Genomic DNA, 141,912 nt, shown 5'->3' with positions numbered 1-141,912 from the left:
CCGGCGCAGCACTGGGGGGTGTGTGTTATGGCGGGGCGGCAAAAAAGTTAGAGCCGGCCCTGCTCCTGCCTAGCGCAATGCGTGGCCATAGCGGGGGGGGGGGGGGGGTGGCAAAGTGCCGGGGACGCTGCAGCAGGAAGTGGGTGGCTGGGCAGGGGGCTGGCCTCACTGGGGCCAGGTGTGACTTCTGCTCACACATGCACCTGGAGGTGAGCCTGGCACTCCCTGCAGTGCACTGTGCAGGTACCACAAGCCCTAGGTCCCTGTGTCTTTGCCTGCGCTGAAGAGCTGTAGTGAGAGGGCCTGGCTGGTGGGTTGGAATCAGCTGCCCAGTCAGGCATGGGGCCACCTCTGCTGCCCTCTGTGTGGCGCAGATGCAAGGGCCTGTGGGGCTCGGGACACCTGCAAAGGGCTGATGCTCTCGGCACTTGCTAGGGAACAGTGTGTCCTGCCCCCCGGGTGCTCCCCCATGCCTCCCTTTCTCCTGCCGGGGGAGTACACCGGGGGGCTCAGGTTCGACTCAGACCGCTCTGCTATTCTGCTCATGAGCTGAGCTGTTCCTTAAGGAGGCAGTTATCTTCCTATCCTGCCCCACACTCCAGACTCAGCTTGGAGGCAGCGCCTGGCCCCCGGAGTTAGTCCTGACTGACCCAGCGCCAGCCCGGGCTGGAGTCACTCTGCGCTGGAGGGGCCAACTCTGCTGGCATGTACCCTGAGGCCTGGGACCCCAATGCTTTCCCCAGGAGCAGGGCACTTGCCATCTCTCCTGGCCGGGGCTGCGGGAAGCTGGCTGGCTGAGAGCCAAGCTGGCCCGAGAAGGGGGATTGTTGGCGTGAGGCCGGGCATTGCTGGAACTTTGATAACACAGGGGGGTGGAGATTTTGTTCAGCGAACGGGACAGGAGGGAAGTCCTAGTCCCTGACCCAAGCCCTCCAGCCGGAGCAGGGAGGATCTGCTCTCTTCCTCAGTGTGGCTTGGAACGGCTCCCTGTGGGTCCTGTTGAGTCAGGGAGCATCTGAATTTTCCAGTGGCATCTGCCTTCATGTTTCCACTGGATCCCACACGTCCCTCAGAACAGCTGGCACGGCTGCCCTGACACGCAGCAGCCAGAGGCCCGAGACATGCACATTGCTCCCCCAGAGACAGAGACCCCTGCAGCTGGAGCTCAGGGGATGGTTCAGTTTGTTCTGGGCTGGCCTGGTTGCCCTGATCTAACCCTGTGTTGCTGGGAGACAGGGCTGACGGGGGCTGGGAGGGAGCCTGAGTTTGGCTCTGAATCCAGGAAGCCTCCCCTGAATGCCCCTGTGACACCCCACCCCCCTCCGGGAGCTCGGCAGTGTCATGTGGCACCTACATGAGCCGGATCCTGTGACACCCCTGGCTTGGGGCCGAGTGCCCCGGGGCTTGCGGCAGTGACACTGGTGACAGAGCCCTGGCCCTTCCAGAGGACTGTCAAGGGGGTCCTGCTTGCTATTTTAAACTGACAGATGTCGCTCCCTGTTCCTCCCGGAGCTAGGGCACAAGACAGGACAGGGAAATTCCAGCTAACAAGATTCACCTGGTCGTGGAGCAGGGCCCAGGGGGCTGCAGCAGGGGCGGGCATAAGCCCCCAGGTCCTCCAGCAATCCTGCCCAGGGCTGCTTGTCAGATGGGAAGCCCCGTCACGTCAGCATGAGATTGGCATGACTCTACGCAAGCACCCTGGGTGGGGTTAGACGGGGCCTGGACCTCCCCCAGCTGTCACATTGCCCAGCTGTTAGTTCCCTTTATATCCTCCTGCATGCATGATGCAAACGAGGAGGGGTTTTCTCCAGCACACAGACGTTGAGAGGCAGGCCACACAATCATTAGACTGTTTTAAAAATCAGGAAAGGTGTTTTCCTTGTGCTATGGTGTGCGAGCTGTCGGGGAGCGCTCACGTCATAGGTGTTGGGGGCTTGGGGCACTCAAGTTGGGGTCCTCATGTCGGGGGCACTGGCACACTGGCATCAGGGGGGGCATGTCCAGGGTGCTCGCTTTGGGGGTCTCAGGGTACACTGGCATCGAGGCACTCGAATAGCGGATGGGCTTGTCGGGGCATCATGGGGCGCTTGCCTCGGGGCACTTACATCCTCTTGTCAAGTTTTTCTTTGCTAGCACAAGTAGCGGAAACGGGCGCTTGTCAGGAGCTGCGAGTCTCCTGCAGGCTGTGGGTTTCGGCACTGGGGCTTTAAGACATCACAGAAACCCACGAGATGTGTGACGTCGTGAGTTGGCCACGGGGTGTTGTCAGGAGCTGGCGTGCCATACCCGTGAGCAGGTCACAGGCTGCACTCGGCGGATTTAAACAGGGGCTGTCCACATGCCCCCCAGAGTGGCACGCCCAAGCTAGCCCCAGTTCTGGCAGGGCCACCCAGGAAGCCCCTGTGGAGGGAGGTTTCTTCAGTGGCGTCTCCGTCAGCTGGGCAATTTGTGCCTGTGTCTGAGGGACTGACGCCTCAGTTAGTGGGACCCAGACGCCCGAGGGGGAAATGGGGCCTTGTTCCTAGCAGCTCCCTTCCCAAGTCCTCTTCAACTTCGGAGGAGCCCCCCCCACAGGGACCCCGGGGCCAAGGGGCTCGCCCAGGCTGAGACAGAGGCCATGAGGGGACATAGAGGGGTGAGGAGCTAGAGCATCCCACAAGGCCCAGGTGGGCAGTGAGCATGAGGGCCTTCCCGCACCCCTGCCAGCCAGCCCAGCCAGCGGGCACTCAGGCAGGGCAGGAGACACCCTCCCCCCATCCTTGTGGACTCTCCTGTCCCTGGCAGTGCAGACACGGGCAGTGGGGGAACCTCCCTGTGGAGCTGGCTGCCCCCTAGGCCGTCCCCCTGCTCCCTGGGATGCCCTAGCGCTGCTGGCACAGGGGGAAGGGCAGAGGCCACCCCACTGCTTTCCCAGATGTTAGTCGCTAGGTTGTATTGGCTCCTGGGCTCAGGATTAATGGTTAATGCCCGTCAGACTGGGCGGGCAGGGACTGAGACGGACACAGCTGGGCTCCAAGCAAGCCCAGGGGTGCCAATTGTGGTTGGACGTATTTCTGGAGGTTTTATCACATGATTTAACATGTCTTTAATTAAAGATTGAGCTTTAATTCCTGGAGACTCCATGACAAGCCTGGAGGGTTGGCAAACCTAAGCAATCCTGTCTGGCTCTGTAAATGGACCAGGCCTTCCACAAGCGTGCAACTGCCCTGTCCCTCAGCTTCCACCTGAATACGGGAGCTTGCTGTAAACGTCTGGAGCTCCTGTGTGTGTATGTTGGTTTGTGTGTGTGTGTGCGTGCGCATGGGGTGCTTTGTGCGCGTGCGCATGAGCGGTTTGTGTGTGGGGGGGTGGTTTGTGTGCGGGGGGCGGTTTGTGTGTGTGTGTAGGGGTGGTGGTTTGTGTGCGGGGGCGGTTTGTGTGTGTGTGTGTGGGGGGTGGTTTGTGTGCATGGGGCGGTTTGTGTGTGTGAGCGTTTGGTGGTTCATGTGCGTGTGTGCGTGTAATTCCTGCCCAGTGATTCAGGCTTTGGGGGATTTTTCAGGGCTGCTTCTAAAATCTCTGGCCTTTGGCTGCCCTCCTGTTGCAGCCGTCAGACCCAGAGACCGTGGCGGAGCGGCGAGGTGGGCTGCAGATCCCATCAGCTCTGCGGCTGGGCACAGATTGCTCCCCTGTGCGTGCAGAAACAGGCTTTGTGTGCGCAGTTTCAGGTGCCAGGTTTGAATAATGCAGCCCCTGGCTTGCACGAGAGCCAGCCAAACTGACAGCGTGGAGACAGATGGACGGGGGGATCCAGCCACACAGTTGTTCTGGTGGTAGATGGTGTCTACTCAAGGCCAGTAGCTTGTATGGAGCAGTCCCAGCTCTTTTGGAGCCCCATTCTCATCGCCACTGCCTGGGTTTGCGCCCCAGCACCGTGAGCCCCTATCCCTGCTGCACACAGGCTGTGCCCCCCTGGGGATGCTGTGTCCAACGCTTGGCCCCATTGCACCCCAGCTCAGCACATTACCCACCTGGGCCGTGGGGTCTCTTCTGGACTGGGATGGCCAATGCACTTGCTATTTACAATGGCTGCTCGGCAAAGAGTGAGCGCCACAGGGAGCCTGCAGGATGGGCCCTGCTGCGGTGCCCAGCTGAGGCAGCCTGTCAGTTACGCTGAGCTGCCTGCTCCTCTCCACTGGGACCAGCAGGCGAAGATCCAGACTCTGCCTGGCTCAGCGGTTAGCGTGTCTGGAAAGCCCAGGGAGACGCTGGAGGGGAAAGCAGTGACATCATGTGTCTCAGACTGGAAGGGAAGGTCTGGGCAGAGGAGGCTCAGCAAGGAACTGCACTGATGGAACAACTGAGGAATTTGCAGCTGGCTGGTTCCTTTTAGGAGTTTACGTAGCGCTCGCTGGAGACAGAGCAACAGCAATGAGTTACTATGGAAACATAAACAGGACTTTTTATTAGCAGCTTCTCTGTCCCAAAATATACATCAGCCCTGGCGTGGAGCGTCCCCTCCCCCTGCCTGTGCTCACACTTCTGCTAAAAGTGCTCAGTTCCCTGAAAGGCTGGGCAGGAGGCGGAGTGGGGACAGGGGAGGGGGGAAATCAGGTTCCAGCAACATGTGTCCAACATGCCGCAATAAAGAGCAATTCCCACTCCTATGGAGTCCCTAGCCCAGCTCCTGACCTCGAGAGTGGCCCTCTGCCAGAGACGCCAGGCCATAGAGTCAATGGCTCAGCCTCGTCTTACTGGTCTGATGGTGTTTATTCCCGCAGCACCCAGAGGCCCTGTCTGAGACCAGGGTCCCTTGTGCTGGGCACTGCCCACAGAGGGAGATGGTCCCTACAGAGAGCCAGGCGGCAGAGACGGGGCACAGCTGGGGAGTGCCGTAGTGTGGTGGTGGGTTCCTCCATCGCTGTGATATATCTACCCCCCTCGAGAGGGAATCGCTAAGGTTAGCTAAGGCTCCTTCCATCAGGCTAGCCACAGCTACCCCAGCTTAGAGCGTCCTACCTACGCTGCCCAGGGCGTGACGTTTTTCACAGGCCTGAGCGACGGAACTGGGTCAACCGACGTGTAGGTGCGGGCAGGCCTGGGTGACTGGCCCACAGGGCACATGTGGCAGAGCAGGGACTTGGACCCAGCCCCGCATCAGAGCCACAGGAACATCGTCATGGGGCTGTGAGGCTTCTTCCCGAGCCAGCAGGAAGGGCTGCTTGTTCCTGTGCAAACTGCTGTCCCGGAGTTACACCCCGCCCGAGCCCCTTCCTGAGAACAGCAGCCCTTGGGGGCGATTCAGGGAGCTTCCTAATGTGCTTGTCCCTCTTTGGGGATGAACTCGCCTGCCTCTGAGCTTCCTGCGTGCCTCTGTTTGCAGATAGGGCTCCCCAAGCCAGGCGGGTTTAGCTTTCCAGCGATCCTGCCTAGGTGGCTGCACGGCACCTTGGTCTGAGCCGCAGCCCTGCGGCCTTCACGACTGATGGCTGCTGGTTTGTTGTACCAACTGTGCTGGGTTGAAAGCTGCAGTCCTGCTGGTGGGGCCCATGTCCTGGTCATTTCCTGCAGCCCTTTGGCCTGGGCTTCCAGCTCCTGGCTGACAGCTCCTTTTCTCTCTTTTGGTTACAGTAACAGGACTCAGACCAGCGCAGCGGGAAACTGGCTGGATTCAGCATGCCAGCTTCAGAGCTGCTCACAGCCCCTGGGCTCTGCCAGGCTCATGTTGTGACCCACAGACAGTGTCCGCAACAGGTCAGTGTCAGGGGGAGTGAGGAGCCAGTTCTGAGGAGGGAAGGGGAGTCTCCTTTCTGAACTCTCCTGGGGGCAGAAGGGTGTCTCTGCACATCACCAGCTGGGGCAGCCAACCGCCTGCCTCCCATCCCAGCATCACTTCATTCTCACAGGCAGACAGAGAGAACACAAAGGTTCTGACACCAGGCCTCAGAGCTGGGGATGTTTTTTTTTTTTTTTCCCAGACGTCCCTGCAAAGGAGCCGCACTCCCTATTTTGGGAGCTCCACATTGGCTATTTCTGAGCTCTCCCTCCCAACAGCCTTCCCATGTAGGGTGACCAGACAGCAAGTGTGAAAAATCGGGACGGGAGTGGGGGGTATTAGGCACCTATATAAGACAAAGCCCCAAAAAATCGGGACTGTCCCTTTAAAATCGGGACATCTGGTCACCCTATTCCCATGCCCGGTGTTTAGAGCTCTATTTCCTGCTTTCAGAGGCTGGAGCCTGGCAGGCATGGGTCAGTCTCTCTTGCCTTCCAGTTCTAGGCGTGCTGGCTGCTATGATCCAGTTGTGCCGGTCAGCAGAGTGTGGGGAAGACAATGCCATTGGGAGGCAGGCGGAGGTTACAGTTACAGAGTGTTTCATGAGTTCCCACTCAGAGGAGAACAGATGGCTGCGGGTTCCCAGGGACTGGTCAGTCCATGGGGCCTGGCGCTCCTCTTTTCTTCTAGCTGATGAATCACATTACAGGAAGCTAACAATCCCTCTCCCACTTTCCTGATGTCAGATTTTCCCGTGAGCAGTTGTGGAGTTGCCAGGGGACATTGTGTGACTTAGGGAGCTGTATGCATGCTGGTCTCCCTGTGAAGATGAACCCTGCGAGGTTGGAGGGATTGTGTGTCAATGTTTGTTCCTAACAAGAACATTCCCTGTCCTTACTGTAGAGCTCTAAGGCAGTGGTCACCAAACTTTTTTGATCGCGCACCCCATCAGTAAAATATTTTTGAGCATGCACCCCCTGCTCCCGGCCGAATTGCCGAAGGGAAAAAAAAGCGGCGCTGCTCCGGCGGCGCTCCTCCTGCCGCGCACCCCGAAGGATCCTCTTACGCACCCCCTGGGGTGCGTGCACCTCACTTTGGAGACCACTGCTCTAGGGAATCCCTGGGCAGAACAGAGCCCCACTTCCCGAGGGCCTGGAAATCAGCACGCTCCCTCTGCAGACTGGTTGGGTCCAAGCTAGGGAGCATGAGTGGCTGTTCTGACTACGGCTCTGTCTAGACTAGGCCGAGTGCCTCGTACTCAGCAGTCTGGTCCCCCGCAAGCCGAGTTAGTGTCCTGTCCAGCCAGATGGGCGGTACTGAATGTCTCTGGTTGTGTTCCAGAGCAAATGGGGCACCGTGCGGTGACATGCCACAGCGAGGAGAGCCCAGGGGCATGTCCCAATTCCGCAGCCAGGAGCACTGGAGTTAATGGGATCATTCCATGTGCACAAGGGATGCAGAATCGCCCCCCCCCCCACACCCAGACAAACATCGCCTAGCTGTGAATGGGCCCGAGGTCAGGCAGGGGTGCCCCAGGAACACGCCTCGACTGCTCTCTACATCTTTGGGTCTAGTCTTCCCAGCAGGGCGTCTCTGCTCTGGCAGGGCCTTTGCCATGTGCATCTGCCAGCGCCTGTCCCTCAGGGCTCAGTGGGTGGAGCAGCCAATTGCTCACAAGCTGTGGTTCTCCGCTGCTTTGCTAGAGCGCAGCCCAGGGGCTCCGGGGAAGCCCAGGAGCGACAGAGCTAGCAGCTTGCGGACCAGGAAGAGGACTGAGGCGGGATACACACAGCACCTAGGTTAATCTAGCGCTCCCTTGGATTGTGAGGGGAGCTGGGGCTGTGCTCACCGGCGGTCGCACACTGAGCCAATGGGAACAGTACTGCGGAGTCAGTGGGTATCATTTCTTGAGATCTTCTAAAGGCCTTTGACTGTGTCCCTCACCTCAGGTCATTAAGGAGAGCCAATGTCCTCAGGGCCAGGGCTAAAGCACTGAGTTGAGCTACGGGTTAATTGAGGGGAAGCAAAGAGCTGGACAAATGGCCGGTTCTTCTGGTGGAAGGAGACATTTTGCTGGTTACTGTTGAAGAGCTGCTGCTTTCCACCCCAGAGGTGGCTACATTTAGTGGCCAGAGAATTCTTATACTGTATGGCCAAGATTTTCACACCTGACCAGGGATTCTGGGTGCCGGCTTCAGCTAGCTGATTTTTCAGAAAGAGCTGAGCACTCACTTTCTCAACCTCCCCACCCCACCCCATCACCAGTCACTGAACATCTTGGCCCACGTTGGTTCCGTCTCTCCCCATGGCGCTCGGAGATGCAGGTGTCGGTGAGCCCCGTAGGCGAGAGGCGCTGGAGAAGCCCAAAGGGTATTAATTAAAGGGCTTTGCCCCCCTGCCCCACACTTCGGGCCCTGTGCCGAGTGCCGCAAGGTCTGGATGAAACTCATCCCTGGCACAACTCCCCTGAAGCCCATGTGCCCACCAGGGACGAATGTGGCCCAGTGTCACCTGGAGGAGAGTCTAGGCCGAGCCCCCAAGCACAGCTGGGCAGCTGCCAATCAGCGCTCCGCCCACTCACACAGGACACGCCTTGGCCCAGCTGTCAGTGAGGTGCGGGTGGGGGAGTCCGGCCTTTACCTTCATTTCCCTCCAGGAGAAACTTGCCTCAGGACCTTGGGTCTCTGACGTCCAGAGAGGCTGCGGATATGGTGCGGCTTGGGTCGCCCTCGAGTGCCGTTAAGCAGCGCATGAGTTTGTTGCGATTTGCTGGAATCCTGTAGTGGGAGCCGCACTCCCTGCTCGTTATGCTCTGAGCTTTCCAGAGCTCCCAGCCCTCGGCCAGGCGCGAGGAGGCTAGTTCCTTCCCCTCGGGGCGGTTGGGTACCCGGGTGTGCTTTCGGTGAACTGCGTGGGAAAGAGCTGGCCATTTCTCAGGGTATCACAGGAACCAATGCTGCCCAGGATACCAGGAGCAGGCTCTGCAGCCCCCGGCCGGGGAGAAGTTATTGGCCGCTGAGGTAAGAGATGTTCCTCTCCTGGGATAGTAGGTGACCCTGGAGCACTGAACCGTCTCTGCTGTGGCAGCCGAGGTGCCAGACTTGGCAGACGTGTGGGGTTTTCCAGCCAGACAATACCTAGGTTTCTAATTGTGTCACTTACGGCCTTTGTTCCCCTCTGTGTGATGGGGCTCACGTCAAAATGGTGCAGAGCGGGAGGTTCGGCTGTGAGGGTACTGGGGGGCTAGGCCCAGTCCCCAGATTCCCTGCAGCCTGTGAGCCCAGTGCTAGTTTAACTGTGGCTCTGCCAGGGCCTGGCTGGGTGTCACGTGATTCACTTCACCTCCTTCACCCTCACCAGGAGGGGTGGGAGGTGAACTGATTAGTGCTAGTGAAGCACCAGGTAAGTGCGGAGTCCTAATCCCAGCTCCCGTCCTCCACTGCTCTCCTGCCCCTTCCTGATGTGGTTCCCCTGCGTGGCGCCTGCCGGGCCAGTCTGAGAGCCAGCTGGGCTAGTGGTCAGGCAGTGGTGACACCGTTCTTTCTGGCCAGTTTATTCTAGAGGGGCCCTGGCTGAGATATATGCAGCTGGCCTCAATCCAGCCCGAGAGTCTCTTCCACTCCCCTTCGGGTTCTGCCATATGGGGATATGGGCAGATGAGGTAAATGGACACAAGCCCTCCCCCTCCCTTGGGACTGACCTAGGGCCCTAGCGGGGTGATACAGTACCTGGACCACTCACTAGTCCACCCATGTTCTACTCCCCCCCCGGGTCACTTCCCAGTGGGCTGTGGCTTCTCCGTCAGGGGCGTGGTCACAGACTCAGGAGGATCTGTTCAGTCCATCAGTGGGCTAATGTCCCATGCTTCGGGGCGGGGGGGGCAGTCTGGTTCATGGCCGCGCCAGCGTAGCCTTAGCCCTGCTCTACGCCGTAGAACAGGGTGTGGATTTCCCCTCCCTGAGTGATGCAGCTACACTGACCTAACCCCTCTGTAGACAGGGCTAGGTTAATGGGAGGGCGTCTCCCATCGACACAGTTATGCCTCTCGGGGAGGTGGAGGACCTGCCCTCGGCATAGGAGCTGTAGCTGCAGTGAGAACGCTGCAGCCCCTCCCCTCTCAGCTCCAGGCATCAGCCTCACTTCCTGGTGCAGACCCCCCAAATCCCCCTGCCCCGGCTACCAGGGTCCTTTTAAATGATCCCGCTGCCTGCAGCCGCTGAGGGGAGCTGAGAGCCATTGAACTGAACTGAACCCTGTATAGGATGGAACCACTTCAAGCTGGGGGTGCGGCAGCTCCCCTAGCTCCAGCACCTATGGGGGTGGGGCCTCCCTAGCCCAGTGCTGCTCTGTGCCTAGCCCTGGTTTAGTGCGGGGTCTTCGAGCTCATCACAATGACCTGCTCCACCTAATCCCCATGTGTGGTGGAGCAGGTCTTCCTGGTCCAGGAAATTACTGTGCTGGTGAGCTCAGCCCTTCTCCCAGGCGCAGAAGTGGGGCAGCGGGGAACTGACCGTCCATGACGCACAGAAATAGCTCCTTACGTAATGCAGGGTCAAGTCCATTTGGCGTTTCTGGGGGAGGCGAGAGGCTTGTGAAATCTCTGTCAGGGATTTGCCCACTGGTCGTCCGCGTCACTGCTGCTGTGGGGCTGGGGAGGTTCCAAGAAGCGGGTAGCATTCACAAGGCTTCCCGGACTCTCCGAGTCAGCAGCTGATTGCAGCACTGTACCGTGTCCTGAGGCAAAAGGGAAGAGGCCCCTGAGCAGAGGGAGAGGAAGCATCAGTGGTTCTTCTGGGAGGCCAAGAAATCCCAGGTGGTTACAGCAGGAAGATGAGGGGCTGGGGGCCAAGGAGGCTCAGGGGCCATGTAGACAGGACCTGGTATTGAAACAAACCTTGGCCTTCCTCTAGCACGAAAAGGCCAGGGGAGCCACCCTCCCTCTGCACTGTGAGGCCCCGGGGCACTCTCGCTTCTCAGGGGCTCTACGGGGGACGTGCCTAGGAGCCCCATCACTGGTCATTGGGGAGTTGGCACTACCCCCAACTGCTAACCTGGTGCTCTCTGCCCAATGCAGCCCAAGAGAGGGGGAGTTGAGTGGCATCCAGGTGCAGCTGATATGGGTAATGGCAGGCCCCCAAGGAGCTCTGCCGGGCTGGCTGAGGGCATGGCAGTGATGACCCTGACTGCAGGCTGCTGCCGGTCACTTGCAGCTTATTCTCTGGGAGCTGCAGCTCAATGTGGGCAAACTGAGGGCTCCTCGCATGTCACGCTGCCTCCGAGGGAGCCCGCTGGCCTGTGGGGAGCACTGCTGAGGCCCCAGGAGCTGAGACACCCTTCCTGGTCACACTTCTCCCTGGGCAGCACAACTCCCCTATTCCACGGCCACTGAGGCATTGGGAGTCTCTCCAGAATTAGCCGAGTGCTGCCAGCTCTGGCCCAGTCTGGCCTCCCACCATCTCCCCTCAGGGGAGCCTTTGGAATAGCCCTTCACATGCAGATCATTGGCCCCTCTCCCCACAGGCTACCCGTAAGCGCCCTGCTCTGGCCTCCCCGGCTACCCCCACCCTCCCCCAGGCAGCAGGGAAGGGGAGGGAGGAGCGCTGCCTAATTTCCTGGCACTGGGCTGAGAATAAACAGTGATATTCCAGCCCTGTTGCCTGGGAGACCCAGCTCCGGGGAGGGGCGTGGGTGTGGTGTTTGGGATCAGATGGTGCTGACGTCGGGGATGTGCCTCAGCAAGGCCTGGCAGAGTGCCACCCACTCTGCGCTGCCTGGACATTCTTCGCATAACTCCCTCGGTTCCTGGCCAGGCTGGGAAGTCACTCTTCCTGGCAGGGCTGGAACAATGGGCTGGAGAGAATGGTACCAAAATAGAGAGGCAGCGAGCCAGCCTTGCGTGTGGCTGGGGGTGCGGCGGGGACCCGGGCACCTTTCATGGCCCCTGCATTTGGCTTGGTTCCAAAAAATAAACAGTTTCTCCCAAAGTGCTGCTGAGTGGGTGGTGGGGGGGTCCCTTGCCCCAGTGCCAACTGTGTGAATTCCCTGGCAGCCCTGCCCTGCCTATGCCACTACACCTCTCTTGCCATAGCCCTCTGGCCCGGGGACCCTGCAAACCTGCAGCCCTCCTGCAGCTCTGACGTGTGTGTAACTGACCTAGTGGGGTATTAAATAGAATTGATTTAATGCTGCACTGGATGGAAAGTGTCAAGGATGGTGGTGGGGCTGAGGGCCTGGCTGGTCCCACAGTGGGGAGGAGTAGGAGCCTCCCCATGTTTTTCTGTCAGGAGGCAGAGCTGTAGGAAGCAGCCTTGTGCACACAGCACAGGGACTGAAGCACATGGTTTGCCAGAAGCTGGGAATGGGCGACAGAGGATGGATCACTTGGTGATTCCCTGTTCTGTTCATTCCCTCTGGGGCACCTGGCATTGGCCACTGTCGGCAGACAGGACACTGGGCTAGATGGACCATTGGTCTGACCCAGTGTGGCCGCTCTTATGCCCTTGAACAACTCCCACAGACAGGCAAACCTGGGCAGCCCCGCGACCGTCTCCCCTGAGCACAGCTCGCTCAGCACAGGCTGCTGCTGTGTTCTTGTGGGGGGGGGGGGGGGGAAATGATCACAGAGGGTTAATTCCTCTGCATGTGATCCATCCTCTGGCCTCTCTTTACTTGAACTGGCAGGTTTATTCCTGGGCCTGGAGCTCATGCCCATGAAGTGATGCCTCAGAATAGGTCTCAGGAGGCAGTTAATGCTTGTCTGGAAAGTGACTTCCCTAGGAGATGGTTTAATTACCTCTAGTGTTGGCAATAGAAGTCGCTTGTCCCTTTAGTGCCAGCAAGATTCGGGTAGCTGCGACCACAGCAGCCTGTTTGCAAACCAGCATCTAAGCTGCTCCGAGGTACTTTACAATACCTCGCAGTACTACTGCAGGCTGGCCTGTCCAATGCCACCGCTCTCAAGAATCGCTCTCGCCTGACATAAGCTATGAATAATTGTTAGATCCTGGCATTAAAAATGGGCTGAAACCGGATACTTGTGACCCCATTATCATTAAAGCAATGGCAGTGGCTGCATGTGGAAGGCTGTGTCTACCGTGTGTGTTTCACTAAGGTCTGGCAGGCAGAGGTGGGGGGCGCGAGACAAAACCAGAGGTGGGGTTTTCATTAAAAAATAGTGCTCTTTATTATAAATTACAGAAATGCTTCCTTTCTGAATATAAATATAAATATGTGCAAAGTTTCTTCTGAGTTTGGTTTATGTTGAGTTTTCAAGCATGTTCAGCTCAGCCCTCAAGGCTGGAGGTGAAGGCAGAATCTTTATAAAAGATGTGATTCAGGCAGGGCTGTAAATGGTGCTCTCTCTAAAAACCAGAAAAACCCAACTGCCCTTCCCCACCTCGACAGGGACAGCGGGTACCAAGGGACCGGTTCCAGGGTGCTCCGTTGTTGCTACATTCCTGTAGGGATCAGTGCCACGGTTGCCACCATGGAGCAGTGCATCTGGGGACCAGGCAAACCCACAGCCCCAGATCCAGCCAGAGACTGTAGAGAATCCCAACTTCTGGAGCCCTCTGTGAAGCGGAGAGTCCAGGGGCTGGGGCAGGCTCTGGGAGAAGCCCGGATGGGGCAGCACTTCGGAATAACGGTCTAACAACAACTTATCCCGTTGGTGCTCGTCCTGCTCACATGAAACTCCTTGGTGCCGATGTGCCATCGGGATGGGCTCCTTTCCCGACTGGGATTCACGATTCATAGCCTGGACCATCATTGTAAGTGTTGCCTGTAATGTGCAGTAACCCAACCCATGGGACGAGGATGGAGTTTAAGGCTTAGTCCCCTGGATAATGGTAGTGAGGGAAAAAGGCAGCATCCTCCAAGTCTGGGGCTTGGTGTGAAAGGAGCTTCCACCCACAAGGAGGCGGTGAGAGGTAAAAAAAAAAAATCACTTTCCCCTTAAAACTGAGGAAGAGTTCTCAGGCACTAGCTGGATTCCAGTGCTTTCCTTCTACGGTCTTCAGACCGGCTTTGTTACCAGACCAGCTTCAGTTTGGTCCTGGTGGCCAGAAAATGGGGGAGAGGATCCGAGCCACAGCTGAGCGACAGCAGTTTGCAAGGTACACATCTTGCACGTGTTGTTTGCAAACTGTTCAGCACGTCTCCTTCCCAGCAGCTGCCCTCATATCTGGTGGGACCGCCCCAGAAACAGACACAGTTCTCACTGGGCTGCAGAAGGGGAGGCAGGCTGTGTACAGGAGCTTCAGTATGTTAATCCTTAGTCAAGTAACGTCAGCCTCTTGCCATTACCGAGAGAGGGCTCCAAACCCCAACACACATACGCAACTGCAGACGTCTCTGTGCTGGGCAGGGCCCATTGGTCACCCCTAAGTTCACGGTCATCCCCCCACTCCCTTTCCAAAGGGGAAGGGGGTCTGTTTTTGTCCTGCAAGTTCATGCTCCAGTAGATCATTGTGCCCCCTACCCTGCTTTTGTGCTTGTGCCATGTGCTGCTCCCTCCTCCGCACTCCTTAGAGGGGGGCATCATACTGGTCCAGGAACTCCTTGATGGGGCCTGGCAGTTGAGTCATCTTCTCGTAGGAGTCCAAGTGTCCATTGACCGTCTTGCGGCAGAGGTGCTGCAGGCTGGACACGTTGGAGGAGAGCGGGCGGCTGAGCACCAGCGGGATTTTCTCGCCCCCAGAGTAGATGTAGTAGGCACGCTTCGGGTGTGGGGTCCCCCCGGGCTGCTCGGGGAGGGGACACGGGGAAGGAGGCATGTAGTGATGCACCAGCTTGAGGACGCAGTCGAAGCGGGGCACGGGCTGGCTGCTGCGGGGGTCGCTCTGCAGAGAGAAGCTGCCGCCCTCGCATTGGATGCGCAGGTTCTTGGTGCCCGACTCAGTCTTGACACTGAGGGTGAAGAAGTGCCGCTGGTCGGAGCTGTCTCTGATGAGGAAGGTGCCAGCCGGCTCGGCGCTCAGCAGCAGGTTGGCCTCGCCGCCTGTTACTGCACTCCAGTAGAAGCCACTCTCCTGCAGCTTGCGCACAGCGTTCACCACCAGCTGGTACTCGCTCTTGGAGCTGAAGGTCTTGAGGCGCAGGCTGGTGTCCAGCGGGCGGCTCATCCCAGCAGCGGGGAACTTGCTGTGTGTGACCATGGCGCAGGGAGCCAGCTTTGCGAGCTCTGCTGTGCTGCTGCCTTGTGCAGCAGCTGCTAAACCATCACCTGGACGGAGGCAAGGACAGAGTCAGAAAAACAGCGCTCCCAGTACCAGCTGCCTGTGCCCCTGGGGTGCTCCCCCCATACCAGTTTCCCCTGCCCCCTCCCCCTGGTACCAGCTCCCCCTGCCCCCTCCCCCAGTGCCAGCGCCCCCTGCCCCCCAGGGTGCTCCCCCCAGTACCAGCTCCCCCTGCCCCCGGTACCAGCTCCCCCAGTACTAGCTGCCCCTGCCCCCCGGTACCAGCTCCCCCCTGCCCGCGGGTGCCCCCGGGCGCTCTCTAGGCTGCACCCCGCAGCGTGCCCGGCCGGGCCGTACCCAGCTGTCATGCCCGGGGCGGGCCGGTTCCCAGCGGCGCTCGGTGCCCGGCGGGCCGGGCCGGGGACAGTTACCTGGGGCAGGGCGGCGGCGCGGATCTCGCCTGCGGGCAGGGCAGGGGCTGCAGCGGGGTCTCAGCGGTGCGCGCCCGGCTCAGCGCCTTCCAAAGCTGCCGGGGCCGCTCGGGGCCGCCTCTTATATCGCCGCGGCCCGGCCCCGCCCCGCGCTTCCTGGAACTCGGCTTCTTCTTGTAACGCCGCGGCCCCGCCCGCCGGGCGGCCCGGGCAGCGCGCCAGGCAGCGCCGGCCCATTCCGGGCAGCGCGGGGCTCCCCCCGCGGCTCCGGCGCGCGCTTTCCTTCTAAGAAGCGGTGAGTCTCCGGCCGGGCCGCCCGCCCGCCCGCCGCGCCGAGCACCTGGGCCGGGCGAGCCGGGCTGTCCGGAGCGCCCAGCGGCTCCCGGGGGCGCTGAGCTCTCTCGAAAACCTGCCCATGAGCCCCCCAGGCTGGAGCTTCCTTCCCCGGGGCAGAGACCTCAGGAGCTGCGGCTGCCTCTGGGGAGCTTCTCTGTTCAAAGGCAGTTCGCTGGTGGGGTGGGGAGTGGCTCTTCCAGCTGCAGGGCACTGCCCAGGACAGGTGATGGAAACGTACAGCATCCTAGGCAGTGCCCTTCCTGCCCTGGCCTCAGTGGGGCTGCTGCTGCCCGGGACAGACGGCAGGAGAGAGTGTCAAGGGCCCGGGGCGCAGAGGAGACGGAGGAGGGAGGGCAGTCAGAACAGTGGGGAGGAAGCAGGAGAGCCCAGCGGATCGGGATGAGGAGAGCGGGCGCAGAAGCCCAAGGCTGGCGGGTGTGAGCTCTTTGCAGTATAGATGGGAGAGGAAGGATTGGCCTGGGATACAGACACAGAGAGGCTGGGTTCTGGTCCCAGCTCTGCCTCCCATGCACTGTGTGGCTTGCCCCTGTGTTCCTTCCTCCAACTGTAACCCGGGCTAAGGCTTCCCAGGGGCTGGAGGCTAATTCACCAATGTTTGCAAAGTGCTTTGAGTACCTTGTGTGGAAAGAGGCACTGGAGGCGGGCAAAGGTAGTTGATGTGGCTGGGGCTCCAAAGTTTAGAGGTGAGCTCCCAAAAGGTGAATTGTTTGTCCACTAGCCTCTAGCGCAGCAAACCAATTGCAGTTTATACCCCCCCCCCAAACTACAGCATATGGGGGGATGTAGTGGAAGAGCCAAAGTACAAACAAAAATGGCCTTGGAGAACCCTCCTGCCTCTTCCCCTGATAGACGGCTCCTTATGTTGCTGCCACTCAAAGGACATTGAGGATTCCCGGTATTCCCCACTAGCATGCAGAATGTGCTGCAGAAGCAGGCATGAGATCAAAAATTCCAGGGAGTTCATCTGGGAGCCTTTCTCTGCGAAGAACTGCCATCCCCTCAGCCCTGCTGGTGGGAGGGGAAGGGAGTTACTAATCTGTTATGGAAAGGTTTGTGGATCAAATGTCTTGATGGCTCTGAAGTTTAGTTCAAGTACAACATTCCAGGCCACCGTTGACCTCATTTGCACTTCCCAGAAGAGCTGCAGGGAAGGAAAAAAACCCTGATTTAACATTTGGGAACAATAAGGGTGAAACTCTCCCCTAACATGATTAAACGCACCCGGGGCTCTGAGAAAGGGGTCAGGTTACTGGATTATTCAACAACTGGATGTGCAGCAGCACTTAAAGTGCCTCAGTCAGTGGGGAGAGGAATGACAGAGCAAAGGTTAGCTTTATATTCCTAACAAAAATAAAGGCTTGATTCTGGGTTCAGCTGCTGTATAGAGCTGGCTTGACTGGCCCCTGGGGATCCTCCTCACTGCAGTCTTGGCATAGGCAGTGGTGTGCCAGCCCTCAGCATAGGGGTGGCAGAGGGTAGGAGGGGACGTGTCTGGAGCACTTTACATGTAGGAAGCCAAGCCACTGTTAGAGCAGCCCGGGATCCCCTCATTCGCTGGGCTGTGCCTCTTCATAGGCCTAGCACAGAATCTGGTCCGAAGGGTTCTCCAGCCCCAATTCGAAGGGACCAGACCAGAGGCAGGGGCCAACGATTCTTTCAAAGAATTCAAATACACTTTGCTGGCAGGTCAAGCTGGCCAGATGCTGTCAGAGGGGGAAGGGCCAGGAGGTCCACCAATGTTCCCCATTTGCTTGAGGATTTACAGTGTAGTTGCTGTGTCAGTCTCAGGGTATTAGAGAGACAAGGTGGGTGAGGTCACATCTTTCATCGGACCACCAATTCCTGCTGGAAGAGAAAGCTGGTCTCTCTCACCAACAGCAGCTGGGCCAATAGAAGACCTGGCTTCCCCCACCTTGGCTCTTGGAGGAGTTGCAGGCAGGCAGATGAGGATAGCTAAGCTGGCTTCTCAGCTGGTTCTAAAACTTTAATTTGGGCAATTGTCAACGTTGACCATACAAACAAAACACACATTGTCAGTGGATTCTGTTTTAAATAGTTTCATTTGCCCTGGAGCTGTTGCCAGTCAGGAATAAACACAAAAGGAGTAGTTCTGGGAAGTGAGGCTGTGGTGAACCAGCTGGTCTGAAATGCAAACGAGTCCTGGAACTCTGCCTTAAGCAGGAGTGGTGAAATCCAAGGGAAGGAGGAGCGAGAAGGCCCTGGGTGGCAGAGAGCCCCTGCTGGCAGTGCCGGGCTCCACTCTACCGTGGGGAGGATGAGGGGAGGGGCTGCTGCGGAAAAGAAGCCCAGTCCCATTGACTGAATGCTAGGTCTGACTCTGCAGCCGGGTGGAACTGAGGACCAATGTACCTTCAATAGCCCCTTTTGCTCTCTCCTGAAACCAGCCTTAGGGCTGGGGTTACCCCATCATCACCGAGAGGTAGGGGAGACCCTCTGAGATAGGAGCATGCCTTCTCTGTGTGCATGGTGGATGGCCAGCACCCTGCCACATGCTGAGCACACCCCAGCCCTGGATGCCACTTCCGGGATTCCTCTTTGGAATTCATGGACTGTTGTCCACCCTCTCTAAATGGGGATGCCAGCCTGATGCCTGAGGAGGCTGCAAGTGGCCCCTCCCATGTTTTAGGCCCCAATTTACCCTACCCCTCAGACAGGCAGCTTCGCTTCTATCAATGTAAATAGCAGCTTCAAGAAACCTAGGAGCTAGGAAATGTCATTTATGCTAAAGAAATGAACCTGCCTCAACAATCCCCTTCCTTTGGGTGAGGTGGCCTGGGGATCAGGGGGAAGGCTGAAGATTCAAAGCACAATTTTTAAAGTCCTACATAAATATATGGGTCAGGGAAAGTCTCCAAGCCCAGCTGCCTCCTGCCTGCCACAGACAATGAGCCCTTCCCCCTTTGAGCCAATACAATTGTTCGTGTTTTGACTAGTTTCTTCAAGACCTTGATCAAAGGCATGGGCAGAGGCCCAAAGCTCCTTGCAGACTGACCTCTGACTGCATCTGACACATGCAGGGAGTGTTTGACAATCAGGGCTGCACCTCCCCCAGAATGCAGGCTAGCAGCACTCCCCACCCTCCATCAGCATTGCTGGGTGTGGCCTGGGACTGGAAACAGGGAATGCTGCTTGTCAGGCCTGAGGGGCACTGGCAGGGCTGTGCATGCGTGAGGGAGAACTAGGGTTGGAATAGCAGGGGATGGAGGTACATTGACAGGTGTGTGTTGAGGTCCAGGACAGGGATTTGGTGCAGGGGATGCAGGTCAGACCTTAGGGAAACTAGGCTTTTCAGGATAGTCCCGATAACACTCATGTGCTGTCAATTCTGCTCTGCCCTGACAGCTTCTGGAGCCCTGAACGCTGGGAATTCCCTCTGAAGTAACCTGATTAGATAATTGTGTGTTTCCCTGCACTATCTGCCAAAGGATGACTTGTGGAGAAGGCTCCCGAGCAGCCCCTGGCTGCCTGCCATGCCACAAACTGCTGAGATTCCCTTGATATCAAGAGAGCTTCATTTATCTGCCTGCAGTTTACAAGCGCAGGGACAGGAAAACAAACAAGAAGCCCCATCTAAGGGAATTCTGTTCCAGAAACCTGGCTGCAGGGAGGACATGTTCATTTATCGAAAATGAGCTTCCTACAGCTCCTTGGAGTTGCCGCCTGTGTGGCTGAGCTGCTGAGTAAGAGGCTGTTGGGCAATAGCATCTCAGATGACAAGATCCTGGACAATTTAAAATATAAGTTGGAAAATAAAACCCACAAGAGCTGATTGTGCTCTTTCCCCAGTGAATTCACTCTCCTTTCCCACCCCCCAGGCAGATTGGGGTCTGGCATTTGCCTTCCACAAGGCACTGTCTCAGACTTTCATCTGTCCTCTGCATCATCAGCCAGAAATTGAACCATGCCTCCCCCTGGCTGCCTCTTCTGCGGACTAAATGGACAAGCAATATTCTATTCCAGTGGTGACCTGGCAAAACCCTTTTGGGAAAAACAAAGCTTTGATGGGATGGAGAATTTCAGGTTTCAGAGCGCATGGAGGAAGTGCATTTATCTTGCCCATCACAGAAGACAACATTTATCAGCTTTAGAGGAGCTGTTGCAAAATGTATTCTACTAAAGGTTTTTAGTCCATGGTCATCACTGTGGTATCTGAGCACCTTAGTGTTCTGATCACTTCAGGGGAACTCTGTGAAATATGAAAGAGCATCATCCCCATGCAGCCATCTTAGACTTGGGTCCCAAACTGCAACCTCAAATATGGTAGTCATAGACCGATATGGGACTGGGGGAAGAGAAGTCTGAGTATGTCTCCCCCATAGACCTTGATAAGAGACTACACTTAAAAGAAAGAGTCTTTGAAGTGTTGGGGCTGAATCACAGAAGGTTTTCACTGAGTTGATAAGTCTGTTTTTTCTAAAATCCCCTCTGAATCCTTACGTGGGTTTGGTTTTGATCCTCAGACTCTGCTTTGGATTTGCTCTTTTCTGAACTTGCGTGGGCGAATCTGCTAGTCCCTCGGGTTCTGAAGGGCTTTGGAGAGTCAGAAGGCTCCAAGAGTAATATAACTCTTTAATATAGCACAGTTCCTAGTAGTCTTGCCGGGGGGAGGGAGGCAGAGATGTACCCTTTTGTCTTATGTGGGAAAGTGGCAGATTATGGCCCCCCAGAAGGACCCCAGTCCAAATTTGGGCAGCAGTAATGTGCAGGACATGTGCACACACAGTAAATCTAGCTATGAGGATGGGACTCCAGCAGCTGACTGTTGATTCTAGTGTCCAGCTGCCAGATACGGCAGAGACAATGGTAGGGTATGAGGAAAGGCAAAACTATGCTTTGATTTAAAAAAAAATAATTAAAAGTTGGTTTTGGTCAAATACTCATGGGCATAAGCCAGATGGGGCCTAAATCTGAAAGCCAACAGCCGCTGGGCAGGGTGTCTTTCCGGCTGTTATTTGTGTTGGTTTTGCCTTGGGGGTGAATCACAGACACTTTGGCAGCAGCAGCCCTAACTCAGGATTTCCTGCTTTTTCTGAATCAGACGGTATCCACGGACACTGTAAAGAGCCCAGCAGTTCCTTACAAAAGTGTCTTACTGTGGAGAGATTTTCATTCTCTGAAAAAACAGCAAGGAGTCTGGTGGCACCTTAAAGACTAACAGATTCTGTTAGTCTTTAAGGTGCCACCAGACTCCTTGTTGTTTTTGTAGATACAGACTAACACGGCTACCCCCTGATACTTTCATTCTCTGGTTTCAGTACAGTGAATGTTCTCAGACATGCTGCCCCAAGCAATATTGCATTCTGCTTGTTTATTTGGAAAATGGCGAGAGGATTGAAAGGGAAGATGCAGAGGCTGGCATGGCCCTGAAGTGGCCAGGCATTCTTTAAAAAAGGGAAGAAGGAGGATCCGGGGAACTACAGGCCAGTCAGCCTCACCTCAGTCCCTGGAAAAATCATGGAGCAGGTGCTCAAGGAATCAATTATGAAACACTTAGAGGAGAGGAAAGTGATCAGGAACAGTCAGCATGGATTCACCAAGGGGAAGTCGTGCCTGACTAACCTAATTGCCTTCTATGAGGAGATAACTGGCTCTGTGGATGAGGGGAAAGCAGTGGATGTGTTATTCCTTGACTTTAGCAAAGCTTTTGATATGGTCTCCCACAGTATTCTTGCTGCCAAGTTAAAGAAGTATGGGCTGGATGAATGGACTGTAAGGTGGATAGAAAGCTGGCTAGATCGTCGGGCTCAACGGGTAGTGATCAATGGCTCCATGTCTAGTTGGCAGCCAGTTTCAAGCGGAGTGCCCCAAGGGTCGGTCCTGGGGCCGGTTTTGTTTAATATCTTTATTAATGATCTGGAGGATGGTGTGGACTGCACTCTCAGCAAGTTTGCCGATGACACTAAACTAGGAGGCGTGGTAGATACACTAGAGGGTAGGGATCGGATACAGAGGGACCTAGACAAATTAGAGGATTGGGCCAAAAGAAACCTGATGAGGTTCAACAAGGACAAGTGCAGAGTCCTGCACTTAGGACGGAAGAATCCCATGCACAGCTACAGACTAGGGACCGAATGGCTAGGTAGCAGTTCTGCAGAAAAGGACCTAGGGGTCACAGTGGACGAGAAGCTGGATATGAGTCAACAGTGTGCTCTTGTTGCCAAGAAGGCTAACGGCATTTTGGGCTGTATAAGTAGGGGCATTGCCAGCAGATCGAGGGACGTGATCGTTCCCCTTTATTCGACATTGGTGAGGCCTCATCTGGAGTACTGTGTCCAGTTTTGGGCCCCACACTACAAGAAGGATGTGGAAAAATTGGAAAGAGTTCAGCGGAGGGCAACAAAAATGATTAGGGGTCTGGAGCGCATGACTTATGAGGAGAGGCTGAGGGAACTGGGATTGTTTAGTCTCCAGAAGAGAAGAATGAGGGGGGATTTGATAGCAGCCTTCAACTACCTGAAGGGGGGTTCCAAAGAGGATGGAACTCGGCTGTTCTCAATGGTGGCAGATGACAGAACAAGGAGTAATGGTCTCAAGTTGCAGTGGGGGAGGTCTAGGTTGGATATTAGGAAACACTATTTCACTAGGAGGGTGGTGAAGCACTGGAATGCATTACCTAGGGAGGTGGTGAAATCTCCTTCCTTGGAGGTTTTTAAGGCCTGGCTTGACAAAGCCCTGGCTGGGATGATTTAGTTGGGAATTGGTCCTGCTTTGAGCAGGGGGTTGGACTAGATGACCTCCTGAGGTCCCTTCCAGCCCTGATATTCTATGATTCTATGACATTCCGTCGTCCACGCCCACAGGCCTCCCCCCACTGGCCAAGTGTCATTGTTTCATAGCTGGCGGGGGGGGATCATGGACGCCAGGCAGCCAGGTCCAGCACGGAGAGCTTGAGCAGGACTCTGGCCCCGCTGGGGGACCCGGCCGAGTGCAGCACAGGACCGGCGCGTACATGGTGCCCAGCAAGGCTGAGCCACGGGCCTGTCGAAGGGGCTGCCTGCCCAGGCCTCGCCTTCCTGTAACCTGTCCCACGTGCCGTGGCCTGGGCCCCTCTCTCAGCCTAGCCTGCCCAGCCCGCCGCGCCCTGACACCCCCGGGTGATGCGGAGGCAGGCGGCCCCTGGGCCCCACAGCAGCAGCAGGCCCGTGCCCCCGTGGGTCCCAGGCTGGGGGGCAGGTTAGGAACGGAACCCAGGCGTCCGGGCCGGGCCCGGCTGCGCAGGAGGGACCGTGTCCATGCCTCGCGCCCCAAATAAAGTTTTCGCTTTTGAAGGCGGTGGCTTGTTCGCCCCGTGGCGGCCGGAAGCGGAAGTAGCGAGGTTTCCATGGCGGCGGCCGGAAGCGGAAGTAGCATAGTCTCTATGGCGGCGGCCGGCGGTCCCGTGTTGTGGCGGCGGCTCTTGGGCCTGCTTCCTCACGGGAGGCTGGGCCTGGCCGCGCTGCTCGGGCGCCTCTCGGACCGGCTGTCCCTCGGCCGGGACCGGCGCTCTCGGAGGTAAGGGTGGCCCGTTCCCTGCCCGCGCTGCGAGCCGCGGGGCTCAGCCGGGCCGGCCTCGCAAAGCGGCGTGCGGCGCCTGCCCGGCGCTGGGCGCGGGAACGTGGGGCCGGCTCCTGGGGCGGGGCGGACGCAGCTGGCAGCCCATGGAAGCGTTGGGTAGGCAATGGGGCGGGGCGGGACAGGCCTCCTGCCTGCCTGCCGCCGGGGCATGTCTGAGGGGCCCAGAGACCGCGGGGATGGCACATTTTAAGCAAGGCTTAAAGGAATGAGTGAAGTCTGTGAACTCCTGGAACTGGCTGTGAAAGCGCATTTGATTTGCCCCCCAAACCGAGCAGCAACTGTCACTCCGCTTTGCCTTGCCCACCCTTCCGTCTCCGTTTATGGAGGGGAAGACCAGCCACACCTGAGTGGCTGTGACCCCAGGTGCCTGGTTGCTACACCCAGAGCGAGGTGCCGGGCCCAGCCCTATGGGACAGGAGCTGCTTCTGGGCAGTGGTCTTGCTCTCCAACACTGCCCTTTCTGTGACTTGATTTCCTTTTCCTCACAACTCTGCTGTGAAATTTACTAAACATTTCTGTGTCAAAATCATAGCATCTGACTAGAAAGAAATGCAGATACTGAGTGTATTTAATGCCTTAGCTGATGCTCTGGAGTGCAGAGTAGTCCAGAAACCTGAGGAGACCGTTCTTTGTTGTGACACTGCAGATCCTCGCTGCCCCTAGTAATAAACAGAAATCTGTAGCGTGAGTGATTATGCAAACTAATGGGTGATCGGAAAAGAATGACTCTCTTTTAAACTCTGAAAGGATCTGATTGTTTTGGGTGACAGATCAGTGTTTATTTTATCTGGCATGTGTGTTCCTGCTCCTGATCTCCATCTCTGGAGCTTCTTGCAGTGTCTTTTGACTCAAAACTCAGTATCGTCTCCAATTCCAAACCTACACATAGCTAACAAAAACCCCTCTAGAGCAGGGCAGAATAATTTAGTGAGCTTTTTGGACTCCCAGGTTTGGCCTAATCCATGGCATCTCCAACTCTTTTTCATTCTGTGGATTCCTTGATAACACTTGCCTTCCATTCGCAACAGCCCATTCCCCCAATTATTAAATTAATTCCTTTGGCAGATCACCAGGAAGCCCAATTTGAGAGCTACTGGCCTAATCTTGTGGAAGGTGACTTTCTCTGGAGAGATCAAGAAAAGGAAATTTAATTTAGGAAAGCTTATGCCTGATTTCAGTTGGAATCTTGTTTGGATTCTTGAGCAAATATTTAGTTTTAAAAGAAGTTACAATACTGTACAGCTTCCAGCCAATCCAAAGACAAATCTGCAAGATTCTGCATTGTCACAGTCGCTTGAGATCTTGCTGTTTTCAGAGGAGCCTCCTGTTACTGAATGACACCCCCCACCCCCCAAAAAAAGGGAATGCAAAGTCTCAGGATATAAATTATTACTGAGAGGAATTGTAACTGCAGCATTCACAGAGCATAGGCCAAGTGCCTCACTGTATATGGCACGGTTTTGAAACAAAGCCCTTTAGCAGTTACCTTTTTTCTGGCACCGTGTACGTCTTATTACCCTGCTTTCTGAGATTTCATCTGGGATAATTCCATGCACAGTCTCCAAATGTGATTCATATGAAGAAAAATCAGCATTCCTTATATCCTCAAATCATATCCGTATCTTGAAGGGAGGCTTCCAGTTTTCTTTAATTTTTTCATTTTCCCTGAAGTTGGGTACAGCATTTTGTGTCTGTATCTTGAACATTTTTGCATCTAAATTAAGTATAAAGAAGTGATTGCTGAATTAGAGCCATGTTGTGGTTCATCCTCTACCCTTTTGCTCTCTTGTGTTGGAGCATAAGATGGCCACATGCTGCCCTTTACTCTGGGCAGAATGCATACTGACATTCCAAGCTCGGCAGCCATACATTCTTGTAGAATACCATATATTGTGCTATTCTCAAGTTCAGATGAACTTTGACTTTAGCAGAAATCTCCTGCTGATAATGCTCTGCAGTTAGCATATCAGGGACAGGAAAAGCTCCTCACTAAAAATGTTGGCACTTGTACAATAGGAGTGTAGTTATTATATGTTTAAACAGTAACACTCACCAGCTGGCCACTTACACAAGATGTGTGGGGCATCCATGAGAGGTACATGACAGAAGGCTACATTTCCTTCATTCATCCACTAAATGGAGGCATCAGATAGAATGAAGCTTGCTGAAGACGCTTGCTTTTTTAACGTGTGGTGTCATGCTTTGTAGTAACTGGTGAGTTGGCTACTTTTCCACCAGTGTATTTCTGTTAGATACCTACACCATCCAGTTGGAGACTGAGTGCCAACACTAGCAATAACTGCTACTAAATACATTGGGACTCTTTTTAGAAGATACTGAATGATGATGCCTTTTTGCAATGTACAAGAATTTCCAAGTCTTTAAATTGTCTTGGATAGTTGTGAGTCTTGCATTATTTGGGAAAGACCATCTGCTGCTCGTATTACAGGAAGTTTGTTACATTCTCATAACTACCTGACCTTGTCTCCACAGATGTTCTGACTATTCTGTTCTCACCAATTCACTTGGGTACAGTAAAACTTACTTAAAGATTTATTATCAAGAGATGGTGAACAATGAGTTCCTTATTAAAAAGCTGCCCCCACCTCTCGGCCAAGAGATGGGGGCAGCTTTTGAATAAGGAACTCGTTGTTCGCCATCTCTTGATACTTAAAACTTACTTAAAGATTTCTTAAGTGGCAACCAAGCCACAATTTCTGTTGCCAATTTCCATGAAGAATCAATTGTTGAAAAAGTGGTTGGATGCATTAAATCTGGCTCGCAAAGCAACTCCAGTATTAGCTGTCCATGTTGTCTCCTGGGCAAAAGGGTGCACATCTCTTTCTTGTATTTAGTCTACTTAATTCCTGGTATTTTTAATATAGTGAGTTATGTTTGGGGAGGGGTATTTTCTTATCCTGTGAATCATTGAAACTTTCATTTCACTTAACAAAATTCTCACAAGTATCTCATGGTGGTGTTTTGTTTTTCTAATAGTACAACTTCCACAGAGTGAGCCAATGCACACATGACTTTTTTCATTTTACAACCTGTGTGCTGCTTTACCCTCCCTTGTCGCCAGGCATCTTCTTTCACTGATACTTTTCTAGTGGGTAGGAGGTGAGCAGCAGCCTGACCTGTGAATGCTGAAGTGACCTTATAGACTCCAGTGAGAGTGTGGCTTGCTTCTCTCCTTGGTGGACTTAAAAACAGAGAAAGCAAGAGTCTGGGAAGAAAAGAACAGGCCATATGTTTAGCGTCACACTGCTGCTTGGTCTTGGCAGTTCAAAGAAGTTGCTCTCAAGCTTCTCTGCCTGTTGGCTGCATCAGTGTGTTAACCACAAAATCAATTTTCAGACTCAGCCATTGACCCTTAAAGCTCTGTAAGAAGGAACCGTATATACCCAAGTGCTGAATTTCAAGGCAAGAGCAACTTACAGATCCCACTGTGTGGTGACTTCTGTGTGGGTGAAAGGACTGAGCTGGATTCTGCAGTTTCAGTTCATTTCCTGTACTGTAGCTGAGGTTTTACAGTGAATCGTTGCTTCTGAATTCCCTCTAGTATGTACAAGTCTGCATGACAAAACCACAATTCTTAAAAATAGAATGTCCAGAAAAACTCCCATCTATAAATAGGGAATGGATTTTATGCAGAAAAGATTCAGTTTTACCTCTGCTAGTTCTGGTTTCTTTTTCAGATTAAATCGGCATTGTTTGTGGACTGACTTGAAAGCTTTTTCCGTCTGTTCTTGGACAGTGTCGGTTTGTTGGAAATGTGGGTTCTAGTGGTTTCTCCTTAATTTAGGGTTCCGATGGCTGTATAGGCAGAACGTTTTTGGGATGATTCGCAGGTAGTTGCTTGAGCTATTTTCAGTGGTTTGGGTAGAGGTATCTGCTTCCATACACTGCTGTTAGTTACAGTTGACTAGCACTGAATTTATATTCACTTTGAAGGGTTTTGTAGCCCCACTTATAAAATCCTGTAGACTCCACCTCAAATAAATTATAAACACCAAATCTGGCTTACAGAGATCAAGTGATGTACTTACACGTTTTATTTTTAATCTTAGAGGCATCAAAGAAGATTACAAAGGGCAACCAATGCCTATCAACACACACAGAGAACCTGGCATAAAGTAAAATCTTTCCCACAGTGGCAAAGAACTTCCAGAAGAGTATTTATTAAGCCATACCTAGTTCTGGGTTTTTTATGGAGGAGCGTAGTTTAATTTTGGTCTTCAGACTTTCTGCAATGAAACAACTTCCTTGAAATCTCAAAAATGCTATTGAAAAATTTCTTTTTGAAACTTGATTCTAGACCGTTGTCATGTATTTTGGGAAATGCAGTTTGCGTGAGGCTTGGCCAGCAGTCTAGTGAGGAAAATATTGATTCTCGATTGTGTGATTCGCTAGTTGCTGTCATGTTGCATGTAAAATTTGCTGCCACCACCTCCTATGGAATAATTGTAGGGATCAATAAGCCTTTCTGATTTAAGAGTAGCTTGTAGTGCTGTCTCCATTGTGGCTCTCCATGCCTTATACTTGTGTGTGAAGCATTTCTGCATACCAGTGTGAACTTGGGCAGTGTAAGCTTCCTGATTCCTCGTATTCCCAGCTGGCTTCAGTGATAAGTCTGTTGCCATCACAGTGGGTCTCTGCTCAGCCTGTATCTGTGTAGGTCACGCTGCAGGACATAGTAAGCAAAGACCTTCTGTGTGCTTGCATGGTGCTGCTCAGCTCCTGTAGGATGCAGATGAATAACTTAAAAAAACAACCCTTAAAAATGCATTTCACATAGGTAGCTGCTTTTGGAAATGGCTAGGGAAGTGCTGTAAAATGTCTTTCCTTTGGGGAAGGTTTCCATTCCTCTTCAAGATCAAATTACTGCAGTTCATGGTTGCTAAGTTAAAGTTCAGTCTGCATGATCTGCTAGGAATTCTTTTACAAGCTGACTCCACTGAGATGAATAGGCAGTGACAAACTGTTGAATTTTTTGGGAAATGCCGCTGCAAACTGTCTGGCTTTTATGCAAGGGCTTTTGCAACCTTGTGAAGATTCAGTGTTTTATCATGAAGTAAATAAGTGAAATCATCTTATCTTCCTGGAACCTGTGGTCATTTTGGCTTTGGATGGTGGTAATATGGAGTTCCTCATAAAATTCTGGTAATACTCAAGAGGATTTTCTTTGTCTGAGATGACAGTGTGTGTCAGGGCAGATCAAAATTACAGGGTTGCATGTTGGCCCTGAGGGACTAACCATTCCTCAAAGATATGAGGAGTTTGAACTGTTCTTTGAAACTTTTTTTTTGTAAAAGTGTTTCCTGCAACTCATTTTCCAGTTACACTTTGTAGCTTCAGTGAGTGAAACCGTGACTTCCTCCTTCCAATTCCTTATGCTCTCTGTGACGCTGTATGTTAACTGAATGGGAAGAAACTGCAGCTTTCAGCTCCTATATTTTATCTGAGGCATACTTCAGCACTTGGCAGCTTTCTCTGGGTTTTTCAGTGAGGGGAGTTCCTGGATTGTGGTGTTTCTGGCTTGCAGCATTATGCATTCAGTGGCTTTGCTAGGACTGGTGTTCGGTGCTTTGGGTGTTATACATTTTGTTCTGGATCAGTCCTAAAGTACTTGGTTTATTAAAAATGTGGATTCAAAAATGTGTCTTAAAGGCCACACACAGTTGTGAAAGTGGTTATAAAGCTCTTGGATTGGATTATAAGAAGTGTGTGTGTGTGCGGGGGGGGGGAGGGGACGACACACACGACACAAATCAGAGTGGCTATAACAGAACGGAAAACAGCGTTTGGCCACAGTGAAGCTGATGTTTGTGTAGTAAAGGCAGTGAGGAGGAGTGATTTGTCCCAGAGTTGGCAGAGAGCCTTTGGAAAGCTGAGTTAGAATGTGGGATCCTAGGAGTTAGCGCCCTCCATTTGTTACTCTAGTGCAGGGGTAGGCAACCTATGGCACACGTGCCGAAGGCGGCACGCGAGCTGATTTTCAGTGGCACTCACACTGCCCGGGTCCTGGCCACCGGTCCGAGGGGCTCTGCATTTTAATTTAATTTTAAAGGAAGCTTCTTAAACATTTTAAAAACCTTATTTACTTTACATACAACAATAGTTTGGTTATATATTATAGACTTGTAGAAAGAGACCTTCTAAAAATGTTAAAATGTATGACTGGCACGCGAAACCTTAAATTAGAGTGAATAAATGAAGACTCGGCACTCCACTTCTGAAAGGTTTCAGAGTAGCAGCCGTGTTAGTCTGTATCCGCAAAAAGAACAGGAGTACTTGTGGCACCTTAGAGACTAACAAATTTATTAGACTAATAAATTTGTTAGTCTCTAAGGTGCCACAAGTACTCCTGTTCTTTTCACTTCTGAAAGGTTGCCGACCCCTAAGTGTCTCTTTCTGCTCTCAGTGCCATTCATTGTCTTTCTTCCTCTCTTTGCATGTCTGCTCTGCTGCCCCTCAGGGAGCCTCTCCCTTTGTGGAATCCAGGGGAGTCACTGATATTCAGGTCTGCCTTCCTCTCTTTTGCTCGTCGTTTCCTTCCACATGTAGCTCTGGTGATCCTGCTGTGACAGACAGAGGTGAAAGGCAGTCTTAACATCCCTGAGATGTGTAATGCTGCAGGCCCACTTGCATAGACTTACAGACTTTAAGGCCAGAAGGGACCATCATGATCATCGAGGCTGACATCCTGCACATCGCAGGCCACAGAACCTCACCCACCCCTCCTGTAATAGACCCCGAACCTCTTGCTGAGTTACTGACGTCCTCAAATCATGATTTAAAGACTTCAAGTTACTGGCAAGTGACCCATGCCCCATGCTACAATGGAAGGTGAAAACCCCTGAGGGTCTCTGCGAGGGGAAATTCCTTCCCGACTCCAAATATGGCGATCAATTAGACCCTGAGCATGTGGGCAAGACCAACCGGCCATACCCCTGAGAAGGAATTCTCTGTAGTAACTCGGAGTCCTCCCCATCTAGTGTTCCATCACCAGCCTTTGGGGATATTTGCTGCTAGCAGTCGCAGATTGCCTATAATAGCATATAGCCAGTCTTATCATACCATCCCCTCCATAAATTTATCAAGCTTGAAACCAGTTAGATTTTTTGCCCCCCACTGCACCCGTTGGAAGGCTGTTCCAGAGCTCACTCCTCTGATGGTTAGAAACCTTCATATAATTTCAAGCCTGAACTTGTTGATGGCCAGTTTCTGTCCATTTGTTCTTGTGTCCATATTGGTGTTTGAATTAAGTAACTCCTCTCCCTCCCTGGTGTGGGGAAAAAGAACTAGGTGGCCTTTATAACAACCAAAGTAACACCGAAGGCCCACATTCAGGCCCTCTGACAGAAGCTGACTGCACAGACGGCCTTTATATAAAGCAGTACAGGCCAGAGCCTGAACAAAGCTAAGCTGTACAAATCCCTGCCAAATATGGTCAAGGGCCATGACCAGAGGAGGGAGGAGAAGGAAGCCATAGGAAAGGCCTTAGCAACATGATAACCGCTTGTTGATGGAAAAACATGATAACTGCTTCTTTGCGAAAGAAACATGATAACTGCTTATTGATGAAACATAGTAACGGCTTATATGAAGAAATTGCTTCTAGTAAGGGCGAACTCCTCCTATAGTTCTAGCTACCTGCCACTAGCCAATCATATATCATCTTTGGGCGTCCTGTGATAAACTCCTATGCCCCCCCCGGAGAACAATATGTATCCTGACGAGAAACAACACCCCAACTGATGCCAAGTACCACCCATGTCAAAACCACCAAGAAACCCCCCCCACCCAATAGGCACCCAATTCTCGTAAATAATGAGGAAGCTACCGGGGAAAAAGGAACAGACCCCTACTCTTATTTTCACATAAATGACGTATTATTTGTAATATGCTTGCACTTTGACGGAATAAAGCAGCTTGCGAGCTGCTGCTGGGTGCGACAGTCTTCGGACCGTTACCCCAATGCATTGGTGTGTATTGCAATAAAATGGCCTCAGGCTTGGGTCTGTGAACTAAAATCAATGCGTGGGTGACTTTTTCCACGACACTGGTATTTATCCTTCTGATGTATTTATAGAGAGTGATCAGCTCTCCTCTCAGCCTTTGTTTGGTTAGGCTAAACAAGCCAAGGTCTTTGAGTCTCCTCTCCTAAGGTATGTTTTCCATTCCTTGGATCACTCTAGTAGCTCTTCTCTGCACCTGTTGCAGTTTGAAATAACCTTTCTTAAACATGTAGGACCAGAACCGCACATAGTATTCCAGATGAGGTCTCACCAGTGCCTTGTATAATGGCACTAACAATTCCCTGTTTCTACTGGAAATACCTCGCCTGATGCACCCTTTGCTCATGTACCTGGACGGTGTTTGTAGGAAACTGCAATTCCATCATGCAGAATTCCTCAATCTGTCTTTCCTTTGCCAGATCATCATGGCTGCTGCTGGCCCCATTGCTCACCCCTGCGGTTCCTCAGGTCACAACCCCATCATTCTGCGTTTGTCCCGAGGCGGCGCACAGGTTCCAGTGGATCAGGAACCTGGTTCCAGAGTTTGGGGTCTCCAGCTCTCACATCCGGGTGCTCTCCTCCCCAACTGAATTCTATGAGCTCATGAAGGTGAGTTGTGTGCTTCCAGCATGCATGTGGGGAGGCGGGGGCAGCTGTTAATGTGGCTGGTATGCAGGTTCCATAATGTATCTCTCCTCAGACATGCAACAGGGCTGGTATGAGAATTTCCTTGCTCAGTTTGATTGTTTGGATCTCGTCACTGTTAAAATTAGCAACCCTACATTTCAGAAATTCTCAAATGTAGGGATGCGGAGTTCTTAAAATGACAGTGTTAGGATTGCCTTATGACTTGTAAGTTATTGGGGAACAGGATTGGCCAGACCAATGAATGAGTCAGTAGGACCTCCAGGAGCTTCCACAGACAGGCCTTCCTTTGTAAAGTCAGTGCTGGAGGAGAGATGCTACTGGCAAATGCCACATTTAACCTCTGTGTGGGACAAGTGAAAGCACCCAGAGGCATAGGCGCTGACTCCGTGGGTGGAGAACCCACAGGAAAAAATGGTGGGTGCTCTTCCTCCCCCCAGCACCTTCTGCCCACCTGCGGCCCCACAGATCAGCACCCACCCCCCGTGCTTGCCGCAAATGAGCTGTTTCGTGGCATCAGGAGGCGCTAGGGGGGAGGAGCGAGGGCACAGTGCGCTCGGGAGAGGGGCAGAACTGGGTGGGAAGATGCGGAGCGGGAAGAGGCAGGGCGGGAGTGGGAAGAAGCAGGGGTGGAGCGGGGCCTGGGGGAGCACTGCCGGGCAGATTAGAAACTCTAATGCCCAGAGGCATGGAGGCTCAGTCTCTGGGCAGGATGGAAACTTGAGCCCTTGAAGGGGCGGAGACAGGACTATCAAGCTCACTGGCTGGTCCTGGCCAAGGAGTGCAGCAGCCTTGAATCCTGGGGAAGACATGAATCTTGCCCTCTTGGCCAGAAACAAAGCATTAGGATAGGAATCAAGGGAGTCAAAATGACCCCGGAAGGAAAAAGTCTCGCTCTGTTGAAGCTCCAGGTGGTGTGGAGTGCCTCCTGCGCCCTGAATGCTTAGTGGTAGTAGCGCCAGGGAGCAAGTTATCCACTTTTCCGGAGGCTGCATTGATTTCCTGCTTATTTCTGGATGGGAATGTGGATGTAAAGGTGTTGAAATTGCTCTATAAAGCCCCTACGTGATTTGCATCCTGGCCGCCCAAGACCTGCCTTTCTCCTTGCATTTCCCCACTGCACTGAGTGAGGGCTTTCCTGAAGAGTCCCTAGATAAGGGGTTCTCAAATGTCATTGCACTGTGACTCCTTTCTGACAACAAAAATTACTACACGACCCCAGAAGTGGGGACAGAACCCTGAGGCCATCCGAGCCCTGCTGCCCCGGGGGGAGGGGGAACCAAAGCTGAAGTCCAAGGGCTTCAGTCTTGGGCAGGGGACCTGTAGCCTGAGTCCTGTCACCCAGGGCTGAAGCCAAAGAAGCCCATGGACTTCAGTCCCAGGGAGTGGGACTCGGGCTTTGGCTTCAGCTCTGGGCCCCAGCAAGTCTAACGCCAGCCCTGGTGACCCCATTAAAATGGGGTTGCTATCCACCTTGGGGTCCTGACCCACATTATGAGAACTGCTGTCCTATATGGATGTCTGTGGGCGGGAGGTGTATAATATCCTTGCTAGAATGTTCCTGTTCATCTGACAGAGCCTGTGATGACCTTCTCAGACTTTCACCTGAGTGAGGTAGTTTGGGGTTGGGGTTTGCAGATGGGGAAGAGCCTATTTTTCACATGTTCTTGTTTTGACACTTAGCAATTGGTGCCTTTATGAATTGGAGAATAAAAATAAATACTTGGGTAACACTGAAGGAGGGAAAGTCAAACCCCTCTAAACTGGTTGAAGTTAAATGTGTCCCATCGTGGACCTCTGCTGCTTGTCTGTGGCTTAATTCTGTAGCTGACAGGGCTACGAAAGGGATTTGGTGTTCTCTGTAGAACCAAGAGTGTTTATGAAATCACAGCTCAGCCTGTGAACGTGCACTTGTTTTCCTCTTCCACTGTCCTCAGGAACAGATAAAGGCAGCCAAGCAGCGAGTGGTGGTGGCTTCGCTGTACCTTGGAACAGGACTCCTAGAACAGGAGCTGGTAAGTGTGGATGGAGGCTTGAAAAAATACCTACTTGGGTAGGTGCCCCATGCATTCACCTTTGCTCTAGCTGGAATGGGGTGTCCATCTGAGCACCTGGATTCAGACTTTCCCTATGCTTCCGTCCTCTCGCTTGGGAGCCTTTCAGCATGGCTTCAGACTGCACATAGGCTAGGCATGCAGAAAGGGCACTTGAAGGACAAGCTCAGGGAGCATGTGGTGTAAACCTATTACTGAGCTAAGGTACTGTCACGCATGCCACGAATCTGGATGGGTAGGATCATAGAATCATAGAATATCAGGGTTGGAAGGGACCTCAGGAGGTCATCTAGTCCAACCCCCTGCTCAAAGCAGGACCAATTCCCAACTAAATCATCCCAGCCAGGGCTTTGTCAAGCCGGGCCTTAAAAACCTCCAAGGAAGGAGATTCCACCACCTCCCTAGGTAACGCATTCCAGTGCTTCACCACCCTCCTAGTGAAATAGTGTTTCCTAATATCCAGCCTAGACCTCCCCCACTTCAACTTGAGACCATTGCTCCTTGTTCTGTCATCTGCCACCAATGAGAACAGCCGAGCTCCAGCCTCTTTGGAACCTCCCTTCAGGTAGTTGAAAGCAGCTATCAAATCCCCCCTCATTTTTCTCTTCTGGAGACTAAACAATCCCAGTTCCCTCAGCCTCTCCTCATAAGTCATGTGCTCTAGACCCCTAATCATTTTTGTTGCCCTCCGCTGGACTCTTTCCAATATTTCCACATCCTTCTTGTAGTGTGGGGCCCAAAATGGGGTTAAAAGTTATTGGCACAGTTTCTGCAGATTTTCTCCTACTGTAGGGTTGCTGGTACCCACACATTAGCACTTGCCTTCAAAAGAGTGGAAGTAGTTTTTTTTTTATTAATTAATGGAGATATCCCATCTCCTAGAACTGGAAGGGACCTTGAAAGGTCATCAAGTCCAGCCCCCTGCCTTCACTAGCAGGACCAAGTACTGATTTTGCGCCAGATCCCCAAGTAGCCCCCTCAAGGATTGAACTCACAACCCTGGGTTTAGCAGGCCAATGCTCAAACCACTGAGCTATCCCTCAGCATTTTAGTGATGCTAATGTGGTAGTCTGTATCGTGTGTCCCCTGTGTACTGCATGCAGGTGCAGTGAGTGTGATCTGTATGCATACAACTTCTTGTCAGCCTGTCGTAGCAAGGGGGAGGTCACTGTTTTGCCTCATGTTGCTTTACCTTCTCTGCTCCCTGTCTTTCCCTGCTGGAAACAAGGCTTTTCTCTACAAAGAGCTTTGAGCAGAAATCTTGAGCCCTGAAATTATTCTGTAGCTTGAAATACAAATTCCACTATAAGTCCAGCAGGTGGGCAGATAGTCTTGGATGTTGATTTGTTTGGCTTCCTCTGTGGATCTGTAACTGATTTAAGGCTTGTACACAGGACTTTAATCTGCTCATAATAGGAGCAGGACAGGTTCTGCAGCTCATGGGAACTGCTCCCTCCCCTTTTGGATGGCAGTGGAAGTCTCTGATCTAGGAGTGAGGTTGGATGACTCTCTGCTGTGCATAACTGGAGTTCAGAGGCTTGAATCATGGCTTTGTGTGCAGACAAAATCTATACCCTTGTTGTTTTCGATGCCCGAGATGTTGTTAGTGCTTGATATATTAAAAAAGAGGCAGGGTCACTGCCCCAAAGAGGTTAGGTCTAAATCAGAAAGATTGATCACTGGAAAGTTTCACTTTCTTTGGGTAATGTGCAGTGTGACTCTTTCCCCTCAGGTGGATTGCATAGAAGAAACACTGGAGAGGTCACTGCAGGCAAGTGGGCCCTCTGACTTCAGAGTTTCCATTCTCCTAGATTTCACAAGGGGATCTCGAGGTAGGTATTATGGGGTGTCCCTCCTGCCCACTTCAAAGGCTCGTTTACAGCAAGCAAACTGGATTGGTCAGATGAGCTTGGAGGTCCTCGCTCTAAAAAAATAGCTTATCAGACCCAAAGGTTTAAAATCTGCCCTCTTCTAAAACCTGCTCTGTTTTGCTATGAACCACAGGTCATCAAAATACAGTCGCTTTGTATTCTCAGGTAACTTTCCAACATGGTAGTATTGCTTCAGAAAATAAATGACAGGAACGTTAAACTAGCTGAGTCAAATCCTGCCCTCAGTTACACCCAAGCAACCCCACCAAAGCCAGTTCCTGTCAGTGGCATTTGCTCCCCCCTCCCCCCCCCCTTTTCTGCTCCTTTACCTTGTAAAGGAGGGTTGGAGTTGGCAGAAGTGGTGGTGCTGTAAATCCTCACTCCAGTTCAGTTACTGTTACGTGTAGCCAGGGGAAGAAGCATGAATGTGATCATCCTGCTAAGTAGTTTATAAAGCCCACCCACCAGTGGCCTTGGAATGCTGGTTACATCATGATAACATTAATATAAAATGCAAATAAATCCTCTCTTAAAACAAGAAACCCTCTCAAAATGTCAAGCAAATAAAGCAACAGATCCTAGGGAAGGCAGCTTCCAGCTTGGGGGAAGGAGGGGGTCTATTTTGCCCTCTTGTTGGGGTCCTGGCTGGCAGATCTGGTGGTGTGGTAGAAAAGTGGCTCCATGTATAACTATTCCCATCTGTCTCGCAGGCAGGAAGAACTCTCGAACCATGTTACTTCCACTGCTGAGAAGGTTTCCAGAGCAAGTCCGTGTATCCCTCTTCCACACTCCAAATCTGCGTGGGCTTCTCAAACGCTTAATCCCTGAGCGTTTCAACGAAACCATCGGGCTGCAGCACATCAAGGTTTACCTCTTTGATGATAACGTGATCCTGAGTGGGTGAGTCCTGGCTCTGTCCATCCTTATAAGTATTTTGTGCCGCATTTGGGTGAGGAGGAATTCCTGTCGTCCAGGCTAGAGTTACAGAGAGAGGTCCAGTCAGGGATGTGGTAAAGAAGCAGCACTGTTAGAGCTGAAAATGCATATTGCTGGTCTTGAGACACATGCTGATAGCATTGTTTTCATTTGGAACCTGCTTGTACCTTAGTGAGCGCTATGGTGTTGCAACTGTCCCAGGATTCAGAGGGAAATCTCTTTGCATCTTGCTTTTGTGGCTCTCTTCCACATTAGCTGCACCAAGTTAGGGAGTGCGTTGTAAGCTGTTTGGGCCAGTCATCCTGTTCTGTGTTTGTACAGTGCCTAGCGCAATGGTGTCCAGGTCAATGAATAGGGCTCCTAGGTGCTAGGATAATACAAAAAATAAATATCACTCTTGTTGGGGAATGTTCTTTAAAAAGTGAAATCGGGCATTTTGTATTGTAATTCTTCAGCTGTATCTAGGCCTGTGCAATGAGATACGTGATGAGGATCATGTGGTTGTTCTCTTTATCCTGGCATTCTTACCTTCCTCTCCTCCCCTCCCCCAGCGCAAACTTGAGTGACTCGTACTTCACCAATCGGCAGGACCGCTATGTGTTCCTACAGGACTCTCCGGAGATCGCCGATTTCTTCACTGAACTAGTGGATGCAATTGGAGATGTGTCGCTGCAGTTACAGCCAGATGATACAGTCCAGATGATGGAGGGGATGGTGCATCCTTACCAAGGTATGATAAAGTCATCTGACCTGTAATATGAGGGTGATCTGGTCCAGGTGAAGGAGGGAATAACAATGGGAAGAGATGGGTGGGGTGGGTCTGACTCCAAATACTTTATGGATCACTGAGGATTTGATGTTGGTCAGCTGGGTGTGGGGAATCCCCTTCAGCCCACCTGTTGCAAAACCAAGATTACTAGGAATTGCCAGACTGGATCTGCCTGGAGGTCTGTCTAGCCCAGTATCTTGTCTCTGACAGCAGCCAGTACTAGCTGCTTCAGAGGAAGATGCAAGGAACCGCAGAAGTCAGTTATAGAATAACCAGCCCGTAGGGTGCATTTCTTCCTAACCCCACTAGTTAGTAATTGATTTAGGCCCTGAAGCAAGAGGGATCGTATCCTTTCCAAGATTCTTAGCTATATTAATATAGTTCCCTATAAATATCCTGAGTGTATGTATGACTCCAGTCTGTTTTCAGTGAATAGTATTTTGCGCTCAAATGTGTTCTTGGCTTTCAGATAAGTGCCCAATTGGAAGGAGGCAGGGACCCTATGGTGGAGGAATGGGCAGACAGGAGGGGAGAATATTTCAGATGACATGTGGTACTCTGGTAACAGGGTGTGTGTGGGTAAAGCTTATGCTGTGGACAGGAATACGTATTGCATAGTGCATTGTTCAGAGCATTGGACCCCTGTGTCTTATGGAAGCAGTACTAAACATAAGTCGATCTCAAGTACAAGGCACACAGGACGGTTGCTATGTTCCATGGGGAAGCCTAGTTCAAGAACTGCCGACTAGCAAAGCTGCTTCCTGGCAGCAGGATGTCTTAAATGTCAGTAACATTCCGATGTGGTGCTTCCAAAGCTAAATGTAATAGAAGTAGGTGGATCCTGTGAGCAATGACAACCCTCCAGCAGGCTGATTTTGTGTGGAATAATCCTGGAGGCAAACATGCCTGATAAAGAACCGACCCCTTCTCAGGTTTTAGCTGGGAGCTTCTTTTTGGCGGGTAGCATGCAAATATTTGTTTGCTGTGTCTAATCAGATAAATAGTCTTTTACAGTAAGACTCCTTAGTGTGTTTATCATTCACAGGCCTAACACCCCACTGACTACTTGCCTAGACACAGCTCTTTTACACTTGGAAACTTGCTTCCAATGGGTATAGATTACTTTAGTACTTGAGCTAGTTGTTTGGAGCAAGTATACACCCTCTGGGCCCTGTCAACCTTCATCAGCTTGCTTTACAGGTTGGTCCCTGCTAGGAGTCTGGGACTAATCTTTAAGCCCAAGAGAGAAGCCTGAGCATTCTTCAGTGGGTAGTTAGTGTTAAAGAGCTATATGAAATGTAGTGTGTAGCTCCCAGAACGGTGGTAGCAAAGGGTGCTTTCAGCTCATCCTGCCCACAGTGACGTAGAAGATGGGCCAAATCTACCAAAGGAGGATCAAAAAGAAAGGTCTCTCTTGGACGAAGGATGCACATCTCCTTACTTTGTAGCTCCCTGTTATCTTCCACAATGGCTTGATAGGTCAACTTAATGCTTATTGCTGCTGTTCCTAAACTGGGCAGCAGGGGTCACTGAAAGTGACCTAAGGGTCACCTTCCCCTTGAGAGAGGAACAGGCCATGTCTGCAGCTGTTTAATGTTTCTTCCCCAGCCCATGGAGATCTGGGAACTGCCCTTCTGCTTATTCTGTGGCACTACGGTGTGGAGAATACCAGACATGGGGAACTGAGTGAAATCAAAGGGAGACTCTTTGAATTGAGCGACATTGAAATACTGTAGTCAGGCCTTCATCCATATGACATGATGTGGTTGGGCCTCTGGGTGTGAGCGCATGTAATGGGTGACAGTGCTATCTAGTGGGGGTGTAGAGGGCGCTCTTGCATTTCCTCATAGGACAGGTAAAATTGCTGAGTCAAATCGCAGGCTCTAAGTAATGGGATTCAGCAGGAGAGGAAGGTGGAACAAACGTGTCTCCTTCACAAACCCACAGTTCAAATTGCGATGAGATTCACAGATCCACCATAGGCTTGTTAAGGCTGCACGTGTGTGTTTCCCCAGTTCTAGTCCCAGCAGAAGAGACTGGAGATCCCTTTGTTATAAAGTACAGTAGAAAGTTGCTGTGATCCTTTGACTGGAGCAAATTTCAGTCCCTAAGGAAAGCCCCAGTCTGATTCAGAAGGGATTGTTCTGCTCTGCAGTGAAGTTGTGGGTGGTGTATCAGATCTGCATCTGGCACTGCACTCTTGGTAAACAGCACTTTACAGGCACTCAGATACCACAGTGAGGGGTGCAGTGTAAGAACCTGATCAGAATAGGGTGGCATCAGTTGAGTACTGTTCTGTGGGGCAGATGGGGCTGGTGTCTGCACTCTGCAGGTGAGAGAGAACCTTTTGTACAAAAGTAAATGAGCGGCTCTTAGTTCCCTCCGGCATTTGCCTAAAATCCCCATCTGGAAATTCCACTGGCAATTGGTTCCTGAGGGTTCCCCCACTAAACCACCTGTGCAAATAGACAGACTGTGTGAATATAGGCTGCCTTTGTCACCTTCCAGTCCTCTTCAGAGGGCAGTTGTGGTGCAGAGCTTTCCTGGACAGCCATTCTGCCCCAGCCCTGCTTGGAGGCTTTTCACTTCCCACTGAGCATGAAGTGCTGCCCATGTTCAAGTCTTCCCTCTATGAAGTGACTATTCTCCCTCTGTCATGTGCTGCCCTAGCTGTGCTAACGTCCACATTTCGGTCTTGGAGAGGCAACAGATTATGCGGTCTCCATGGCAGTAGTTTCTTTGGGTTGCTTCCACTGTGGTCCTGTCTGTGTGTAGTTTCCCTGCTAGGCAATAGCTACTACATAGCTCCATATCACTGATACTCAGACCTCAGTGGTTCAGGAGCCAAACTAGAAAACAGCGTTACCCAAAAGAGTCACAGAAGTGTGAATTCATTGCTTCATTTACCATAGTGCTGTGTAGTCATATTTAAACAGCATGCAGGGAACAGTTAGTTTTTATATTATATATATTATTCTCACAGCAAAATGACTGACCAAGCATTATTATTTTATCAACTACAATTGGTTAATAGCATAATAAAAGCATTCTGATTAGTTAATAACTTAGGTTGGTTAATAATAAAATCACACAGTGATTTAATACCATGTGCTGCAAAGAGCCGCGGGAGACACCTCAAAGAGCCACTGGTGGCTCGCGAGCCTCAGCCTGAGTGTCACAGCTCTATATCTTCTGTTAGTCATTCCTTGTTTTCACTCAGGAGACAAGACGGCATATTGTGAAGTGGCAAATAGGAGAGTAATGGAAGTGATCAATGCTGCCAGGACACGACAAGAACTTCACACGCAGACTTTTCATGGAAGGCGATCAGAAGGAGATCCGTTATTGCCCCAGCGAGACCCTAATGCAGGAGGGGACCAAAAACCAGAACCGGACACCTGGATTTATCCACTAATTCAAATGAAACCCTTTGGGATTCAAATAGATGAGAGAGTCACAGAGACGTTGCTGACAGAGGCAGAGCGAGGTGCCAGAATATACCTCACCACTGGCTACTTCAACCTCACGCAAGCCTACATGGATCTCGTTCTGGGCACCAGAGCAGAGTATCAGATTCTACTGGCCTCACCGGAGGTGAATGGGTTCTTTGGTGCCAAAGGGGTGGCAGGTGCCATTCCTGCTGCCTATGTTTACATTGCACATCAGTTTTACAGCGAGGTGTGCTGCCTTGGCCAGCAAGACAGGGTCCAACTGCAGGAGTACTCCAGGAATGGATGGACTTTCCACGCTAAAGGTGAGACAGCCTGTCCTTAGGAGGCCTTCTGTAGAGAGATTGAAGGTTAGCATAGATACAGAGCATCAGGCCAGTGAGAGGCTGGGTGGGGGCTTCATCCAGTTCTAAGCCATATGTCCCTGTCACAATATACTAGGTCCAAAACATGCATACATCTGGATGGTTCAGGGGACTGAGGATGGAAATTGGTCTCTCATCTCTAGGATTCTGGTTCAGTTCCAGTCCAGTCCCAAGTCACTACTGACTAGAAGCAATTATTATTTAACAGTTCTTAATTATTTGCACTTTGAGTAAAAGTCAAGGATGGACTGAGCTCCCTGCTCCTTTGAGTTGGCCTCTTCAGAGAAGTTTAGGGTAGAGGAATCATGGTGTAGGGAAATCGTGCACTGTATTAAATTACAAAATTACTTTACCTCTCACAGACATGTGGGTGGGGGGGAAGAGAGTGGTTCAGACTACACTTGGTGGGGGAGAAGAGGCATCTGGTTCTACTCATGACAGTGGTAGTAGTTCTGATTCATAGTTTCTCAGTTTCCTGTTGCACTGATCTAACCGGTTTACAGAACAGGAAGTGATGCAATTAGTCCTGTTGTAAGGATGTGAAAGGGATTGGAGTGCAGGAAATTGGCAGGATCTTCAGTGTAAACAGGAGTCACAGTGAGCCAGCAGTGACTCCAATATTCTGGGGATATCTAGGCCCCCATGAGGATGGGTCCCTGACCATCTTTACAAACCTAATGGAGGGCTGGATATACATAGAAGCATCTCCCTCTGCTGTACAAGAGAGTTCAGCACACAGAGACCAGCATGGCAGAATACGTAGAGATGAGTAGGCAAATACATGTGATCTCTTAAAGGGAGTCCCTGAGAGATTGCTTCCACAGTGCCGCTGCAAGGAGTCATGTGCCAACCCGTGTGGCCACAGAACTTTTCTGAGCAGTAGTTGGTAGCTGCGGGCATGTCCAATTCCCACAAGTCCAACACTGCTCAGATTGGGGCATAAATTCCTCACTTTCTTCAGCTCCTCTGTAGTCTCCTGCCAGAGCAGTGAGACCCATACTCTCCTGCTCTCCAAGTAGTTGTACATACGTAGTTGTAAATTGTTTGCAATTCCTGAGTGGTTTTCATAGTTGAGTGTCGGTAGGAAGTCTGTTTAATTGTTGTTGTGTGCTTTGGTACGTAGGACTGCTGTGTGTGGAGTTGAGCTCACCTCTTGGCAAACAGCTTTTCTGTCTCTCTAGGTTATTATATAGCTCTATCCCATAGCATCTGACCTCACAAATATTCATGACTTATCTTTGCAGCATCCCTGTGATGTAGGAAAGTATTATATCCATCTTGCACATGGGGAATATAGGACCAGAGAGATTAAGCCACGGTCACACAGGAAATCTTTGATATCCCTGCTATTCAAGTCCTTGGTTTCACTCAGCTCTGCTGATGGCCTTCAACCCCAATCCACAGCACCCGCTGCTATTCCAGTCCTTCTCAAGTAGAGCTGGCAGTTTTGCCAGGTCATGTGGTGGGGCACCCTCCCCTCGAGACAACTACAGGGTCATTGCATGCAAGATCTAGTCCGGTGTTCATGTTTGTTTCAAGAGTCAGTTTTGCACTCTGCTGAGGGGCCTGCACATCGTCTGCAGCATAAATCCAATTAGAACAGTGGAATGGTGCAGTTAGTCCCTTGAGCCAGTAACACCACGTCCCAAAGGCCAGGGCCTGCAGTTTTTGGAGGATGTCTGCCTGTCTGAAGACACTGGCTGTTAATGATTGTGGGAATGCCACTATCTACCCTGGTTCCTGCAGGGCTGCTCGGAAGAGGGTTCAGAGGTGATGGGAGAGGAAGCTGCTGACTAAAGCCTTCCCTTGACTAAGAAATGTGTGTTTTTCCATATCTGTGCTACCAGTGGTGAGAGCATTAGTGGAGACAGCTGCAGACCTTTTTAGCAGCATGTCCTCTAACCTGTGTATGCAATACCTATGCCACAGCTTACACTGCTTGTAGTACCTGTACAGGAGAATGCTTACAGATGGTCCTAGAGTAGATGCACCCGTTCAGAAGAACCTGAGCCTGCTTGACTGGGAAGCGGTGGGTGTTTTGATTTCCAGGAATTACATGCTCAGGTATCTATGGAATACTCGTGCTGCTGGACAGTGTAAGTCTGCAAGTGAGATTCCCCAGGGCAGGCATAGAGGGGTGAGCTAGGAAGGAATGCATTGCTTTCCCAAGGAACCAAAATGTTCCTGTGGAGCAGTTCTTTACCACATGGGATTTGCCTTCTTAGAAAGAAGCCAAAACCTTTCCATACACCTGGGCTTAGAGGTCGATTTGTTATGTTATCATATGTGCAGGAGCAAAGGAGTCTCCTGAGCTTCAGCAGGATGAGTGCTGGGGAAGATGTAAACCTGAAGAAACGTGGCGTGTCAGCCATTTAGATCTTGTTTTCCCTTCTGGGTGCTAGAGGGGCCGTCTACAGTCCCCATTTCTGGTCTGGTTCACCCTTTGGCTGACGTGTGATTCACCTGACTTGTTCTACTGTGACCCTAGGCAGCAGAATGATGCTCAGGACTGAGAGTGGGCTGAAAGAGGAGAAGCAGGAGGGGACCTCAGAGGCAGAGTTTGAAATAATCAAGCTTAGAGTTTGGGTCTTGGAACAGGGTGTGGGATCAACCCCAATTCTCCCTGCTTCTCAGCAGCAGCTGGGCATCTTACTTCCTTTGTCAGCCTTCAGAGGAAGGCACCCTTTAACCTCTTATAGGACCTGGCACTTCTATGCTACTGTGTTTTGGCCGGGCAAGCCCCGGTTAAACACTTGGTGTCCATACAGACAATGTTGCACAAGCTTTCCCACTGCTGCTGTGATTGAACTTGCCCTGAGTAAGGCTGAGTGCTCTTATAGCTTACACAGTTGCAGCGCCAGTGTGCATGGGAAATGTCAGTTTTGTACCTAAGGAGATTTCCATGGCCCGTGCCTGAGTGCAGACACGCAGCGGTGGCAGTTCCTGACCTGGTGAGATGAGGAGCTGTTGTCTCCTGCTCCAGTGTCAGGTGATCAGGTGCCAGGTGTGTCCCCTTTGGGACCTAGATAAAGGTGCTTTATTGCCAGAGGGTTGGGAAACTCTGCCTTTCCCCTCCTGGAAAAGTGAGTCATTGTGTGAGCAATCTCCTCCTGGCACAGTCACAAAGCCAAGGCCACAACAAGGGCTGCAGGGTTCCCTCCCTTGGCTACATGAGAGAGGGAGGTGACTATAGTCTCCCCTTAATCACGACCCCAGCTTGGCAGGTGGGTTCCTGCCATCAATTTCTTGCCCCAACCCCAGCTCTGGATCCCATATCTGCTGTTACCAGACCGGCCCTATCTGGGAATCTGCTCTAGTAAATCAAAAATGATTGTGGGACGTGCTGGATCTCTGCACAGCTCATGTGTTTCTTTGTGGATTTCAGGGGCTCCCTGTGTGGACAGTGTCCAGAAATTCCTACCAGGCCCAGTGGGTGTGGCAGGCTTGGGGAGCAGCCTCCAATCAGGCTGTGGTATGGGCAGCTGCCATTCTTGAACTGGAAGGTGTAACTGAAAGTGGCACGGGGGAGGCGGCTGGCTTTGTGGTGCTGTGGGGGTGGGGCGTGTGTTACAGGAACAGGCGGTGAATCGGCAGCCTCTTACTCAAGGCATTCTTGGAAGTGCTCTTGGTCTGAATTAGGAAACCTGTGTCTATTCAGGGACTAGGTGGTTTTTAAGCTATAGCTTCTCTGTTGTGTTCTTTGTGTGACTTGTGGGCTGGGAAAATGCATCTGTTAGGACTCACATGTGCCCTGCTTAGCAGAGAGCAAGCAGCTCCCTTACATCAGCTTCTGTCCAGCGAGTGGCCTGTCAGGCTCCCTTCAGCCATAGCTTAATTGCACCTCTGGGCGCTCTTCCACCCTCCATCTTACAAACGCTGTGACGTGCCTGAGAACCAGGCCTGGGCTTGTGAACTGCCTTCCTGGTTGCCTGACACCAGACCCTAATTCCGTTTATATCTGGCAGGGTTTGGGCTTCCCTGGGGCTTTAGGGTATGTTTCTCTTGTGACTAGAGTTGGAAGAATGAAGAGGAGCTCTCCAGTAACTTTGTTTGGGGACTGAGAGTCCCAGGAAATTGGATTGTGCTGTGCTATAAATAGGAGCAGTTTAATTTACTCTCTGGTGATGTTCAAGGGAAAGAGTGGGTGTGATCATTTGTACCTGCCCTATTGGTAACAATCTTGTAGGAATTCACTGGCCAGAGCCAGCCAATGCCATTGTTCAGAGTCTTCATGATGCCATCTCTTGCAGACTCTGCCCTCAGGACTGGGTAATGTGACTTACCAGCTCTCAGTCCAAGAGGTTTTTAGAGGTAACCTGCGGGGGGGAAATTGGGCTTGTGCCCCTGCTATGGTATGGTTTTTTTTCTTGCCTGGTGGAGAAGGTCTGAAAGCCATTATAAGCTGCAGAGAAAAGGCAAGGCCGTCTGCACACATGCACTGATTCCATTCAAAGTTTGTGGAGAACTCAAATGAAAAAGTTACAGAACTTCCCAACCACAAAAACCAGGGAAAAGTCTGAGAGGGAAAAGAGCTCGTGCTAAAGATGAGGCTGTTCTTTGCCAGGGTGTCTGCTGGTTACTTAAAGAAACACAAAGACTTAGAGAAATTGGAGGGATGTTGTTCAAACCCTTTCATAACAGCTGACACCAGTGACCTGGTTACCACAGTGCACGATGTTACCTTTAGATAGTGATGCACTGAGCCAATTTCCCTTGCACTCACAAGCTACTGGCAGTTGAGAGATACGATAAGGGAGCTGCTCGCTCCCACCTGTAGTAAGGAGAAACAGAAGTGTAAAAATAACACAGGGGTGAGGTCCAGAATGGCGCTTAGTCCTGTTGCTGCCAGTGGAGTGGGCCTTTGGCTCCACGCAGGGAGGAACAGCCCCTCAGTGCAGGCTTGGGGGCGGATGGCACAGCGCAGAATATGCAGCATAGTCCTCTGTTTCAAGAGGGCAGATCTGCTAGAAGGTGGGAGGGGCAGCATTAAGGATGATTGTTTTGTAGATGGACAGATTTTTGGGTTGCATGTTGTTGTTCAGATGTGATCTCTCTCTAGGGGAGCATTGAAATAGCCATGTTTCCAGAATATCTGTCTGTGTTGGGGAGGGGGAATGGAAACTGAGTCAGGATTGCTGTGCAGATCTCCAGGGCCCAGGGGATCAAGAGCTCTCTTTCCAGTCACTGAAGAGAATGCTGCAGACACATCTCTCCAAGGTATTTCCTGTGTGGCCTTTCTTTACTGGGTACTAGCCATTTAGGGTTGTGTTTGGAGTCTTCACGGGTAGAGCTGCTGTGTACAGTTTATTAGGCTTTAAAAATGATAGTGGTTACCCTTGGGAGTGTCGCCGATGAGATCCACCTCAGAGTGCCAAAGCCACGTTGTACCCCAGAGCACACAAAGTAACAAGTGTAGAGAGCCAGAGCCAGGTGTGGCAGAGGGCTCTCCAGGGCTGTGCCGGGCTCTGCAAGGCTAAGCTGTCCATAAGGAAGCGTCTCTGTTTCCTGACAGTTTGCTTTGTGTCATGACTATTTGCAATTCCTGTAAATCTAATAAAGCATTTAAAAGAAATGAAAATCACTGAATAAGAGCAAGTGTTGGAGGCTACCATGGTCACTTCCTTTGTCTGCCATATTTCCTTTCCCCCTCTTTTCCTGCAGGCCTCTGGCTGTACTTGGCAGGAAGCAGTCTACCCTGCCTGACTCTGATTGGCTCTCCTAATTTTGGGTACAGGTCGGTTCATCGGGACCTGGAAGCTCAGGTTGCAATAGTGACAGAAAATCGTGACCTGCAGCAGCAGCTCCATCAGGTTGGTGGCAAATATGAGGAGGTTTCATAGGGTGGGGGAGTGTTGGTGAGATGATTGCTTTAAAAATCTTCAACTACTAGAACTTCAAACCTTCACCTAGCACAGGAGAACTTGAGGAACTGTCAGTTAAGTGACTATTGGTGAGCTGTTGGCTACAAGTGCCCACTTCTGGGAACTAGAGGCCATAATGAGAATGGACAGCTGAATTTGGCCCTGGAGATTAACCAAACACAGATGAGCCATTCAGAGTAAAGCTACTTATTCTCATATACGCTGCACATTCATGCCTTGCCTCCATGGCTTGGGCATCTGAGCTTGCGGAAATGGAATTCAGGTTCACTGAGTTGCTGACCTCTCACCTGTAAAGTGCTTTGGATCTTAATTGCTTTTATCAATCTACTTGCAACCAAAAGTGTCTCTAACCCCATGTAAATATTTATATAAACCCCACCCTGGCTGCCTTCAGATGACTTCTTTTTTCACAGGATTTGGGGGCTGGAGAAGGGAAGGGGATCTGCACTCAGCATCTCCTTTACAGTAAGAGAATTTCTGTCCTCCTCTCAGGGACAAATGTGGTCCTGTTTTTAATCCTGACCTTAGGCTCTTTTTCAGTGGTTTAAAGACCAGTGTTCCAGTTTAGTGTATAGTCAGCTGTAAAGGGGTGGGCAGCTTGGGTTGTTTGGTATCTTCTTGTCTCCTCTTTAAATAAATTAAATTAATGGAGATATCCGATCTCCTAGAACTGGAAGGGACCTTGAAAGGTCATCGAGTCCAGCCCCCTGCCTTCACTAGCAGGACCAAGTACTGATTTTGCCCCAGATCCCTAAGTGGCCCCCTCAAGGATTGAACTCACAACCCTGGGTTTAGCAGGCCAATGCTCAAACCACTGAGCTATCCCTCTCCCAGATAGTTTTCTCCAACTGTCCTGCTTTTCAATCTAGTCCTGGAATTGGCATCACCCTGAGTAATTCCCGTGATACCAAAGTGTTCAGCAGTGAAGCAAATTGGATCAGTGCATGAGTTTCATGTGAAGCTTTGCAAAACACATATTGGATAAAACTCAGGCCTGGCATAAGGCTCAGCCTGCATAAAAATCAATGGGAATTGCACCTCTTACCCCAGAGCTAAATTTGGCTCACTGAGTCAGCCTCATATCTAATGCAGCAGGGTTCTGTGTCTTACTGGAAGAGTCACATGAATGTTTCACTTTATTTGGCCTGTATTTGTTTTTATCTGTAATGAGAAAAATCTGTGAAAAATATTTTTGTAACAAAGGGATTGTGTAAAGCTGAGAAGGATGACTGCAATGACCCAACAAAGCATTTTAGCTAAATGCATATGGCTGAATCTCCCCAGTATACTAGAAGTGATCTGGAATTTGACCACCTGTTTCATTGCCGTTTGTGATCTTTGTGTGGAGACTGTTCTGTGCTGAGATGAAATCTAACAGACCCTCTAAGGAATCCGTCTCTCACTTCGTCCTTCCATTGTACGCTGGTTGGGATAAGTGTGAGAGACATTGTGCTGTTTTGTGAACCCTATGCAAAGCTCTCAATGAAGACTTCATTTCCAAATCTATCAACAGTTGAGGGGTTTGGATCTCCCTGTATTGTGAACCCTAGCATTAAAAAAACATGAGAACCTAAACTGTATTTAAAATATCTTTGCCTTCTCTTCTTTGAGCCGGCAAGGTTCATGTTTTCATGCTTTTCTTCACAACCAAGAGGGTAGAAACTTATTTTTTTAAATGAAAGCTAAGATTTTTCCAATTCCAAGGTGCAGCTTTAAGAGCAACAAATATTGTGAGCTGGTAGTACTGTTCATTTGTGAAACTCCTGTCCAGTGTGTATTGGACAGTTCAGTGTGAATCATTTCTCTGTCATCTGCCTTGACTTGATGTGGGGGGGCCCAGTTGGCATTATGGGAGATAAATCACCTGTCTCACATATGGTAACTAAGATCTTGTTGTCCTATCTGTAAGTAGGGCTAACAGAAAAAGCACAGCTTCTGGGGCTACATAGTATTACATTACAGATTTGGATGGGGTGTCTGAGTCCCTTCTCTTCCCTACAAGAGACTGTGCCAGTCTTGACCTGCCTCTTTTACTCTCAGTGCAGCATGGGATCACTCCCTGTTCTGACACCCCTGCAATGGGGGGAAAGCAGCAGGCTTCATTTTGTTTTTATTTGGAACCTTTGTCACTTTTAGTTGGTTTCCTTTGCTGCTGCTTTTGTCAAATAACAAATTAGACAAACAGTCTCCTGTTAGCTCAGGGGCTGGTGATACAAATGCCTGACTAATGTACACTCCTCAAACGACTGACCTTCGGGGGTACCAGTATGGTGGGGGCTGCTGTGGAACTCCGTATGACTACCCAGGCCTTTCATTACTGCAGTCCTATACATTGTATTGTTTGAGATGTTTCCAGTGCAGATTCCTTTAGTCTGAAGGAAATTGGTGATACATTTTAATAACCACTCTACACCTGTATTGTAATTCACAGCATGGACTAGAACCCACATTAAGCACTTTGCAACATTGTTGCAAAACATATGCACCAATCACTTTTCAAACTAACTCGTCTCCGGCCATGTTTTTCAAACCAAACCAAGGCAGGGGTTAGCCCATGTTGAAGTCCAACTTCCACTTCAAAAAGGAATGCTGGAGAAGATGCTGAGCAGTCCCAGATGGCTTTCTGGCTGCTGCAGTGAGTGAACCAAAGTAAATAATATTTTGTTACAAGTTTTGAGTCTCAGTACAAATAACTGAACTGAACCTAGACTATCGGCATTAAATGATTGACACCCTGCCTCTAACCGAGGGTTTATAGTGGGATTTGCAACACTCTTCATTTCTAAAAGCAGGCTCGTTACTGCCGGAATCTTTTACATTCAGCCCTTTGTGTTTATTTCCCATAATTTGTGGTTCCTTTCCTGATGTGTCAAAATTCAGAGTGCTTACGGGCTCTCTCACAGGGAAAGATTTCTGTAATCTGTGGAGTAGAAATTGAGGTATTTTGCTACAACTGACAAACGTCCTGCTTCGTGTTTGCATGTAGAGTAAAACCAGAAACCTTGCTAGTTTTGCAGAAAGAGCCATTTCTGCCTTTGATCAAACCACTACTTTTCATGTGCTATGTGAAATGTCTATTGTAACAGAGATGGTTCACTTCCTCTTCCAGTTGTATTGTTTATACTTTAAAGGCACTTAAGCATTTCTGGTAATTTAATTGAAATCATGACTGCATATTCATTTGAAAACACAACACTAGAGCTGTGTCTAGGATGAGTTCTGCAAACCAGTCTCTTGAGATTAAAGTCAGGTTTCCTTTTCAGGCAATTACAGCTAGGGGTTTGACTTACGTTATTCCTATAACTGTAGTTTAGTTACGTAATTAGGGATAGCTGTAGGGACTGATCCTGCAAAGCCACCCACCTTGGGCCCTTTGAGTTCCAATGTTCAGGTTCTGAGTACATTTCTCCAGAATATGATGTGAATGTGGCTCTTCAGAATGCAGCTGTCAAGCCTCAGAATGTTGCTGCAGCAGTCACACCTCAGGGGCAGTTGCCATGTGACATTCCCCATGCTCACAGCTCAATGGCTGGGCTACTTGTCTACAATTCACATCACATGGAGGGGCAGGCTGGGTTCTTAGCCCCTGATGTGTGTTCAGCCCTGTGAGAGAAGGGGGATATGCCTCTCTGGCCAGGCAAAAGCTGTGACTGTAGGTGCACCAAATCTGGCTAGGGGGCCAGATGATGTGAGGGCGCAATGGTGAAACTGGCTCTTGGGATTTTGTCTTGTAGGAGCAGGAGCAGCTTTACCTCAAGGCAGGCGTCGTGTCGTCGTCTACATTTGAACAGCCGACCCGCTCTGTAAAGCTGTGGGTGAAGCTGGTAACGCCTCTGATTAAGAACTTCTTCTGAAAGGAGAAAGGATCCTCCTCTGGGTGAGTCTGAAGTTGTTTTGCTCCAGGAAGAACTAAAGCTGCAGGAAATGATACTGAGATAATTCCACTTATTAATGCAGCGGGAAGAATCAGCCCAATGCTTCCCTTGCATGGGGAAGGTTTTCAGTGCAGTGTGAAGCTCTTTCCTGAGGGCCTAGATTCGATTTCCATTGAGTGGGTTATATCTCCAATGCATGTCGTAGTCTAGCAGGAACAGGATCCTTTTCAGGAAGGGGGAGGCAGGAGTCCAAGTTATCCCCATGCATTGATAAGACTTTCTCTTCTGCAATGGGGACTCAGCCTAGGGTCAGGCCTAGATTTTACCCTGGCCAGCCAATGGGAGACATTGTGGGGAAATCTAAGCTGCTCTCCTGCCTGAGTTGGGATTAAAGAGGGGGGGAAAAGTCAGCATTACCTCTGGCTTTTGCTTTGTAAGGATGAGGTCTCCTCTAAAATACCTTTATCACATGAATGTTGGCTGACACAAGGCCATTTGCTGTCTTTCTTCCTATGGTGGTGGACTCACTGATCCAGGACTTTTCACCCAGTTAATCCCCTAGACTTGGTGAAAATGCTGACTCAGACTTCAACTTTTGCCAATTTTCATTCCCAAGAGCCTTAGTGCTGGAGCATGTGTATGTGTTTTCTGGTCCTTTACCTTCACTCAACCCTCTGGTTCTGGGAGCCCAGATTGCTTGCTCTGGGTAAGTGCCAGCCACCTGCCACATCAGGGTAACTGGTTCTAAACTTCCTCTGTATCCAGGGATTGAAGAACCAGCACTACTGAGGCCTCATAAATGGCCAGGTCAGCCCTGGACCACAAGCAGCCTGGCAGTTGCCTATTGCCCTAAGCATTCCTTCACAGCTCTCCCCTCTCGGCTAAAGTCACAGTGTTGAAATAGAAGATGCTGAAGCACTGGGGTTTTATCATTTTGTCTTCAGGCAGTTGAGTGCTGCTAGCAGATGTTAAATAGCAAACTACTCCGTACAAAAGGGAGAGGGGGGTTGGGTTCTTCGGGGTGGTCAGCCCTAACTATCAGTGCTGAGCCTCCTGGCCAGGCAGCAATGGCAGTGGCATGAAGGCAAACCAAAATCCTTTATGCCCCAAACAGCTACACCAAGGGAGCTTGCTCCTGCTTCTGCCACAATGGTTCCCCTCGGGGGTGAGAGGGGAGTTTGCTTTCATGGTCCCTGCACGCAGTACCAGCCGTGAGGGGCCTCCTAGCCACTGGTGACAAGCCTTGCCACTCCTAGTGCTTTGGAGAGCACCTTTTTTCTGTCTCATTTCTCATGAGTCTTGTAACAACTCTGGCTGTATTTCAAAGGCTGGCCGTAGTGTGTGGCCTTGTCTGACACAACTGCACTTCTGGGAGCACAGGGACAGATAGACATCACATCCTAGAAACAGAAGGACATGTGCTTCCTGACTGACTTCCCACCCAGCTAGAAAAATGGGTAGTAAACAGGGAGCATGGCCAGAGTGTATTCTTTATGCAGCCCTGTGGGACAGGTGCTGGAAGGCATAATAGCAGATGCTTAAAGGTTGATCGGGGTGACCTGTGTGCACGTTTCCACTGTTGGGAAGTAGAGGATAGCACAGAGGCTGTGCAGAGCGGTAGCTAAGGCACTGGACAGTGTCGGTATCTGGGCTCTCTTCCTGGCTCTGTTTCTCCTTCCCTTTTTGTCTGGTCTGTTTACGTTGGAAGCTCTTTGGGGAAGGGACTGGAACTCCAGCACATGGCCCAGTGGGTCCCTGCTCACATAGGAGCACCGAACAGGCACTGAGCGCTGAGGAATCCAGACGGCCACATACAAACTTTGGGTGTCTTCACTACTAAACGTTAAAGCGCTTTAACGTGGCTGTATAGTCATGGCACCAGTGCTGTGAGCACTGTAAAAACGCCACCCCCACGAGGGGAGTAGCTCCCAGCGCTGGTGCACTGTCTACACTGCCACTTTACAGCACGGAGGGGGGAGTTTTTTCACCCCCCTGAGCAAGAAAGTTTTAGCGCTGTAACGTGGCGGTGTAGACAAGGCCTTTACTTTGGCTTCCTCCTCCTCTTGGGTGCTGGGCCTGTAGTGCTTTACTGTAACCAGCCTTGTGGCGTTCCCCACGGCTGGCACCTCTCTGATGTGGATTGTGACACCAATCCACCGCTGGCCAATTGTTTTATCCACCTGAGCACGAACACTTTCATTTCATGTTTCTCTTTTATTGTCACTATTAAAATACTTTGGGGCAGACAAAAAGCTGGGTGGAGTTTCTGACTAATGGGATTAGTGTTGAGCTGGGTGGTACTTTGGCATGTGGAACAAGTGCTTTGCATAGGCAGTAAAAGTTTAAACTTGTAAGAGCAAAGCAACAGCAGCAAGAATCCACTTAGCTGGCTTCTCTTTTGTTTTCAGATTGAAGGTCCAGACGTAGGTGGGGCCTCGCATGCGAGTCTTGTAGACTGGGCACTCGTAGACGTTCTTGGTGTCCATACGGTCCACAGGGATGGCTCTGATGAAGATGACTGGCATGGAGGGCGTTAACTCCTTCAGCCGAGCGTCTGTGATGACACCACTAGGAATGTCCCACCGAGCACCTGCAGTGTTATGGCGTAGTCAGTATACCAGCTGCCATGGGGCTCTCTCAGTCAGAAGGTTCTATTTGCTGTATCTGCTGGGGGGAGAGTTCTCCTAGAAGCATGGTTAAGGGTCGGCTGGAGGACCAAAGGGCTGTACTGAAGTAGCCTGGGCTTAGTCACCCCTAACAATATTACTAGGGATAAGCTCTCTAACTACAGTGGTCAATTCTGTCCTTACTCTCCCCCCCCAGCGACCATGTCAGGGGGGACTGCACAGTTTGGGGAAGAATGGTAACTATGGAAACTCTCCCATAGCATCTGCTGGGCATGGACCTAAGCTTGACAGTACAGTGATCCAGCCAGGGCCTCATCCCTCTGTGTTTATTAGCTGTAAGGGACCTCAAACTAAAGCGGAGAGAATATTCCCTTCTCACTTAGACTTCCTGAGTCCAGTCATCACTTCCTTATTTATAGATGAGACCCAAATAACATCAGCTGTCTCTGCTCTGTCTTAATTTCCAAAATAAATCAATACTAATGGTCACTGTTTGTCTGGTAAATGAGGGCTGCCCTCTGCTGGCATGTTCCTGACAACGCTGCACAATAAGGGCAGCTGCTACCCAAACTGATTAACCTGGCTGCTCTATTAATGGATTCTGTTTATTGCAAAATAAATGAGAGCTGGCTCTAGTTCACACTCCACTCCTGCAGTGCTGACAAACATGACATCAGTTATTCCTCGACTACTGCTTGGGAAAGACTAATTGCTACTTATTACAGTACTCGGTGCATAAGCATTAACTAGGTAACTATCTGTAGGCTACCTTAAAGTTTAGCAGGGACACAATGGGTATTAAGCTGCAGGAAATATCAGCACTGAGATAGCCCATTGTCAGGTAAAGTGGAAGCTCTGAGTAGCGCTCACAGGTGGGGTGGAATCATTGTTGCAGCAGAAAAGTACAGGGACAGAGCAGGGCTTGGAGATTAGAAAGATGCACAGTGTAAACCCTGCTAGAAACTGCTGCCTCAAACCAAGCCAATTCAGGAGCGAGGCGGAAGGGCCTGGATCACTTACTGTAGGGTAGGGCAGGACAGCAAAGGCTGAGATGGTAGGATGGTTGTGGAGAAGATTAGTACATGGTAGCAGGGTGCTGGAGATTAACATTCAATGTTCAAAAATGGTTCTGAGGAGCAAAAACTGTACAAATTCAGATTGCATAGCATTTGCCTTCAAGAAGGGAAGGAGGGATAGCTCAGTGGTTTGAGCATTGGCCTGCTAAACCCAGGGTTGTGAGTTCAATCCTTGAGGGGGCCATTTGGGGATTTAGATGGGGATTGGTCCTGCTTTGAGCAGGGGTGGGACTAGATGCCCTCCCGAGGTCCCTTCCAGCCCTGCTAGTCTATGATTCTAAGTGTGTGCTGGGCTAATTGTTCAGGCGTGGGTCTGCCAAAAAGAGGTGGTCCTGTACCTTCCATGAACAGCCCATGAACATAGGAGCCTTCTCGGGGTGGAGCCGTCATATCCTCCCGGTTTTTCTTGGTCACTTCCACTGAAAGACACATCTTGTCAAGTGGCCATTCATTCTTTCTGGCCATAGACTGCATGATAGCTGTGAGAAAAGACTGGGGATTAAAGAAGCCTGCCAGCCACACGGTTGTGGGTAGTGCAAAGTCAGTCGTCCAGGCCTCTAGTTCCTGAAAAATAAAGCAGCAGCAGTTTAAAGCCAAGTACACAGGCTGTGGTGCATCTGTTGAATTGGTGGAGTGATACCAACATTGGACTTGTTACTGCATTTACTCCTGTCATCCATTTTGGGAGAACTGTCTTTACAGCCCCTCTTTGATTTAAGGCCCCCATCTTCAGTGGATTGCGATTTCAGGAGGGACAAGTTGTGAAAGTAATGGCATGTGGCAGACAGAGGAACACCTGGAGTAAGTTTCCAAAGAACAACCCTATCTCAGCAGAGCCCCTCTTGGGTCTGCGATGCTGCAGGTGGACAGGGTAGTCACCAGAGAGAAGGGCACCAAGCTGAGACTCTTTGGAAAAACTAAGGCTTTGTCTTCAGTGGGGCTTTGCATCAATTGCAGCCATTGCACCACTGCAAACCTCATGTGCAGGTGAAGAAGGTTGTGCTTTGTACCAGAAAAGCTTTGTTGGTGCAAAGTGCAGCTGTCATGAGCTACCTTTTGGGGTTTGTACTGATGCAGCTCCATTAAGTGGCTGGACATTAAATGCTGGAATCAGGGCAAATTTATAATGAAGATTACAGATTTGGAATTAGGGTCCTTGCCCTTTACTGTTTGGTTCTCCTACGGCACCTCCCCCGCTGGTTTGTAATGCCAACTGTGTACGTGAGAGAAGAGCTACACGCCACCTTCCCTGCTGCTTCGAAAGCCCTGAATTCCAGGCACGAATTCAGGCAAGAGGGGCTTGCCATCTCTTTAGACCCTCCAATGAAGCTGTAGCCCTGGCTCCTACGTGCACTTGGCCCGTATCACTTCAGTACTGTGCTTTCAAGCCATGGTGGTCTCAGCACCCCAGGTTCTTGCAAAGCAAGCTAGATTTTCTGGGCTTTTGAGAAGTGTTTGAGCTCTGATGCTCCTTTTAGTACATAATTTAGATCCTTGCAAGCAATGCAAAGCACCTTCACATGCCCAGCCCTGGCCAGACAGCAATATTTGTTCCATGAGCACCAGTTTGAAGAGAGATCTTTGGCCCACGAAGAGCCATGAAGAGAGGCTGGAGGTGTAGCAGACTCACCCGGACCCGGAGCAGTAGGTCAGCATACCAGGCTCCCAAGCCAAGTAAGGAGGGGTAGGCCCGGTTTGTCCAGAATTCGGGCACATTGTCATAGAAGAGAGCATTAGACAAATCCTCCATGTCTGTTGTGATTGTCAGCTCCCCCTTTGAAAGGAAAAGAACCGTGGTTTCGTTAAGTGAGAACTGGCCCATTGTGATGGAACCACCTTTGAGAGCAAAACTCTAGCCAAGATGGCACACTGCATGTCAGTCACAAGGGGCTCAGCAACTGTTTCTGGAGTTGTGAACATTAGAGCTTGGTTTACTGACAGGGAGCAGTGCCTATTTTTGAAAAATAGGGCATTTTCCATCATTCCCGGGTCTGTCTTTAGTCTCCTCCAACAGAGAGGGGCCCCATCCCTTGCACGTGGGGCTCTACAGCAAGTCCAAGGGAGTTCAAATTCCTGTTAGAGATTTCTCCCCCGAGAAGTATTGGCAGGGACACAGAGCAGCTATTTTCAAAACAAGCCAGCATTTTAGGCAACTGGGACATAGCCTTTGAGTCCTTAGGTCAGCACTGAAAAGCCACATGTAAGACAGGCTAGCTCAGCAGAAGCAACTGCCCCATCATCCCATGGCCTCTGCAATCCAGCTCAGTCTCCCTCAATGTAGGTGTTTGTCCCTTTGTGCATGTGCACCCCCTCACTCAGCTTTTAGGCTGCCGCACACCTGCAGGAGTCACAATGAAGGAAAGAGTAGTGTTGGCTGCCTTAGAATGACCCTGTAGTTAGAATGTACGTTGTAGTGGGTGGCAGAAGAAGAGAAACTCATAGTAATCCAGCAGCTCACATTACCTTGGCACCAAACCTGAACGGAACATTTAGTTCCACTGACTTTGTTTGTAAAGGCTGGTATATTGAAAAAACCCAAACACGCACACAACCCAACAACATTACCTAAGTTACTACCATGGTGTAAAACAGTATCCATGTCACACACCTTCAGCCCCAAATTTAACTCTTTCAAAGAGCGTCTCATTTCATTTGTCAAGATGTTCATTCTTTCACATTCCTGAAAGGCCACCACGACATACGGGGTCTTCTCCGCTGCTTTAGCCATGATTTCCAGCATATTAAATGGCTCGGGTAGCTTGTCAATGATTTCATCTAGGACTTGCTTGACCTGTAATACGTAACACCATCAAACATCTTTAGCAAGGGAACAAATTCCATGTACAGAGCTTTGACAGGGCATGTAAAATGTCGTTCTTCCACTGATTTAACATTTTCAGTCTCCTGAAAGAATTTATCACTAACCTTTAATAGCCTAGAATTAAATTAGCCAATGAACTTGGTCTGTAGAGTCCACCAGAGCCTTAGAATCAAGAGAGAGCAAACTGGGCAAGGCTGGCGCTCAAAACCATCAAGGGCTGAAGTGGCTCCTGTTCCATTAAGTAATGAAGCTGGTGCTGCTCCCATGACTCTGTGGCTGAGTGGCATGGTACAGCAAGAACCCAGCACAATACACCTTTCAGCTCACCCAGGGGAATGGCTGCAATACCCACTGCCTGATTAGGATACAGCCCACTCTGTGACCATATGCTTTGCATGGTTGTACACGCCACATACCTGTTTATTGGCAGCCAAAGGGATATGAGCAGAGGTCAACAAAGAAGTGGAATGCAGCCTGGTTCTGGGGAAGATTAGGTTTAGCAGCTGCCTGCGTTTCATTTTTATGGTTACAAATTTCACCTGCTCATAATCAGCCCATAAGTACTCTCTGCCACCTACCTCAAAGTACAGTAACTGAGCAAACTCCCCGCATCACTAGTCATATTTATTATTTTACAGGTGCAGTGCTAGAATCATAGACTTGTAGGACTGGAATGGACCATGAGAGGTCTTCCAGTCCCATCTCCTGCACTCCAGGCAGGACTAAGTATTATCTAGACCATCCGGTGTTTGTCTAACCTGCTCTTAAAAATCTCCAGTGATGGAGTCCACAACCTCGCTAGGCAATTTATTCCAGTGCTTAACCACCCTGACAGTCAGGAAGTTTTTCCTAATGTCCAGCCTAAACCTCCCTTGCTACAATTTAAGCCCATTGCTTCTTGTCCTATCCTGAGAGGTTAAGAACAACAATTTTTCTCACTCCTCCTTGTAACAACCTTTTATGTACTTGAAAACTGTTATCATGTTCCCCCTCCCATCCCGTTGTCTCTTCTCCAGACTAAACAAACCCAGTTTTTTTCAGTTTTCCCTCAGCGGTCATGTTTTCTAAACCTTTAATCATTTTTGTTACTCTTCCCTGAACTTTCTCCAATTTGTCCACAGCTTTCCTGAAATGTGGCGCCCAGAACTGGACACAATACTCCAGTTGAGGCCTAATCAGCACGGAGTAGAGCGGAAGAATTACTTCTCGTGTCTTGCTTACAACACTCCTGCTAGTACATCCCAGAAGGATGTTTGCTTTTTTTGCAACAGTGTTACATTGTTGACTCATATTTGGCTTGTGATCCACTATGACCCCAGGTCCCTTTCCACAGTACTCCTTCCTAAGCAGTCATTTCCCATTTTGTATGTGTGCAACTGATTGTTCCTTCCCAAGTGGACTACTTTGCATTTGTCTTTCTTGAATTTCATCCTATTTACTTCAGACCATTTCTCCAGTTTGTCCAGATCATTTTGAATTTCAATCCTGTCCTCCAAAGCACTTGCAACCCCTCTCAGCTTGGTGTCGTCCGCAAACTTTATAAGTGTACTCTCTGTGCCATTATCTAAATCACTGATGAAGATAGTGAACAAAACCAGACCCAGAACTGATCCCTGCAGGACCGCACTTGATATGCCCTTCCCGCTAGTACAACTCCGGATCCAAAGCGCAGGGTGGATTATGTGCTTTGGAAACTCTGGTCCCACTGTCTCTTTACCCCCAGCGGTGGGGGTGAGCAGCTCCCAGGTGCTTTAGGGCTCTTGCAAAGCTGAGTGCAGGACCTGAGGCGATGGGAAGTGGCTGCCAGCCAGTGCAGCTGGAAGAGAAGGAGGAGGAGATGTAGCTTTGAAAAAAGGAAGCCAAAGAGATTAACCATTTCCTCTCTCTCCTGCCCTACTGAATAATGCAGGAGGCTGCAACTCTCTGCAGCCCTAGGCAAGCGAGCCCCTGTTCAGTTACTGTGCTAGTCCATGGTAGCGGTGGGAGGGAGAGCGTGGTCAGGAGCACTGAGGCACAAATGTGCTTAAGAGACCGTTGGAGGTTCTGTCACTGGTGGGAGATGAGGCTGTTACAGTACGGAGCCTCCCCTTAGTTGGTGTGTTTGTTTCTTCGAGAACAAACCCGCAGCAGATGAATTCCTGGTTAGCACCGAAGGACAGAAACGTTTCCTACCTTTTCCTCTCGGGACACACCCGTCCCGCCTCCAGCATCAGACTCCTTAGGCTGCATCTCCAGAACTGTACGGAAAAGCTTTTCAGACGTGACAGTAAGGAAGCCAATTTCGGCATTGGGGTGGAGCCCGTAAAGGTACGGGCTCTCTGGGGGGAGGTTCTCATCAATGTATTCATGATAACCCTAAAAGACAGGGCAGATAGCAAACACTGAGTGACTAGACCCCTATTCCTAGACAAGGCTTTTAAGACCTTTGGGCTCATCTAGCCCCACTCCATCATGGACTAGGAGTCTTTGGTGTTCCCGCCTGGAGAATATCTAAACCATCTCTCAGGCTCCCACTGAGGGTGCCGTAGACCTACTGCTCTCCCTCACTAAGAAGTTTTTACTCATGTCCTTCCTCAGCTTTGTCCTGGTTTATTACTGAACTGCTTTTTCTTGTCCTGCCACTCTCCCCCTGGGAATCTCTCCAGGTTTCCATGGACTCTCCCCACTGTCTCCTTATGTCATCTTTACGGGGTTCTTTCCAGGTTTTGCAAGGCGGTGCTCTTATCACACATACATCCCCAAGAGAGCCACAGCCTTTTGACAGCTGCAGTGAACTGTGGAGCTCTCCCCCCCTAGAAGAGAAGAGCCTTTCCTCACCTTGTAATCCGAGTTGGGTGGAACTAAAAACCCTGGAGCCAAGGTCATTTCTCCCTCCAGCATCTCCACCCGGATGTATTCTCTCAGGTAAGTTCTACACAACCTGCGATCCCAGTCATCTGTGATGTGTCCCCCATACATAATTTCACCAAAGAGATAGCGAAGATCATCCCATGGAACCTAGACGAGATGCCGACTCAGTGCAAAGTGATTTCTATAGAATGCATGTTCTGAAAAGTCCCAGACAGCAGCGGGAAGCTTCACATGTCAATTTAGCTTTGCTGTGCCCTCACCATGCAAGGAGTGAGCCCTTGGAGTCAGTCACACATGAGCAGCTCAGCATCAACATCGGGGGGGAAGAGCAGCATGGAGCCCGTCACTTTCTTGACCATGTTCACTGGGGATTTCACCCCTTCCCCAGCACAAAGACAGCCCCCCAGAGTGGCGGATGAGCCTTGCCTCTAGCTCATGTCTCTTTTCATCCCAACTGAATTTAATTAAGCTTTTGCCACTTCCATAAGGCCTGGAGCAAGGAGCGTGCTTAGGGTTCCCATCCGTCCGTATTTCCCTGGACATGTCTGGCTTTTTTGTCTTTAAATAGCCGTCCAGGAGGAATTGGTAATAAGGGTAAAAGGTCTGGGATTGTTCCCCCTCCCCTCCCTTCCCCTCCCCTTTCCCCCATGCAGAGTGCGGCGCGGCTGATTGGGTGGCTGGGCCTGATTGAGCTGCTCCCATTGGCCTCCAGCGGCCAGAGCCCCTCCCCCCCTCCCGCTGCCTCAGCACTCTGCGGGGGTGGGGCGGTGCGCTCTGCAGCCTGGCAGCTGTTTTGTCTCCACGTGGAGCCAGCGGCTCGAGCGGCATGGTGGTAAGGGGAGAGGATTGGATGAGTCGGGAGTTCTGGGGGTCCTATCAGGGGGCAGGGGTGTGGAGAGGGATCGGAGCAGTCGGGACAGGGGGCGGGTTGGATGGGTCGGGAGTTCTGGGGGGGGTCTGTCAGGGGGCGGGGAGTGGTTGGATGGGGTGTGGGAGTCCCGGGGGTCTGTCTGGGGGCGGGGGTGTGGATAAGGGTTGGGGCAGTCAGGGGACAAGGAGCCCCCGGCAGAGCCTTCTTCAGTCCAAAGGTTGTTGGAGCCCTGTGCTTCCACAATGCTCCCCCCACCCAGGAATCATAGAATATCAGGGTTGGAAGGGACCTCGGGGTCATCTAATCCAACCCCCTGCTCAAAGCAGGACCAACCCCAACTAAATCATCCCAGCCAGGGCTTTGTCAAGCCTGACCTTAAAAACCTCCAAGGAAGGAGACTGGGAGGGGGGCACGAAGGGGAGGTCTAAGCAGCACCCTGCGTTTCCCCTGTAGTGCTGCTTTTTGTAACCTGGGGACAATCACTCTGACTTGCCAATGTTGAACAAGCACGTTCTAACCTTGACATTAGCCTCCAGGTAATTATACAGCACGTTGATGGATATAGTCAGATCTCCATTGTTGAAAGGATAAGACCGATTCCAGCCCTGCGCACCAAACTTACGCCTTTCAGCTACCACCGCATGAAAGTAGCAGAGAGCAAACAAGATGCACTTGAATTCAATTTCTTTGGTGCACATTTCTAAAGTATCCTAAAGCAGAAGAAAGAGGAAAAGAACATGCTTGTGTGCAGAAGAGGAAATGTCCCCAATGGGTGTCTGAATATAAAAAACAACTTCTCACAACTAGCCAGCAAAGACGGAGCTGAACCTTCTTTACCACAAAGTGCACGTAGGTGTCTCAGCTTACACACGCTCTCAAAAGCTCACGTGTAGTCTCAGCAACATTCACTGCTGCTTGCCCAGAATTTACTCATAGTACATTGAAATGTGTGAGAGGGAAACTCCTGGCCTCGTCCACACACCTTAATGTGATGTGTTTATAATCTGATGAGAAATGACCTCTTAATTCTAACTGTCTGCTCGTTTTAAACTCTTGCACTCTATCAATGAGTTAAAAATAACCAAAATATCAATAATAGTAATTACTACTACAGCTACTGGTCACATGGCTCTGTAAAAGGTTAGTTGTGGTGCTGCAGAAGCAGGCAGTAGAGGCGTATTTTGATCAGGCTTCTTCCTAGAACTGCATTATCTGTATTGTCTCTGATACTTATGCACACCAGGGTGACCTACAATTCTTAATTTCAGAAGCTCATCTTTTGCACCAGGCCCAACAATGCTCAGATGTAGGAAAAAAGCATAAGTATAAACCCTGCCATGTTTTCTTCTAAGCAAGTCCAAGTTACCTAGTCATTCCTCTGCTCTCCTAGCCAGTACCTAGCTTACACTGTATCATGTAGTGTGAAACCAATTCAGACAGGTTTGGAGAACACCAGTAAGCGAAACACCTGTACAATCCCAAAACACTCAACAAGAATGCTGCGCTCTATTAATAAATTGGAGACCTCATCTGTGGTGAAGGGCCCTTCCCTGCACTTAGTACCTGTGTCTTTGAGGGCCAAGGGCAGTAGGGCCCTTAAAAAGCTTCACCTGGTGGAAAGATTCTACCAGTTCTGGAACTGGCTGTGGAACATTCTAAAGGTACACACCATAGCATGCTGCAATTTTCCATTATTTACAGGCAGAGAAGAAATGACTCTTGCAATGACAGACTATAGTATATTAGCCTACAGATAGAAACTTGCAGCCAGGCAAAACACACAGCTGCAGTAGAGTGCTTCTATAATCAGACAGGCTTGGCATGACCTCACCTCTTGACCTCACCTCTTAACATCCCCATCACTAGCAGCTTTACATTTAATTATTTTTTAATATTGCTGAACAGGTCTGTAAGGATTACAAATTTGCTCTGTCCCTAGTAAAATCTTATGTTATGGGAACACTGATAGGAACACCCGGAGATCTTTAGTGGACATCACAAGGGTACCTTTTCCACTACAATGCAGAAAGCACGCAAAAACCTTTGAAAAAGCCCTGTAATTAATGCCAATGTGGTGAAGATGCCTTTATGAAGGGCATCAGTATGAACTAGTGCACTGAAAAGAACAGAGCTAAGAGGAGTCAGACTAGATGACTTAGGGGTAAACTATGAATCTAGACTCTAAGAAATCCATTTCCTAGGCAGGCTGCACTCTCTCTCCTGGGGAGAAAAGCCCGGAAAGAGAGAGGCCTTACAACTTCTAATAAAGAGCTGTGACTGCAGAAAAAAGTATAAAACAACAACAAAACAAACCCAAACAGCTTAAAAAAAAAACAACCAAAAAATCAATCCTGTCATCAATACCTGAGTAAAGAGATCCAGTGCTTTGTGCAAGTTAGCATGCATGCCAGTCGGTGGCTCATTGGTAATTTTAATGGCATTTTCCAGGAGTCCTTGAGGAATAATATGCGCGTCTGGAGTGGGAGCAGGTTCCGCACTCATAAACACCCTGTAATCCTCGTGGCTGCCAATGCTGTATCTCTCAACCTTCTTATCCAGCGTGCTCAGCCACTTTGCAACCAGGTGGATATTCTGCAACACACACAATTTGACCTTACTTCTTGCTCCCAAATTTGAATCCCGTACAGCCGAAGTCCCTCACAGTGCTAGGTGGGAAGTGCTGTGCTGGAGGAGGTGATGCTATTTCACACCTCTTAGGCCTAGCAGCCCTGAGTTGTTCCCTGTTGTTTCACTGGGATGTGATACACTGACAAGGCCCCATGCTTCCTCTGATGACGTAGTCACCTGTTTAGATTTGACGCAGGTCAGTGGAAGCTGCCCACCAAATACTGTAGTCAGTCTCCTAGGGTTTGTACCCATCATCATTTTTTAACATTTGGATGAATAGCCTGGAAGGCCAGAAGAGACCATGAGCAGCACCCAGTCTGTCCTCCCGCATAACATAGGCCACAACTTCTGGTGGACGTAGAGCAGTGGCTCTCAACCTTTCCAGACGACTGTCCCCATTTCCGGAGTCTGATTTGTCTTGCATAGCCCAAGTCTCACCTTACTTAAAAACTACTTGCTTACAAAAATACAAGTGTCACAGCACACTATTACTGAAAAATTGCTTATTTTCTCCTTTTTACCATATAATTCTAAAATAAATCAACTGGAATATAAATATTGTACTTACATTTCAGTGTACAGTACACAGAACAGTATACACGAGTCACTGTATGAAATTTTAGTTTGTACTGACTTTGCTAGTGCTTTTTGTGTAGCCTGTTGTAAAACTGGACAAATCTCTAGATGAGGAGATGTACCCCCGGAAGACCTCTGCGTACCCCCAGGGGTACGTATACCCCTGGTTGAGAACCACTGATGTAGAGCACCTCTTTAGAAAGAAATCAAGCCTTGGTTTAAAGCTTCCCAAGTGATGGCGTATTCGCCAGTGTTCTTCACTGAAACATTAGAAGTCCTTTACTAAATGATATACAGTACATGCTTCTCCCAGCACTGTGCTGCTATATCAGCTGGATGTCTAGCCATTCTCCTGGGCCCTGAATGCACTGCCTACCACCACAGTAGTCTTAGCTTCTGCTGGCCCATGGGAGTTAAAGATCAGATGCAGCAAATCATGCTGGGTGGCAGTTGATGAGGTAGAAAGGTGATGTACTCCAGAATCTAACCAACCAGGAAGTTGGGTAACATGATAGCTGAAGGCATTCAATACAGACAAGCCTGAGGTAATGCATTTAGGAAAGGACAGTTCACCTTGAGAGGAGAGGCAGGACTTTTGAACAACATGTGTGTTATGTAGAACTCTTTGCACTGACACTGAGAATTTCTGAATGTATAATGGGCTGCTCTAAATACTATTAGATCACTATAGAAACCACAAAGGTACAGCAGAGAACCAACAATGCAATGGTGCTTCTAATACCTGAAGAATGACCCAGTGTCCTTGAATCGCAGCCACATCCAGAGCATTTTCTGCCACAACTTCCTGTCCTTGCCCTAGAGACACGTTGTGGATTTTTCCATTGTCGATGGTAAAGCCTAGCTTTCTTCCTGGGGGGAATCCACAGGAATACATTAAAATTAAAAAAATAAAAATAAATAAAAATCCGAAAATTGCATGCAATGTCTGCTCTTTATTGATAACGTCTTCCATGACTACCATGCTACAGACCCTACTGCTAGTGAAGGGGAATATTGATTTACCCAGTGCCTCTACGTCTTTCAGTGGGTCAACCCCTGGAGAGAGGATAAAGAATATTGCAGTGGATGGGCTGCTCTCTTCATATGATTTAGAAAATTCAACACTTCTGCCTTCTACAAACTTACTTCCCATCTTCTCTTCCACAAAGTTTCTGTGAAAAAGAAGTTGATGCACAATTAGTCCCAGACTTTTTATCCAATTTATTACAAATAACTTGCAGGGCTAGGCCATGTGTTTCTACAGTTAGCCTCGAAGGCAGATCAGGGCATAGGTTTTAAGTACTGTATGAAAACTGAAAATGTTCCTACAACGGCTCAGTAGGTATTAAGGGCAGGGAGTGGAGCTGCAAACCAAAATAATGAACAAAAATTTAATCCGAGCAAGGAAATCCCAGAGAAGAGCGGATAACAGAAAAACTGGATTACACAGCATGCCTGGAGCACTTCTAAGGAAAGTATCTGGGCCAGATCTACACCATTGTCACCTTGAACCTTTAGCTTGTGTAACCCACACACCTCCTGGGTGTGGTGTTCTGTCCCACCTAGTGGCACCAAGACCACTTAGTGAGAGAGATTAATGAGTTGGTTCTATTTAGCTCATGCTGTAGAGGCTCATGTACTAAGCTCCAGAGGCTCCGGGTTTGATGCCACCCGCTGACGACCGGGGTCTGTCAGTGTTACACTTGCAGAGGGCAAGAGCGTTCCCATCCCCACCATAGAAAGGGTAGCTCCACACCTCCAAGGACTTCATACATCCCTTCAGTGTCCCCCCTCAGCATTGCCATCTGCCAGGGCAGCCTGGGACAAACAAGAGTGTTCGGCCGAGTTCTAGTTGAACAACAACCTCAACAAGTGTCTGCTCTAGATACACAGCGGGGCTGGGGCGGGAAGCCCTAGCAATTGCAGTGGGCATAGAGGAGGTCTCTGCGGTTAGAGCTGGCTGCAGAAAGGATGAAGCTGAGGTGTTGGGGTACATGGCACGTGTTCAGGACCACCACAGGGTGCTGGTGTGGCCTGGGTGCCTGAAGCTGGATGTCTCTGGGCACATGTCCCACAGGACATGCTGGCTCTTCACAAGGGGACTAACAACCATAACCCCCCTTTTTCAAACGCCCTTTTGGAAGCCTATTACCATGCGACAGGCCGCATGCCGTCAGCTCTGTGCCTCATCCCCATGCCGCAGGCAGGTGCAGTTACTACACAGCTGCACGCTCCATCATGTCCCATTTCTACTGCACCACCGTGAAATGCCTCCCCAGAATCACTCCGCGTAGGCATGCCAAGACCCTTCTGGGCACTGGCGGCACGGGTCCCTCCAGGATCACGAGAGAATACCTGACTGCGTAGGTCATTCTGTCTGGCCTCATGCACCTCATCATACACAGCTTCTGAAGAGCTGATTTATTCTTCCACTCCTTCGGGAACACTTCCTTCTCTGGCGCCTCCGACTCAACAAATTTTTTCCATCGCTTTGCCGAACCTTCAATGTCGCTGTCTAAATTCTTGAACTCATCCATATCTGAGAGGACCTTCAAATACATGAGAAAAGGACCAGCTGCTTATGTGTTCTAGTGCCTCCTCCTGCTCTGTGACCCAGTGGGATTGACTTGCTGGAGACATTGTGGCTTTTCACAGGTGTGGCTGACAGCAGACTCAAGTGCTGAGTGTTTCGTACAAACTGTTGCCAGTTACATGCTCTAGCCCAACACCTGGTAGCCTTTTATTTTTATTTAAAGTTAATTTAATTGATGTAGTGTAAAATCACTGGCTACAGCTTTCTGTGGCATCATGCCTAGGCTGTGAGCTTTCAGTATAAAAATACTCAGATACTCTGTTGAACACTGACATAATCAAGATATTTGCTGCCATCTGAGAAAAAGAGGGTAAGATGTGATTAGCATTGGATTCCTGTTGTGGGGGTTTGGGGGTTCTTGTGGAGCAGGTGGAGATTTTGTGATGCACCCAAAATATGCTAACAATTTAGGCTGTGCAATTATGCAAGAAATGAGAGGCACATGAAGGGTCTGCTGTGATAATGGTGATCCATGTTCACCTTCCCTCCAGCCAGAAACCATCTTTGGAGACAGGCTAATAGTGGTATGTACAGGAGAAACTTAAGAGGTAGACATGTCTGAAGCATAGAAGAGAGGTGTCTAAGCTACAGACATGGCACAGCTGGTGGTGCTGGCCAGGGGCGGCTCTATGTATTTTGCCACCCCAAGCATGGCAGTCAGGCGGCTTTCGGCGGCATGCCTGCGGGAGGTCCGCCGGTCCCGTGGCTTCAGCGTACCCGCCGCCGAATTGCCGCCGAAGCCAGGGGACCGTCGGACCTCCCGTAGGCATGCCACCGAAGGCTCCCTGACTGCTGCCCCCACAGCGACCGGCAGGCCGCCGCCCATGGATTGCCACCCCAGGCACGCGCTTGGTGCGCTGGTGCCTGGAGCCGCCCCTGGTGCTGGCCCAGCCAGGGAGGCAGTGTAGGCACAAGAAAGGGAAGGATAATATTTGTGTTGAAAGTATCATTTTTAAACTCTCAACATCAGGATCGGTATTTTTTAACACCGTCATGTTCTCCCTCTAGATCTTATTCCATTTGCTGACTCTGACTTGCCTTATTCTCTAGGAGTGAAACTGAGGCTCTCTCCAGCACATGCCCACTGAAGCCAATGGGAGGTCCCAGTCTGGAGCAGAGGCATACAGTGCAACGGAGAGCTGCCACATGGCTGTGTGTATCTACCGGGCAACATCCGTAACTCAGGTGGCCAGTCAAACAAACATGAACAATGTTGATTTTAACGCCGATACTTTCACAAACAAAAGGGACGTTAGCCGCTGCCCGGAAACACCTCAAAGCCTGGCTTCTTAGCTTTAAAACAATACCAACTCGAAGATGCCTTCCCAAGTGATGCTGGGTTACACAGTGCTGCATAATTGACTGCTTCTCATGCCACCTTCTGCTATGATGGCTACTTTGGTGATTAGCTGATTATTTGATTAGGGGTTTTCTAATCAACATTATTTTTAGATAAATATTCCAATAACGCGACTGTTCCACAGCAGCATTTTTAAGAGCTACAACTCCCAAGGGTGTTAGTTTAACCAATAATCTCCAGCATTATTAAACTTATCCTGTCTCCTGTTTCAACCTGCATATTAGTGGCCTCACAATAGTGTGGCCTGGTTTACTGACTTCCACGGTGCAGTCTATTCTGTGTAGTGTTTACAACACAAGAATTTGTACAAAATGTTACATTCTTCAGACACACCTTAATTCCTCCCCAACCTTGAGATTGTAAGAAATCCACAGGGGACGTCAGTCCAGCCTTGAACGGAAAGCGCAAAAGAAAGTCCAGTTCAACCGGGTTCACTTCTTTCTTCATTAGCAAGACCTGATGAGAAAGCAGAGATTACAATGCAACGTTAGGCCTCTTGCCCAAGGTTACATAATCCATTTCTGAACAGCGTGAGTTGTTAGCAGAACTGCTGTGTGTCACAAGCCCTGTGCTCACACGTGCTGGGAAAATAGACATTGCAGAAGTGGTACAGATGCATGGGCTCTCGGAGGAAATGGGCTGGACCCCTCAGGCTCTGGCAGTGGAACTCTCTGCGGGCAGGGCCACGTTTACTGCGTTTGTACAGAGCCTCGCACAATGGGGCAGGGACCTGGCTGGCCTCTCGGCGCGATGCCACGGTAAATGTTAAACGCATAACAGCAGCAGCACTGGAGAAGGATGTTGGCCCACCAAGACAAGCCCACTGGGACCACTGATGGGGCCACGATGAAGGGAGGAACCCCTGTGGCTTTGTCTGTACTAGCATTCCATTTGGATCATTACTGCCTGCTGGATCGGTCACCTTCCTGCTTCTCCCCCCTACTCTACCCAGTGCAGCCATAAGGGTCACCCCTTTCCTGTTGCTCTGACCATGACAGCCCCTTCCCGCCTGCCCCAGTCTCCTCCTCTTCGCTTCACCCTCACACACACTTGGAGCAGCCCGCCAAGCACCACTCCCCACCTCCAACTCACTTCTCCCAGGAACAATTGCTACCCTGCGTTCTCCCAGAGCATCTCAACTCTGCCCTCCCCACGTGTGCGGGCCCAATCCTTCCAACACGGCTCAGCGCTCACTTACCTGACTAGCTCTCTGGAAAGCACTATTGAGCACTGGGGTGAAACCCTGGCCCAATGAAGTCAGTAGGCATTTTGCCATTCTCTTCAGTGGGACAAGAGCGCCACACAAGGGCTTGATGCAGGAATCACTGAGTGAGATTCTGTGCTACGCAAGTGGCTCGATCATGAAGGTCCCTTCTGCTCTCACCAAGTGTTGGTAGAACTGGGCCCCGGGGTTCAATGCAGTTGAGCACATTCTCAGGCATCCTAGTGGATACAGGTGTTGGGGCCTGAACCAAAGTCCCCTGAAATCTGGGGGAATCTTCCATTGACGTCAGTGGATTTTGGCTCAAACTTTAGGATGTAAATTCTCCGGGTGAGAGCATGACTGACTGAGCCCTGACTGTAAAGCAGGGTGTGTTTACACACCATCCAGAAGATTAAAGCTACGATTTTGGCATGGAGCTCACAGTGTTCATGGCAATTGGAATTTTAATAAAGTCTGCGACCCTTGCAATGATGGCTCCTGTGGGCCTGGCTCTCTGCTCTGGAAATGGAGAGCTGGGCCATGTGGTCAGAGTGCCACTGGAGTCTGGTATCTCCACCCTTCCATAGCTGGAGATGGAGGGGCGGATGGGCCAAATTTGATTGGAGTGGTGACCTAGCGCATGGGGTTGCAACGCCCAGAGTGAGGAGCTGGACCCAGCCCTGCGGGTCAGGAACTGCCAGGGCAGGTGGGCTCGCACTCCAAAACCCCTCCCCACAGGCTATGACACTTCCTTGACTAGGAGTTTTTTCCCTGCAGCTCTGACGTAAAAGTTTGCATGACAAAATCATAATAATAATAATTAAGGCTAATATGGGGGACACATGCTTTGCCCCAGAAATACGAGACCACCATGTATTACATATCTGAAAAGTTGTATTAGCTACTAATTTTAACTGGAGTCCAGTATTACCTGAAAGGCAACTTGGGCCATGAAAATGAGTTTGTCTCTCTCAAAGAGTCCCCGTGCAGTGTACACAAAGACCGAGTAGGTGATCTCATCTGTTAGGTTTATCACCCGGTGCTTCACGTCTTCAGCTGGAGGAGTTCGCTGGATGGCCTTCTCAAAGACTACATTGAATGCCTAGCCAGAAACGGTTAGAGATGGAGGACTCAATTGTTGTTTTCAATAAAACACTCAGAATTGTAGCAACAATGACCCTTGTGAATTCTTTGAAAATCTGTTCAGTTACATAGAACTGTCTGCCCCATATTTGTTACTTACCTTTAATGAGAACTGGTAGATGGGGTCAATTTTGTTGAGGTCATTCAGTATAAAGTACAACAAGGATGCCCTTTCTGCAGCTGGCCTGTAGTTTTCTCTAGCTTCATTAATTTTAATTTCTGTAATTTTAGCTTCTCTCACCTTAAAAACAAACATAATGTTACTACAGCAGCTTTGCATGTCCTGGAAAACAACATGTCTCCCAGTCCTCTCCCCTGCTTTGACGGAGTTGGACACCAAATTCATTTTCTAAAAGCAACTCGACTGGTTCCACAGTGTAACCTGCAGGAGCCTTGGGGCAGCTTTCTTACTTTTTCCTCAATTTCGATGGCTGTTTGCTTTGTTGTCTCTAGATTCTCCACCAATGCGGTGTCTCCCAGGAAGTTTCCTGATGCAGCAGAGAGGCGGGCAAGCAAAGAGTCCTCCAGCTCTTTCAATAAAATCTTAAATTCATTTTGACTTTTTGTGAGATTTGCCTACAGCATCAATGCACAAAAGAGGAAAATTAGTTAGCAAGGGATTTACAACTAAAACTTTCATAGCATCAGTTTGGAGTGATTTAAACTAGGTACCCTTGACAGGCACAATGGAATAATGCACCAATTAGCAGGTGCTATTGTTGGTTTTATGTTCTTTTGCATATCAGTTTAGTTTATAATGTAGTTATGGGCTGTATAAGTCACTGAAGAAATGACTGAATGTATTCTATGTTTACAATGTTGCTGTAGTCATGTTGGTCCTAAGATAGGAAAAGATTATCTCACCTACCATTTCTCTCGGAATGTACGCTACACTTTTGTTTAAAATATATTAGCTGGGCCTGCTAACCGCACCATGACATGAGAATACCACTAAAACGCTTTCATAACTGGGTGCAATGCAGAGGAGAGGCAGGCCCTTCATATTTAAATCACAACATTCTGACACATCCTAACCTTCATAGAGAACCAGACAGGGCAATGACACTCCTGTCCCGTTATGGTGGGGTTGCAACTCCAGAATGCTATAGTCAGTTTAATGCATCGAAATAAAAATGATTGTACCCCACCATCTAGTGTGGATTGCTGAGGTTGAATGGACCTGATGCTGCTTCCTTTTTTCCAAAGGGGTAGAGTTATTAGATATAATTTTAGTAGATCATGTGTTGTCTATTGATCACTGTTACATGTGTTGTACATGTGACCCACATCAATATTTATAATTTAAGGAGCAAATCTATCAGAACATTATCACTCTTACTGGCACTGGAGATTTCCTGGAGAAAGTACCCAGTATAGATGACAGTGAGTCCTAATTAGGGCTCAGTCAGTTTTCTGTAAACAGTGTAGGTCTGGCTGGAATAGCAGGTGTGTTTCGCTATCTGTAACTAATGCTACAGCAGGCTCTACCTTCTCTCCAGTAATAGCATCGATACCTTCAGTTGCTCTAGATCTGGCCTCTCTTTTGCAACCACTGCTGCCAACAGCTGATCCTCCAGTCCATCTCTGGTTACCAGGAAGTTAATTAAAGTGCACTGAGCCTGCATCTCTGGCTTGTAATGGGGGTTAAAGTATTTGGTGTGCAGAATCAGACGGAAGTCTGGATGGTACTCCACTTCTTTATCGCCTATCCTAATGTATCTGTTTAATTGAACAAAACAGTGACTTTTGGTAAGTGCTAAACCATTTGGCATTAAACAAACCAACACAGACACTACCCCTCCTACCAATGCCCTAACTGCTAGTTATGAGAGATTCGTTACTTTGAGCCCCACTTTACTGGAGCACATACAAAGACACAGCTCTGCAGCAGAGCATGGACTGGGATTGTCCCGGCAGCTGGAGGCCGTTAGGTGCCCAACTCCCGTTGGACTGCAGCTAGGTTTGAGCAACTAACTCCCTGAGACGCCTTTGCAAATGCCAGCCTGACGGTCTCCATTCAGACAAAGCACGGCAAAGAGAGGGCCAGGGTACAATAAACCCATCAAGCAGTGACTCAGTCAGGCTCTGACGGGTCAATGGGGAAATTCCTGCGGATGTCAGTGGGTTTTGGACCAGGTGCTAAGGCAGCCCCCTTAGTCAATAATGATTAACATCCCCAGCCCTGTCACACAGCAGGAGGGAGTTTTCAGAGAGCTTTGAATGGAGAGATGGAAAGGCCTGGAGAAGGGACTAGAGATGGGCACGAAGCAGGAGTGGGAGAAGGGACCAAGGGGTGAGGGCACTCGGAGTAGCTCTCAAGGAAAGCCCCACTGCTGGGTGTGTACCTGCATCTGCCATTTAGTGTAAAACAAAAGAAATCTTCTTGTTTATTTCACTTTATTGTGCAGCCCAAGCACCTGTGAAGGCTTCTGCTCTCAAATCGTTAACCAACCGTGACTCAGTGGCCCAGAAAATTAGACTTTGTGGTAAAACACAGTAAGAGGGACAGTGAAAATCCCCCCAAGGAAAGGGTTGTTAAAAAGGGAGGGAAAACTGGTCAGAGAGTCACAGCTCTGCCCAGAAAGGTCTGGTCCCAAATCTGCCAGCACATTTCAGTGGGTTGAAAATTGAACTGCTCAGAGCAGAGGATTTTCAAAGAGGCTGGCTAGCCATCTGTCTTGGATGGTTTAGACACAGCAAATGCTACATCTCGGCAGGGGATCACACTCAATGACCCATACGGTCCTTTCCAACCCTTTGATTCTATCCGAGAAGCTCCGATTCCTTTGTCAAGAGGAGTGAGAATACACTTACTTTCCCTTTTTGATGGTGTTCCTGCCTAGCAAAGGGTCCAGCACAGGCTCCACCGACTCGCCGATGTTCTCAATGATCAGGGGGTGTCCCTCTGATATAGCTTGCTCAATGATATCCAGATAGCTGCAGCATATTGGAGAAGAGCCTTAGCCATGCAAACATTGCCCCAGGAAGCACTAGGCGAAGGGGGAGGAGCACCAGCACCCTCCAGACCCTCACACACCACGGTGGCTTGCCAAGGTAATCCTGGTTCTCTGCAGAGCTTTACAGAGCTACGTGTGCTGAAGAAGCCCGAGGCCTTGTTCAAATAGAGGATCCAAAGGGGCCCATCACCTGCAGACTCAGGATCCAATGAATAATTCAGACTACGTTGACCAGGGAGGCCCAGCACTGTCAGATGCACAGGGTCTGACAAAGGACCGAACATCACAGATCTGAGCAGCCCCTTATCTCTGGCCCATGTGACCCAAGGCGGCCGTCTGCATCAGGACATAGCCAGCCAGGCTCACAGCCGGCAGTCTGAGTGCACTGGAGACCTGGTTTCCTTACACTTCTTTCTCTTGCTACCTGGAGTGCTCCAAGTGTGCTGAGGACCTGACCTCTTGACACACAGGCTAATGGGCCAAACACCCCCCTCCCTCCTGCAGGATGGGAGAAGATCTGTGGTGAGGCTCAGATCCTGGAGCAGAGAGAAGACTGGGTTCCACATCTGCTCAGGAAGTGAGGGACCCTTGGTTCTGGAATGGTGGAACAGCAGAGCGTACGCCCCCACGTGCTCTCCGTGAGGCTCTGCAGAGGACATGGCATGAAGGATAGTAATTGATACATAAAACAAGCACTGAAGAGTCTCCAGAGCAAACCCAGTCAGGTGTCTCCTTGCACAAATAACGTCAAAGGAGAGGGTTCTGCTGGACCGGACGCTGCCTGCTTGGTCTCATCACTAAGGCATGTCTTTCTGGCAGAGGAACTCTGCAGAGTATTGTGAGGGCAAATTATCAGACAGCTGTGTAAAGAACCAGCGTGCCCAAACAAACCTTCTCTGTCCCAGTCTGATTGATTTCAGCTCTTCTCCATATTTGTTTTTAATCCATTTGACCCCTTGTAATTGGGCATCCACAATGAGAGGCCAGCGCTCCGTGTTGCACAGAATCGTGGCGTTTTCGGTAGACATGCGGTCACTGGGCAGCCCTTGGTTATTCCAAGTAGCGATATCCGCATCGTCAGTCAGAAGGCTCAAAGGATCCAACCCTGGTGTAACAGGAATTGGCACCTGCAACACAACAGGTATCTCTGAAGCACCTGCCGATCTAGGGTTGTGGGTGAGGCTCTCTCTAGCTCATCTCAAACTACTGAGCACTAAATTATTTAACAACGTACAGGCCAAAGATGTGATTAAAAACTTAAAGCACCAAGACCATTCTGAGGGCTTGTCTCCACTACCCGCCTGGATCGGTGGGTAGAAATCGGTCTCTCGGGGATCGAATTATCGCGTGTCGTCGGGACACAACAATCAATCCCCGAATCGATGCACGTACTCCACCAGCGCAGGTAGGAGTAAGCGCCGTCGACGGGGGAGCCGCGGCGGTCGATTTGCCGCCATCCTCACAGTGGGGTAAGTCGGCTCGGATACGTCGAATTCAGCTACGCTATTCGTGTAGCTGAATTTGCGTATCTTAAATCGACCCCCCCCCCCCCAGTGTAGACCTAGCCTGAGATAAGGCAGCTGTGCCCCCTGTCGGCTAGAGTCCATTTGAAAATGCACTGAAATGCATTCCCACCTACCCGAGTCCATCAGAGGGTGCCATGGGCCAGGCTAAATCACAACCCCTTGCGGGATCTTCACAAATACAATGTAAGGGGGTGAACAAACTGTGTATACCAGCCCTATGCTCAGCCTATATTGCTTTTCCTAGTGGCATGAAACAAACACCGTTGGCTTTATGCCTGTGCTATACTGATTTACCTTCAATTCATTTAAGTATGGTATCCAGTACTTGTCCATCAGCTCAGTCCTATATTTCTTAGTAAAATAGCCAACATAGGAAACAAAGGCTGAAATCAGCAGGACATCTCCACACAAAGTCTTCTCCTGCTCTCTGAAGTTTTCCACAGACTCAGCCCAGCGAACATTTTCCGATGCTAATCCTCCAACAAGCCTGCAGTGACATTTCAAAGGAGAGAAGTATATGATTATTACTGAATTTTGACCCCGTGGGCCTGCACAGACTCAGGTAGTTCCGTGGTCCTGCCCTGGCCTGGAGAATTTACAGTGTCTCCTAGAAGTAACTGCAGAGGCTGGAAGTATCAATAAGCTCTGCATATTTGTCCATTTAAAACTCTTCCTTGTGAGCTCTCCAAAAAGCTTTCTGGGGCTGCAGCTCCAAGATGCTGGAAAAAGATGGTACAGCTGCTGTCTCCAGAGGGCTCAGTGGCTTATGGAGCTTCCCAGTGACTGATATTCGGAGATAGATAAATACAAATATTCACTACTAGTTGTGCACTGCCACTGTCTGGACAAGTCTGAGTAATGAAGGCATAAGCAGGGGAGATTGCTTCCAAGGGTCGCAGAATGGATAGTAACTGGACAGCGATACAAAGCTCTTGATGGGAAGAATATTATTGACTGAAAATGTTGAATATTAAACTGACAAACTTCAATTCTATTAAACCAATTACTAAAGATACATATTCACGTCAAGTGACCATTCCTAAATGAGGCAACTGAAATAATGCCCATATCAGGGATTTTTCAGCGCATTCATCTTTGTCTTTCATACCATTCGAGAGAGTTTCTTGCCCCAGGAAGTGATGTTAGAGAATCTCAGGTCTGATCATTAAACAGCCGACACTGAAGACTGGTGGTTGAACAGTCCTGGCCAGTGCCAGGGACATGCGTTATGAGCTGGGTGTTAGCAGTGGCACTGTACCTGTTTGCTAAGGTGATGACTCTGTTAGTAGCATCAGCCTCTTGTTGGCATTTGATTTTTTCAGCTGTGGCCTTTTCAAATTCTGCTGTTAGAGTTGCCAAGTTGGCATTTAGGTCCTTTAAAAACAAGATGTTTGCAATTAGCTATTCAATATGGAACCTGTGAATGCCACACGATCCAGAGGAGGGAGAAAGCTCTGCAGGCACAGGTATCTGTTACAAAGCAAGTCTGCACTTCACAGACTTCTAGGAATCTGTCTCACTTACCTTTGGCTTCATTCTCTGATCCACAGTTTAACCATTTATTACCAATGATGGACAGCAACCAATTTAAACAGAGATATTGACTCAGGTAGCAAGTTTGTGGTTGGATTATTTTGCCAGTGAGAGTAACATGCACTTACTGCAATCTTGTTTTTAATGTGACTGAGTTTATCTTGTGCCTCGGCCAATTCTGCATTAGCCTCCTCTAGCGCCTGCCTCTTGGGTGCGACATCACAGTACACTTCATAGAAGCGAACGATATTTAAACACCAGGAGCACAGACCTGCTGCAGCTGTTGACTTTGAGAGTATGAACTCAGGGTCAAAGGTTGGATCTGACTGATAGGGCCTGAAGAGAGAAATACAAATCAAGATAGCATTAAAGGAGATGGTGTTGGCTAATCTGGGTTATGACACGGATTCTCCTTTGGGGCCTTGGACAAGTTACTTGCAGCCACATTTTCAGAAGTAGACACTGATTTCGGGTGCCCAGCTTAACCCACCAAGAGCCTGGTTTTCATTAGTGCCGAAATCTTTGGCTCTGGTCCCAGAACTGCCTCATGACAGAGATTCCAGTGATGGAGCGTGGCTCTGTGGAGACAACTGCATGGCCCGGGGTGCTGAAAAACACTCCGGGACCCCCAACTTTCATTCAGTCCCTGCCTCAGCCCTCATTTCACTCACTTAAATGCTTTCAGACAGGGTTCAGGAATGTGCTCTTTATCATACTTCTTTAAGGTATCCAGGAAAGAATCTACTTTCCCCATCATGATTTTAGCTGCCTTCCAGCTTTTGTCCTTTGGTATCTTGCCCCCTGGAGCTGTCAGTATCATCACAGCTGCTGTGACATTAACCACTGCTTCGGGAGGCGAACCGAAAGACTTCAGCTCTGTCAGGTTGTTCTAAGGAGAACAGAAAAGACTGATCAGTTTTGCACAGGGTGGAGGGTACTGAAAAGTGAAGTAACATGTCTAGCTTTGCAACAAAGCTTGGAATCCAGTTAGTCTGGTTCCCACCGGCAGGGGCATGCACAGGAATTTAAATTTGACCCCTTTTGGAAAGGGGTGCACAGAAACTCCCTGGCCCCGGGAGAAGCTTGCTGCCTCCCCCTCCTCTCCCGGCCCTGGGAGGAGCTTACTGCCCCCGGCCCCCTGCTCTGAGGCTGCGGCTCTCTCCCCACCGCAGCCCCGGGGCAGGGAGAATACTGTGTCCCTCGCTGATTATTGGGGGGGGCTCATGCCTCCGCTTGCCCCCCTTGCGCACGCCCCTGCCTAGCAGCCAGAAGATAAAAACTAACCAGGGAAATCATTTCCTCCCCACTCAGGAAAATATTTACCTTATTGAGAGTGTCTAGAGCTTCTTGTGCCGCTAATAAAGCAGGTTCCGCTTTAGCCAAGTCAGTCTCACAGGCTCTTTGTTTTTCTGTTACATTCTGATGGAAGCAATGCACACAGTGAATGCAGGGCTGCACGAGGGGGTTGCTGGGCTCTGGCTTGTTCCCTTTGCACAGCTGAGGCTCGCTTGCCCCTGGTTGGGATGGGCTCAGGCTCGATGGGCTGGAATGGTCCCCGGGGAGTAACCGGGACAGGACCCGGGGAGGGGGGGAAACTTGAGCTGCCATGGCCCTGCAGTCCCCGTCCTGCTTCAGTCTGCGGGTCTGTCATGCCATCCCTAGCACAAGCACAAACGCCCGGCAGGGACAGGGATGGCTCTGTTCGAGATAGTCAGAAGCAGGGCACTTGGCGAGGGGACGGGCCAAGTTATCGACAGAACAAGGGATTCGCACTCGGGGCGGAGGGAGCATGTTGAACTGAATGGCAGCTTATTCAAAGATGCCAGTTTGTCCCTTTCTCTCCCAGGCATCGCCCCTGTGTGTGGAACAACCTCCCCCACCAACTGTAAAGCCACTGCCCCTCCTCCTTTGCCTCCCCAATCACAGCTCATGGCTAAAGGCTGCCACAGAACCCTGCTAGCTGGTGATGGCCAGGCAGGGGCCATGTGGGGATGCCTGCTACCCAGTTGCTCATCTCCAAGAAAAATAACCCCAACACATACACTCTATATCTACATGGGCACAGGGTGAATCCAGAACAACAGAGCTCCTGTTCCTGTGAACCTGTCCCCTCCCCCCCGGCCCCGCTTTACTGTCATCCTCTTCTTAGATAGGGAGACCTTTGGGACAGGGACTGGCTGTACAAAAGGGGCTCGTTCTCCCCTGGTTGGGCCCCTAGGAGCCTTCCCAAAGTACAGTAATAACCAACACTTCTCGGCAGACGCCTAGGGAAGAGCGTGAGCTGAAAGTGCCGGGTGTGTAAAGGAACCCTCGCAGCCCCTGCCATTGCCGGGCTGCGTGCACGCAGTTCACTGGGCTGGGGACCAAGCCGAGGCTTCAGGGGCCTAGCCACTAAATATCCATTTGGAAGAAAAGTTGTTCTGTCTCCAGATTTCTTTCCCCTGTTGCAATACAGCAGCTGGCAGCAGGGATGCGCTGAGCTCCTTCAAAACACACCCTTGGGCAGAGGAGCTTTCTCTGTTAGTCAGTAGCTGATGTCCCTAGTCACGGAGCCTCTTGTGGTGGTGCCATGGCAGGAGAGAAGCTTTAGCTAAATGCACTGATGTCCTGGGAGATGTGAACATACCGTGTTAATGACCTGAACCTTCAGCTCCTCCTCATCAGCAATCACCTTCTCCTTGCTCACTTTCTCAGTTTCAACACCTACTACCTGGATCAGTTTATCTGCATCCTCATTCTTATGCTTCAGCTCCAGCTCTTGGACAGCAAGTTTGGCTTTTAGGTCCTCAACCTATACAGAGTACAGCAGGAATAGGAACAGTCTGCTCCCAGACACAGGAAAACAGCTAGGTAATTTGCAGAGGAAGGCAATGCCTGGTATCTACGGTTGTTTTTGAACTGTTTAGAGAAAAGAGGGTTTCAAGTTGTAAAGGAGACAGAAAGAGGCAAGGGGAACACCAGGACCACTGCTCAGTTATACCAAACAGATCATTCACCATTCCACACCCTCCCCATCCTGCTGCGTCTGTTGTCTCTCATCACACGTTAAGGCTGTGAACCATCTGGGGCAGGGACAGTCATTGTGATGTGTGTGCAGCCCCTGGCAGAATGGGGCTCTCAAGGCCACCCCAATAATGATGTCACTGCTCACCCAATGTTTCCAATATAGAGAACAAAAGCAGTGGGACTTACAGTAGCACGCGGAATGGGGATGGATCCCAGACATGGGCTCCCTGCCCATTTGCTGTAACTGACCCTGGTCTCTGCCAAGATGAAGAGAACTAGAACATTTCATATCTCATTAGCAGCCCCAAGCACTGACCACCAAAACCTCGGGATCAGAATGGATGGGTGAAGGTGTCCCTGGACACACGTACCTGGGAAGCAGTACTCTGAAGTTTCATTAAGCCGTTCTCCAACCTGTCGATTTTTGCAATGAGCTCTCTTCTCTTTTTAAAGAGCAGATTCTGGTAAAGTTTTATCTGTTCCAGAAAGGTTTTCGGGGTTGTATAGTTATAGCGCCTCTCGGTGGCTAGGTAGACTTTGGACATCTCATTTACAGTTTTGTGGACATAGGCCATGAACTGACTGATGGAGAGCTTGACGTCTGGCTGCAATAGGACCATACATGCCATCAGTTACCCCGTTACTAAATACAGGCTCATTATAGACATTCAATGCAAACCCCTGCCTTCATGTAACGTGAAAGTTACTTATTTAAATACCAACACCCAGGGTAGGCAAAATAACACCAACTTGCCCACGGCATTGCTGTACATCAAATAGCAGAATAATCATTGAAAATATGAGGTAAGTTATCACAATTATTATTATTCAGGTCCTTAACTTTTGCATTCCTCAACTTCTGTATGTTCTGCAGATAACCTTTGGTGCATTAGCAGAGGGCCCAGTTTTTTCAACTATTGGATTTCCCTGGGTATTCTGTGTGTGTGTTTGACAGGAAACAAAGGAGAAAAGAGAGAAGAAGGTTTATCCACCATCTGTGCTTGGCAAGAAGGCTGCAGCTGTTCCTTTCCTTCATACTATGAACTCTGTGTACAAACTCACAGCCTGAGGTTTCTACAGCATCTGAACACCTTTGAATTCAGCTAAAACGAAGCAGAAAAGCAGCAGTGGAGCTTTCCAAGGGTTCGCATGTTCACAGTTGGGTCAAATACCCCTTGGCGTGAGGAGGGCAAAGCAGCCAGTGCACTGAGATTGGCTGATGGCTCATGTGACGAAGTGGGACTGTTCCTAATGTTTCCTCTGAATACTGTGTGGGTGCCTCAGTTTCTGTCACCTGGCAACTAATGGCTAGGCCCTTCCCCCCTGCAAGGACCTCCTGGCCCGGGAAAGGAACTCAGCAGAGGAGGAGGGGCTGGAGGGGGGTTCAGTTTGGAGCTGGCTGGGGACTAGGAGTGAGGGCAGACGGGAGTGTCTGGCTCGCTGGCCAGAATGGACCCGGCTGAGGGGTCCTTTTCTTTGTACCTACAAGCTCTGTTTCAGACCATGTTCCTGTCATCTAGTAAACCTCTGTTTTACTGGCTGGCTAAGAGTCACGTCTGACTGCGAAGTGGGGGTGCGTGCAGGACCTCTGGCTTCCCCAGGACCCCGCCTGGGCGGACTCGCTGTGGGAAGCGCACGGAAGGGCATGTGCTGAATGCTCCAAGGTCAGACCCAGGAAGGTGAAGCCGTGTGAGCTTCTTGCCCTGAAGACAGTCTGCTCCGAGGGAGAGGAGGCTCCCCAAAGTCCTGACTGGCTTTGTGGGGAGAAGTTCCAGAGCATCTCCCGGGGACTCCGTGACAGCTCAATTGTTGCCCATCAGACTGGTTCATGACACGCGCTGCTAGGGACCACAGCACTTCAGGCCAAGCAGGCAACTGCTCACCTCAATTCCCTCCGTTTCCTCCAAGAATCTGCCACTGACGGACACCAGAGCATCTTCAGGCCATTCATGGAACCAGTCTATGGCCGCGCAGTTGACCACAGCAGGGAATTTCCTTGCACGTACCCGCAGCGTAGAACCCACAGGAGAGAAGCACAGGATGACCTGGGACCATAGCACATTACAGCACATGTGACAAGCTGGCATCAAAACAGAAAGATGAACACAGGGGCCAGACGTCCTGCTGTACCCAGCACCTGTTCAGCACAGCTTAGGGGTCTCCTTGCCCGACCTTGCAGCTGGCTCTGCACTGGCCCGGTGTAATGCAGCTGAAAGGCTGGTCTAACCAATGCCAGCTGCCTGTATCCTCCATGGAGCTGGGGATCACTACAGTGGTGCTCTAGCCAGGGTCCCTTCACACTCTCCACTAGGGCTGCTGTCTCCACACCAGCTGTGGACTCCTTAAAGCCAGCACACACCTCAGCTGGAGACCCCCGGCCAGGGTACAGCCCATCTGTGCTGCTGGCATGGGAGAGAACCCGGTACACATTCTCCACTTGCGTTTATCACATCACATGGGCTAAGCATAACCCAGTGCAGAGTCACTTCCCTGTGGGCCAGGCTCGCTGCCACACTGCTCGGGAGGCCCCGGGGGATGGAATCTGCCTCTAGCTACATTACGGTTTGCTACTGCTGCCCATCACCATAGTATCTGAGCTCTCTCTCATCTGGTGTGTGGGAGTCAGTGTGATCAGCCCCGAGACCACCCCTGCAGCCCCCGGCACAGGGAATGTTGGGTGGGGAGGGGAGGAGGTGTGGATGGAGCATACTGATCTCCAGCTGTCCTCCACTGACTCACAGCTCCCCAGGCTAGGCAGAGAACCAGGGAGACTCAGCCCCTCTTTGCTGCACTGAGCGAGAACTGTGTGCAGCAGGTGACCTGGTCCCACACGTATAACAGCCACTCGCAACAGAGAGATGCAGATTTGGACATGACAATCAAAATCTGCGCCTGGGAATGGCACATGACAGCATCAGGGCAGGAACATGGAAACGGCAGGTTAATAGGCGTGGATGAAAGCATTAACTCCCACGTCACTCTTTACCACTGTGAAGAGTAGGAAACTCCAGCACCCAACCAACAAGTTATCCCCAAACTGCCTCTCACTCTACATGCCCAAAACCACGCCCCCAAGGTCTGTGGATTTGGGGCCATATCTTCAGAAGAGTTCAGCACTCAACTGCGGGACCAGATCTTTAAAACACCAGCTCCCACTTAGGTGCTTGATATTGCTGGATACTGAACTCTTTGAAAGTCCATCTCTAGATGGCCAGCTCCCCGATGGGAGCGAGCGCAGTTTATTTACACACACCCAGGTCTGAGATGGGTAAATATTTAGAATGCAAAACTTGCACACTCACGAGCGTGGAGGTATACATTTAGGGGCTGGGCTGAGGTTACTTTGAAAATGGGTTTCACTAAAAGTTATCACAATATAATACAAACAGGCAGATAGCAATGCCTGGGCACTGGTTCCAAAAAGCTCTGGGGTTAAGACAAAGTCAGAACTGCTGGGAGCCCATGTACATTCTAAACAGACTCACTCCTACCTTTAACTGCCGCCTGACTTTGTCTATAAAGAATTTCCAGCAGTTTTCCCTTGTATCTTGCATTCCAATAGATTTCACTTGTGGCCTCATGGCACCGATAATATTTTCCACTTCGTCGTCCTGAAAGAGTCCTGGGATCTCTCCAGAGGCTAAGAGATCATTGATCAAGACCAGGAATTGCTCCTCAGCAACCTGTGAATCTGTCATTAGGAATACGGTGGGTGTATTCTTCACAGCTGCTTTGATATACTGAGAGGCCAGATCCAGCTAGTGCAAAAGACAGAAACCATTACGCCTCTGTCACCCAGAAACTTGTCCTATTAATCACGTTATAATGATTAGTTCTCCTACAGTAAGCACCTCAGTCTAGGGTAGGGTGGGAACATCTCTTCCTAGCATAAAAAGACGACAGGACTGACTGACCCAGGAGGGAATAAGGAGTCTCTTGTTCAGGGCAAAGCTAGGTTCTCACGCTTAAGAAGCCACAGCTTCAGCTGGGGGCAATGGTGAGACGCAGCAGCTACAAACCTAGAGCTGGGACAAGCACCCTTCTTGTGATCAGGACAGTCAAACTCAATAAGTCCAGAACTGCTCTGTCCAAAGACTGTGTGGGGGCAGGCAGAGTAATTCTGGCTTTTCTTACACAGGAGGAGGGTGGATGGACATCTCCTCGGCATAGCTGCTTTGAGAACTCATGGGAAAGCATGTTAATCTCCTACACTGTCACACGTGTCCAGGGAACACAGAGCCGCGAGGAATCCCATGGTCACTAGATGCCACACTGGCTCTGCACAAACACATCTGAAACGCACATGGGTTAAACATGCCTGTTTCTTGTACTTCTATTGCCAAAAGTAACTTGGAAGCGTGAAATGGGTCTGACCCTACAAACTGCTCTGTGCACATGCACAGGGTCTGGGGCCCTAGTCTGCAGTGTGCGCCCACACAGGAACGAGCCACAAAAGGGTGTATGTTGGCGATAACGTACCTAAGGGAGGCCCCAGTGTGAGACAGGCTGAAAGCCAAGTGCCTCAGCCCCCAGAAAAGCGCACCACCAGCCCAAGCGGGAGTGCTGGCCTGGCTCATTGCTCTGGCAGTGCCGCTCTTTGTTCAACGTGAGAGTTTGGTGCTGGAGGCTGAAGCAATGATACACTAGCAGAAGCAGATCCAGTGGGCAGAGAAGCAAGAACAGTAGGGAGACGGGTACGGTGACATTTCCCCTATGGTTGCTAATACATCCCTTGTTTGTTAATCTTTTTTCTACCTGGTTCTTTCCTTTATTAGTAAGGTACAACCTCCCCTCTCTGTTTGGGCCCAATTCTCCCTTTCCTGACCCCCAAAGCCCACTTGCCCTCCCAGCAAAGCTGGTAACTTAGCAGTCACTATTGCAGACACTAGAGTAGGAATACTGACTGTTTGCCTGCAGAGATCTGAGCAGCCCCACTGTGCTGTACTGAGGTGGATGCTTTCTGGTTCTCCAGCTTACAGCACATGCCTCTAGTTAACTGGCATCTACAGAAAGCAACCAGTTCAAGCCTTTCATCTGAAACACGTTGCTGCATGAGTTAAATCCAGAAATCAGCTGAGTGGAATGAGACCACCATTGTGACCCCAGTACGCTACAATATTCCCCGTCTCATCTGCCCAGTGATCAGCTTCTCCTGCAGCCTCTCTGTCCCTTTTTCCAGGTGACTCCCTCCCCTGTGCAAGTCCGACCCCTGTGAGCTCATTGCATGGCCCTTGCCCTGTGTGTGTTTAAATCCCTCTGCTGTGCTGCGTACAATGACCTGAGCGGATGTGTATAGAAATTGCCTAGTGCTGTTCCCCTTCCCCAGTCTCTTTCTGTTCTTCTGTGTGTGGGTCTCTCCAATGTAAGCGCCTCAGACCAGGGATTCCTTCCACAGGGTTTGGGGAGTGCCTTGCCCAGAGTGGATGCCAGCAGAAATACCCGATAAATAAGATAATGGAACATGAAGCCTTTACAAGCCTATTTTTGGCCATAAGATCAATGTGAGGCGCTTGCCTAGCAGGCTTTTAGCACCATTTATCATGTCCTCTTTTCGTGAGCAGATTGGATTTCCCCAGCAAAGGGTGAAGAAAAGCCAGTGCTAACCTTGAGGTCAGGAATTCCATATCCTTTCTTCAGTGTGATCTGAAATACATCCAGAGCACTAATATAGGCTGCTAGTCGGGAAAGACTTTGCTTTCCGCTCCCTCCTACTCCCACCAATAAGGCATTCCCTCGGGGAGACTCTAATATCCGATTAATTCTGCAAATGTGAGACACAGCATCTTCAAACAGCACCTGAACAGAGCAGACAGGAGAGGCCTTTGCTAGTCTGAACCAACATAAGAGCTTGCAATGAACTCCACTACATCAAAATGAAAAGCATATGAAGCAGAGAGAGCACAGGTGTAAAGAAGTCAGATTTCACCCCAAAATGCTAGGAGAAATCTCTTGCCCTAGCATTTCACTCTTACTGCCAGTTCACACTGATACTCACCAGATTCATCACGGCATTGACCTCATTGTATGTCTCCAGGGCTTCCACTAGCAGCTTGTTCAGATACCCGGAGTCTGATACAGGGAAGTACTTGGGCTCGCCAATGCCCTGGGCAAAGTGACAGTAAATGTTGGGCTTCGCAAACAGCAGATTCTCACCAAGTTCCTAGCGAGAAACACAGATAACAAAGATATTCCACAGCAACTGGCCACCCTCACTTTCCACTAGGGCGCCCCCAGACTGTCTGTATCTCTGACCCAAATGCTGCAGTCCGTTCACAAGCACAAGGGCTGGGTGTGGGGAAATGTAAGACCTGACCCCTCCAGCCAGGGGATAGTTTTACTCCACAGCATAAAGTTTCAGTCCATCTAAGAAATACCCTGTTTCTAGGGTAGGGCCTCGACCTTGCAGCTGACTACCCAGACACTGGGGTGCACCTATGCACAGAGCCCCATTGAAGTCAATGAGGCTCTATGTGGGCACAGGGGTGTCCTTGCACACACTCAATTGCAGGATCAGGCCCTCCACCCCAAGGCTGAATGATCACGTATGCTCTCACAGCCCATTATTACTTCTGCCACTAGCCCTCCACTCTCCCTTTCCTCGGTCCCACTTATCGTCCTGGATGTGCAGCCAGAAGTTCAAACAGGATCACAGTGAGACCCCTCCCTCCCTTCTCCATCACTGCGGAGGAGTCCTCCATCTTGATGGCTATCCAGGCTGTCACCTCCAGTTCCTTGCCAGGCTGCCACCCGCCATCTGGGCTGAGGCCATGTCCTATCATCTCGTCTTTGTCTCCCACACCCTCCAGTCCTGAACTGGACACCAACCGTGGTCAAGAAAAACAATGGCCAGGTAGTCTTAAGCAGCACCTACCAAACCTGCTGTTCTGGAAACAGGGCCGGCTCCAGGCACCAGCTTACCAAGCAGGTGCTTGGGGCGGCCACTTCGGAGGGGGGTGGCACGTCCACCAGTTCGGCGGCAATTCGGCAGAGGGGCCCTCACTCCCGCTCGGAGCGAAGGACCTCCCGCCGAACTGCCGCCGCAGATCGCGATCGCGGTATTTTTGTTTTGTTTTGTTTTTTGTTTGGCTGCTTGGGGCGGCCAAAACCCTGGAGCCGGCCCTGTCTGGAAATGAAAAGAACATCCAATCCAGGCACAGGCCAGCAAGTGCTGGAAGCCCCTTTGCAAAGGTCGATTTCATAATTCATGTGACGAGAGATAGGCTTGGAAAATACACATTGAAATAATCTCTGGAAGAGTAGGGTTCTAACTGTCATGAGAACCCATCCATAGCGAGCGGTTACTAACTGGCAGCTATGCTTGCCACGAACTCTACAGCTAGCACCTTATGACATTTCTGAGACGCACTCTAATTCCCATCCTGATAGTTAGATTATGGGTCAACTCCAGAGGCAATATGTATGAGGCATAAATTACATATTGGTAAGTGGGTCTAAATTGGTACTAATTTACACTCCAAGCAGCTGGAAGGTGCAAGTTAAATGATTTAAACATCACCGCTGAACCCAGTTCTGTCACCATCACAGACTCAGCACCTCAAACATAAAAGCTCTTAGTATTTCAAAACATGGCTTACGTCAAAGTATTTTTTACAGGTAGCTGCTAGAACTCTTCCAAAGCTTTCTTTATCTTTCTCGTCAATGAGTTTATCTCCATACACTCTCTCAGCTTCATGTAGCCAGAGCCGGACTAGGTCAATCGGAGTTTTAAGGCATTCAGCAGTGGAGAACAACAGTCCCTGCCAAACATACAAATCGGTCAGTCCTAGTTTCTTGATTGCTGCTCAAAATGGAAGAGCCAGCGCTGGAGAAAGCTAACAGCGAGAGACAGCAGGGGCATGGTACATGTGAAAGTGGTAGAGAGAGAGAAGACAGACATAAATTAAAATGAAATGACTGAAATAAAATACACTCTACCTGAAATATGTTAGAGAGGTCCCGGAGGTTGAAGACGTAGTGAAATTTGATGGCCGTAGGCAGAAATGTTGATGTAATTTTCTGATGTAAGGCTGTTTATGGGAAAACACCCTGTATGTGAGAGCAGCCAGATACCCAAAGAGTACACATTTTAAAGTACTCTTCAAACATGGCTCGAGTTTTCAAATAAACCAAAATTGAAATTTTTGCTTCATCATTCTTCAGTGAAATTACTGTGTAATTTCAATGCAAAGATGAGAAAAGTGGATTTTTTTTCACACTCACTCAAAACCCTAAACAACAGAATCAATTTTGCTGAAACTTTAAAACAGAACCATCTTTTCATTGAGACCATGCTTGGACCATTTCACCCCAAAATAATTTATTCATCAGGTTGTGAGACACAAAATAGGAAGGTGGAGAGGAAGCTGAAACTTGACCTGAATTAAAGCCACAGCAAAACCACACAGAACCTAACCACCACAAGCATGGAACAACAATGCAACAAGAGGTTTCTTGAAACCAGTATACGTGTTACAGAACCTAGACAGAATTAGAATGAAACCAGATCATTTTCATAAGAGTTTTGTATCATTCATGGTACTGACAGGGGAGCTTTAAAAATGTGTGTAATACAAAGAAATACTACTGATTGACTCACAGGTTTCCTACACTGTATAGTAAGTTTATTTAAAATGGGAGCGGAGTCTATAGTTTCACAGACCATTTACTTTACCAACTGTGTTTTACAGCTACTCATCCTGATGCCAGTAAAAATAGTGTATCATGTACAGCAGCAGCATCAACCAGATGGCCAAGATTTCCCAAATGTGGGTCTCTACAGATAAGCACTAAATCCATATTTAAGCCCCTAATAAGAGGCCTCATTTCCAAGGTGCTGAGAAACCGAATATCCTGCTGATGCACATGAAGCTGCAGGTGCTGCCAGTGGCATAGACAGGGATCTGTGTGTGTAACAGTAGACATCCAGTGTAAAAAATATATGCACACAGCAAGAGAAACAGGCCACTAGAGCCCCAGGTTAAAAGCTGGACTTTGTAATGAGCCGGGGACATGGGGCTGGGTTTCTGGGGAAAGGATTCAGCTCCCCAGACCATGAAGCAGCAGCCTGCGGTGGTCGCATAAGTACTGTGCACAAGGAGGGATTCTGTTCCATTGTTTCTGGTCTATCCAGGTTCTTATCCCGTCCTCCTCGCCAAAGCATTCGAGCTCCTCCTAGGGGCACGTTAAGCAACGGGGCTGACACTTGTCATGTGTAGTTAGTGGCCGTGGGATACATGGAGTTGTAGATTCCTAGTCCCCCCCATCCCATCCATGGGAGCAAAGCAGCACTCCCCACTGCACAGGGCTCTGCAGTGCCCAGGACTGCACTCCTCCCCATAACCTGCCTCCCACTAGCATGGTGCAAGCCCATTGGCTCAGGTACATCCCAAGCTGTCTGACTCCCCTCTCCAATCCCCAGAGCAGCTCTCTGCTGCCCCCCCCCCCAAGGCATTGGTGTCAAGGAGCACACGCAGTAGAGAGCTACAGTACAGGTGGGTGGAACAATCCTGCTGCAGTCCCAACATGCATTCTCTCGCTAAACAGTTCAGGTGGGATTTTCACAAATGCTCAGCGTTGGCCTAACTCTGCTTCCTTTGAGTCAGTGATAAACCTTCCATTGGCGTTCTGGGAACAGAGGTGGGGCGATGCCCAGTTCACCCTTCCACCCGCACGGGGGCACAATCAATACCCTGTACAGTTCCAAAGTGCTGCACAGGACTTTTCAGGGAGGTGGTTATTTGCCCTCTTTCCGACACAGTGTGCACTTTACAAACACTGGTACAACAGGTACGATAGATACTGGTGAAAAGAAGATAGAGATCTGCCCTATATAATGCTGCCTTTCTAAACATTAACGTGCTATTGCTGCTTACCCAGCACTCCCGCAATTAGTGGTGACAGGATCTTCTGAATGAGGACCGGAATGTTACGGATTGCCATGTGCTGTGCAAGGATGGTGCTGTAAATGGTCACAAGTGCTTCTTGGCCAGGAAAACTCACAGCAAACACACAAAAGTGTCGCTAAAACAAAGCAATTTAAAACCAAACCTGTCAGGAGAGGGCGTGACTTCCATGAGAACCCCCATGTTTCCACCTGCCAGGACACACATTGCCTGGAAACGAACCCACCACAGCAAGTGAGATGGTGGATGTCAGACACAGACACCGCAAACTAGACACTCCAGCATTCTACTAGTGTCAAAGGACCCATAAAAGGGGAGAGGAGGTAAAATCTAAAGAGAGCCAAACTGCTGGCGAAGGGGTGGCTACCGCTGAGACTGAAGCTAACAAAAGCCCAACCCAATCGTTTCTCCATTGCATACCTGAAGTCTGGAGTCAATCGTAAAGGATCCAGATGTTGGATTCATGCAGGCTACATACTGACAGTTGTGAATGTCCTTTAATGTCAGCTTGTTTCTGTCATACCTAAACAGCAGGTGAAGGAGAAGGATGTGTACATGTCTTTATTCTCTGAAGACTAAAGGAGCTGTCCCTCCCGTAGTATGAACCTGGCCCCAAACAACTTTCACACACACTGATCCCTCCCAGACGCCTTTACAGAGAAGATCCAGGGGAGAGATCATCTGCCCAGTTTCCTCTCTTGGCAGAGCAGAACATCGACTGCACAGGAAAAGACATTTTTTGCTGTCCAGAAAATAGTTACAACTCAGGGCAGGTCTACACTTAAAACACTGCAGCGGCAGAGCTGCACTGCTGTAGCACTTCAGTGAAGACACTAATAGGCCAATGGAAGAGTTTCTTCTGTCCGCATAGTTAATCCACTCTGCGAGAGGCGGGAGCTGTGTCGATGGGAGAAGCTCTCCCACCAACGTAGTGCTGTCTACACCAGGGGTTAGGTCGATAAAATGGCATCACTCCAGGGTTGGCTGTTTCACATCCCTGAGCAATGTAGTTATACTGATATACGTTTATAGTGTAGACCTGGCCTAAGAGTAAAAGTAGGAAAGGCCAGTGAGATGGACCCACTGCTCCAAAGTCACTGGGCAGCACTTCTAGGGGGGGCTCACACTGGGCTCGCTATTGGCAATTCTGGACTGTCCTGGTCTCTAGAGATCTCATGATCCAGAACTGCTCTGTTATGGATCATTCTCTTTGTGTACTTCAAATGTGCTGACCTAAGACTCAGAAGCCCCAGTTCCAATTCCTTGCTCTGCCACAGACTGCCTGTGTGACCTTAGCCAACTCCCTCAGTCTCTCTGTGCCTCCGTTCCCATCTGTACAACGGGGATAATAGCAGTGCCCTGCCATACCTTGTGAGGATAAATACACCAAAGATTATCAGGCACTCAGATACTCTGGTGATGGGGCCAGATACACTCCTTAGACAGACACACAGACCCCATCACCACAGTAGCATAATCTGAGCAAGAGTAATTCAACACATGGATGAAACAACTGAAGAGTTTAGCTACACAATTACCAGTGCCCATGGTCTATATGCTGCCTGATCAGTGTATGAGGAGCTACTGTGCCATATTTGTCCACTTCAGGCATATTCATATCATCTATGAAGTAAATAAGCTTCTTTGTGCCCGGAGGACCAAAATTTCTCCCGGATTTCTTCTCCAAGGGCTTCTCGAGAATAGCTGCAGAACGACAGCAACACCAATCCAATAACTTGTGCAGTCATCGCTTCCCGGTAAGATGAGCCTGTTTTCAGGCTGTTTCCGGCTAAGCACCTTACCCTGCAGCATGGCAGAGGTCGTGTAGAAGTTAAAGGGGACAGCCTGCAACAGGTAGTCCTCAGTGTTCAGAGACTGCAGTTTGTCCACCATCATGACCGACTTCCCTGTACCTGCATTCCCCACTAACATCACAGGCCATTTCTTTGCCACTAGCAAATCCATAAAATAGCGAATTCGGATGGTTTCTGTCGTATGGACCACGGAAGCCTGTTGAAAAGTCATCAATGAAATAAATTATTTTAATCAAGTTTAGTCAAACTGGGTTTGATGATAGATTGTATCTGAAAGTGAGATGTGGAAATGCTTGTGCGTGAACATCTCAGGAGCCGGATTCTTCGAAAGGTTCTGCAGTTACAATTGGGGCTTGCGGTTACAGAACTGGACAGGCTCCAAATACGGTTTCCGAAAAACCCAGCCCTTGTCTTCCCAGCTTTGCAGTCAGTCAATGCACTGACAGGCTTTCCCCCTTTACTGGGGTTTTCAACATGTACAAAGCCAGAGTACAGCTTGTGAACCAGGAGCACCTTCTAACACTGCACATTGTATCCAGGTGATAAACGAGCCTGTTGATTACAGCGACTGTTTCCTCAGAATCAGCCATTGGCATTGGAGCATTGAAGGCTTCATCTTGCAGTAAGCAGCCCAGGAGACGGCAGTAGAACAGCTCACATGAGTATGGGCTGTCAGATCAGGCCCTAGATTACTGAGGCCTATGTAAACCCAGAACAAGCAGCAAATGCTCCCAGAAATAGGACGTTAATGGCCAACTTTGCTCCGGTCTCACAGCAAACCATTGCAGAGGAGCACTTTCCCAGAGCTGCTTCCTTCCCAGCAGGAGCAGATTTCCAAGACAAAACTGCTGACTGCAGGGCACCATGAATACTGTGCAACGCATGCTCATAGAACGTTACCTTACCCACAAATACTGACTCTCCAGGAAACCCAGACGTCAGCACTTAATAGTTGCAAGGCTTGTGCCAATGATTTTCTTAACCATGCCAAATACAGCCTGGGCTCTGCTGTATTTCCTCCTCAGTGTTACTGTTAAAATGTGTCGTCTTTTGGCCCTCGTTATGCTCCCATAGCATGCCAACCGGACAGGCATTATACTCAGCTCTTTGTTCCGGTGCTCATATCATGCTGGGCAGGGTTGCTGTGCTTGTGATATATTTGGGCTGTGCCCCGTAGACTCTTCGCTGACCCTAAGTGCAAGCTGCAGCGTGCAACTCAGACACAGCAAAGGCTGGTTTGTGTGTACAGGGTAGGTTACTTAGCTGGTGCCTGGAGTCAGAGTTGGGAAGCTCCACTCCCACTATTTGCATTTGTTAATTAACTCTTTCTTTAAGCCAAGTGCAGCATGCTTTGCCCCTATTTGCCATCTGACTTCTTTTCATTTCCTGAGGGTTAATAGTCTGGAGCCAATATGCACTTGGGAGATGCTCAAGTCTCCCTCCTGTTTGGGCATCCATAATTCCCATATGTTCCCTCCCAGTTTTTCTGCCCCATGTCTGGAAACAGGTGTTTAAAGACAGGATTGAGAGCACAAAACACACCACAGTGAGGGACACCTGAGATGTGTATGAAATAAACAATAGCCATAGGACTTGCCCAGTGTAATCAGAGTATGGGCCTTTTTAGGTCAGCAGCCTGCCTTTCTGTGGCAGTGGACTGGACCAGATACTTTAAAGAAACCAGCCGGCTCCCACAATTCATCTAGCCAACACTCGCCATAGGGAAACACCATTTCCCAGGCACTGTACATTACCATCTTGCATCCTAAATATCAGACTGACTGACCTACGTCACTGGCTGAACTTGCATAGCCAGAGGTTTAGTAATGGAAATAAAATAACCCATGTGTATGCCATGCTGTTCTTGTACCTTATTGTGATATTGTCTGCAAGAGCTTGCATAATTTATCAAGACGCCCTTTACTCCAGTGTGGAGGGGGGCAATAAATTAGTAAGTAAAGTAAAAAGAAAGAATCAAGGAAGATCATTTTTGGGAATTACCTGTAAGGGAATGTCTGGGTCCAGCTCAAATGTTGGCACTTTATCATTCCAAAGCATGAATTTCTTACTTTCTGGATCTATGTAATAGTCAAAAATAGTCCCTTGAGACGGAAACTTGATGGTTTTAAATTCATTCACCCACCATTTACTGAACTCTACACGATAGTCCACCAGCTGAGGAGGAGAAAAACAAGCTCATTATACAGTTTCTATTGCCTTTGTGGGACATGTTCAGTTAGTCATTCTGGCCCAAGGCTTTGCAGCACAGGCTGTTTGGAGCCGAGATGGATTCTGCATGCTTAGGTGGCATTGAAACACCTTTAAAGTAAAGCACAGAAGTCTAGCATGCCTGCCCTTGCAGGAGCCAGACACAAACATCTTTACTCAGCCAAAGCCAGGGTAAAGTAATCTCCCTACAGCCAATTCCATAGAGGAAGATGAAAAACACTGTCTCCCTCTCAGCTCCAGCCCTGGCCTTCAAGATCCTGCCTCAGCTCCCTGCTCTCCAGAGTGTGTCCTCGTGCTGCATAGTGAGAGGGGGAATTAAATAATTCTCCCCAGCTGGCAGAATCCAGCTCCCCGGCCAATTCTTGCTCTCAGGCCAGGCAACTCTTTTACATGATTAGTTTTCAGAGTCTGACCACACTTAACTTCTCCCCCTCGTGCCTTCATAACAGGGTCATGCACTATAGAACGTACAGAACAGTTCATTAAAAGATTGTTATACAGAGGATAGGGATCAACTGTTTGCCTTGTCCACCCAGAATTGAACAAGGACTCAGCCAGGGAGATTCAGGTTAGATATCAGGAAACACTTTCTAACTCTAAGGGTAGTTAAGGTCTGGAACAGGCTCCCAAGGGAGGCTGTGGAATCGCCCTCACTGGAGGTTTTTAAGAACAGGCTGGACAGGGATGGTCTAGATTGACTTGGTCCTGCCTCAGTGAGAGGGGCTGGACTAGATGACCTCCTGAGGTCCCTTCCAGCTGGACATTTCTATAGTTCCCTTTGTGTATTTGCCAAAGAGCATGTCACAGTTCCCAAAGACTCCCTTGGATTTGGGCTTAGACATTAAAACCTGCACATTTATATTTACTGACACTTTTTATGTTCAGCCCTAGATCTCAAAGTGCTTTACAGACAAGTGTAAATATGATTATTCCCATTGCATTCACAGGGTCATCAAGCATAGGCATTGATTGTTACTTGCCCAAGGTCACGCAGCAAGCAAAGGGCAGATTCTGGGATAGAATCCAGGTCTTCTGACACCTAGCTCTGTGCTCAGCCCTCTGGCCCAGAGCCAGCCTGGTATTGGGGTTTCTGTTGTGTGGAAGGGTCCTCCGGCCCCTTTCAGCTCCAGCCCAGCCCAAGCTGCCACCCCTGCTACACACAGCAGTCTTTGGATGAAGATGGTTACACAGGGGAAGCCTGAGAGAGCAGATGTGAGCTGTGTGACTGTGCTCAGAGGATCTCCCTCCCTAGGGAATTCTCAGGAAGAATCCTTTTCAGGAGAGACCTAAGCACTTTCTATTACATTGTTTTCTGATCAAATTCTCAATTTTTGCATTAACAAAATGTGGGGAAAACACCAAGAATGTTGCTACTTGAGCTCCTTCTATAAAGTCTGTGAGTCTGATCTAGCGGCAGCTAAGCCACTGGCTGTGTTACCCTTTTGAGCATCTATGGCCCTGAATCCACAAACACATAGACATACGCTTAACTTTAACCACTGACTTCAGTGAGAACATGCCTAGGCTTAAAATTAAGTATGTGCATGTGATGGGTTCGGTCACAGAGACCACCTTGGGACTGTCCCCTGATGTGCTGAAATTACCGCTGAGCCCGTTTTCCCTGACGGCTTGGGACTCCAGAACCCTGCCTTGTTGAGCCAGACACGCCAGTCTGCTGCAACACAGACCCAGATCTGAACCACGCCCCCAAAGCTGCGGGCTTTAACTGAAAACCACTCAGCTGGTATTTCTGTCTCCAGCACCCAGACACCCAGCTCCAAATGGGATCCAACCCCCAAATAAATCCGTTTTACTCTGTATAAAGCTTATACAGGGTAAACTAATAAATTGTCCGCTCTCTATAACACTGATAGAGAGATATGCACAGCTGTTTACAGCCGGCATGCAAGCCGTTACTGTCGAATGCTGTGTGTGAGAGAGGCGAGGGTGGGTCTGCTGCTGTCTGAACTTACAAGACAGCATGCTGACATGCTCTCAGCCCCCCAAAAACCCACTCTCTCTCCCCGCACATACACACAACACACTCCCTGTCACACTTCACACACACACACCCCCATTTGAAAAGCACGTTGCAGTCACTTGCATGCTGGGATAGCTGCCCATAATGCACCGCTCCCAATGCCGCTGCAAGTGCCGCAAATGTGGCCACGCCAGTGCGCTGTCAGCTGTCAGTGTGGACAGATTGCAGCGCTTTCCCTACTGCGCTCTACGAAGGCGGGTTTAACTCACAGCGCTCTATATCTGCAAGTGTAGCCATGCCCTCAGTCTCTGTAAGGCCGTCAGTTAGCAGCAGCATCTTGCAGAACGGGAACATACTGAGTGTCATGAAGTGGTTTCATATGAGATGCATTTCATGTGATTTTATGGGATCCTCTCTCAGTAGCGATCATCACGCCTTTGACCATTGTGACCGTATACGGCTCAGGATAAAAGGGCATAGAGTTTGTTGTGAAGCTGGAAGTTTCTGACAAGCACTACGTCCCTCACATTGAAACATATGGTCCTAGCCTGTCTGCGGTGGTTGGAATATTTTACATGATGAGCTTCACTTCATTGTCATGCTGATGCAGAGATTCATCATCTGCCCTTATCTCAACTTGTGGGAATTTTGTTCTTAGCGGTTTGCCGAACAGGACAGTTGCTGTTGCTGTGCCAGGAGAACAGTGGGGCGTGGTTTGATAACTACGGAGGAAACGAAGTAACTCCTGTGCATGTCTAATCTGTCTGCTGCTGCAATTCACAGCGCTTTCTTGAGTGTTCGCATAAACCTCTCCACTTCTCCATTGGCTTGTGGCCAGTTTGGAGTAAGTTTACGATATCTGAAATTGGGTGAATTGCAAGCCTTGAAAAGGAGGACCATGTTCAGCTTTAATAAAGATGGGTATTCCACAGGCTGAGAAAATCTTGGCAGAAGTAGTACTGACCCTCTCAACTTGTGGGTAACGAGAACAGTCACCTATAACAACCAGCAAATGTTTTCTATTAGGGAAATCACAAAAATCCCTGGTAACTTTAATCCAAGGGGATGTGGGCAGAGGAGATACAGGAGGAGTGTGATTTTGAAGAACTGTTGCCTGGCATAGTCTGCAGGACGTATGTTTCAGTAAGGCTATCAATCCCAAAGAACTTGACTTTTTCTCTGACCAGAGATTTTGTTTCTACCAGTCCACGATGACTTTTGTGAGCCAAACTAATCATGTGATCCCACCACAAACATGGAAGAGGAAGTCTTCTATGAGTAGGAGATCACCACCTGTGATGGTAAACTCACCTGTAACATGGGCAAACAATTATAGAACAGCTTGTATTGCAGGAATCAAATGTTGGAGGCTACACAGAAGTTCTTTCCATTGACCACTTTAAACAGTTTTGATGACCATTTGGAGACTTTTGTCAGATTCTCTGGAGGTTTTTAAACAAGAGAGCTTAGGGACTTGTGTGTGAGAGGACGACGTTTACATGCACTGCTGCTTTCTCTGGAGTGTTACAATTGCTAGCTGTGTGCTAGCTGGGCCACTACTATAGGGGAAACCCATGGTATGGGGCCTTCCACTCATTCAATGATGTCAAGCTCTTCTAAGTGTGCTAGTTCTTCTTCCACCAGCTTTCTGACATGGAAAGGAATGTGTCTGTGTGGTAGTGCTATGGACTGAACCATGTCGTCAAAGTGCAATTTTATTTGCTCTCTCTTCAACTTTCCTATTCTTATGAACATATTCTCAAGACTGGACAAGTTGATTTAGCCTGTTAGGCTGTACCCTTTGGATGGCACAATTAATCAGTGTATCTGTGCTATTAGGACACCAAGTACATTGCACTGGTAACAGACCAGTCCTTAAATACAAAATGAGCTGAGACTACGCAACACATTGTCAGTGGGGCTAGATTTCCATAGGCGTATACTTTTTCTGCCGTCGGTTCTATAAGCGGTTTCTGTGGCATGCCATCATACGTATGTTGATCCATCACATTCACTGATGCGCCAGTGTCACTTAAAATTTCAGTCTCATATCCTCGTATGATGATGTGGCATCGTGGCTCAACTTTGTGTTCAGAAGACTTGGTTCTCTCCGGGAATACTGTGGAAACATAAGCACTGTCATTTTCTGAGGTGTCAGCTTGGAGTGCATTCATTCAGTCTTTGTTGTAAATTTGTCTCGACTTGTGGGAGAATAGTAGAGCTACAGACTTTTGCAGAGTAGTTTTGTTTTCCATATTTATGACAGAAGACCCCTTTTGCTGAGCAATCACCTTGGTGTGGGTATGAGCCTCCACATTTGTAGCATTTTACACTTGTCATCTTCGTGGCTGGACCCTGCGTTTTCTGGGGTTGGTTACCATCTTGAGCATGCCACACGCAATTCCTGACTGAGCTCTTAGAGTGGAGTACACGTGCTGTCTCTGGGCGTGGTGCCAGCTGTCACTGCTCTAGTTGTTGAGCATGTGTTTCTGACAACTTGTTTGCTCAAGCAGTGTCCAGTATTCTGACAAGTCATTTGTGGGGATGTCTTGGAGAGTTTGTCTTCTCAGCTTATCCAACAAACATCCTTGTATCATTTGGCCTCGTATCTCGTGACTCACCTTTGTGAACTCACATGAACTAGCAAAGTGACATAGGTGGGCATGATACTCATACATGCTTTCCCCTTCTCACTGATGTGCTTGACAGAAGGTATATTGATCATAGTTAATGTTTTTATGCGGTTTAAAGTACCTCGTAAGGGCTGTTTTTGCTTTCTTATTCCTTGCTATCCCCAATGTCAGGCAATGTTTTAAAAATATGGCACATCTCACTTCCAGAAAAGTGTAGGATCATAGCTTTTTTTGTGGTAGAGTTCAGCTTCCTTCATCACAACAAACAGCTTTTCTAACCTTTCAAGCCAAAGTTTCCATCTGTGTCTCAGACTGGAATGAGATTCATGGACAGGTAACTCAGGACAGTTCCGGAACTTTTTTCTTTTTTTTAAGTGGAGACTGCAGTCTAGCAAAGCGTATGTGTAGCTGTGAGAGATGAGGTAGACCCTGGATAGATTTCTTGTCACAGAACCTTGGTTAGCAGTGTTCTGTGAACACTGTTCTGTGTGTTCTGTTTTTTTAAATATCAGACAAACATGTTCAGGCTTTCTGATGCAGTCTGGCGGATACGCCACACTTCAGACGGCACGCGGGGTCTGACGGAGCTAGGCACATTCGCTGCAGTGATGATTACAGCATGCGAGGAGAGGTCTCTGCCAGTACAGTAGGGAGACTATTGTTCTTATGGGCAGCTCATCCCTTCTTTTCTTATGTTGTGGGGTTTTGTTTGTTTTCTGGTTCTTGTTGATCCTTGTGGCCAGTGCTGTGTCCTCGCTGATTAGGAGCTTCTGGGATGAACTGCTCAGACACTGTTTAAAGTGAGAGTCCCCAGGCTACTGGATCCATCCTGCAGCACCCACTCTTTGTAGCTAAGGGAACTCCCTCTCCCACCAGTCAGAACCAAAGCCTGGAATGGACTCATGTGACCTAGCTGCTGTACTTGCTACTCTAAAAGACTGGCACAGATCTCAGAATGGATTCCCCATAAACACTACGGCAGCCAACGCTGCTCCTGTGTTCAGAACATAGGAACTGCCAGACTGGATCAGAGCCATGGTCTATCTAGGCCAGTGTCCTGTCAGTCTTTAATAGTGCCTAGAACCAGATGCTTTAGCAGAAGGTGAAAGAACCCCCATTTCATTGCAACTATGAACTAATTTCCCTTTTGCTCTTTTTGTTTTCTGTGACTCAGAAATCAAAAATCATTTAAAAATACAAACCGCCTTTTTTTTCCCCCCCAGTCACAAACCCCAGAAATCTCGTTTGATTTCCTCAACATTTTCCAGACAAATTCTACGGTAGGCTTAGACTAAGCATGAGATATTTCAGAACCAAATAAAATAAAAAAAAGACAGGCGATTGAGTAGCATTAACTCTGGGGTCAACACTTCAGCCTGTTCAAGCAAAGAGATCTAAAAAGAAATTTTTTTGTTACCGTCCAAGTTTAACTGGCCTTATATTACAAGCTGTCACTAACCTGGTCTTGAAACATTGCTCCTCCAAATGCCCAGAAACACGCAAAAACAAAGTACAGTTCATATAGCTCTTTTGAGGAGTCTGGAGGCGTGTTAGTTGGAGTCAGGAGACATTCCAGCAGATACAGTATGGTTTGTATGACAGTAATTTCAGGGACTGGGGTAATCTTCTTGAACCCAAACCTCAGTTTATCTAGACATGTAGGCAGGTATTTATCAAACAGAATCATTAAGTTGGCTTTTTCAGACTGTACATTTCGCTTCTCAATCCAGCTGCTTACCACACTACAAAATAATGGACATATTTCACATTTCAACATATGGCAGTAAGTAAATATAACAGTAATAAGCCTTTTCCTGCTGTGCTATGGGAAAACGTGCTGCACTTTGAAATGTATGGCATTCACACTTCAAAGAGGGGAATGTGAAACAGAACTCACGGGTTCCAGCCCAGATCTGCAGGGTTGATGTAGAGAATTCCAGCCCTGGACACTGTTGCTGGCGTTGCCGTCCTCAGGTGGCTGATCTCAAAGAGGAGTCTCATGGTGGGATTTAGTGGGATTCGCTCATTGCTCGCTAAGGTGAGCACCTAAGATGAAGACAACCAAGACAGAAAAAACCACGTCGTTCCGCAGGAGCAGAAATACACATGAGCTGGTTAATTTAAAATCATCCTCAAGTGAAGTTCTCTGATTTTTAACTCCAACAGCATCTCAGTACTGACCTTATTATCATCCATGACAGTATTCAGAGATTCAATCCACATGGGATCTATATCTCCATCGAGAATGATCCATTTGGGACCAAGGTGAGTGATGTTAGCCAGGTCTCGCATCGTTGTAGAAAACAGACCTGCCCAACACAAACAGTGTCTTTGCTTGTTTTTTCTTTCTAGTACTTGGTTTCTTCATTTAAGCTAAATTGTTCAGGAGGAGGTGGTCAAGAAGCAGCCACAATATTTCCTCAATAAACCTGCCAGCCTTGCTAAAAAATTTCCCTTCTAATTCTAGGGAGAAGCCAAAGAAAAGATCTTCCCATTTCTACAGTCATTTTTAAAAGGTTTATGTGTTATGAATGAACTGCTTGCTGAGGTTTTTGAAATGCCAACATTTTCATTCAGTATAATTTACAGTAAATGCAGCTACTTAAACACTATTAGAGTGCATTGATTGGGAGACGGTCGATTTCTTACCATCTTTCCATTCTCTAGTAGCTGGATGAATAACTCCAAATAGCTCATCACAGGTTACAGCTTTAGGGTCAAGGTCCACAGCAACGGGCCTTTTTTTCAAGGTTTGGTAAGTCTTATTCAGGGATTTCAGTACCTGCAAGGAAAGATGGACATGCTCATACAGGACTGCGGTTCTCTAAAGAAGGCATCTACATCCTTTGACATGGTCTCTCGGGACCAAGCAATGAAAGCCACAGAAGAGAGTGGTAGTCTTCCCCCTTATCTGATAGGCTATGGCCCTATGTCACAAATGGAGGCCCTGGAACCACTGAAGATGTCTAGGCCCCTCCGAATGGCCGAAAGCCAGTGAACAGCAGCAGCTGGAACTACTGCTGAACAAGATGATGGACATTTCCTTCAGAGCAGGCAATCTCCCACCCTAGAGCACACTGCGCTCTCTTCACTCTGAAATGAACTGGCTCTCAGAAGTGAAAGTGCCAGCTCCACTCTTTTAATGAAGAACTGAAACGCAGGCCTTCCTGAATGATCAGCAATCTCCCCTTGCCGACACTCCTCCACTCTTCGCCTCCCCTGCTAACAAGCCGGGCACCTACTGTCCTCTCAAAAGGCCTCATTCCAAACCCATTGAAATCAGTGGAAAGACTCTGATTGACGTAGTGGGTTTGGATCCCTAGGTGCCAGGGGAGGAACATGAATTTCCTGCCCATGCGTAATGCACTGGCCACGTGGTTGTGATCACGGCTCCCACTACTTCTACCAGCAGCACAGACCTGGTGCCCACAGGGAAGGAGGACGCTGTGTAGAAGTGGCACTTCCTTTACCATTACACTTTGCTTTTTGAAATGTCATAATTAGGCTTGCTCATAGTTCCAAGGTTTTGCCTGCTCCCGGTCAGCATTAGACATCTGAGGTGGGAGGAGTGAGGAAACTAGGAAATGTATTTTAATCAGAGAAGGGCTCACTAGCTCGTAGAGTTTGGAAAAAGCTGCCGCAAGAAATCTTTGCCCATTTAGTCTGCCCCCCTCTCCCCGCTGCCCTGTACCTGGGACTTGCCACTGCCTGCGTTGCCAATGACAAACACCGAGTGTCTCACTTGGAGTAGCTCCTCAAGCTGCACCACCTTCAGCACAAAGCTCTCTTCTGCCTGCAGCTTGAGCTCAAGGATGGACTGCTTAATAATCTATGACGTTCAGAAAAGAGAGGAGAGCTTGTCCTGAGCCACTGCACAGAACAGAGTCACTATACAGATCACAGCCACTACGTCCTTGGGAAGAACCAGCCTTTGAGGGTGGGGAGGTGCAAGTTAAAGGGGGGATATCACAGGGTGACATTGGCCCTTTGAGAGAGAGCAAGGCCTGTGACTCACCAGCTCACTGCAGTTGGGTTTAAAAGAAGGCACCTGGGCCATATAAATGTGGGAGAGCCTGGACACAGGACAGGCGCATCAGTGCGGAAAGAGGCCGGCGAGAGAGAGAGACTCTGCAGGCCCTCCCTGGGAAGATGGAGGAACTGTCTAGGAGGCCAGCACAGGGCTAGTTTGCTGACTATCCTGTCTAGAGAGCAAGTGCCATAAGGCTGAAAATGGCAGAGGGCTAGGAAGCTGGTGGAGGGGCTAGCCCGCTGGCCGGACTGGAGAGGGCTGAAGGCTGAGAGATGCCTTGAGAGCTGAAGCTGGAGGCCCAGAGAGGGCGGAAGGCTGGGAGTGAGGCATGGGGAGAGACACTGGGGCTGGACTGGAGAGCTAGGTGTGGTGAGACACACCGGGGCGGGACATGGTGGGTTGCATATACTGTTTGGACTGTGCTGGGGAATTCTGGATTATGGTTGAGGGACTTTTGTTAGGATTTATGTGTATGGGACATGTGTAATAAATTAACCCTGTAAGGACTATATATAATTGGAAAGCCTTTAAGGGCTATTTCTGGGGACTCTGAAGGGGAAACTGAGGCAGACAGGTTTGTTGTGCCGCAACCTGCTGCAGGAGGACATGCCAGGTGGGTGTTGCCCTATGATAGGAAAAAATAGGAGACCCAAGAGCCACCTCCCACAACTAATCTGAATACCAGAGGTCAGCAAGGCCCGTGCCTGTGCATTCACCTTTTCAAAGTTCAGATCCCGTTTTCTAGGTACGTCCAGTGCTGGGAAAAGGTCTCCAATTAGTCCCATGAACACCGGCAAGTCATCCGTCACAATCTTGGGGATGTTGAAGTCTCGTAAAGCTCTCATTAGGACTTGATCCTCCGGACGGCCAGGGTCGCCTCTCTTCAAGGAGCCTGCTACCACCAGCACAGACTTAATCGCTCTCAAGCCCCAGTCATAATGATCCTGGCAAACAGTGAGCAAAGCCTTACATTGCATTTGGGTGAAATAAAATGGTTTTAAATAAAAGAACCAGAAAAACCACAACACCGTCCCAAAAAACCTAAACTCCAAAAAGTCTCCACAGCACCCAGAAGAAATGCCATTAAGTGTGTGTATTTGCAGGGGAAACGCCGTTCAACAAAAGAATGAACGAAACCCTAGCAACCTTTGGCTGAGTAGTGTGTTTTGCTTCCCTGGAAGCAGATTTCCATTAGCTTTTAAGTCAATTGACATGAACAATGTGAGGATGGAATCATCTGTACAGGCTTTATTCTACTAGTAAGCACTGTGCTGCATCTCTTCATTTTCCTGCTGCCTGTCCATGCCGCAGGCAGGCTGAGTCTGTCAGAAGTCACATCAGTGTCTGAGTGGAATTTTCCAGCAATGTAGCTTAAAATGCTTGGAAAAATATAGGCCAAGTTGCTACTAATAACTTGTGATTTTTTAAAATATATGTATGTCAGATTTTAAAATAGATAAACTCTTCCTGCTCAAAGAACCATGGACTAATATTAAATTACCTGCTTAGAAAGTAGCTCTTTGCATAGTGTATAGAGAGTAATAAACTTTCTAGCAAGAAGTCTGGCATCAAGAAAACCTTCTGCAACAAGCATGATTTCACAGATAAGCTCAAAATCTGGGACAACCATAGCACAGGGTCTAAAGGAAACAAGGTGAACAAAGTTCCATGTCAAATTTTGCGAAAATTAGCCTTTGCCCACGTACATTCTCCGCGTCCCCGTCTCTGACATACATATGCACAGAGCTGAGCTATAAGATGATGGAATTTTGTGTGTTTGGATTTTCAGTATAGAGTCTTCATTATATTATATACATTATGCGTTTGCACACACACAGTCTCTCTTACTCTAATAAAAGTAAAAGAGCCCTTGGTACAGCACGGTGGCAAATCAGAGTGTATACTCAGCATACTGTCAATTAACAACCAGGTTCTGATGAGAGTCATCCACACACAAATACCTGAATAAAGCCTTTAGATTTTCAGGCAATTCAGTCCGGCCTGCATAGCCGGGGTTCATTGTAATGAATAGTCCAACTGTTGGTATAAGAGCGATTATCTCTCCAAGGAAATTAAATGTTTTCTTTTTGGCACGAATTGCATCTTGCACACATTTTACCTACACAAGTAAGAGGAAGATTCAGTATCAACAATGTAGTGAATTACAGTGTGTATCTTAAGCAACCAAGCAGCACTGCCCTGTGCACTCTAAAAACCCTTTAAGACAAGTACTAATGGAAGGGCTTATTGGGTGCAGTCCCCCTTACTCTGAGCTAGACCGTGACTTCCTGTACTCACATTCGCTAGGAATTACTCCCAAGTAGTCCCATTGACTTCAATAGGTCTATTTGGTGAGTAACTGCTCCTTATTCTGAGGGTGGGACTCAGCATCTGGCCCTGCCTGTGTGGTCCCATTGATTTTGTGTAGCAAGGTGCTACTCAGCCTGAGTCGGGGATGGAATCGATCTCTCAGGGAGCACACTGACTTTCATGATAAAGAGATTGCACTACAGTACTTGTATTAGGTGAATTGAAAAATACTATTTCTTTTGTTTTTTACAGTGCAAATATTTGTAATCAAAAATAAAGTGAGCACTGTACACTTTGTATTCAGTGTTGTAAATGAAATCAATATATTTGAAAATGTAGAAAACATCCAAAAATATTTAAATAAATGGTATTCTATTATTGTTTAACAGCACTTAATTTTTTTAATCGCGCGCTTAATTTTTTTAATTGCTTGACAGCCCTAATATATATATATGCATTAAGCACAAATATTAGAGCAATTACATTGCCTAAATTGGCCTATATCTTTATTATAATTCCATTCACTTATGCGAAGTATCCCATAACACCTTGCATTTGTTGAATGGCTTAAGTAGACAGGGAATTGTCACAATCAGGACAGATGAGTATTTACCACAACATCACAGTAATTTACATAAAGAATAGCTGGATACTGGAGAAAACTTCCTACCTGCACAGCAATCACTGATAAAACTTCCACTGAAATGCGATTGAATTCATCAAAGCATCCCCAGGCTCCAGTCTGTGCTAACCCTTTGTAGATATTTCCACAGGACTAGAGAGCAAAGTGATTGGAGAAGGCTGACTGCACCATGGGTATTCATTACAAAAAGAACAGTTCTAAGGAATTAATCTGGCATTTACACTACACACTGTTTCTCTAGGATAGCCTCACACAACATAGGGTCATTCAAAAATAGAGAGGAAAAATCCCCCTCCTGTAGGGAAATTTTGCCTTCTTTGCGAAAACTCCTTTGCAGCTACCCAGGATTTTCCTCTAGTTTCAGCATGTGCTGTCCAGATAGCTGTAAATGCAGGAACTCCACAAATGCTCCAGTCCCGGCTTCCTGCCAGAAAATGCCTGAGACACACAGACTGAGTGTTCTCCCACTGAAGTCAAAGCCAGAACTCCCATGGACCCACAGTCACTACAGGTGTGTGAATGACACTCCACAGCATAGAGAGGTACCCCTGACGCCTGGGCTTTTCCCTAGCAGCTGGAGTGGGAAAGGAAGCTCACCCCAGCTGCCAGACTGTGTGAAATGACAGGATTAGCAGTGGGAAAGGGCTCTGCTGCTCATGGCACTGTGTTCCCATGTCTGACTTTGGTTGCAAAGCCACAAACTATTGCAGTAACTAGCACAGCTCATGCTGGGGACACTCGGAGGCACGGTGGAGGGGCCAATTAGAAATGAATAGGAGAATGCAATCTCCTAGCAATTGCTTCCCTCAGCGCACATTGTGCATTGCTTGGGAAGATAAGACACTGAATTTGTCATGAGGGGGAGGAAAAGTATTGGAATTCAGCTTGCTGTGCACTCTGTTTGCTGTACCCCTCCCCGAGAGATGGTCTCCGAGGGGCTCACTCCTGCCATGGTTCCAACACCGTCAATAGCCTCATGATGAACTCAGATGGAACAAGGCTCTTAGACCTGCTAATCTGTCCCCTGGCCAGTCTGGGCTTTGTCCCTGCGATATATTGGCTAGCCGTCTGTGCTGTCTAGTTTCAGGTAGCTGTAGGGAGAGGGCTCCCCCTGGGTTGACTGTCAAAGGTTTATACACTCACTGGCAGGAAGCCTTTCCTGATATTTAGTCTAAGTTTTCCAGCCCCCATTCCCCAGCAGACCAGAGTTCATGCTGACCCTGTCACCACCACTTTGCCAATCAGTGTGTCCTGGGCAAGACTGCTTCAGCCACAAGCCTTTGGGGCAGGATCCTTAGCTGCACCCAAGTTCCACACAAAGCAGGGGAGAAGGTTGGGGGTGGAGGTTCTGAGTGGGTGCTTCAAAGCATCTTTGCTTTCCCTATGTCCTGGAGTTTTGTGGGGCTGGTTTGCCCTCCGGTGTAATTTAGCCTCAGGAGCCTTTTCACAGCCAGCAAGAGGCAGAATGCAGCAGCACTCTGAACACCCCCACCCCCACCCCCACCCCCTTCGTGGACTGCTCCCTGACATGGCCTGGGGAGGGGGCTCTGGGATTCTATCCACTGAACTCATTCATTACTTTCACTCATTTGAGTTTTACCTTGTAATCCATTTGCTCAGAGCAGTTGAAGACATAGACCATGATCCCTACAGCTCGGCCCAAGTCCTTAGTGGTCTCCGTTTTCCCTGTACCAGCAGGGCCTGCAGGTGCACCCCCCATTATCAGGTGAAGGGACTGGGTCAGAGTGATGTAGCATCTGAAATGCAAGGCAAGTGCATCATGTCTAAATGGCCAGCAACAGTCCCCTACCCGCCACTGCCCAGCCTACCAAACTGCTGTTTCCCACAACTGCTGTCTAGTTTTAAGGCAAATCTCGACTGCACGGATGTTAAATACGGATGTTAAGTATGAGGAGCTGAACCTTGCGTACCGGTCTGTAAGTGGAGTAATGACCAGTCGAGGGGTGTTACCCAGATATTCATAGGAATACTGAAGTTGAGCATCACATATATTAGCATAGCAATGCCTTTTTTCTTCATCCCACCGATGTCTGAGCTGGGACTGCCAGGTGAACGCTTGAGAATTCTCCACCTGCAGAGCCAATGGAAAATGTATTTACTTTTTCTGTGAATGCTTTCAGTGAAAATGCACCCTAGTGATTCATTCCCCAAGCTGTCCTCATTATATTAGAGTTATTTATTTATTATGGTGCTCAGAATGTGAACAAGGCACCAAACAGTACAAACCCCTCACCCTGGTCCCTGCCCTTAACACATTAAGGTTTAAAGAACATGTATACATTACCCAGTCTCCTGCGAATCCCTGTTTGGTTGTTACCTCACTGGATCACATGTACTCTTAAATTTGCAAGCAAGACTATTTTGTTCATGCTTTATTGCTCCACTCCATTTGGAGTATTTTTAAAATATTTGAAAATAATAAAAGTTATTACAGGAAAACATTTGTTCAAAAGCACCAATGAACAAAGCAATGAAAACGTAGCCTGTAACTTATACCTTAGCAAGGATCATTTTTGCCACGACATCTCTGGCATGTACATCTATGGTACAGATTGTCATGATCTTCATTCTGTCTCCTGAGGTTAAGTTCCCAATGAGTAGTGTAATTAGCGTGTTTAACTGATTAATCTAAGAAAGAAAAGAATGGATTGACACAGGAAAGTGATGTAATATTTTGCCTAGTTTTCCTGCCAAATAAAAGCTATTCTAAGGAAACTGCACAGAGTTTGCTGCAGTACAGGTGCAATCATAAATATCTGGCTACACACCTGCTTTTTGTTGTAATCTTTAATTGCATTTTCATAACCTTCCTCCAGTCTTGAGAATGCAATGCCGACCTCTGTTGTCCACCAGATCTGAGTGCAGGTTAACGCAATCTACCATAAACCGCATAGAAAAAGGGTCACAGACTAGTTGGTGGCAGAATATTTCATGTTCAATGACAATGCTGTTACCTGTGCCCCTCAGCCCCAGCTCTTGCCTGTGGTCTTTGGTCTTTCCCATGCTCTGGGCATCGGCATGGCCAGCGCTCAGACAAGCACTTCAGGGAAGGGTCCCTGTGCCACACCTCTGCCCAAGAAGCCTAGCAGTGGGTCTTCTCCAGACCCCCACTGCCTCTCCTCAGAGGCCAAGATTCATTTACTTTTTCCAGGACAGCTCTGCCTGCTCCCACTGCAGACAGAAGAGGACCCAATTGTCTCAAATAAAACAAAGTTTACTAGAAAAATCAAAATCAAAGATAAAATGGTCCAAAGCTAGACCTAAGCCCAGCCCAGGCACACTCAAACCTTTTAAGAAATCAGAAAATCCTCAGCTCTCTTGGCTTCTCTGTGAGCCTGCTAGGCTTCCCTTAGCTCATTCACACCAGGAAAATTCTGCACAAATGTCTTTCCATTGCTCACAGTGGTGCCACTCTACCTCCCTTGCTAGTAGGGCGCGGAGCCCCAGACAGACAAACTACTGACACGTCCCATGCCTTGCCCTCTAAACCTGTTCAGAACTGTTCTCCCCAGCTCCTGGGGTATTGGCTGCATTTCCTTGCTTCTGTGTTAAACACTAGGGCTGAAATTCTGGCCCCAGCAAGGCCAGTGGGAATTTCAACAGAGCCAAGATTTCACCCTAAATCATTTGCTAGTCTCAGTCTAAGCCAAAATTTCAAAAGGGACCACAACACTTTAATTGTTCAACATTACTCAATAATTCCAGTTTCCCTGTAACTTGAATTGATCTCAAACATGGTCCCTGGACAGAAACCAGCCCACCTCCCCTGTCACAACTCAATATCCAGCTAAGAAAAGCGATACTCCAGAGTTCAGGGTTAAACACAGTATCTATGGCACATACGGTGACATTCCTGTTGCGCTTGACTATTTATTTGATGTGTGTTGCACATGTTGAATACATCAAATAAACCCCATGTTCTAATCACATGACTAGTTCCATACCTGTGCTGGGTAATCAAATAACCATTGCTCTCGTGGCTTTTCTTCGTAAGTCACTACAGCCTCCGGAATTTCATGGCGTAATGTGGAGCACATTCTCTCGAGCACTCGATTTAACCAAACCTCAACCTAGGTACAAAGCCCCATTCTAATAAGTGTCCTTGCTAGTATAGTTCAGCATTACTTGCCTATTTTGTTTGTCTGTTTTTAAATTGACGGCAGCTGACGTAGACTTGTAAATCTTACTGTGGGCTATGGTGTTTAACTGCAGTTGTTCTCTTAACAGGATGTACCTTACAAAGATCCTGGCATCTATCAGTCACATGACTTTCTGTACCAGAAATCAGGGCTGCTTTTAAACTCTTGGGGGTCAGATTCTGGTTGGCACCTAGAATAACGGGCCCCCAAACAAGTGCTGGGCTATATGTACACAGTTCCGTCCAAGACCTGTCCCTGCACAGATAGGAATAGGCTGTCTGTGGCACTGTGCTCACAGGCCACTGATGGGGAAGGGACAAAGCTGTGGCCCACCCCCCGGCCTGCATACAGCATTCCTCTGAAGTGCTTCCCTGCAGAGAGGCCTCTGTCTGTGATGCTTTGGAGGAAACAAAACAGGGGCAGACAACTTAGGCTCTTCTACCCTGTCTCTTGCTGCAGGTTTCTGGAGTGCATGTAGGTGTCAATTAGCTCCCCCACTGCCTTTCCCCAGGTGTTTTTAGAATTCCCTCCCTAGGCTGCCATCTCAAAGACAATGGAACCTGTGTGTGTGTGTGTGTGTGTGTGTGTGTGTGTGTGTGTGTGTGTGTGTGTGTGTGTGTGTGTGTGTAAACCAAGAAGCTGGATGGTCTTTTCAGGGGGCTTTTCCCTTGACTTTGAGATATTCCGCATGAAAGAGGCTATGTGGATTGCCTCAAATGGGATGTTTCCAAGTCTAACTGATGAAGCATGGTCTCACTCAGATGAACAAAAGACAGAGGAAATAGACTCCCAGTTGATTAACTAGTTAAGGTCCCAGCTGACAGCAGCAAGGAGAATTCAGGCTTAGACACATAAACCACTTTATTCTTGTATTAGTGCAATTCAACCTGCATGTTTAAAATGTAATTTTAAATAACTCCACTAACCTGCCCGGAACAGTCACATTCCTTATCAAAATCCACATACTCATCCTCCTTACTGTACATTCCCAAGCCAATCTTCAAAGGCTTGTTGTCTGGATCCATTTTGAACTTCAGCTTGGCCATGCTATCAAACAGTTTAGACAAGTGGCGGCATACCTTAGAGTAAAGCAGCACAAGGATAAATCAGGAATTGCTGTCAGTGCACAGAAATATTTTACAGTTTTGATTAACTTTTCATACTTTTCTTTATAATCTTGCATCTCTGACACACTGTTATAACCAGGCTTGGCAGAATTTGATTTTTTAAATAAATTTTGATGGATAATATGGATATTGATTTTAAAGCATTTTTTTCTATTTTTGTCAATTTAAATTTTCACAGGTGCAGGAAACTATTGGGGGCTTCAGACAATAATTATTTAAAGACAGTAGACACAGATTCAAAAAGTTAAAGCTTTACAACCATTAAGACACAAACTGTCAACATCATGCGTCAAAATATACAAAGTCAATATCCTTAAATCAATCTCTAATAAATTCTCACGCAGAATTTTTCTTACTTTGCCTCTCCGTAAATTTCAATTTTATTGATGGAAATATTTTTTAGTTGGGTGTGTGCGTGCAGTGAAATTGATGTTTACCAACATTTACCAATAAAAAAATCTACTCCTTCCAAGCCTAGTTATAAATTTGGTTCAGCGTTTTTAATCCTTTCAGATTAAAGACATTATAATTACATTCTAAAGATTTCATGTAAGAAACAAAGGACTATCCATTAAATTTAAATCCTACCTCAACAGGGTCATTTCCATTTGATAAAATATCCAGCAGGTCTGCAGATGAAACAAAGTAGAACCTGGGAAAAGCCAACCTTTTTGTCTCTAGATATTCAGCCAAAGCCTTTTCACAAAGTGCCAAGCTAACGCAGAGAAAGGGAAAGGTGCAGTAATTTTATTCTTTGCAAAGTAAAGGTTGTGATGTGATCATGCTTTGTTGACTGCAGTGGAACAAAAGCCTTCATTTAGCCTTAGAATAGGCAGTGGCAATTTCCCCATCTGACTTCACCAATATGCCTCAAACCTTCTCTACAGAGCCTAGGGGTCAGAGGGCAGCAATAGAATCAGCACTTTGAAAATATAGCTAGTATAATTCAGCCTTAATGACCATTTCATCATTAGCCTCTTTACTGAGATCCCAACAATCTGGCCATTTGTGATGGTTGCTTTTTCAATTGGACACATGTCCAACACAGGAACTGGACTGAGTCTAGTCTCTGATTTCACAAACTACTGAATGGCCATTAGACTAAAACTGAGAGTCACTACTGATCTGGGGTAAATTTGGCCTAGTGATCTAGGGGAGTGAGGCTATTAGTCCCCATTACCAATCCAGAAAAGCATTCACTCCCAGCAGCTAGAATTTATCTGGATGTTTTTAAAATTGACCAAATGTTTCTCCCAAAATATGGCATCATCCTAACCTTTTCTGTAAGGCCTCTAACTTCTCATAAAGGCCTGGTTTATTTGTTGCTTCAACTACATTAGGGGTTTTTACTGCTTCAGCCATTAATTCCTGCAAGAAGAAAAGATGATCTGTGACACATTACATTTAAATTCGTCCTTCAGGCTAGAATTGTTGTGGGGGAGGGATGACACAGACTTGCTCACTTTAAAATCTCTATCGATAGAATCAAAACGTTTAGAATCTTCTGGCAACTGATTCCGGATGTCTTCAGAACCAATGAAGATGCTCTCCAGATGGCTCCAAGTTCTCTGCACTTCAAACCAGATACTAATAACAGAGTCAGCAGTAGATAATTTCTGTTGCCAGCCTGACACCTCCTGAAGAAAGTGAGCTAGATACTTGGAAGTCATCAGGTTCTGAAGTTGCACTTGGTTATCCTCCAAGGTCTCTACGAGTAATTCATCAGATTTGAGCAGCATGGTACCAGTTCTAGCATGGGGTTCATGTTCAAACTGCATGGTTGACCACGTACTATCCAGGGCTTTCAATACCTTTGAATAAAAAGATATCCAGAAATGCTCTGAACACAAAAGCTTTCAAAATGTACAGAAAATAAACAACATTTCAGGAAAGAAAAGTCCTAGAACTTAAAATGTGTGCCTCAGCACAGAAGCACTTCATGGAAGGGTGAGAATCTATGCATTAACCTTCAGCCTTTTCATAAGAGTGAAAAACTGAAAGTTATAGCCTCTAACTGTGCTACATCAGAGTGAAAGGCTATTTTTAGGAACGATGTGGTAGAAATTGAACGGAAGGCACAGACGGTACCTTCTCCATTCCTGACTCTTTCACAGCCTTGTCTACAATACTGCGAACTTCATCCTCAAAATTGTGTAGATTCAGCTGCAGCAAGTCAGCGAGGGTTGTCTTGTCTGACATTATAAAGTTCACCTGGTGCAGAATGGACATAGTCAGCAATACTCTTCACGGGTGACACATCTAATATTTTCTCCCACACTAGCTGTCTCACACAATACTTAAAGGCTGTCTTTGTCTCTAAGATTTCAAACAAATACTTATGGACAGTCACCTGGTAAATATTATTTCTGCAGTTCATTAGCTTGTTAAGATTAATTTCTCTCTCTCTCTCTCACACACACACACACACACCCAGGGCCAGCTCCAGGCACCAGCGCAGAAAGCAGGTGCTTGGGGCGGCCAATGGAAAGGGGTCCGGGTCTTCGGTGGCAATTCGGCGGCGGGTCCCTCAGTGTTTAATGCCTATTTTGCTTCTGTTTTCACTAAAAATGTTAATGGTGATGAGATATGTATCTCAATTAATATTAATAAGGGAGAAGGAACACAAGCCAAAATATGGAAAGAACAGCTTAAAGAATATTTAGATAAGTTAGATGTATTCAAATTGGCAGGGCCTGATGAAATTCACCTTAGTGTACTTCAGGAACTAAATTTTGGAACTGTTAGTGATTAGTCTTGAGAACTCCTGGAGGATGGATGAGGTCCCAGAGGACTGGAGAAGGGCAAACAAAGCACCTATCTTTACAAAGGGGATCAAAGAGGACCTGAGGAACTATAGACCAGCCAGTCTAACTTAAATACCTAGAAAGATACTGGAATAAATTATTAAACAATCAGTTTGTAAGCACTTGGTGGATAATAGGGCTATAAGTAATAGCCAACATGGATTTGCCAAGGACAAATCATGCCAAACCAACCAAATTTCTTTCTTTGACAGGGTTACTGGCCTAATGGATAGGGGGAAAGATGTAGATGTGATATATCTTGATTTTTAGTAAGGCTTTTGACACAGTCAAAATTCTCTACAGTGATTCACAGTTCAGTAGATACAATCATCATGCTTTGTTTAATTTTTGTTTATTCTGTGTTTTGATGAGTGTCCAGGTTTGATATGTTTGGATACTTGCTAGAAGTGGCCATCCAGCAATAGTAAATCATGTGACAGATCATTTCAGTATGAAAGGAATGATATTAAAGGTCTGAAGTAATTTAGATGCTTTCAAAAATGTTACCTAGGAGCCGAAGTTGCATTTTCAAAAGAGAAGGAGGCACTTCATGACTAAAGTTACTTTCGAAAGTGTGACTTAGGCACCTATGTCATTTAGGTTCTTTTGAAACTGTTCCCCCTTCCCAGGATTGGGGAATGATGGCATTTACTTGTCAATACATTTTTGAAACCTGCTCAGCTTACCTTGGTCGCTTGCATGAGCTCATGCCAATGACGTTCTCTAATAGCAGGATTCTGAAGGTCACTCACAGCTCGGAGGGAGGTTATCATGTTTTTCACTGTGTTATCCAATCCTGTGAATGCATCCCAGGGCCTCATTTCTTTATCCAGACTTCTCACATCTTTAGCAAACTTTTTAGAATCAATATCCATCTGCTCCACATTAATCTCTTTCCATTTGGTGGTCTTCCAGTCATCGATGCTTGCATTAACCTGAATTGGGAAAGCAGTTCCACATGCCATACTGTTAACAAACATGCAGATCAATATTTTCTATCACTTATTCATCCTAAGTGTATTATTGTTCCACTTTCACAATTCTTACTCCTGTTTCCAAAAGACTTTAATGTTGCTTTCACTCCAACACAGCACTGCAGAGCACACATTCGTGTTCCCCTATGTTTCTCCTTGTTGCAAGGGCTGAGCTGGTACAGTCTGTGGTGACATGACTGGCAGATGGCCTACTACCTCTCCAGTAGACTGCTGAGAAACCTGGTTAACAGGGCTTCCTCATTTTCATCTTCCAACAACACAATTGTCTGGGGAACTACAGGAGCGTCCCGCTTTGGTTTGTAGTTTGGTTTTGTGTATGTAACCCATGGCTGCTCAGTGTGGAACTCTGTCTCCCTGACCCCCCCCCATGATGGCTAGGCCAGCTAGAGATTGATGAGCCTGCTACAGAGCTGGCTAAGTGACATCTGTCTTTCAGCTCACGTATTAAGCTCAAGAGGTCCCAGGTTTAATCCCCGCTGCCAGCAGGGTTACATATATTTTGAATTTGCTGCTTGTACTATCTTGCTGGAGACTCCTGCCAGGTTGGTGCCACTCCGGATTACAGCAGTATTCCCACAATAAAACCTCTGCTGGCTGAGAGTAATTTGTGCGCAAACAAGAGCCTCTGGCAAATTTTCCCTTTTTGGTCATTCTGCCCGGCCATGAAACTGCCAACATCTAGCCCCACACGAGGCCTTGGAAAGGGGATGTTGCCACCTATAGCCATTGTGATTTTTAACCACACTAGCACACAGAGTGTTTGCTTTTCACACACAGTCATTTAAAAAATAGCAACTTCAGTATTCTGAGTGCCAGCCCCAGCCTGTTAAGACATCTCTTGCTTTCTGTTTGCAGGTCACAAGTCCATGGGGTTCAGTTTAAAAAGCCAGCAACGAGTTTCTTTCCCTTATTCTGAGCTTCCTGCAAACACATTCTCTTGTCTGAAACAGTGAGCAATCTCCCCGGAGCAGGTGAGATCACCAGACAGGTGCCGTTAGTATTAATATGTATTGTTTCTCTGAGGGTAGTGCATAGCATCCCCGACTGGGGTCACAGCCCCAGCATGCTAGGCACTGCAAACACAAAGATAAAGACAGTCTCTTAAGGGGAACAGTGAAGTGATCCTAATTAGCCTGGCAAGTAGCAATGTCTCAGCACTTCAGATACATTCCAAAGTCAAACACTTACCAAGACAATCATATCCCAGAGCTCTTTGAGTAAACGTACTTCTTTATGGCATGCTTTGAGTTGTTTATAATCTGGGACTGACACCTCAAACAACCCAGCTGATTTGGACAGGGCTTCCATTTCACTCTCCATGGCAGTGATACTCTTTTGTTGCTAGAACCAGGAAAAGAAAAGGACTGAGCCGGCAGCGAGGTGCTGGTGCGGCCTCACCGTGCGTTAAGAGAAATGGAACATCTCCACCTTTATAGAATAACTCACTGGCCACAACATACATAAAGGGCCAAGTGCTCTCTCTGTGCATGGCCCAAGCCTGTAGGGTGGGGAGTCTAAGCGAGAGGAACCCTCATCCTGCACATGTAGTCCAGACTCACAGAAATGTAGGACTGGAAGGGACCTTGAGAAGTCATCAAGTCCAGCCCCTGGTGGAGTAGCCAGTGTTCAGGAAACATCTCCCTTATGCAGGAATGCACTAGGGGTGGATCTCCACAGCCAAGCCCCTCCCCCTTCCCTAGGCCTCGGTCACAAACTCTAATCAGAGCAGAGGAGCGGCGCAGACTCCTGGAACCGTGCTGGCCATCTGTGCAAGAGAACTGTGTCCGTTCTGCGGCAGCCACAGCCCATGCGAGGCAGGTGGAGAGAGGATCTGCCCCAAACGCCCTCCCATCTCAGCCAATTACCGTGTTTAAGGACCGATATGGATCTGGGTCAGTAAAAGAAAAGGGAGCATCTTCTCGAAATTTCTCCCTGAACTCGTGTTGTTTAATCTGCAAGGAAGCAGAGACAGAGAGCGTCACACGCAGGCGGGGGTAGGCACATTCAGCAGTTAGAGGCCCGGGGGGGGAGGAGGGCTAGCTGGCCGAGGCAAGACCCACTTCAGACTGAGCCAATTCGGCATGTTTGGAGCTGGGTTCCAGCTGCTGTCCTGGACAATGAAGTGCATCCACTGTTTACTAGCAGACTCACAACGCTTGAACGACCAGGCAGCTGGTGTGACCAAGAGCACTGGTTTCCCATATATGCTGGTTTCCAAGCGTGTGCGTTTTCTTTTGGCTACAGGCATCCAAGCCATGCTGTCATCTCCAGGACAGATGAGTCCAACATGCTCTTCATGGGGCAATACTTTAAAACCGCTGGGAAACCACTTAGTGCAGGACATGGCTGCTTGCTTGTTGGGCAGAGTTGCAGACAAAGAGCCAGTAACACTGCTGCTCTGGGATCTGCCCTGGCATCTGTCAGCTCCCTGCTGGAGTGGAAGGGATTAGCCTATAAAGCCCTGCATGGCTGGGGACCGTATTGCCTTCAAAGCCCCTCTCCTTCCCTATGCACTCCACAGTTGTGATCAGGGTGGGGATACTGCGCTACAGCCCTCTTGCATTCAGCAGGGTCAGGGCTAGTAGCCTGGGGCGCTCCACGAGAGGCCTTGACCGGGGAACACTTCCCCACCCATTCTGACAGGGCCTGGATTCACTCCTGGCACATGGGGAGGGATGTTACTCGGTTGGCTGATGTGGGGTGACCAGGACTAGTCTGGTGGTTCAGATATGGGCAGTTCATTGCCTGATTGCTTAGTGGTTATTTCCATTACTGTCTTGTGTTGAGGTTGTAGCTTTTAAGCTTTGTGAAGTGCGTAGAGTCTCAGGGACAGGTACCTGAGTCGAAAATGTCTGCCCAGCGTTAATGTAGGTTCACACGAATCCTAGCCTAGATGAGAAGCTGAGGCCAATCCACTCAGCCCATTACAGCGAAACATCCAGCATCCCACAGTAACAGTACCTCAAACTGCTGACACTTCCTCCGAAGGATTGCGACCTCAGTGGCCTGCAGAGGAGCCACATTCTGTTTCACCTGGAAAGATAACTTCTTGGTGTTGTTCCATTGCTCCGGCAGATCCTACAGCAAGCAAAAGTAGAATCAACACCAAAACCCATTTCACCTGAGAGAGGTAACAGACGCTTATGCTTTTTCTGGCAAAGATGAACCCAAATACATCCTGAAGTTCCTTACGAAGGAGAATATGTGGGCAGCGAACAGGCAGGGCAACATTTGCAGATAACAACATTATTTAGGTTAGTCAAGACTAAAGAACACAAACCTGGGAGGAACGTCAAAGGGACTGGGCAAAGCTAGGTGAATGGGCAGCACAAGGGCAAAGCAAACTCACTGTTGACAAACATGTGGAACGGAATTATTCAAACTTTGCATACACAGTGGCGGTGTGCAAAGGCAAGCTCACCTTGGTGGCGAGACAGATTGGAGTTTATCCCAGGGGACTGTCAGACTCCTTGGTGCCTGAGGATTTTACATTTAATAATTGGTTGGTGAAATCTAAGTCTAGAACTCACCACCAATTGGGGGATTTGTGCCCTGGTTCTCAACAATCTGCCCTGAGGTTGGTATTCACACTCCTGAGTCACTGCAGGCACCTTGACAGTGGGTTCTAAATTAACTCAAATCATTCAGGACAATGATTTGGGTGTGACTGCGGGCAGCTCCGTGAGCATCTCTTCTCAGTGAGGAGCAATGTTGAAAACAAAAAACCATGTCAAAAGTCTGATAGAATGGAAGAGAAGAGAGGACAGACTCCTCAAACGCCCTTGTCTAACCCAATGGGATCCCTCCCTGAATACTGTAATGCCCTCTGAAGCATGTGGTACCAGCCACTGTCAGAGAAGTCTAGACAGACCCTTGGAAGATCCAGCAAGGCCATTCCTATGGTCCTTCTGGTAACAAGTAAAGAGTGACCATCTCAGAGAAAATGTTTCCTGCTCTCTTTTATAACAGATACTTATTTTTGCAGCACAGTAACAGATGGCATTAGTAATGCAGTGATTGATTTCAGTCATTTTCTATAAAGAGTTAGAACCTCTTTGCACCTGAGTGTGCAATAAAAATGATTAAAGGTGAGTTTGGATCTCAGCCTACTACAAAGAAGCAAATTCATCAGATTTCATTATTAAAAATACCCCAAAGCTAAGCTAACAGCATTAAATAACCTACATGCAGCTGCATATGAATTTCTTCCGGCATCTCTTCTCCGTAAGTCTTTAGCAGTTCGATTGTTTGCTTTAAGGGCTCAAACATGTGGTCTGTAGCTGTCTGTCTATCTTTGACTCTCATCAAGTGTCCCATCACCTCCACCAGCCCATTATAATCTCCTTCTTTCAAAGGTTTAGTCAAGCCCGCATTTGCGTCTTTCATGAAAGCTGCTAGCTCCTGGAGACTAAAAGAAAAGAAGCCAGTGGGAGCCTCTCTGAACAGCCAGTTAAAAGGATCAAGACAAATCCAAAGCCTGGTTGCTTCTGACAGTCACCGTGGCTCCCTGAGATATCAGCCCAAATGTATCCACAGCCCTGGCTTATGGGGCTCTGGCCAGGGGAGCAGCATCCAGCGGGGCTACACCCTTTCCAGGGGCCCCAGGAGTGGGGCTACCCGGGGCAATTCTCCAAGGAGAACAAAAACTGGCGTCTCAGATCCTCAGTGTGTGTAAATGGAGCCATTCCACTGGCCTTCAGGTCTGAGCACAACCCGCTAGCACCTCGTTAAACATGACCTACTCTGGTCTACGCTGGGTGCAAAGCGATATCATTTCATATCATGTTACTTTGAATTTCTTGGCCACTATGTTTAAAACACACCCCATTTTCCTAGTCCAGGACTGACCTTAGTCTTGGTCTCCATGTATGACAGTCATTGGCACAGCTACAAAATCCTTGCCTCCAAGGTTAATCTTAACCCCTAGTTCCCATCCCGTGTGTGTCAGGCAAGATTTGCTTTGGAGAACCACTCTCTTGTTTTACCTGGTAGTGACGTGGTCAATGAGATGCTGCTTAAACATGAGGCTCCAGCGCTTGATAATATTTAAAAGTGCTTGCTTGAATGGACGGCAGTCGCTCTGCAGCCAGCCATTGAACACCTTGGTGTTCTCAAACTTGGACACTTCCTCGTAGAGCTTCTCATAGGAGTCAATCTGAAATGCATGTAGAAATGACACGCATGGAGCAAGCTCAGAACTGCCAGTGGGGCTCTTGTCTGGGGGCTTCACAAAATCATTTTTTGTAATTCAAGATTTTTAACAGTAAAACTTTGAGCACAACTATTTCTAAACGATTCAAGCCCCAGATTTTCCTGTGTTCGGGGGCACCTAGACACACAGTAATGCTGCATTAACAGCTCTCAGGGAGGCTGGAGCAAAATGCTGTCAGGGCAGCTGCTCCCAAAGCCAGACCCCTCCCACCCGAACTCCCAGGCAGCACAGGGCTGCTGAGCTAGCGAGTCCCTCAGCGCTGTGCTTTGAAACGTGCTTGAGGGACAGGTTTAAATGTAAAAAACCCAACGTTTTATCCATCCTGGGCCAGATCTTCCAGCTGGTGAAAATCGGCACTGCTCCATTAGCGTCAATGGGCCAGATCCCCAGCTGGTCTAAGTCAGCGTCGCTCCACTGACGTCAGTGAAGATTGCCTATGTTATTTTAATGGAACGACATGGATTTGCACCAGCTGCTCGCTCTCCCCCTCTATTTCAGGGGCCTGATTCTCCACAGTCGTGCACCTTGCCTCACCGTTTATGCAAGTGGATACAGATTCTCTGTTCTGACTTGGTGACCCTGTTACACCCACTGTGGACAGGCATAAATGAGACTGGGGCAGGGCAGTGGGGGGGGGGGGGGAAATCAGGCCCTAGATGTCTATCAGTGCATTAGGGTTGGTGGATGCATGGTTGTTCTCCATACAATGGCAAGATGGAAAAGAAACTTGTGCCCTGGGCCCCTGTGAGATGGGTATAGAGCAGAGGTCCCCAAACTATTCAGGGGGGTGCGGTGGGGCCCAGGCCAGCCCCCACTGGGGATAGGGAGGGAGCGCCACCCAAGCCCCGCTCTGCTCCCAGCTCTGCTCCGGCCCTTAGCTATGCCCCCAGCTCCCAGCCCCACGCCAGACCCTTCCCCTGACCATGGCTCCGCACCTAGTCCCACGCCCTGCTCCCGGCCCCAGACCCACCCCCAGTCTCAGCCCCATTACTCCTGTCTGCATCCCCCCTTCCCCCGCAGGAGCTGCAGCCCCATTCCCAGCTCCACGGGGGGCGTGGCCCTGAAAAGTTTGGGGACCACTGGTATAGAGAGATTCCCTCAATGGTGTGTGTGGGAGGGGTCCCTCTGCTCCCCTGAAGAAGGATGGAAAGAGCTTGGGTGCCATGGGAAGGATGGTCTATGAGGGGGCTGGCTGGCCCTGCACCAGCATCACTGCTGTTCTCCTCATAGTACCAGGCTAGTATCATAGACCTGCCATGCACCTAGCCACAGCTCCTTTGCTTTGGGAGTTCTCTCACCTGTTGCTGGAACTGCTCTAGGGTGGGTGGGATGCGTGGTAAGTAGTCCTCTGCATGAGACTCCAGCTCCTCTGGGGTGAACACATGACCAAACGTGAGGAAGCGCTGCATAAACTCGTGGTGATCATCCATCCACAAATAGGAATATTTCTCAAAGGAGTCTTCATATTCCTCAGCTTGTTTCATGGCACTGACAACTAGAGAAACCACCTCCTCTCTTATTTCAGTTAGATCTGACATATCTTCCAGGTCACTCTGAAAGACACACACTTCTCATCAGGGTCAGGAAGTAAACGAATGCAATATACGACATTAAATGTCACATTAGGGTCACACAGTAATGCTCAACGCAATACATGTAAAAGTGAAGGTTTCTCAGTAACATTATCTCACCTGCATTGCACATACATACTGTTAATATGCAGTTACAGTGTACATACACCAAAAATGATACACATGTGCAGTATGGGAAATCTAGTGTTACTATGACAACCTTCACTTAAGCGTTTCTTGACATATTAGTGTTTTAATCAGGGCCGGCTCCAGGCACCAGCCTACCAAGCATGTGCTTGGGGCAGCACCTGGAGGGGGGCGGCGCTCGGGGAGAGCGGGGCCCCAGCCGGCTTGCCGCTCTCCCCCGGCGCTCCGGCCGGCCGGGGAGAGCGGGGCCGCGGCCGGGCTCGGTGCCCTCCCCTGCCACGCTCCCCGCCGGGGGGCGGGGGGTGGCGGGAGGCTTTTTTGCCTTGGGCGGCAAAAAAGCCAGAGCCGGCCCTGGTTTTAATCCATAAGCATGTTAGGTTTCTGCATTTAATTTCCATCATTTTGGTTTATTCAGAGAGAGAAAGAAAGAGAGAGAGAGAGAGACTGTTTCTCTCTACCAAGGTCAGCATGGAGTCAACATCTACATGCTACGGTCCTCACCACCCCGCTGCTCCTCTTGTTCAACTGACCATTCTGGATCCCAGTGTGATGGGTTGGGTCACAGAAACTCCCTCAGAACTGTGTGCTGGGATACAATGGAGAACAAACTTCCCACCAGAGAAGGCTTCCCTCCGCTCCCGTCCTGCTGAGCTAGACACACCAGTCGGCTCCAGCACAGACCAAGAGGTTGGGCCACACCCCCTTCAGTTCACAGAAACCAAGATTCACTTAGCCCAGGGGCTTCTCAGTTAACACGGACTTTCCCAGCACCCAGTAGTCAGTCTTTCTGGGAGCCTAAACCCCAAATAAATCTGTTTTACTCTGTATAAAGCTTATACAGGGTAAACTCATAAATTGTCCACCTTCTATAACACTGATAGAGAGATATGCACAGTTGTTTGCTCCCCCAGGTATTAATTACTTTCTCTGGGTTAATTAATAAACAAAAGTGATTTTATTAAGTATAAAAAGTAGAATTTAAGTGGTTCCAAGTAATAACAGACAGAACAAAGTAAGTTACCAAGCAAAATAAAACAAAACACGCAAGAAACTGAATACAGGTAAATCTCCCCCTCAGAGATGTTCCAATAAGCTTCTTTCACAAACTAGACTCCTTCCTAGTCTGGGCCCAATCCTTTCCCCTGGTACAATCCTTGTTAGTTCCAGCTCAGGTGGTAACTATGGGATTTCTCATGACTGGCCGCCTCTTTGTCCTGCTCCACCCCCTTTTATAGCTTTGGCACAAGGCGGGAATCCTGTGTCTCTCTGGGTCCCCACCCCTCCTAAATGGAAAAGCACCAGGTTTAAGATGGATTCCAGTATCATGTGACATGATCACATGTCACTGTAAGACCTCATTCTTCATTACCCACAGGCTGGCCCACAGGTCCACAAGAAGGCTTGCAGGTAGATAAACCATCTACAACCAATTGTCCTAGTCAATGGGAGCTATCAAGATTCTAAACCACCATTAATGGCCCACACTTTGCATCGTTACAATAGGACCTCAGCGTTCACTTCATATTTCTAGTTCTAGATACAAGAATAATACATACATACAAATAGGATGAACACACTCAGTAGATTATAAGCTTTGTAATGATACCTTACAAGAGACCTTTTGCATAAAGCATATTCCAGTTACATCATATTCACGTTCCAAGCATATTTTCATAAAGCATATGGAGTGCAACATCACACCCAGGTTGCACCTGGAATTGCACATGGCTTCACAGTCAGAAGTGCATCTTTTTCATCTGCGCTGCGTGTGATACTTGTGACGGTCTCTCTGATATTCACATCATCACAGTTATCCAAGCCTTTACCACGGACACACTGTGCTCTATATAGGGCTAGCCTTGAAAACCACTCTGAAGCTACAAACAGTGCAAAATGCAGGGGCCTATTTACTTAGCAGAGCTGGCCGTAAGGAGCATGCTACATCCTTGTTCCAAATACTGCATTAGCTCCCTATTCACTTTGGGCTGCAATTACAGATATGGATATTGATACTGAAAGCCCCCTATATTTTGAGTTTTGAAACCCTAGAAACAAGCTTTCTCCCTATGCACCATTACAAAGATTCATTTTCTTGTAATCTAAAAGCTTATGTGCATGTTCCCCGAGAGGCAGTGACAAGTGCATTGAAAAAATCACCAAACAAGCCAGTCAGTCATTCAGCTCTCAGGAAATGCTGGTGCGTGGCAAGGAGCTCCGTGCGTGGCAGACAAACATGGCTAAGGGAAAGAGTCCAGGTCACAGAAGGACTAACCTTGTAGCTGAGTTTCCCCTTAGCCAGCCGGGGTATAAGTTTAGCCGTGTTATAGATATCATTCATTAGATTTTCCACCACTTCCAGAAAACCATTATCTGCTCCCACTTCCAGCGATGGACGGTATCTTAATTCATCATTATGTAGTTCCATGTGCACTTCAAACAAAGGAGCTACATTGGCCTGAGATACATTAGTGCAAAGCGCATTACTGTCTGCCTTCCAAACACCTGCCCTCAGCCCCATCTGGAATGTGCTATTTAGCCCACTACATTAACTGCCTCATTGCTAACCCTCTGTCTGACCCCCTTTCCCTGGCTTCTGCCCCAGCACTCCACTGACTCTGCCAGTCGCCTCTTCTCCACGCTCAGGCATGGCCTCTCTGCTCCCCCCTTAGCACCTCTCTCTTCCCCAGAGGTCTGGGACTCTGTGCTCCCCTACATTGTTGACTGCTCCTTATCATTATCCTCTCTACAAGGGGGGCTACTGCAGTTGAACTTGAGGCAGAAATTAATGGCATGGAGCATTTTAATTATCAGGGCCAGATTTCTTTTCTATACCATTCTATACAGGTTCTTGGACTACGCTCGTTACCACAGTATCTGAGCAATTCAGTGGCAGCCTGGATGTGTGGGTGAAGAGGAGAGACGTGTCAAAGAGGACACTGATGTTATGGCCTATGACAGGGAGGGGAACATGGTGAGAGCCCAATGGGGAAAGAGGGAAGGGTAGAAAGTGTGTAGAAGAAAACACAGGAGCTCATTTGGCCATGTTAAGCAGCGGGGTTACACAATGATGCATCTGGGACTAGACAGAAGGGGCAACGCAGAGGAGGAGAGGCTGATTAATGATTGCAGAGCAGAGGAGAAACTCAGAATAGAAGAGATAGCACAGGGCTGCAGATGGAACTGGGGACTCCTCCACTGTCTCAGCTGGGGGCACTTCTCCTCCCTCTCTCTCTGAAGGCATCGCTTCTAGGGCTCTGTCCTTGACCTTCTGCTCTTTGTCAGTGGGCGCACTTGTGTGGTCACAAGTAACGATTCACCACCCTCATCCTGTCTTCTCTCTTCAGTCTCATCTCCCTCTGCCAGAGCAACACCATTTGCTCCTGGACACCCCGCACACACACACACACACACACACTCCACACCAGGGCTAATCTGAACTCCCCACCTCTGCTCCCAAGCTCTCCTCTCTTGCTCCCTTCTTTATTATAGTTAGCAATTTCAAAGACCCACAGTCCTCTGCTCAGCAGCTGCTGAAGCACTATGGGACAGTGGTCTCAACTGTCCCAGGATTCACTTGCACATCCACAGAGGGACTGGTGTGCATGTGCTCAAATGGCTGCAATGGCAAATGAGAGGTGAGAGGGTGAGGGCAGGTCACACACGGAACCATGTTGTTTGTAACGGATTACAATAACCAGGCCACTAACTAGGACAAAAGCATGGCTGCAGCTGTCCTGTGGACAGACCTTTATAGGATGTACTGAGACAATAAATTCAGTGCATGCAATGTAACTTCAAGAGATGTTCTAAGAAATCAGAAAAACTGTGGTTTCCTTAAATAATTCATAAATAATAGTGGCACAAGCATTATATATGTGCAAACACTGACATTTCATAAAAGGGACGAGGAAGCTGGATAACATACATCAGCTGCCATGTTGGTGAGCAGAAACTGTAAAGATTTGCGAATAAACCGGAAGAATCCATCCAAAACCATGTCATCCACATATTCCACATAGTCTTGCCATGTTTTGGATGTCTTATCAGCCTTAAATAAGTCTGCATTCTCCTGCAAAAAGAAACAAGCTATATTAACTTTTTGTTTGATAAATGGTCAGGCAAATGTCCTACCTTCTTTCAATGAAAAACGGGAGTTAACATTGATTAAGTCAAAAGTCTAGTTTTCTGGTACCAAATGTCTATGTTGTTGCTTCTCTACAATTCCATTTGAATGTAAGGGAAAGAAACAACTTTTATGTAACGTCCTCTGAAAAGAAACTGTCCCCAGGGCATGCCAAAAAGCATCAAAAATTCCCCCCAGACAGCAGTCGTATAGACTTTTATTTTTAATCTCAGTTGTACAGTAGGAACATGAGAAAAAAAAAAACAATACATGAATCCAGCCAAAGGTCTTTAACAAAGCACTACAGACTCATGCATGAAGTCCTTACTGAGCTATAATGCCCATTGACTTCTGTGGGAGTTTTGCCAGAGTAAAGACTTCAAGGTTGTGCCCCAGATAGTTTGAGTCCACCATTTACACCCATACATGGAAAACATTAGTACTGTATGTGGAAGTGGTTAGAAGTTTAAAAGTGCTACAGCACATAAGTGCTAGATATAATTAACTATTGTTAGAAAGAAATTAATGGAGGTATCCCATCTCCTAGAACTGGAAGGGACCTTGAAAGGTCATCGAGTCCAGCCCCCTGCCTTCACTAGCAGGACCAAGTACTGATTTTGCCCCAGATCCCCAAGTGGCCCCCTCAAGGATTGAACTCTCAACCCTGGGTTTAGCAGGCCAATGCTCAAACCACTGAGCTAGCCCTCCCCCTAACTGTTGTTAAAACAGTTCCAACTCGATTGAGTTTATCTTTCCTAGTTTCTTACCATAAGCATAGTCTGAATCTTTTGTCCAGCATCTTTAATTGCTGCATAGCGTTTGTTTATGGTATTAGCTTTTCCATCCAAGTCTAAGAGAGACATTTCCTTATTGTCTTTCCTTTCAAATAGAGGACTGGCTGACCATTCCTGTATGAAAAAAAAAGACCTAAAAGATGCACTTTTACTACCCTTGGGAAATACTATGCCTGCAGAGGAGAGAGATTTAATATATACCAAGAATATTATTTTCAAAAATGCCTGGAAAAATCTTTCACCCACCTGCATAAGCTGGCTGATATTCTCCACATTTAACTTAGTTTTCTGGATTCTTGCCTCTAAATCATGCAAGACATTTCTCATCTCCTGAATATATTCCATAACACCTGAGAGAAAAATGCATTTCTAGCTAGTAGACAGATAAGGTCTCCAGTCATCAAAGTAACTGCTTGCCTGATGGCTCTGATCATCAGATTGTTGAGGAGAGATACAAAAGAAATTTACCTGTAATTTGTATTCTCGGATGGTAAATCTGACAGTGGATTCATGCTCTGCTTTATGCATGTGGCACGGGAGGCTTCCCCAACTGAAGGCTTTGGCTGCCACACAACAGAATGTCAGCACCCCCCAGCCTCTGCTCAGTGGGTCTAACACCCCTACTGCCTCCCATCATTAGCCCTTTCTTAGAGATAATCCCAGTATATTCTTGATCCATGCAGGAGGTAGAAAGGCTTTTCATAATGAGTGGGAACTGGCAGGGCTTCCATATACTCCAATTGCCTCGGAGGAATAAGCTAGGACTCCGAGTAGTTTAGTGTCAGTCATGAGGAAGGAGGCAGGAGTTGCTAGTCTACTTAGCAATGGCATGTGAGCTCTATGTGCCAGTGGCAGGTGCTCAAAGACTGCAATCACCCACACAGGGTACAGACCTTGGGAGTGGAGACCTCTTAAAGGACTCACTTTGGAGGAATTAGGGTAAATGCTTCAAAAATGACATCTGCAAATCAGCACAGAGAAACACGGCTGGCCCAGCAAATGAGCAGCTGCGTCAGCCTTCACTCCCTGGGCTGGGAGCAGTGTGTGCTCGGCCTGGGGGGCAGACAGAACCACTCTGCACCACTGTCAGTGACTGGCGCTTGAAGACCCCCCCATGCCAGCAACATCAAAGCCCTTCTAGGACCCGAGAACATGTCAGCCCAACCCGGGTCCTTTGGGCCAAGGAAATAAATGAGAACACATGGCTCTAATGTCATGAAGCAGGGGATTCTCCCCAGAACACACACAGAAACATTTTGTCAACTGGAAACAGGTAATGATGAAGTGACTGACTTTGTACCTTCATTGCTCCAAAACAAGGTGGTTTCGGCTTTCTGCAGCTTGACATCATTCTCTTCTAACTCTTGCTTCACCAGTGGAAGCTCTACTGACAGGATGGTTGTCTTGATCTGGAAAACAAAAGCATCACTGGCTTAGGATCCAAAAGTAGTTCTGTGGGACAAAGGGTGAGCGGCTGCCGTAACTGCGGAAAAGCAGCCTTTTCTGAACACACTCATTTTTGAACCATCTTAGCTGGTTTCAGAGAGAGAAATGGAGGCCTCACATTCCACACAGACAGGCTGGAAGGGTGGAACAGCATAGGTGACATGGGAGAGGTCCCAACAAGTAACATGCTCTTAAATATGACAGTGATGTGCAACAATCTGCAACCCTAAGATAGCACTACAGGAGAGAGCTGCCTAAGCCATGAAGTAGGGCTAGTTACACATGACAGTTTGACCGGTTTAATTCAAACCACCTGGAATTTTTATAACCCATTTTATAATAGTCGGAGCACAATTTTAAAGTGTTACCCAGTTTTGTACAAACTTGAATCTAACTCTTCTAAACAAGGCAAAGAGACAGAAACACGCTGATCCTGTTATCCTTCCACATTGCCTCCCCCTTTTTCAAACTTGCCTTATTGTACCAACCGACAATGAGATCCAGATTGCCCACAAACTTCCGGAAAGTTTCATTTTGAGAAAAGAGTTTGCCAGCACTATCTGGAATATCTTTTTGCTTCTGAAAATTCAAATACTTGACTTCACGTAGAACAGCAACTAGCTACGAAATACAATAATTAGAAATAATTACCTATTCATAAAAGGAAAAGCTTCAGCATCATCCCATATTGAAAATCTCTCAAGAAAATCAGATATGAGTCCAAATGGTTTATCACTGCTATTCACTGAGGTGCCAGTCCAAACCAGTACACAAATGCAGCAAGGTTACTGGAAGGGGTTTGTCTCAGCAGTAGTAGTCAAAATAAAACAGACACTAACAGAACAGGGCTCATACAGTATCAGCTACAAACATTTCATTTCTGCCCAGACTGATTTCAACAAGACAGCTTTGTGTACAAGCATGTTGCCACCCACCTCCTTGCTGAAGTTCACGCTGATGAGAGTAGCGTCTGGATCTCTCCGTATCAGCGGCTGTTCGAGGTTAAATTGGCAGTCTGCATCTACTCTACTTATCCACTCTTCATAGGTCTTCTCTCGGTAATTCTGCAGCAAACGTATCATCTCCTTATACTTCTCAGACACCAGTTTAGCTTCAGCACTGACCATAACACTGTAACCAAAGGAAAAGTTGCAATTGACGAAACAGATACACTGATAGAGCTGGGGATTTAATCACAATGCCAAACAGAACCTTGGTGGTCTAAGTGGATATGTGCTTTGTCCTCTGTAAATGATCATTGCTGCTCCGTTGTACATTCACTGGATAACAGCATATCCTAAAGTGCAAAACACCAACAAAACGTACTTACGGGTGATCAATGGCTTGCAACTCCTTCATTGGAGTCTCTAGTCTTTCTTGGAGCTCCAGAGCCCACTTCAGCTGCCCAGCAACAGGAGGCATATTTTTGCTGATAGGTGGCACGCCTCCTGATTTTGTGGCTGCTATCTGGGCATCATACATTATCTTTGCATTGTCCAATTCAACATTAAACATTTCCAAAAGGGTGGAGTAGTGAGGGGACACTTCTGCCTTTATCAGAGGTCGGTCCAATAGCGATCCAAACATGTGTATTTGCTAAAGAACAAAGAAATTGGTAAACTGTTTATACATCAACGTATCTGCTGACATAGGCTATTGAGAATGCTGCTGATTCTTCCAAGAGGCATTAGTTAAATTAGGCTAAAACCACTCTAGATGTATATAATGCCTTTCATCTACTTTATAAATACTGGATCACCTAAAGATTCACCTCTTCCACAGGGCCCTTCCACAAACCACTTCAGTTAAATGGCCTCATCTCTCCATCTGGTCCATGTGCAGGAGACTGGATAGATACTAGAGCAGGAAATCGGAATTTCCATGCCATAGGAAATTTCCAAATTTTGACAAAAAAAAAATTTAGACATTTTTCCACATAAAAACTTCAAAACGTTCTTATTCACAACCATCAAAACATTTGATGGTTTCATTTCATTTAGACTTTTCTATGATATTAAAATGTTAAATGTAATATGTATATAATTAATATTGTAGTTTATAGTCAACATTTTAAAATCATAGAAAAGTCTAAATGAAAATGTCAAAAAACACTTCAGCATTGTTGAAATGAAATGAAAAAGTTTAAACAATTAATTCATATAGGCTTTTTCCTATTGAAAATGTCATCAAAATTGACAAGTTCCTGCAAAAAATTTTTTTTGACAAAACTGCATTTTCTGATGGAAAACGGCTCCACTGAAAATGTTTTGACCAGCTCTAATATTTACATTCCAAGTTAACATCTTCCTCTGTGACCCTCCCCGCGCCCCCCCCCCTGCCCCCAGCTTCCTCTGTCTGACCTGCACTCACCCCTACAGACTCTGCCTCCTCTAAGGAAAATCAGCCCCCTTTGAAGTATCTCAAGTTGGGCCCCCAAGATCTCTAAAGTCTTGACCTTCAATCGTTATTTTAATGTGTATATAAATACAGAAACTTCTTCACTGACAAGAGTGTTCATAGATTTGGTATCAGACCCCAAAGCAAATTCACCCTAATTACGGCATGTGCTAACACTCTTGCTAGAAAAGAGGCTCACCAACCATACATGCACATTTATACCTTGACAGCAGATTCAATACTATTACAGTCATTAAATCCCTGAGAAAAAATGGTTGCCAATCTTCTATCCAAATCCTGAATTTTGGTCTGGAACTCTGCAAAATCTTCATCAAATTCCTGTCAATAAAAAGAACAAAGGATTTAAATAATAGGATTAAGCCATGCTTAGGTATTTTATATAGAGAACCATTCAATTTAAATGAACTGATTTTATGGATGAGTGCTAAGACCAGAGTTTTTTCCCCTAAAGTAAGTACATTTGTTGCTATGGTGACTGTTCTAATATGCAGGTCCTCTGCCTTGTTCAAAGCAAGTAATTTATTCATCTAACAAATGAACACATTTTTCATACTAACATTTACTCACCTTTTCTGCAGGATCTAAGGGATCATATCTGCAATCAGCAAAAACCTTAATGAGTTCAGAGACTTCCTCATAAATCTGAAATACCATGCTCCCAAGGATGTTTCCTCTCACTCCTCCCAACTCAATTTTCTCCAGCTTCAGAAATTCAATAGCTGTTACGTACAACTCCTAATGAACAGAAACAATCACCACACTCAATACATCTTCATATCGAAATGCTGTTACCTACATGCCAGGGTTCTAGTGAAAGAGAATAGGGACCTGGTGATCAAGAAGAAAAATGCAGGTGCTAACTAACTAACTAATAATAATCCAAGTTCTATGTTGCACTTAATGTCTTTCATCAGAGGACTTCAAAGGATTATCTCCTCACCTTTGCAGAAGGGAAAACAGAAAGCCCTGATTCAGCCAGGTACTTAAGCACACATCTAGCTTAATGGGACTAGTTACGTACTTACATTTCGGCACACGCTTAAGTGCCTTAGTGACTCAGGGCCTGAGTGATGAATGAGAGGTTTCTTATCTTGTACAGTAACTGGAGTTCTCCCCATCTGTATTCCACTGTGGGGGGCGTATGTGCGCCACGCGCCCGAGACCAGAAGACATTGGTCTGCACCTGCACCCTTCCTCTCCTCATGCTCCAAACCAAGGAGTGGCACAGCCCAGCCACATCTCCTGTGCCTTCTCTCCCATGAATTGTAAGGGTCCGAAGCAGAGGGAAGGAGGATGGGTAGTGGAATACAGATAGGGACCACGCATCTCGAAGAACTCTGGTTATTGCACAGATACATAACCTCTCTTTCTTCTTCAAGTACCGGTCCCTATGTGTGTGACACAGTGGGTGACTGACAAGCAGCACTCATTGAGGAGGACGGCACGAGGGTGCTGATGACAAAAGGACCAAACCAAAGGATGCATCAGCTGCAGAAGCTTTCATGAGCCTGTAATGCCTTGTGCCCTATTCTGCTGCAGCTCCTCCACCCACACAAAGGCCTGCTTCTCTGGTGACCACTGTGCAAGAAGCACCTCAAGTTCACCCAGAAGACCTCTCCTCTTTCCCTGTCACATTCCTCCTGGAGACCCACTGCTGCCATGGTGACAACTGGTGTAAGGATTTGGCATCTGGGACCAGTTTACACACTGTAGGTGTATTTGGTTGTACCCTTTCTCCTGCCCTCTGCCTGACGGCCAATTCATCTGTCTTTAGACTGGGAGCACCTCAGGGCAGGGCTTGTAGCTTCTGGGTGGTTTGGCAGGCTCCTGCCATTTTGTGAGCACTATCGGAAACATGGAGCACACAGAAAGGCTTCCCAATCAGAACAAGCACCAGTTGAACTACCAGACACAAAATATTTCATAGGCACCTCGATAGTCTTCAGTCTGTGCAAAAATGAATTCATTCTGGTAAACACAAGAGATGAAGGGAACTCCCATAGCCTGGCCTCCTTGTCCTGAAACCAGAGAAAGATTTGTCAGCGTAATACGAGCCCAGCATCGCTATGGGATAGGGTTAGCGAGATGGGGATGTGGAGCTTTCGGCTGAGTGCTTTCTCCATGCCCCTGTGCCCAGCTGATCCCAAAGGCAGTCAGCAGAAACATACCTTAAAGAACGTGGGCATCAGCTCCGAGCAGCACCTGTGGTAGGTTTGGTAAAGTCTCTCTATAATTGAAGGGCCTAGTTTGATCCCTCCCAAGATCTCTTCTATTTCTCCTTGCAGGCCTTTCATCACTTCCTCGGGGCTCAGGAAGGTTCGGGTCTAAACAAAGTAAAATGCAGTAACAGGACTTTAAGAGCAGTTCCAACTAGAAGGTCACATGCTTTGTTTCTTCTGTAGGCAAGGAGTTCCCCCAATCGGATCACTTATGCAAACCAGCAATCGCAACACACCACTGTCAAGCCCAATTCATCCCTGCGCCAGGGCAAGAGCTGGCACAGGGAGTGAGTGGCGCACCCTGGGCCTCCCCTACTCGGGGGCAGCCTCTAGCACAAACTTTGGCAGCCCTAACTCACCCCCTGAGCTGGCAGCATCAGGGAATTGCCAGGGAGGCTGTAGGATTGTCCTGGCTACAGCACCTCCTCTCCCCTCTCTGCTGCCTCTGTTCTTCACCTGGCCCATGCCAGAATGAACCAGGGGCTTCTGCCATGGTGGCACAAAGGCCTCTGTGTGGATGCGATTCATCAGGGGGCTGTACAACCCGCTAAGCCCCTTTGCCCTATTGGGCAACAGTGAGTTTGGCTCCTGGCCCTTTAAGAAAGAAGAGAAACTGCCTCTATAAATGGTCACCCAGCAACAGGACACTGACTGTCTGACTGTCTTCTCCCTCCTTCCAGCTGGCCCAGACCCTCACCTCACCTTCCCTGCTAGCGTTTTTCCAGCAGGGGCAATTTCTAGCATTCCTGAGTGCCTCAGCCTGAAGCACAGGTCACTTCTGGGCTTGACTCTATCCCAAAAAGTCTGAGGGAAGAGTGCCACTGTGGGTGCTGCTATGGAACAGAGGAGGGGGATTTAAATCAGAACAGCAGCAGCCCAGAGCAATTGTCCCTCCACCGCCCCAGGCACTCTGGAAAAGGGAATGCAGCAACCCACTTGCACATGGACTTTACCCTGGAAGGCAGACCCACACTGCAATGCTATTGCACCCTTCCCTAGGACAGTACCATTTCAATTAAGAGGTTGCAGATCTCCTGTAAGATGACAATGATCCGGGACGGCGTGTTATAGTGTTCCGAGTTAGCCCATATTAAGCAGACAGTGTACATGACACTGTCAATGTAGGGAGACAGCTGTGAAGAAAGGACATTACTTTGAATCCATTTAAAAGCAACAATGGGCCCATCAGTAAAGCAAGTTAGTTTCACTTGGAACTTCCTGACCTTTCAATAACGAAATCTGAAAATCATAAAACTTAACGGAATTTCAGAATGTCGAACATGGCAATATTCTGACGACAAGACTAAACTGACACACAGAAAACCCATGAATGGAAACGTCTGGAAACTGCTTCATACATCCTTGCATGGAATTTGCAGCTTGGGTGGTTTAGAACTGGGTACTAGTTCTCTGCAAACAACATACCTGAGGGTATTCTGTTTGTTCCATTTCCTCCAACAAAACCTTAAGCGGTTGCAAGTATAGATTAATATCATTGGCTTCCTTCACTCCTGCATCAAATGAAAACTGCAGGGTAGGTGAAGTCAGAAGATACAATTAAATATAATCTAAAATGAAACCATCCCTTTATGTGAATAAAGGGGGGAGGGATAGCTCAGTGGTTTGAGCATTGGCCTGCTAAACCCAGGGTTAAGAGCTCAGTCCTTGAGGAGGCCACTTAGGGATCTGGGGCAAAATCAGTACTTGGTCCTGCTAGTGAAGGCAAGGAGCTGGACTCAATGACCTTTCAGGGTCCCTTCCAGCTCTATGAGATATAATATATGGAGATATACCTTTTTTTAAATTTTTATCTGGGGTTTATACCTGCACTGACTTCCTTGAAAACATTCTTCAGAGCGGGCCAGTAGCAACTCTTCGCCTTCTTCAAAATCTCTGCTATTTTATTCACTTTCGGTGCAAGCAGCTAGACATCAAAAAGTATCAACACGTCAGCATTCCAAGAGCGCACAACAGCGTATTTGAGAGAAACGTTATCAGCCCAGAAATGGCCAGGAGACACGGTACCTGCTCATGAATGCATTGTAGATTGACCAGCCTGGAGCTCCAGAATTCAAATTCCACCTTTGGCAGTGGGTTCGATCCGTCCAGCAGGGGCTGGGCAGAATCTTTACTCAGTACGTCTCTTATCTGATGAGACCAGTCTATGATTATCGTCTCAATGGCATGTAATAAGGAGCTGTCCATTGCCGCAGGGAGTCTGAAAGGCAGCATCAGTCACTCGGTGAGACTGCATCAAAAACCAGCTCCAGGAGTTCATGCTGTGTACGTGGGGGCCCCACTCTTTCCTAATCTTGCCCTCATTTACTTCCACTAGGTGCCAGAGCAACTGCAGCCTTATTTTCAGCTTTAATCCTAAACACCTTCCCTAATGAAAACCCAGAGTGTCCCACACGCTTCCACAGAGCCTATGGGTTAGGGGTGGTCACATCACCAGAGCCCTGTTAGACCCATTCCTTTGACTCCCGATTTCCCTTCCCAATGGTACTTCACAGTTTGATGCATGTGAGACACAGCTGGTACCAGGTGAGAGCACAGCCTCTGCAACAGAGCAGGTCCCTGGTCCCTAGGGATTCAGGAAAAATACAACTAAGAGTGAATTTCCTGGAGCACTCACCTGTCTAGGGAATCGGTGGAACTGTCCAGGTTCTCCAGGTGCTCTGGGAGAGGGAGCAGCGTCTTCCCTTTGATCTTTCCTCCCATCACAAACATTTCATTTTTCAGTCTGTGGCCTTGTTTTACAACATCATCAGACACCACTTTAGGCCACCCACTCATGTTCTCCTGGTTCATGAAAAAGGAATAAACAACCTAGAAGAAAACACTTCCTTAGTTCTGTTAGTTCTCTGTGTGTATTTTATGGGGGACAGAGGCCGAAGACAAAACCGTGCTGAGAAATCATCCTCTTGTTTGCAGAGGTGACATCACTACCAAGTGATATAGCAAAGCCACAGCTGAGAAGAATGGCTTGTGCCCTGCTTGGTGCTGCACTTTCCAACTCTGGCAAATGTATCAAGAGCCTTGCAATGTGTGGCATTTTCCTTAAAGCCCTAGCTCCTGGAGTCAGGTGATTCCATGAGACTCTCAGTTTTCAGTTAAAACATTATTTCTAGTCCTCGTGGTTGCAGAGAAAAGTTTGAAAAGGTGACAGGAGTAAGACCCTGATAGCTCAGAGAGAAAAGAAAATGCTCCTGCCATATTTTGTAATGTCTCGTGAATTTGGGGGGCCTGACATGATTTTTGAACACTTGGGGTTGACAATACTGTAAATGTGAATATTTAGTAGTTTGAAAAAAATCCAGACAATTCCCAGTTATCTCAGTGAGGGGGGAAATTACACACTCCACAATATTTTAAAGAAATAGATTTTTTCAACATAAATAACACCAGAACTACTAAGCTGAGATATGTGTCTCCCCTCACAGAGCCACTGACATTGGGAGAATTGGGGGGGGAAATTACAAGCCAGAAGTTATTAAAAATGTGTTTCATGAATGTGCAATAAGGTTTGAGGTTTTTTATTCCTCGTGCAGCCAGGGACCCAGGTAGCCCTCCCCCCGATGCACCACTCGGCTATTGCCTTGTGCAGCCAGGGACCCAGGCAGTTCACATTAAGGCAGGAAAAAAAACACAGTATCTTACAAGATGTAAAGAGGAGGAAACCCAGTCAAAAGAAGCAGTCGTCCAGGGCTTGGCCCTTGTGAAGGAAACAGCATTCAGCTCAGGGCATGTGTCATGTGCAGGGCCTGGCTCTGGAGAGGGAGCAGCAGGAGGCAGCAAGGGAGCTGCTGAGGGGGAGTTCGGTGTTGCTGGGGAAGGTTTGGAAGCAGCCTAGCAGGGAAATGGGGTTTCAGAGTACCCAGTGCTGGAGGCCCATGGGGAGCAGAGATGGCAAACAGACAAGGGAGTCAGGGGCAAGCACCTCAGCAACTTCAGAGCCACAGTCTTCCTGAAGGTCCCTTGGACTCCGGCTCATTCACTCAGCATGGAATGTGATGCTGGCGTGGAAATGATACACTCTAGGAGCCAGCCTTGGGCCAAGCGGGTTTGCTCTGCCCCCATGGCCTCAGCACTGGGTACTCTGAAACCAGCCCTTTGCCTACTCCCAAGTGCGGAGCGGAGGGGGGCAGGAGCGTTTGCCTCCAGGACACCCACCTCCTCCACCACTGCCATTAGCTGATCCACCGGGGAGGGGCTGATATCACCCACCAGGAGCCCGATCTGGAAGTTTTCCTTGGTGATGTTTTCCCTCTTCCTCTTCACAAAGTAAACCGCTTTGCTCTTGAGCGCGGGAGGGAACTCCAGGCAGGGCGTTAGCTGCCCAGCGGGGTTCAGGGTTAGCACCAGCGCCAGCACGTCCTGCTTCTCAAAGAACTCCATGAGCAGGGCGTTGACCTCCTCGCTGCCTATGAACTTGGCCCATTTGTCTGGCTTGAACCGGAGGGCGAGCGTGGAGTAGTTCTCCAGGAACTCCACCCTCTTGTCCGACACTGTGGCCATCCTGCCCGTCGGTGCTCAGACGGGTCCTACTTAAAGGGGTAACGCCGAGCACACGGGGGTCAAGGCTGGTTTTCTCCTAGTCGCTCCCGCACTCAGGGCTAGCTGTGCTTCCTGCAATGGGAGAGGGAAAGGACAAGGTAATTAGTGACTAATTAGCCCCACCTGCACAGGCGCCCATGCTCTCGCTCTCCTTGCTGCCAGTCTTTAGCTGCAAAGGCTGAGCCATGGGGCTGAAGTTTTAGACTGAAATGCTCCCTGCGTTTGGCTGCCCCGTGGGCTGGTGTGCGGAAGTGCTGGCACCCACACCGAGAGCCCCAAAGGGAGAGGCCGCCTTCGAGGGTGAGCGGAGTGCTCGGTGCCCGGCCTTTAGAGCCTCCTCTTCTGTTGTTTTCACCTCCCTCCTTTTGGGTCTTGCCCCCATAAAGATTGGGGTGAGATTTATATCGATGGGTTGCGCAGCCTCTGCCCCCTCACGGCTCCAGCTGTTGGGAGGGGACAGGAGGCAGGAAAACTGCCCTCACCCCCACCCCAGGGAGAGGTGCTGCCTGCCGGACAGAGGCAACAACAGGTCCCTCATGTTCTCAGGGAAAGGAAGGGGGCAATTCTTAACATAGCCTCCACCATCCCATTTTCCCCTCAGACCCCATGTCCCTAGCTCCAGCCCCTTCTCGCAGCCCCATATTCCCCCCCCCCATGACCCACTCTCACAGTCCCACCTTGGCCCCTCCCTCAGCCGCCAATCGCCTTCAGGCCCGGGACTGTCTGGCAGCCTGTATGGCCCCTGGGCCCAGGCCTATATCCTGCCCATCAGCTTCACAACATCCAGGTCCATATTTCTCCCCCGAGCTCTGTCCAGCCCCACAGCTCTCCCAGCTCCATAGCCGCTCTCCCATCCTGTGAGCTCACAGCGCATGCCCAGAGTTAGACAAAGACAGAAACCCTCTCGTGACACTGGGGTGTGTCCCAGAGCGACAGAGACAAAGCCGGCTGCCCCCAAGGCCAGGGGGCCTCACCCCCGTGTGTCCTAGGCTGGCTCTTTGCAGACTGACTGGGCTGGCAGGTGGGACTGATCGCATGCAGGACCAGAAACACCCCCCCTTAAACTGCAGCTTGCAACTCCCCCCCCCCCCCCCCCAAGCCCAGCCCCAGCTCCACAGCCACTATAGCTCTGCCAGGACTCTATTCCCCCCCCAGCTCCTTCATCGAACCCCCGTCCCACTTCCCCGGGCCCTGTGGCCGCAGGAACCCCAGCGCCTCCCAAATCACCGAGTGGACGCTCTGAGCCGTCTCGGCACCAAGCTCCCCTCAGAGCGGAGGCCCCCAGCTGGCTGCTGCAACTGCCCCGGAACCCCCCGGGTCAGGGACATCCGCCACCAACCGCCCCTGCTGCCGGAACCTTCCGCCCGCCCCTGCCCTGACACTGCGGGGCGGGCCGGGGCCAGGGAGCCCGGCAGCCGCACGAGCTGTCCCCACGCTCTGCCCCCATCTAGCTTGGTGCACGGCCCTGTGCCCCCCACCACGGGAGGGCCTGCTCCAGGGCTAGAGTAGCTCTGGACCCCCAGGGAGGCGCAGGGATCCCAGCCTGGCTCCCATCAGGCATCGTGCTTTGCCATGGCCCAGCACAGCAGCCCCTTTCGCCCCTACCGGGTGCTGAGATCATCACCTCTCCTTGCCCCTCTCGACAACAGGGAGTCCCCAAGTAAGTCTCCACCTCCAACATTTATTGGCACAGGACAGACCCAGGTGAGACGAATCCCGAACCCTTGTCAGCCGTGGTGTGGAACATGCCCACTGCTAGAGCTGGCAAAGAAACCGTCCGGGGCAGCCAGATTTTCCAAAGAGCTCTGTACCTGACATGTGCCCAACCTGCCAAGCTCTCTTGGGAACCCTGGCCCATGTTCACACTTCACCTTGGTCTCTTTCCAGTTTTCCAGGAGATTTGGGGCCACGTCTGTTTCTTCAGGATGCTTCGGCGCAAGGCTTGGAGTGCATTAAAGACGCGCTCTGTTCTGCCAGAGTTCTGCTCTGCAGTGGGGCAATTCTGCAAGACAGCACATGGTTCACAAATCTTCTGCACAGACACAGACTGGAGGTTTTCCTGCAGGATTTAGGGGACTGGCTTTTTTCCACACCCTACCCGGGAATTATGCAACCCTGCAGTCAGGGACCGATCCCCAATTCTGCAGGAGGTCTGAGATTGCAGAGAAAGTCCATGTCCAGTAGATGCTGGACCACACTAGACGTGCCCCTGCCCTGAACATGCCAACCCCCTTCAAACTCTGTTTGACCTCCAGAACGGTCAGGGCCTTTGTCCTGAGGGGTAAAGATGAGACACCAGCTGTAACTCACCCTACTGTTGCCTGATATTGCAGCAAGCCTTGCATCACCCCAGTCCAGTCACTCCTCAGAAGACCCTGCTCTTCCCAGGCACACAGAGGCTGTCACGGGGAGCGTGGTAGCCTGGACGGGGGTCCAATCGCCTGCGTTTGCCTGTTTTGCTTTCACATTAGAAAGAAACAGAAGCAGAAATAGGGGAAAGTTCTGGAAGCACCAGAGACTCGATCCCAGGGGACTCAGCGAAGCAGCTACCTGCATGGACACGTCAACGTTTGTAAACCTCCGCGTTGTTTTCTCCAATTGCAGCTCTCTCATGTGGACATATATTGACATCGTGTCCGCAATGTGACTTACGCCCTGGGCCACGCCAGCCGACTAGGCCATAAATACTCCTCAAGTTCAAAGTGTTCACCAGCCACATTGCCCACTGAAGTTGCCTTTTTGCACGATAGGGAAATGACCCAGCTCCCAGCCTGTGAACTCAGCACTGAGGGTCAGAGTTGGTAGAGGTGGGAAAGCGGGGTCAGATCACAGTCTCCCCTGCATAGTGACCCTGCTAAGAGAGCGTGATGGGACATGGTATTGCACGCGCACTCCCGGCGCTTGGAGCGATCTCCCAGCGCTTTGTTACAGCCTCTCCGCTGTACCTCCTGAACTCCTTGTGAGCAAACCCCCCAAAGCTGTGCTGGACCAACCCTCCCTCCACCTCTATCCCGTGGGCAACACTTCTTCCCTCTGGGGAAGAGATGGGGGTTTAGAAACTCATGCCATTGCAGCACTAGGGGCGCAGCTCGATTGGGGCAGTGCCAGATGCTCCTGGTTACATGGATTTACACATGGCAGGTGAATCCGAGCAGATTCCAACCCCTTCCCCCCCCCCCCCCCCCGCCCGAAGGTGAAGATGAAGGAAGCAGACTGCTCCCTTGGCTTGGATAATGGGGTTAGTGACACTGAGTCGCGCTAATGCTCTGCATCTGCCCAGCGCCTCCCGTCTAACCAGGCTTCGCAAGCACCGATTAATTCCCCCCGCCGTGAAGGAGCGGTGCTGCCAGAGTGCCCCTGCGGAGTGCATTGCCAGGAGCCTGGCTGCCTGGCACTCCGTGTCCCTCCCCCTCCTCCCTGCTATTGAGGGGCTGTGCCAATTCAATGGGAGAGCCCCTCCTGCACCCGCTGAGCTAGCAGCACCCTGCACCCCCTCACTGCCCCATGAGGGGCTCGGCCCAGACACGTGCCGTGTGAAATGCCCCTGCCAGGGGCTCAGCAAATGCACTCAGCAGAATCCAGAGAAAAGCTCCATAGATTGTAACAGTTGTAGGCTCCCTGTGGAGGGGAAGGGCAGTCCAGTGATTCGGCTTCTAGCCTGGGCCCTGGGACACCTGGTTCCAATTTCCTGCTCTCCTGTGCCTTGGACAAGTCACTCGGGCTGCCAGTGCCTCAGTTCCCCCCGTAGCATCGAGATCACAGCCCTGCCCCGCAGCACCGGGGAGCAGCCCCAGCACCTGCTCTTGTCTTCGGCTACTGGCTGTGGCTACCTCCTAACGGCATGGAGCTGCTCAAGCAGCCCTGCCTTTGGCTGGGACAGTCTGGGGGGCTGGTGCAGCCAGTGACCTTGCCGGAGGTCCCCTGCTCCCCTGGCAGCTGTTTAAAGTAGCAATTGGCGTTGGCAGGAAGGCGGAGATTCTTGGGTACATTCCCTTGATGGAGAATCTGCCTCATCCAGCCATGTCCTGTCCCTTCTCTGCCTCTCACTGCAGTGTTACTCTGCCACATTTTAGGGGGACAGGGGAACGTGTGTCCTTGGCCAGTTTCTGCAGTGGCTCCTCCTGCGAAGGCTTCCCTTTCCAAAAATGCAGCTAGTGCGGCCTAGAATTACTGCCCCCCTCGCTTTGCCATGTCCCGTGAGCTGGCCCCTCCCCTAGGCCTGTGCTGCCCATCAGACTCACCAGTGATGCCCCAGCCAGCATGAACCTAGTAACCTTCCTCTTTTTTGCACCCCAGGTTTTCAGCACAAAGTCTGCGACGGTGTCCATGCCTCGCCTGCAGACACATGCAGCATTCGCCTCGGCAGGAGCCAGAGGCAGCGCCCGGATTAGCTACACCTCACTCTGGCCCTGGGCCAGCATGGCACGGCTCAGCCTTAGCACATCTAACCATTCCTCCTGGGGACTGCTCACTGGACATCAGTGCTGGAGGTCTGCCTGGGGCCCCCATTACCTAACCCTAACCCCCTAACCCTAACCCTAACCCATTAGCCACCTGTTCGCTGTTGGGCAGGGAGGTGGATTTGCATTTTGGAAAGGTGGCAGCTGATCCCCGTTTCCAGGGCAGCTCTTTGCTCAGCTCTGGAGGATGGGGAACTTCCTGGCTATACAATGAAGGTGAAGCTCTGACACCTCTACCCCCCAGGCACAGCATCTCCCACACTCCCCCTGTATTGCCTGCTGCCCCTACAGCTCACTCCCTGCTGGCCCGGTCACTGGCCTCTACCTCCCCTTCGCCCTGTTCTCCTGCATGTGGCTATTTACTCTCTGGGATCTGGAATTACCTTGACCCAGCGGCGGATT

The 141,912-nt window shown here is 49.0% G+C and overlaps 3 protein-coding genes across 3 annotated transcripts; 1 reads left to right on the top strand and 2 right to left on the bottom strand.

Moving 5' to 3' along the window:
* Nucleotides 1-14,283: 14,283 nt before the first annotated feature.
* Nucleotides 14,284-14,927, bottom strand: SOCS3 (suppressor of cytokine signaling 3). Its single transcript, XM_065416134.1, has one exon. The coding sequence runs from the start codon at nt 14,911-14,913 to the stop codon at nt 14,284-14,286; it is 630 nt and encodes a 209-aa protein (XP_065272206.1). The 5' UTR covers nt 14,914-14,927.
* Nucleotides 14,928-23,064: 8,137 nt separating this feature from the next.
* Nucleotides 23,065-53,641, top strand: PGS1 (phosphatidylglycerophosphate synthase 1). The gene is made up of 10 exons (XM_065415769.1): nt 23,065-23,234; nt 31,738-31,927; nt 33,901-33,978; nt 35,750-35,849; nt 36,599-36,788; nt 37,376-37,554; nt 40,814-41,347; nt 47,069-47,217; nt 51,024-51,166; nt 53,573-53,641. The coding sequence occupies exons 1-9, from the start codon at nt 23,065-23,067 to the stop codon at nt 51,141-51,143; spliced, it is 1,710 nt and encodes a 569-aa protein (XP_065271841.1). The 3' UTR covers nt 51,144-51,166; nt 53,573-53,641.
* Nucleotides 53,507-137,011, bottom strand: DNAH17 (dynein axonemal heavy chain 17). The gene is made up of 80 exons (XM_065415337.1): nt 136,667-137,011; nt 135,129-135,322; nt 134,519-134,711; nt 134,318-134,417; nt 133,919-134,004; nt 133,501-133,626; nt 132,443-132,598; nt 132,206-132,292; nt 130,842-131,009; nt 130,476-130,592; nt 129,187-129,452; nt 128,792-128,987; nt 128,331-128,477; nt 127,711-127,819; nt 126,657-126,760; nt 126,384-126,524; nt 125,419-125,562; nt 123,766-123,948; nt 121,074-121,328; nt 119,549-119,718; nt 118,749-118,971; nt 117,525-117,641; nt 116,429-116,515; nt 115,752-115,904; nt 114,255-114,503; nt 112,853-112,975; nt 112,228-112,575; nt 112,041-112,132; nt 111,353-111,479; nt 110,564-110,716; nt 109,443-109,568; nt 108,267-108,374; nt 107,995-108,126; nt 107,409-107,569; nt 107,078-107,234; nt 105,505-105,609; nt 104,486-104,643; nt 104,026-104,164; nt 103,241-103,468; nt 102,186-102,323; nt 101,144-101,276; nt 100,676-100,803; nt 100,392-100,540; nt 99,954-100,236; nt 93,653-93,826; nt 91,640-91,847; nt 91,376-91,541; nt 90,258-90,360; nt 89,808-89,955; nt 87,871-87,962; nt 87,531-87,692; nt 85,931-86,095; nt 85,540-85,731; nt 83,427-83,693; nt 81,819-81,980; nt 80,307-80,540; nt 79,556-79,720; nt 78,253-78,348; nt 77,601-77,818; nt 77,058-77,265; nt 76,655-76,770; nt 75,691-75,883; nt 74,762-74,997; nt 73,728-73,850; nt 72,428-72,632; nt 71,325-71,489; nt 71,014-71,154; nt 70,702-70,872; nt 68,900-69,022; nt 66,969-67,162; nt 65,637-65,785; nt 65,356-65,483; nt 63,774-64,001; nt 61,928-62,119; nt 60,506-60,685; nt 59,861-60,043; nt 57,476-57,658; nt 56,498-56,641; nt 55,206-55,431; nt 53,507-53,754 (listed from the first exon to the last, which is right to left on the bottom strand). Exons 1-80 carry the CDS (start codon nt 137,009-137,011, stop codon nt 53,507-53,509), a joined length of 13,392 nt encoding a protein of 4,463 aa, XP_065271409.1.
* Nucleotides 137,012-141,912: the final 4,901 nt, after the last annotated feature.

The sequence above is a fragment of the Emys orbicularis genome, chromosome 13, assembly GCF_028017835.1.
Source record: "Emys orbicularis isolate rEmyOrb1 chromosome 13, rEmyOrb1.hap1, whole genome shotgun sequence".
Classification (NCBI taxonomy): Eukaryota; Metazoa; Chordata; order Testudines; family Emydidae; genus Emys; species Emys orbicularis.
Note: the sequence above shows the minus strand (reverse complement) of the source record. Positions and strands in the feature narration are given on the sequence as shown.

What these genes read in the sequence shown, in the direction of transcription:
- SOCS3 (XM_065416134.1), bottom strand. Translation starts at nt 14,913, where the DNA reads ATGGTCACACACAGCAAGTTCCCCGCTGCTGGGATGAGCCGCCCGCTG.
- PGS1 (XM_065415769.1), top strand. Translation starts at nt 23,065, where the DNA reads ATGGCGGCGGCCGGAAGCGGAAGTAGCATAGTCTCTATGGCGGCGGCC. An exon ending in AATTCTATGAGCTCATGAAG is followed by an intron (nt 31,928 to 33,900) that starts GTGAGTTGTGTG and finishes CACTGTCCTCAG; the next exon opens with GAACAGATAAAGGCAGCCAA. An exon ending in GACTCCTAGAACAGGAGCTG is followed by an intron (nt 33,979 to 35,749) that starts GTAAGTGTGGAT and finishes CTTTCCCCTCAG; the next exon opens with GTGGATTGCATAGAAGAAAC.
- DNAH17 (XM_065415337.1), bottom strand. Translation starts at nt 137,011, where the DNA reads ATGGCCACAGTGTCGGACAAGAGGGTGGAGTTCCTGGAGAACTACTCC. An exon ending in AGGGGAAACTCAGCTACAAG is followed by an intron (nt 121,329 to 123,765) that starts GTTAGTCCTTCT and finishes TGTGTCTTTCAG; the next exon opens with AGTGACCTGGAAGATATGTC. An exon ending in CAGGCAGTGGCAAGTCCCAG is followed by an intron (nt 101,277 to 102,185) that starts GTACAGGGCAGC and finishes CTTTCCTTGCAG; the next exon opens with GTACTGAAATCCCTGAATAA.